The 131,879-nt window shown below is 42.3% G+C and overlaps 2 protein-coding genes and 1 pseudogene across 3 annotated transcripts; 1 reads left to right on the top strand and 2 right to left on the bottom strand.

Annotated features, from left to right (window-relative positions):
- Positions 1–20,815: 20,815 nt before the first annotated feature.
- On the bottom strand, positions 20,816–37,366 carry HTR3A (5-hydroxytryptamine receptor 3A). Its single transcript, XM_024570974.3, has 9 exons — positions 37,300–37,366; positions 34,929–35,095; positions 33,833–33,877; positions 31,505–31,614; positions 29,897–30,066; positions 23,614–23,774; positions 23,011–23,221; positions 22,676–22,897; positions 20,816–21,512 (listed from the first exon to the last, which is right to left on the bottom strand). The coding sequence occupies exons 1-9, from the start codon at positions 37,364–37,366 to the stop codon at positions 21,214–21,216; spliced, it is 1,452 nt and encodes a 483-aa protein (XP_024426742.1). The 3' UTR covers positions 20,816–21,213.
- A 23,349-nt stretch (positions 37,367–60,715) lies between these two features.
- HTR3B (5-hydroxytryptamine receptor 3B) lies at positions 60,716–127,543 on the bottom strand. The gene is given in 10 exon segments (XM_053924454.1): positions 60,716–60,951; positions 61,575–61,765; positions 66,858–66,898; positions 71,867–72,081; positions 72,602–72,771; positions 73,173–73,282; positions 73,611–73,655; positions 111,566–111,726; positions 116,154–116,210; positions 127,366–127,543. Coding segments are annotated over 10 exon segments (1,404 nt in total).
- Positions 127,544–128,292: 749 nt separating this feature from the next.
- Positions 128,293–128,940, top strand: LOC112314403 (large ribosomal subunit protein uL6 pseudogene; annotated as a pseudogene). The gene has a single exon (XR_011651288.1). The product of XR_011651288.1 is annotated as a large ribosomal subunit protein uL6 pseudogene (transcript).
- Positions 128,941–131,879: the final 2,939 nt, after the last annotated feature.

Below are 131,879 nucleotides of genomic sequence, written 5' to 3'. Positions count from 1 at the left end.
CTTCTAGCAGACAGTGACTCCTGAGATAAACCCTTAATGATGAGTAGGACTGAGCCAGATGAAGAAGTAGGTGCAACTGTATACACACATTAGGTTTGGACTGAGAGAAATAACCAAGTACAGATGTCTCTTGTGTAAATCACACAGGGTTTCCTTATTTACAGAGTAGGAAGGAACTTGGGACACATGGCAGAGACACCAATAACCTTCCCCAGGACAATAGCCCACAGTTGCAGGTGAGGACTTCTGAATAAATGAGGATCACATTAGATTTTTTTGGAAGCCTGTCTATTTCTAGGCAAGGATGTATTTCTAGATTTTATGAGCATGAAGCTTATACAGTTTGGAAGGGCCCTCTTTAAGAAAAATAATAAAATTATGAATATACAATTAAGTACAAAATAAATATTTATTTAGAATGAAAAAAGTCAGAGAAACTTATACATTTTAAAAAGCTAGTAAATAGAGCCAACAGCCATCTTTCCAGGGCATTGGAAGGGGCTTGTGCAAATGAGGGGTCCTGAAGTTTAGCTTCCTATACACCTGATTTCATTTGTAGACATAAACACATATCCATGTTTAGACATGAGACTAGGGCATACGGCACACAACCTACACAGCATTCTTGCCAGAGACCCCCTCAACTGGGCCAAGTGCATGGCCATTTCAGAGTATGTTGGCTGCAGCATATACATAGTACAGTAAGGCATAATCAAAACCTGACTCAGACTCTCCAGCACAGCCTGGTCATGCACATCCCTGGACTCCGTGTGTGGAAGTGGAACAAGAGTTAGTTACCTAGTAGGCTCTGAGTCAGACCATCAAGCCCTTGGACCAGCTGTGCAGCCTGCCCTGAATGGATGTTCCAGGCAGGAGGTATATCCTGTGCAAAGACCTAGAGGGAAGGGGCAGCAAGGCCCCCCTGAAGGACATCTGCTGGTTAGTTCAGTGAGGCTAGTTTATGTGTGTGGGCCAAGAGATAGAAGTGTATAGAGAAATATACAATTTGGACGGGGCCAGGTCCTGAAGAATTTTGTATAGATGCCAGAGTTTTAGTTTTATCAAAGGCAATGAGAACTCCTTGAGGAAAGCTATTAATAAATATATGAAAGGTATACTCAGATTATGTTCTGGGAAAACCACTCTGAAAGCAGTGTGGAGGGTCAAGGTGGCTTAGTAAGGTGGGGAGACCGACCATTCAGGAGGCTAAAGAAATCATGTGCACATGGCTGCCTGCTGGGAGGTTTGAAGGGGAGCACTCCCACTGCTCTGGTTGTGAGGCTGTCATAGACCGTACAGCCATGTACAGTGACAATCACCTGCACCTCAGAGCCCTTGTTTCCAGGCTGCATGCCTGCCATTCACTAGGTTTTGAGGGTTCCTCCAAACCATCTGCCCCCAGTCTGTTCCTAGATCAGTAGCTAGGTCAATGGCCTCCTTTCATCAGGAGACTCAAGAGTTGTAGTGAGAACAGCTTTGGGATCTCAGGAGCAGAATTGCTGCATTGTTATTTAAGTAAGCAGTGCCAAATTACTCTTCACAATTTGCCTTACTCTTCGTGAGTGCTGCATACATTTCAGCTCCAGCCCACCTGGCTCATCTGGGAAAGAGAAGGCTGAGAACATAAAGTTTAACCAAAGAAGCATAAGAATTTAGGGAGTGAGCAAAGGTAGTGGTAAATGTTAGGTATTTAATTTTCTAGCAGTTTTTCATTCAAGAACTTCTGAGTTTGTGGTTATATTGTTATTTGTATGATTATTTGATTAGAGACCTTGTCTATTTGATTATGATTTTATCCCTAGCACCTAATACAGTGCCTGGCACAGAGGAGACACAATAAATATTTATTGAATTAATGAGTAAAGTTAAAATACAGAGAATAATTATGGATTATGGAAGGGCAATGAAGGAAAAGACAGCATGTCGCATTAGGGAATAACAGAGATGAGGGAAGAACATATATAAGTCTGCAGGGAAGTCTTCTTTGAGGAGGTGACATGAACTAAGAGAGGAAAGTAGAGAATTTACCATCCATATGGAGAGTTGAGGAAAGAGAATTTGAGGCAGAAGGGCAGAATGTTCACAGGTCCTGAGGCAGGTAAAGTTTTGGTGCGTCATGGGAAATCAATGAGGGAACTTAATCAGGAAAGTAATATAATAAGTGGAAACAGAGAGAACAGTTAGGAGGCTGTTGCAGATGGAAGATGATGGGGGGCTTATATGTAGTCAGTGGGTTTGATATGCATTTTAGAAGTGGAAGACAGGCCATGGTGAATGATCACATGTAGGTCAAGAGTTAAGTACATACATCAAAATTGACTTGGGCAGTTGTGTGAGTGGTGGTGCTATTTATTGGAAGAAAAAAACTAGGGAAGAAATTATTGACTGCTGTAAGAGCATGAAGATATTCTATGTTTTCTTTTTAAAACTCTATTAATTTATCTTTCACATTTATATCTACCATCCATATAAAAAGGATGTTTGTGATTGACGTGAAGTAGGAGTCAAGATTCAATTTTTTCCCATGTGGACACCCAGTTTGTTCAAAAGATCATCATTTACCATTGTTGTGCAGTGCCATCTTTGTCATAAACCAAGTGTCTGTATATGTTTGAGCTTATTTCTTGACTCTTTATTTTGTTCCATTTTTATATGTGTCTATGCTTGCCCCATTTCTATCTGTCTTCATTACTGTAATTATGGGAAAAGTCTTAAAAACCAGTAATGTAAATCTTCCAATTTTCTTATTCTTCTTACAAGATTTTCTTGGCTTTTACCATTTTTACATAAATGCATTAAAATAAAATAAGACAACAAATAATAAGATTGTTATTGACTGAATTGTGTCCTCCTTTAAAAAAGTTATATTGAAAATCTAACTCCCAGTATCTCACTATGTAGCCTTACTTGGAAATAAGGACTTTGCAGATGTGATCAAGTTAAGATAAGGTCATACTAGAGTAGGGTGAGTTTAACTCCAATATGACTGATGTTCTTGTAAGAAGAGGAGAAGACACAGATACAGGGAGAAGCCCATGTGACAACAGAGGGAGAGATGGGAGTGATGTAACAGCAAGCCAAGGAGCTCCAACACTGGTGACCAAAAGCAATGAAGAGGCAAGAAAGAATTCTCTCCTACAGGTTCCATAAGGTCCACTACCTTGTTGACACCTTGATTTCCAACATCTGTCCCCCCAGAACTGTGAGACAATAAATTTCTATTGTTTTAAGCCACCCATTTTGTGGGATTTCGTTACATATCCCAAGGAAACTAATACAAATGTGTTATGGCAAGAAACTTTACCCAATAAATTTGAAATTTTAAGTGAAATAGACAAATTCCTAGCACAATACAATTTACAAAATTAACACAAAATATGTTGGGACTGCTGGTCAAGATGGTGGCATAGGCAGACATGGCTCACCTCTTCACACAACCACATGAAAATTACAACTAAACTGTAGAATAACTATCACTTAGAGCTGCCAGAAATCGAGTTGAATGGAAGTCCAACAACTACAGAATTAAAGAAACCACACCCATCCAGACAGGTACGATGGGTGCAGACAAGGAATGGGCTGGCCCTGCACTCACATGTGTTGGATAAAAACTCTGGAGGGATATCTCAAGAGTGAGGAGTCCCAGCCCCACACCAGGGCCCCTGGACCAGGGTTCCAGTGCCAGGAAATAAGTCCCCACAACTTCTGGCTGCAAAAACCAGTGTAGATTGAGTCAGTGGAAGAAACTTCCAGAGCCCCAAGCAGTTCCTTTTAAAGAACCCACACATGGACTCACTTACTCAGACTCACTCCCTCTGAGTTCCAGCAACACGGTAGCAGCTTGAAAGGTACCAGTGGTATAGAGGGAGGACTGAAGTGTCTGACTTCAAGTGGAACAGAAGCCATTGTCCCTTTTCTAAACCCTCCCCCCACAGAGCCAGCAAGCTGGTGCCATATCTGAGACTCCATCCACCAGGCTAACACTATTTGACCCACCTTGGAGATACCCAGAGACTCTGTCCCACTTAAATTATAGGCCCACCCAAGCTGCTTTTCCTTAGGAATGGATGGTCTTGGCTCATGCTTCACAACTTCCCAAATACTACCAAAAAAGCAGCAGCTGACCTTACTGAGCCCCAGACCCAGAATTAACAGTAGCCAGCCTAGATTCACAGCTTGGCTTTACCTGGGAATCTCCAAGCCCAGCACAAGTAGCAGCCATCTCAGATTGCATTATATCTCAGGCAGGGTGGTCCCAGGAAAAACACAGGTTGGGGCTGACCTTGGTCTGTGAACCCAGGAAACCCCAGGGCCAGTGCACCCAGTGGACAGCTATAGACCATGTCAGAGTATCACCACCCTGCCCCTGAACAGCTGATTCTCCACAGGGGGTGGTAGTTGGCGGTCAGTGGTCACAGCCAATCGTTGCAGCTGACAGGCCTGGGTAAGTCTCTCCCATTGACCTGCCAGCAACCAAGGCTCAACTACAAGAGGAGGATATACTCAGCCCACACAAAGGGCACACCTTGAGCACCCAGCTTGGGTAATAGGGGAGGCTGTGCCACTAGAACCTACAGGACATATACTACATGAGGCCACACCACCAAGACACGGAGTCAAAACAGGTCTACCCAATACACAGAAACAGACACAAGGAGGCTGCCAAAACGAGGAGATAAAGAAACATGGCCCAAATGAAAGTACAGATCAAAACTCCAGAAAAAGAGCTGAATGAAATGGAGATAAGCAATCTGAGGCAGAGTTCAAAACACTAGTTATAAGGATATGCTGCTGAGGTCCTAACCAAGGAACTTAGTTAGGACCTCAGCAGCATAGAAAAGATCCAGTCAGAAATGAAGGATACACTACTTGAAGTAAAGAACAATTTACAGGAAAACAACAGTAAAGTGGGTAAAGCCGAGGATCAAATCAATGATTTGGAACATAAGGAAGTGAAAAACAACCATGCAGAATAACAAGAAAAAAAAGAATACGAAAAAATGAGGATAGTATAGCAGCTTCTGGGACAACTTCAAGAGGTCCAACATTCACATCATAGGGATGCTAGAAGTAGAAGAGAAAGTGCAAGAAATTAGAAATCTATTTGAAAAAATAACGAAAGAAAACTTCCCTAATTTGGTGAAGGAAATAGACATGCAAGTCCAGGAAGCACAAAGAGTCCCAAGGAAGATGATGCAAAGAGGCCCACTCCAAAACACATCATAATTAAAATGTCAAAGGTTAAAGATAAAAAGAGAATCTTAAAAGCAGCAAGAGAAAAGAAGTTTGTTACCAATAGGGAAGTTCCCATAAGACTATCAGCTGATTTCTCAAAAGAAACTTTCCAGGCTAGAAGGGATTGGCAAGAAATATTCAAAGTTATGAAAAGCGGGAACTTACAGCCTAGATTGCCCTACCCAACAAAGGTATCATTTAGAATCAAAGGGCAGATAAGAAGAGCTTCCCAGACAAGAAAAAACTAAAAGAGTTCATTATCACCAAAACATTATTATTTGAAATGTTAAAGCGGCTCATTTAAGAAAAAGGAGATCAAAACTATGAACAATAAACTGACAGAAAAATATATCTATTAATAATTTAATCTAAAAAAGAAACTAAGCAAACAAGAAGGACAGAGACAGACTCATGGATAAAGGGAAAGTTTTGATGGTTGCCAGATGGGAGGGGAAGTGGAGGAATGGGTGAAGAGGTGAAGGGATTGAGAAGTACAAGTAGGTAGTTACAGAATAGCCATGGGGATGTAAAGTACAGTATAGGAAATGGAGTAGCCAAAGAACTTACACGCATGACCCATGGACATGAACAATGGTGTGGGGATTGCCTGAGGGAGTTGGTGATGCAGGGTGGAGGGGGCAAAGGGGGGAACATCCTGATGACTATAACAGAATATTCAATAAAATATAATTTTTAAAAAATTAGAAAAATCCTGTATCTATTAAATAAATCAGATCTGTACTGATAAAAAAATTATCCACAGAGAAAACCACAGACCCAGATGACTTCATCATTGAAATTTATCAAACTCTAAGAGATGCATTTTAAATTCTCAGTAATATGGAGAAATATTCATGGCTAGAGTTACGATACACCAGGCAAAAATGATGAGAACTTACATTCTTTCAGTGAAAATGGGGATGGTAATGAAAAGATGGTAGATATAAGAGATAACAGGGAAAAAAGGTGGATTCAAAAGAACTGTGGCCCTGGCTGGTGTGGTTCAGTGGATTGAGCACCGGCCTTTGAACCAAAGGGTCACTGGTTCAATTCCTAGTCAGGGCACAGGCCTGGGTTGTGGGCCAGGTCCCCAGTAGGGGGTGCATGAGAGGCAACCACACACTGATGTTTCTCTCCCGCTATTTCTCCATCCCTTCCCCTCTGTGTATACATACATACATACATACATAAGTAAATAAAAGAACTGTGGATGTTCTAAGCATGAGAGAAAGATGACAGAATGACACCCTGGTCAACAGTTGGATGTCTGAGTCAATAGTAGTGACATTCATTAAAACTGAAAACAGGGAAGTTCTGATAGCTTGGAGGAGGGGGTTGGAACTAAAACTTGACGTGAAGGAGGTATATTAAATACATACTGGATATGTATCTCTGGAGTGCAGTGTGGGTTGGGAGATACAAGTTTAGCAGTTAGGAGCCCACTGAGTAATATTTGAAACTATGAGAGTAAATGAGCTCTCCCCAGGCAGGAGTGTGAAGTCAGAAGGGAAAGGAGCCAAGGAGAGACCCTGAGGAATGTAACACTTAATGGTTATCAGTCATGAAGCTATTGCAATCTAAAACCAAAGACAAACCCCCCCACACACTATCCAACTATGTTAAATGATAAAGAAAATTTTTTATTCCATATAACAAGTGATCTCAGGGTAGGGCAGCTGTAGCCTTGGTGGATAGGTCAGAATGATCCTGTATTACTTTTCTAGGGCTGACATAACAATGTCACACTTGTTGGGTGGCTTAAAACAATAGAAATGTATTGCCTGACAGTTCTGAAGGGTAGAAGTTCAAAATCAAGTGGTCAGGAGAGCCATGTTCCCTCCAAAACCTGTAAGAAAGACTCCAATGTCTGCCTCATTCACCACATGGCATCTTTTTTCTGTGTGCCTCTTCTTACAAGGACACCAGTCATATTAGTTTTAGGGCCCATCCTCCTCTATTATGACCCTATTTTAACTAATTACATCTGCAACAACATATTCTGAGGTACTTGGGGTAAGAACCTCATATATCTTTTTAGGGGACACAATTCAACCCATACAGACCCTTTCCATGGTTTTTTTTTTTTTTTTTTTTTTTTTTGCTCTGCCATTCCCAACATGCTGGCTTGCCTATATGCTGCTCTCCCTATTGTCAGGCTGGCTACCGTAGGCCCAGGCATCACATCCAGAACAACAGGGTCTGTCAGATGAAGAGCGATCATCTCTTCCTTTCGTTTGTTACTAATAAACATTTCATCACGTATGTATGCCTAATCCAATTACTGAGAAGGGGGAAAGACCACTCACCACGACTGGCTTGGACCAGTGGTTCTCAAATTTGCACATGCGTTAGGATCAGCTGGAGGGCTTGTTAAAGCATAGTTACCAGGCTCCACACCAGGAGGTTTCATTCAGTTCAGTTGGCCTGCAGTGACGTCTGAGAATTTGAATTTTTGATGAATTCCCAGGTAAGGCTGATGCTGCTGATCTTGGGACCACACTTTGAGAACCAGTGGTTTAGACCGATCAGGGATCATCTCAGAGGACTGGACTCAATGCCTAGGAAATGCACCACCACACAGAGGAGGGAGGATACCGAAACAAAATCTGGTTCTTATGAGAAAATGGCAAGGGAAGAAAACTGTTGGGTCTGCTACAGAGTGGCCAAAGAACAGCCTGGAAGAGACTGAGGGGTGAGTCCAGACAGGCAAGAAGAAAGCAGAATGAAGTGATGTCAAGGGAGTCATGGAGAAGAGGTTCAGGAAGAGGGTGGTCAACACTGTTAATGTCACTGAAAGGGCCAGGAAGGTGAGCACTGAATGTCACCATTGGGTTGGATAACTAGGAGGTCTTCATTGATCTTAGCAAGAGCAGTTTTATTTTGAAAACAAGACAAGGGAACAGTTATACAAAATACAAGGCTATACATATGTCATTGTCTGCCACTGATGCCAAATGCTAGCACTAATTCCTGGTTTTCCTGGAATCCAGATAACGAGGTGAGTGATAACAGGAAGCCATGGGTTTTGATTTACTGCTAAGCAGTGAAGTAAATTTACTGAGACAGAACTCGGTTTTCTGAGCTCAAGCTGAAACCCAGCCACATCCCGAGTCCAGAGTTGTAGACGACAGGCTGTGACTATGGGGGAAAGGTTTGCACATTCTCATCCGTTTGCTGACCCACACGTCTGTCTCCACATACGTTCAGGTATGTCTACTTACCAATCGATTCCCACCTACTTTTGTCTACCTGTGCACATTTATTGTCTAGTTGCAGTCCTATACATAGTTAGGTCCGGGTTCTTCCACTTGCTACTGGAATACTTCTCTTGGCCTCCATTTCACACCTGTGAAACAGAGATAACATTGCACTTCTTGTAGAATGGTTGTGAGAATTCAGTGCTGCCATGTCTGTAAATGAAAGTGTGTATGTACGTACGATAATTGGTATTACGGCTGCACATCCATTACTCTCTCCACTCATAACAGCATCAGCTAACTAGCCATTGCTTCCCAAGTGTCAATGAGCACAGTTTTGAAAGTATATTTATCCTTGTAAATATACTTTCCCAGCTACTTTAAGAGAGGATTCCAACTACATGATATTCTGGGAAAGGCAAAACTGTGGAGATGGTAAAAAGTCAGTGGTTGCCAGGGGTTGTTCAGGGTGGGGGGAACAGATAAAAGGGTGGAGCACAGAGAATTTTTAGGGCAGTGGAACTCTTCTGTAGGACACTATAATGGTGACTACATGTCATCATACATTTGTCCAAACCAATACAATGTGCAACATGAAGAGTGAATCCTAATGCAAACTATGAACCCTGGGGAAGCACGATGTGCTGACATAGGCCCACTGATTGTAACAAATACATACTGTGGTGGGGAGTGTTGATAATGGGGGAGGCTTTGTGCGGGGGAGGGTGGGGGAGGGGGTATATGGGAAATCTCTGTACCTTTTACTTAATTTTGCTATGAATCTAAAAGTGTTCTAAAATAATAAATTCTCTTTTTGAAAAGCATATTTATAGCTATCAATTTATACCCACTTATATATGCTATACCTAGAGATACACATAGTTTTGCTCCTAGCATTGCATGTAAACAAATACACATCTATTCCACCTGTCTAGAGTCTTTCTAACTGCTATCTACATAAATAACAGGTAGGCCTAGAATTTCCATCCGCAACAATGATGTATACAATTCTCTCTCCTTATGTAAATGAGAGTGTGCTATTCCCGGTCCTCTGAGAATCGGATGCCAATATGGGATTAAATGTGCAAGGATTTTCTTAGGGGAAGTGCCTGTGAGGGAGAGATGGAGAGGCAGCATGAGCAGTCTGGGAGAGCTATCAGATTGTTCTGTGAGTCTGATTCCAGTGAAGGAGGAAGGAAAGGAAGGTTAGGCAGAATCTCCCTAGATTGCCATACAGTGTAAGAAAGGTTTGGCAAGGCTGCTGGGGAGTCCTCCAGCCAGTCAGCCATCAGAAGACTCCCTGTCTCCCAGGAATGGGCCTCTTTTATCCTCTCTGCCACACTCAGTCACTGGCTACAGAAGGTGTGGCCTCACCTTCTGTAAATGGCGTAGATGCTGGCATGGAATGCCATGGATTTCAGAGCAGCAGTTGGTATGCTGGATCAATTACCCTCAGTGTAGGTGGAAGTCCAGGGGCAGTGCCTTCTCATGGCCACCAGATGAGGTGCTATCCATTCTTTGCATTTGATCCAAACACTCCAGAATAACAAACAAACAAACACACACACACAGGAAATCAGCTCAAACTTGGAGAATTCACCTGGGGACAGAATTGCCTGCATGATCCTTGTTAGGATGGCTGTTCTACACCAGACTCTGCTCAGAGAGGCCCTGAGGCTAGTGCGTCAGGAAGCCAGGGTGGTGCCTGCTCATGAACTTGGCTTGTGTTCTGCTCTAGCCACACCTAGGGGAACTCTGGCTAAGCTTATTGCTGCTGCTTCCCAGCTACTTTAAGAGAGGATTTCTCTACCTAAGGCTGGGAGAAGCCAGAACACTCTTGGCTGGTGACTGCAGGGGCCCAAAACTCAGAGATCAGGCACAAGGTGAGTGGGGACCATCCCCTCTGGGATTCCTCATTACGTCTCCTTCTCCCTGGGGTCCGTGACCTCCTTTGTGGCAGGGCTGCTGATTCAGCCCTAATCAGAGGACAAGGGACCATGGGTGGCCAGCCAGTCCAGTGGCTGTGTGTGTCACCTCGTGCCCAAGGCTGAGTCCTACCAAAGAAATTGTGGGGAGCCACAGTGTCCCAAGCCTGGTACTGTACAGATGAAAGTCTTATTTATGTGAAAGATATATCTGCAGAGGGAACAATAAACTGCAAAGTATGAAGGTTTGCAGCAAATGCTGTTAAGTTTTATATTTCTGAAACCTAGGGATAAAAGATATAGCCATTGAAAGCAAAGTAGATAAAAGGGGTTTCCACATGCTTGTAAAACAGCCTTATAATAGTTAGTTGTTGGTTTCTTATTATAGCAGAGAGAGTCAAAATAGCTTTAAAAATACCTATGGCTAGAAAATGAGAGGGAAGAGAGAAGAAGAGGACCAAAGGGACTAACCTACCAGAGAGAGGGTTTGGGTCCCTGTTCCCAGTAGTTCTCAGAATAGGGACCATTGTTATTCCTTCAAGGCTGCCCTGGCCCCAGTTCTGAGGGGCAGATGACGCTGCCTGAGCTGATTGAACACGCTCATTCACTGCTGCCAACACCTTGAGTGACAAGTGGACAAGTCATTTCACCTGCTTGGGCCACAGAATCTTCTTTTTACAATGAAAGAGTATACAATGATCTCCAGGCCCTTCCAGCTCTAAGACTCAGTCAACAGTATTCAGTGACTCCACATTCCAGACACTGGAAGATGGAGGGGAGGAAGATTAAGACTTGGAGAACAGTGGAGACAACAGACACTTAAACAGATGATGGCAATTCTGTGTAGTAAGTTGTAGAGCAGAGGTTTATGAAGGTGTGATGGATGCCCAGAGGAGGCACTAAGAACTCTCAGAAGAGGTGAAATCTAAACTGGATCTTGTAGGTTGGATAGGAACTTGCCAGAATACAGGGACTAACTTATAAAGGCTCATGACCAGAACCTCCTGAGGGGCACAACCAGGGGCTCTGCTCATGCTGGGGTCCATGTCAGTGGAATTCCTGGGGTTGGACAGTGCACAGCTTGTGCAGCCTGACACAGCAGCCCTGTTAACTAGCACCCCGCACACGCAGGGGTGGTGAGGCAGATCCCAAACCCCAGCATACAACCACAGCTCAGGGTGGCCCTCTCACCCCACCCCACTTCCCACCTTATGGGAGTTACCGCTTAGATATGACTTGGCCCCAGGGTGTTTCTGTTCTACTCCTGAACTGTGGGGAACTCCCAGGGAGTAGTCAGGAAGCTAGAGAGAGACTCAAGTCCATTTCACTCTTTAGCAATGCAATTGCACTTTCTCCTTACTCTGCAGGAGAACATAGGGGCTTCCCTCTCCACAAGAGGAATTGCTAATGAAAAATACACTTTTCAGGTGTGTATTATATGGGATTCCTCGTCAGTCCACCCCAGATTAACCAGCATTCAACCCCATGGGATGTGACTCTTCTGCCAGGGGATACCTCTCCACACTGCCCTCCACCCCATCCTATCTCCCACCATCTCCCACTGGAGATAGTCGCCAGAGCCATGCCCTTCCTGGGATGGGGATGGGGGCCCTGGGAGCCCTGCCTGCTTGCCTCAGCTTGCCCAGCGCGCTTCCTGCTCCAGAATCAGCTCATCCTTCTTCCTGGGGCCAGAGGGCAGAGGCCCAGCTGGGACTCCATGTAGCTCTGCTGAGGACATGCGGTGTTTGACCTGTGACCTCACAGGAAATTCTTCCAACCTCTGAGGTGAAGCTCAGGAGGAAAACCATGACCCCACAGTGGACAAAGGGCAGTGCTGAGACCTCTCCTCCCTTCCCCCAGCCTGAGATCTCTTGACTCTAGAATCTGTGGGGCAGAAGCACTTTTGGCTTGACTGACTAGGGTAAGGAATCAGCTATGGAAGGGGCCAGGGAGAGACCCTAAAATGGAATGGTGGCCATACACCCTGCTTGTCTGGGACCACACCATGGTACAGCTGTTCATGAGACATTATTAATAGTGCCTCCATTCCCAGGACAGAAATGCTGTGGTCTGGATAATCAATTACATGGTCATCTCAGCAAAAAGGGACTCATACAGAATCTACACCACTGCCCCTTTCTTTCAGCAAATAAGAAGTCTCACCCACATATCAGGTACTCATCTGCCCCTGGAGACACAGCTGAGGAAGAAGCAGTCAGTCCCTGCTGTGGAGCCCAGGATTTTGGTGGACTCAGCCCCCAAACAGTCATGGCATGATGTGCAAGTTCAGGGCAGGGGGATTATTTGTTATTTCAAAGGGTTTCAGAGAAGGTTCACTGAGGAAGTGACATCAGGAGCTTCAGTGGCCACCCAGCCTCCTAAAGCCCTTCTCAGGCCTGCCCACCCCCTCCATTCCTCAGTGCCTTTGGCTGCCCAGGTCTCTCTCTTATGCCTTACTCTCTGTTCCTCACCCAAATGGGCAGTGTCAGTGAGAGCTGAAGAATAGGATAGAGAAAGGATCTCAGATAAGGTCTTCCTTCTGCATAGTAGATGTCTCTTGATTTGCTCATGAAATTCAAAGTGTGTACTAAGTGTCAGGCACTGTGTGAGTGGTGACTGGGACAAGAGAGACCTGCCTTTGGGAACTTACAGGCTGGGAGTCAGGACAAATGCTAAGCAAAGCATCTGACAATAAATAAATGAATTAAAAATTGTTGCGAGAGTAAGAAATTGGGGAGGGTGTTGAATGAGTACATACTGTGTGAGGCTAGAGTAGTACCAGAAACATTACTCACTTTCAGAAGACTTTTGAGGAATGAACCTCTTAGTGGGAATTTTAAGCCCAGTGACAAACCCATATGGCAGATAGATTTGAGTTTCATCAGTGAGAACCAGAAAAATGAGTCCTTGGGTGAGAAGGGCATGGGGGTGAATATGTCAGCAAAGAGAAAAGGACAGAGCCTGGAGCTGGCGCCTTGCTCCATGATTGAGTGTCCCCTAGATGGACCGGCAGGATTTCTTGTACCTTAAGCTAGGAAGGTCCTCGAGGGTTTATGCTGTCCACCCTCCTGCTTGTATTACTTTCTCAGACAAATAAGGCGAATCGGGAGAAGGGCAGGTGTCTCTTTTAAAGGCTTCTAGGGGAAGTGATTCTGCATTCCCTTCTGCGTCACCACCTCTTGCCTCAAGAAGCCCTTACTACTGTCAAGCTCCTCTTTCCGAAGGAGAATGAGCAGCCTGTGGGTGTGGGTCAGGGAGAAGAAGGAGAGAAGCGGCCTCTAGCCTGATGCTCTCTATCTCCTGCCAGACTGGAGGCTTGGACTCATTGCCTCCGGGCTTCTGCTTTCATCTCTCTTCAGGTTATGTGGTAACTCTGTATTCATCACTCTGACACCATTGCACAAGTTAACGTTGCCTAATGGAAACTATGTTTTACACGGTATTAATTAAATGGCTCTGAGATGGACCACATCTCAATTTTGCTGTGCAGGGGCCTGGGCAAGAAGTTTCTAGATTTATGAATAAGATCAATAATAAAACCTGTGGACCCTGAGGAAGATGCCTACTAAACAGGGCTCCTGGTAGCTAACCGGGCTTCAATTAAAAAACAAACAAACAGATAAAAACCCAGAGTCATGTCTAAACAGGAGCCTCTCATGCAAACTGCACTTCAGGGAGAAGCCTGCACTGACCTGGCTGCACTGTGTTTCTGCCATCTGATCCAGCCCTTATAAAGCAGTTCCTGGAGTCCTATTTCAATCAATAGGACTGAGGCTTTTCCAATCCAGTCAGGGCTGTGCAGCTCTATCCCCATTAGCTTCTTCACTGATCAATCAGAGCAGCTCCATTCTGACCAATCAGAACAATGCCTTTTGGACCAAACTGTGAGGATTTGGAGTCCTTGCTTACATGAGGACAGGCTAGTCAGGGACTAGGGGCAGGGGCTTCTGTCTGTATAAGTCAGCTCCCCTCTGGCTCTAAAAGTCCATTTTTTCCCTTTCCACCCAAGACTGTTTTTCCAGCTGGAGCTGAGGTACCAAAGGTATCACAACAACAGAGGACCACACCAGCATGGAGCAGAGCAGAGTTGTGTAGCGGAGAGGGGCATGGCCCTGTGCTGTATGACAGTTGAGTTATTTTGCATTGAACAAAGTTTCCTTTCGCCACTCCCCAAATTGGGTGTTCCTATTGGCATTGAATTGGTGCCAGCAACTGACAAACCATAGTTGAAATTTATCAAGCATTTACTTTGTGGTAGACCCTTAAGTTGGTACTTGTGTTGCTTCTCACAACATTCCCAAATATTTGATGTCCTGTTCCCATGCTCTGTGAATAAAAATAGGAACTCTTATTGTATCTACAGATAAGGAAACTAAGGCAAAGAGAAGTTAAGCAACTGGCCCCAAATCTCAGAGTGGTAGTATGATGCCCCCCTCAAAGTTATCCACTTCCAAATCCTGGAACTTGTGACTATGTTTCATTACAATGTAAAAGGAACTTTGTAACTGTGACTAATTTAAGGATTTTGAGAGAGGGACATTATTCTGATTACCTGGGTGGGCCCATTATAATCACGAAGGTCTTTATAAGGGGAAGAGGGAAGAGGGAGAGTCAGGGAAGAAGATGGGACAAAGCGGGAAAAGCTGAAGATGTCACACCCCTGGCTTTGAAGATGGGGGAGGGGCCATGAGCCGTGGAGTATAGGCAGCCTCTAGCACCTGGCAGAAGCATGGAGCTTCCAGAAAGAACATAGCCCTGCCAATTCATTTTGGACTTTTGATTTCCAGACTATAACATACAAAATTTGTGTTTTAAGTTGGTAATTTGTTACAGTAGCAGCTGGAAACACACACAGCTTTGTGGCAACAGCAAAGTTATGGGCATTGCCGTGGAATGGGTAAAAAATCATGTCATTTTACCCTATTTGAAAGCAACTTCACCTCTTCAGTCCTTACCCTGGAGCAACTAGGTAAGTATCTCCCAGTGATCCACCCTCCCTATCGAATTGCTGCCCTGCCTGGGAAGCACCTTACTCTCACCCTTCTCTTCTAAGGACCACTGATGTCCATCTCAGAGCCAGTGTGGGATGAGCTGTAGTTGGGGCCCTAGAGATGTGAGCAGAAATAAAGGCTGAATCCTCATGGGCCTGTATACATGGTATGGGTTTTGGGAAAAATACTTCACCCTCAGGCATCAAAATCTTCCCAGCACAAACAGAAAGTGGAAAAGCAACTAAGTGTGTGGTTAGGGGTGGGGTCCATGCCTGAACACACAAGCAAGAGGGGCAGTTGCTCAGGGATTAATCAGTGTGATGAGGGGAGGGGGCAATGGGCCAGCCTCTGCCCAGAGCATGGGAACAGGGCACCAAGCACTCTGGAACATGATCCTTAGTGCTAGCCAGAAGAAAAGGGCTACCTTAGAAAGAAGGGAGTTTCAGAGCCCCCCCCTGAGAGACATGGGGACATGTGGGAGGGAGGGGGGCAATAAAATATTACAAGAGGTCCTTTCCATAGAACTTCTGGACTTTGCTGCCACCCTGTGGACATAGCTTAGAAGGACAGGATTGTGGCTGCCCTTGGCCAAAGATGGACACCATTAGTTTAGCTCTCTGCAGACAGAGAGACAGGAGGCGGAACCAAATAAGAAAGACCCAGCAGAGGTAAGGATAGGCCACCCAAGTTCTGCTAGTACCTATACACTTTCCTACAGCAGGAACTCTGGTGGTTTTATGGAAGAGCTCTTTGCAAAGGAGATGAACATGTGCTGGGGTGAGGGGTGGGGAAAGTAATGGGACAAAAAGGGACACAGAGGTATGGGATGCAGAGGCCTGAATCTAGCCTGGTGGCAACAGGAACTTTCGCTCCCACTGGCCTTGTGGTGAGTGACCAGCTCACTTTGCCTTGTCCATATCTGAAAGGCGGACCAGAAGGATAAAGGCCTTTCCTCCACTCTCCCTGGGAGGAGTTCGCACCCATGCGGAATGTGAGTGAGCAGGCTGAGGAAGGGCTGACTCGGCCCAGCTTCATGACTGCCTTGGACTTTTGCCCCCACTGGGAGCCTGATGCCTGCAATACCCAGGAGCCAGGCCCTAACATGCTAGCCATCTGACAGATGAGAGGAGTTTGTGCTTGTCCACGTTTTCACAGTTAGGACGTGACGGGACAACAGCTCACATTTTGGACAGCCCACTCATATTGTCCCCGATAAACATGTTGCAAAAAAGAATGAGAGTGGGCAGGCTTCCCCGGTCCTAGCTCTGGGCGCCCTCCCCGTTCCAGTCTGACGGTGCTAACTGCAGCAAGGCTTCTCTCCCTGGTCTGCCCCTCCCCAGCCTAAATAAAAGTCTCTCTTTAAAGGCTTCTAGAAAATGAGATTCCATTCTTTCCCTTTTAGAGTCCCAATCTAATTCATGTCAGGAATATGATTATCAGCAAGTTCTTCCTACAGTCAAACCTCCATACCTCTTCTTGCAGGTCAAGTCCACTTATAAGGTCTGTTAAACAAAAATTTTGAACTTTCATGGCTACGAGCCTTTTTAAAAGAAAGGCTGTATTAGGCTATTGCTAGCAGAAGAAGAAAAGAAGGAGGAGGAGGGGGAGGAGGAGGGGTGAGGGGGAAGGGGTGAAGGAGGTGGCTATGCCGGCTGGGAATCTTGGGGCTTGGCATCTGTTTCCCCAGCAGTGTGGCTAAGTAGGAAAGACAACAGTGCATTGCCAGGAGTTTTGTGTATTTATACACCAAGTGGAGGGAAGAGAGATGTAGCCTTTCTGAAAGGGTTTACATTAACTGTAGACAAAAGGGATGGATGGCAGAAGCTGAAAGAGGGCATTTCCAGGGTAGGTGCAGAATCCAAGAGAGAAGAGTTTGATCTCTTGGATAGGTTGTAGGCAAGTCCGGAAAGTTCATCTGTAAATCAGAAGCAGAGGCTCCTGTGGTTCAAAGGTGCCTGGCTATTCTCTCATTAGAATAATCATAGAAGTGGCCACCTGGATATTAATCAGAAGTTTCAACATACACTAAAGAGTGTGAGCAGTGTTTTATCAGAGCGGCCCACAGCTATTAAGAGGTTAACTGTTCTTTCCCTTTCTTCAACTCTCTGGCCACTGTAATTTTAATTTAGAACAGCTCAGATTTTCTTCTTTTTTTTTTTTTTTTGGTCACTTCCCAGATAGATGAGATAGAGGATGTGGAAGCAGGCTTCTGTTTCAAAGAGGGGTATTCATGGTCTTTAGAGCCAGGGTTTGATTCTCCAGCCATGGCAGGCAGGGCTGGCCAATCACAGTCCTTAATGGGAGAGCTTAAATTATAGAGGACCGAGTTAGAAGAAAGAAAAAAAAAAGCAACAAAATCCACCCAAATCCCAGCTACTGGTGCTGCAGCTGATAGGTAATTATCTGCTGTTTGTCTGCACTGTGGGGCTCCCTACTCTGCCTGGAAGGGCGGACAGTGTGGGCTGGGGGAGAAGGCCAATGAGTTGGTGTCCTGTCCACAAAATTGTGGGGCCCTGTCCAGGCCCTTCTCGACTTCTCCCTCTACCACCCTCCAATCAGGGGAGGAGCTGCCCTCTCTTGCCCACCGCCCCTCCCCAACACTTGGGAGGAGAGAGGAGTGATTAGCATGGGGCATTGTCCCCAGATAATGGGCCCCAGCTGCCGCTTGAAAGAAGAGACAAAGCGCCTGGCCCGCTGCACACACATTATCCCCTCGTTAAATCTCTGTTATTAGATTAGATTCCAAATGTATTGATTCAGAGGCTAGAGGGAGGTGGGGGAGGGAGGAGGATCTGGCTGGGGAATGCTGAAACACCTCTCCATATGCTCTCCCTCCCCCTCCTTCACCCCACCAGGCAGCTTGTCCTCCTAGTCTCTCAGGGAAATCGCCCTTAAGCCCATCTCCTGACTCTGAGCTCAGCTACTCTCCCTGGACTATCCGGAAAGCTGCAGAATGTCCAATCCAGCCATGGGCCTTGAGGTCATCGAGAGAGCGGGGATGCCATCTTCCAGCAGGAAAGGCAGCCTCTTGAGATGCCTACAGCAATCTCCACAGCGTGGAGCCCTACAGAGGCCTGGGCACTTTCAAGACCTTTGATGGGATCTTTTGAGTAGAAGCGACAGATTTTGGAAAGTGAGTAGATGGGAAAGGGAGGTGAGATCTGGGAATATTCGTAGGTGAATAGAAAGGAGTAGAGATGAGATACAGAAGCGACAAGCTTCTCAGAAGTGTTGAGAAAGACATGGTTAGTGTCTGATTTTCTTTCTCTGATTGGGACAGAGGAGAAGGAATGAACTAAAGTGGCAGGAGGAGGGAAGGAAGCGTATTCTGGGAAATACAACAGTTGAGAGGGAGATTCTGGGTCTTCTCGTATCCCAGGCAAGGGTAAAGGTCTCCTTGAGAGAAGTCTAAGGTCAGTACTGATGACAAGAACTAGTACAATGGGGATTCCCTGGCCATAGCCTAAGTTTCCCATCCCTGGGCAGTGCAACCTGGGTGTGGATCGATGAACTGATTGGCTATGGTCAGTGGAGCAGAAGATGTTACACATGGAAGCTCATTCTTGAGGTGGTTAATTGGCTGCCTCAATGTTGGGCTCTGTTGCCCCAATGATTGTGGGCAAAGGATGGGGAGGGGGAGATGAGGAATCAATAGGTTGATTAGTGTCTTACTAGCTCTCTGGTTGGACGCTTTGTCAATAGCCGCCCACTTACTGACCTGACCAGTGGTGCATCAACAGCGCCAGACTGTCCAACTTTCTCTCTCTGGTCTGAGACATGAGACTCATCACACAGCATGACTGGCCCAGTAAGTTCAAGTGCAGTGATCCCAAGACCAGACTCCAAAGTATGTGCCACAGAGACCATCCTGAGAACACTGGATGAACAATCTCTATTCAGTATGAAGCAACAGTTGTGAATGGGGGCTACTCTACAGCCCCATAAGCTACTACTTTTTGCTGGGAGATCCTAGTACCTACCACCAACAAAACAAAGATAAATATAAAATCCTTAACTAATACTAAAAGCACATACGTCTGGGGTGAACATAGCACATGATACTTCATGGCCATTTACCTCAGGAACCAACAGCCAGCTAGACAATGTTAAATGAGTTTTTGCTGCATGCTCAGGAACCTGGGTGACAGGAAGCTGACAGAAGCTGAACCAGACAAGCCCCCTTCCTCAGCCTCTAGGCTCTTTCAGACATGAAGCTCCCCAGGGCCCAAGGTTTTGCCCAGTATCATCTACCAAGTGGAACTGCAGACTTTGTGATCAAGGGAAGGTACAGCTTCAGGTGTTTCATTCTGAATCCTTAAAATTGGCCAACCTGGAGCAATCATTCCAGATATTACTTTGGGGTCCTTTCCCTTTAGCTTGGTGTGTTCAGTCCCTGTGTATGTCTTTCTCTGAATGACAAGCACCCTGAGACAGGGGAAGGGACATGGCTCGCAGGAGAAAGGGAGAATCAGAGCAAGCCTCAGGCAAACATGGAGGACATTGGAATGGACACTCCTGGTGGGTTCTAGCATTCCTTCCCTCTGAATGCTTGTTAGGGGGTGCACTAGTAGAGTTGGGATGCTGCTCAGCCAGTCTCAAACCCTGATATCTGCGAGAGGGAGTCAGAAGGAGCAAGTGAGATGAAAGACCATGCCCCTGACGCTGCCTCCTGCTTCCCTCATGGTCCTGCTTGCTGGCGGATGTGACAGGGGCTGGCTGCTGAGGGTTCCCAAAGGAGATTAAAAAAAAAAATCAAACCATCGCTGTCTCCATCTTTCAAAGGCCAAACCTGCTGGTGCTGGCCGTGGTGCTGATGTTCTTATTACCTCTGCAGAATTCTCTTGCAGGAGGACTGTGTGGTTCCTTCCAGCATCTTTCCAGAAATCACAGAACTGAGTTGCCCTCTCCCCACCTTTCCATTGCTAAGTGTTCATGGTCCTACCCTCCCACCTTAAATCCCACCTCCTACTGTTTCTTCTTCTTCTTCTTCTTTTAAAATTAATTTATTTTTAGAGAGAGGGGAAGAGAAGGAGAAAGAGAGGGTGAGAAACATCAGTTGGTTGCCTCCAACTGGGAACCTGGCCCACAAACCAGGCATGTGCCCTGACCAGAAATCCAACCAGTGATCTTTTGATTTGCAGGACGATGCCTAACTCACTGAGTCACACCAGTCAGAGCTGTTTCTTCTTTACAACAGCCATCATTTGGTCACCCAACTCCTTAGGGGCGGGAAGCACTAAACAATGGAAACCACAGGTAATCCTCCAACCTCATTTTCACCAGTAACTCTAAATCTCTTCATCCACATACTCAGCTCCCGACAAATGGTCAAGAAGAGGGGATTTATCACATTTTATTACCCCTACCCCCACCATCTGATGACACATGAGTGTTCAGGGAAGTGGTCACAGGTGAGGTGAAGAAGAAGTTAGAGTTGGATGAACCCAAAGCAGTTATCAGGCCAGAATAGTAGAGAGTTGGTTTGCCTTCAATCTAAAAACAACATTGAGGGAGATGAGCAGAATTCCAAAGTGCCTTATTTAGGAAGGTGCCAATGGGGAAACTGAGGTTTAATGCATAGATATATAGAGTGAAGTTAGAAGATGCATGGATTCCTTCTGATCTAAGGCAACTTGTTTTAAAGCCATAATGGACAGGTGGGGGCAGGGGAGATTGTAAGGGTCTTGAACACTAAGGTTTTGGGGGAGGAGTTAAGGCCCTGGTTCGGGATTGCTGGGATAAATTGGAATTGGAAACAGGGATGGAACTGTGTATGTGTTTTGAGAAAATCCCTGGTGTTCCCTGGGACCTGAAACCCCCCATCCCCATCCTAAGCAGTACCTTCCCCTTGCTAGGCTGTAATTATCAAGAATACTGCCAGATGGACCAGAGTGTGACCAGGGTGACACTGTAGGCCAGCACCGCCAGCAGGTATATGCGGAAGAGCAGCCTGTCCAGCACGGATCCCACTCGCAGCCAGTCCCGGGCCACCTCTCGACTCTCCTCACGCTTCTCCAGGAAGTGCCTGATAGAGGCTAGCTCCTGGAGCAGCCCATGCACAGCCAGGGAGGCCTCCCGCGGTGGTGGGGGAGGGCTGCCTCTGCCCCTCAGGGTCTTGTCCAAGTCCCTGGATCCTCCCAAATGGCTGCAGTGGTTTCCCATGTCTAGAAGAAGGAGAAGAGTATTGTCAGCATCTTTCCAGAAATCACAGAACTGAGTTGCCCTCTCCCCACCTCTCCATTGCTAAGTGTTCATGGTCCTACCCTCCCACCTTAAATCCCATCTCCTACTGTTTCTTCTTCTTCTTCTTTTTTAAGTTAATTTATTTTTAGAGAGAGGGGAAGGGGAGGAGAAAGAGAGGGTGAGAAACATCAGTTGGTTGCCTCCAACTGGGAACCTGGCCCACAACCCAGGCACATACCCCTGCTTCCTCATTTGAAAAATGAGGATGAGAATCCTAGTGGGCCACCACTGGGATAATGCACAGAAAATGTTGGGCACGTGCCTGGCCCCAAGTGCTCAAAAGTAAACCAACAAGCCACCCACCATGACCACCAGCAAATGACCGCTGTACGAATTCCTCAGGGGGTATGAACTCCACACTTAGTGTCCCTCTGCACCCCTGTCTCTCTCTGCCACATAGGTAGTTAAAATTCTAAGGGTCTTTGAGCTGATTAGAATTAGAGAGTTTTAGCTCTGGCTGGAATGGCTCAGTGGGTTGAGTGTTGGGCCTGTGAACCAAAAGGTCGTTGGTTTGATTCCCAGGCAGGGCACATGCCTGGGTTGCAGGCCAGGTCTCCAGTTGAGGGGTGTGGGAGAGGCAACCAATCAATGTATCTCTTGCACATCAATGTTTCTTTCCCTCTCTTTCTCCCTCCCTTCCCCTCTCTCTAAAAAAGTAAATAAATAAAATCTTTAAAAAATAATGATTTAGAGAATTTTAGAAATCCTGGCTGCAGTATTTAACCACATGTTGCAAGGAGTCAGATAACTACCTGAGGGGCATCTATTTGACCCAGTTTGGGGTCCTTCTCAGAGAGAAGCCACTCTCAGCCTGGATGTCTCAGCTCGGCCTCTGGGACTCCTACCCCTACCCTGTCCACATACTCAGGCTGATGAAAGCACGTGAAGGTGCAGAAAGATTGACACTTTGGGCTGCCCCCTCCCAGTGAGGTTGTGTGGGGGGTGCCATGTACAGGATACCACCCGATTCCCAGGCCCTGCCCAGGCTCTCAGGCATGGCATATCCTCCAGAGACCCTCCACCATGTCCCTGCATCCAGGCCAGAAGTGGCCCCTTCATACAGGACTCTCCCTTTCCCTCTCACCTGAGCAATCATCAGTCTTGGTGGCTTTGGAGGTGGCAGGGCACCTATAGGAAGTTGGCTGCTCCCCTAGGCAAAGCAGCAGGGCGAATTTCTCGAGAACCAGGAGCCGCAGCCAGGCAGGCACTGGCTGCTGCAGGTCTTGCTTGTGCACCAGCCGCACGATGAGGATGGTCTCAGCCAAGCTTATCACCAGCAGAGCCATGCACACGACAAAGTAGACACCTGTGTGCCCCGGACAGGGGGGGGGGAGAGGGGGAGACACATACAGGTGGTGGGAGCGGTCCATTCCTCTGGTCCTCAGCCACACCGAACTCTTCCTCAGGAGCAGGACTTACCAATGAGGGGAGTGCCGATTGCGGTGGCTGGCAGCGTGTCAGACACAATGATCAGGAAGACAGAGTAGCCCAGAAGGAGTGTGATCTTGAAGGAGACCCTCTCACCACTCTCTGGGGGCAGGTAGAAGCCCACAATGTCCATGACCATGAGGAATATACTGGGCAGCAGCAAGCTGACTGCATAGAACAGGGGCCGCCGGCGGATGACCACCTAGGACCAGGAAAGAGCTCTGGGGGAAGTCTGGGGCAGGAACCACCCCAGGGGTGGGGTGTTGCCCGGGAACCACCACCCCATTCCTGACCCCTTTGCTTGGTGGAGCTTTCAACCTGGTTTGCTCAGAGAAGGACATGGACAGACCCCACATCCTGCCTCTGGATACAAGCTTGTGGCTGTTCAGGATAAATGAGGAACAATTCAGTTGTTTTCCATCTACCTCATTGAAGTGAGTGTGAGATGAATGTGACCCTGGACTTGGACAAAGGTCAGGGTCACATTCCTGACCCATGGGTTCCTCCCCATGTGCCTCCTTAAGGCTACCTGGGTATGACAGTCCAGTAGTTCTGGTCATTATTTTCCCCACATCCATTCCTTGTTCCACTCACATAGAACTTCATTTCTGCATAGCAGTCACTGCTTTCCATACTGAACTCCCGGAACTGGGTCAGCACCCCCAGAAGCTCCCACTCGCCCTGGTTCATGAAGACACTCTTGTCGAACTTCACCTTTTCTGGTGAGCGCCACAGGGAGATGTTGATGTCCTGGGCTGAGAGGGAAGAAATAAGCCAGCTCTGGACTCTGGTGCTTGGAGCACCTACAGGCTTAGTACGTTTTAGCTCTTAATCTGCAGCCTCAGTTTCCTCAGCTATAAACTGAAGTAGTTGTGCATACTGTACCCATCTGTGTAGTGGGGCTGTGGTGAGGGAAATGAAGTCTTGAATGAAACGCATAGCAAAATGCAACAAACCAAGCAAACTATTTCTTAAAAAGCCCTCCCCACCAACACACACACTTTCTGCACAAATTTCTAGGTTTTCCTGTTAGATTTACCCATTTAGAAAATGAACAAAACTCAATACTGTTCCCCTTTGCCTTCATAGAGCTGCCTGAATAAGGAAACAAGCAAAATCCCCACTTACAGAATAATAGTTTAGTGTCTCTGTATCTATACTAAAGAAACAGATATACACACATACTAGAAAGACAGTAATATCCATTTCAGCAAGATAATGGGAAAGACCTAAAAGTCCATTTGTCAAAAAAATACCTAATAAACTCTAACTTAATAATACAAACCATGGGGGTATTCCATAGCAGTCAGAATTTATGAAGGATATCTAAGTATTCACTAACTTTGATGACTTGTTGTTGAGTAAAATGAAACAAATAGCAGTAGCATAAATGATACACTTATGTAAAAATCTGTATTTTCCATGTACTTTCCATAGATATGTTGTATGTGTGTATATGCAAAGGATGGATCTGAAGTTTATACTGCTGAAAGTTAATCCTTGGTGTGGGGAGTTGTGAAGAGTTTGGAAATGAGGGTGGAGGTCAAAGGTCAATGATTATTTGTAATTTTGGGTTTTGTTAAAGGAAGTTACATAATACTTTTGCAACTCACGGTGAATGCAATAAAATTAGAATAGATATGGAGGATGTCCTTTTTGCAGTAGTGTGACGCTCACTTCAGTAGACCTTGGGGAGCACCTAGTGTTCGTCCACTGAATATAAGTCTCTCAGCACCTTCTTCTGTGCCAGGCACTGTGATGGGCATCTAATGGTGGGAAAGAAATCATGTCCCTGCCCTCTCTCAGTTTATATCTGGTAGAGAAGTAGACATTGAACAAGTACTTACAAATGCAATAAAAGTGGGAAGACAAACAGGAAGCTATAAATTTGGGCACTGGGATGTCTAGTCTGGGGGCTGACAGGGAGCTTCCCCAAGGAACTGACACTGAGGCTGTGATTCAAAGGTGAGTGAAGGAGTTGGCCAACCCACATGTGGTTGGGGGCAGGAATAGAACAAGAAGGAAGCAGGAGAGGGAGTAGTAGGGACACGGTGGCCTAGGATAGGAAGCAGCATGTGATAAAGGAAAAGAAGAGGCACTATGGGTGTGGGAAGGAGGCAGCTGGCCTGGAGCAGGTCTCAGGGGAGTTAGACGAGGCTGGAGGAATGGGCTGTGAGCCTGCCTAGACTTTTCAGGGCCCTGTTAGCCAGGTAAAGGATATAACTTCTCCTTCAGGAGTGCTGGGAAGCTCTTGAGGGTTTTAAGCACAGAGAGATATGATGAAATTTACATTTTAATTAAGATCTCCACTTGCTCTGAGGAGCATGAATAGGAGGGGACAAGAATGAAGGAGGGGACCCACTAGGACCCGCTTGGAGGCTACTGCAGAAACATGGGCACGAGGTCAGGGTGGCTTGAGTTAGGGGAGGGTGCATCAGTGGAGAGGATAAGTGGGTGGCTTTGAGAGACACTGAGTGCCAGCTCCTGTTAGTGATATTGGGAAAGAATTGGCCCTTACTGAGTGTCTTCAGTCAGTTTACATGGTATCATGATGACTGAAGGAAGCATAGGGCAACCATATTAATCCCATTTGGAGGATAAGGAAGCAGTGGCTCAGTGCATTAAGAAAATAAGTGATGGAACTATAACCGAAGGAACCCAAAACACTAATTTGAAAGAACATAAGCACCCCTATGTTCGTTGCAGTGTTATTTACAATTGCCAAGATATGGAAGCAGCCCAAGTGTCCATCAACAGATGAGTTGATAAAACAACTATGGGACATTTACGCAATAGAATTCTACTCAGCCATAAAAAAGAAAATCTTACCCATTGTAACAGCATGGACGGACCTGGAGAACATTATGCTAAGTGAAATAAGCCAGTCAGAGAAAGACAAATACCATATAATTTCACTCATATGTGGAATGAACAAACTTAACTAACATGCAAAACAGAGACAGACTCATAGATGATAGCTAGTTGGGAGGGAGGTTAGGGGAAGGAGGAATGGAGCAAAAAGGAAAAAAGACTCAAGGACATGGACAACAGGGTGGTGATTGCTGTGGGGAGGACGGTTTAAGGGGACTAAATGGTAATGGGAAAAAATATAAGAAAGATTATATATTTAAAAAAATAAATAATTCTGGAGATAGATGTTGCTGATGGTTGCACGGCAATGTGAATGGACTGAATACCACTGAACTGTATGCTTAAAATGGTTAAAATGGTAAATTTTATGTTAGGTATATTTTACCTCAATAAAAACAAATAAAGGCCATATATGAGAGACCTACAGCCAACATCATACTCAATGGACAAAAACTTAGAGTTTTCCCACTAAGATCAAGAATAAGACAAGGATGCCCACTTTCACCACTCCTATTCAACATAGTACTGAAGTTTTAGCCACAGCAATCACACAAGAAAAAGAAATAAAAGGCATTCAAATTGGAAAGGAGGAAGCAAAACTGTCATTGTTTGCAGATAACATGATAGTGTACATAGAAAATCCTATAGACTCCATCAAAAAATTACTGGACCAAATAAATGAATTTGGCAAAACAGCTGGATACAAAGTCAATACTCAGAAGTCAAAGGTATTCCTGTACACCAACAATGAAACATCAGAAATCAGGAAAAAAATCCCGTTTGATATAGCAACAAGAAAAATAAAGTACCTAGGAATAAACCTAACCAAGGAAGTAAAAGACCTGTACTCAGAAAACTACACAACACTGAAGAAAGAAGTTAAGGAAGACACAAACAAATGGAAGCATGTACCATGTTCATGGATAGGAAGAATTAACATCATCAAAATGGCCATACTACCCAAAGTGATTTATAGATTCAATGCAATCCCTATTAAAGTACCCATGATATATTTCACAGATATAGAACAAACATTTCAGAAATTTATATGGAACCATAAACGACCCTGAATAGCTGCGGCAACTTTGAGAAAGAAGAACAAAGCAGGAGGGATCACAATTCCTGACATCAAACTGTATTACAAGGCCACTGTAATCAAAACAGCCTGGTACTGGCATAAAAACATGCACATAGACCAATGGAACAGAACAGAGAGCCCAGAAATAAACCCAAGTCTCTATGGTCAATTAATATTTGACAAAGGGGGAAGAAGCATAAAATGGAGCAAAAATAGCCTCTTCAACAAATGGTGTTGGAAGATCTGGACAGCTACATGCAAAAAAAATGAAACTCGATCACCAACCTACACCATACACAAAAATAAATTCGAGGTGGATAAAAGACTTAAGTATAAGTTGTAACACCATAAAAGTCCTAGAGGAAAACCTTGGCAGGAAAATCTCAGACATTCCATGCAGCAACATCCTCACAGACACGTCCCCTAAAGCAAGGGACATAAAAAAAAGAATAAACAAATGGGACCTTATCAAATTAAAAAGCTTCTGCATGGCTAAAGAAAACAGCATTAAAATGAAAAGAGGGGGAGAGGGAAAAAAATAAAATAAAATGAAAAGAGAACCAACTATTTGGGAAAACATATTTGCCAAGGATACCTCAGACAAGAGTTTGATCTCCAAAATATGTAAAGAACTCACATGACTCCACTCCAGGAAGACAAAAAACCCAATTAAAAAATGGGCAAAAGACTTGAACAGACACTTCTCCAAGGAGGACATACAGAGGGCCCAGATACATATGAAAAGATGCTCAGCATCACTAGCCATCAGAGAGATGCAAATTAAACCACAATGAGATACCACCCTTCACCAGTCAGAATGGCCATCATAAACAAATCAACAAACAAATGTTGGAGAGGATGCGGAGAAAAGGGAACCCTAGTGCACTGTTGGTGGGAATGCAGACTGCTGTGGCCACTGTGGAAAACAGTATGGAATTTCCTCAGAAAATTAAAAATGGAACTGCCTTTTGACCCAGCAATTCCACTGCTGGGATTATACCCTCAGAGCCCTGAAACACCAATCCAAAAGAACCTATGCACCCCAATGTTCATAGAAGCACAATTTACAACAGCCAAGTACTGGAAATAACCTAAGTGTCAATCAGTAAATGAGTGGACGAAAAAACTATGGCACACTTACGTGATGGAATACTATGCAGCAGAAAGAAAGAAGGAGCTCCTACCCTTTGCAACAGCATGGATGGAACTGGAGAACATTATGCTAAGTGAAATAAGCCAGATAGTGAGGGACAGATACCATAGGATCTCACCTTTAACTGGAACATAATCAACAAAAGAAAAAAGCAAACAAAATATAACCAGACACATTGAAATTAAGAACAATCTAACAATAGCCAGAAGGGAGGGGGGAGGGGACAGCGGGAAGAAGGGTTTTCAGGAACAACTATAAAGGACACATGGACAAAACCAAGGGGGAGGGTGGAAGCAAGGGAGGGAGGTGGGTTTGGCTGGGGTGGGGGAAAGAGGTGGGGAGAAAATGCAGGCAACTGTAACTGAACAACAATAAAGTAATTTAAAAAATAAAAATATAAATATAAGCACATTCATTCAAACAAACAGAGAAGCCAAAGAACTTATATGTACAGCCCATGGACATGAACTAAGGGGGGATAATGTTGGAGGGATGGAGAGTACAGAGGAGAGAGGGGAAGAAGGGGAGAAAAAAATTGGGAAAGTGTAATAGCATAATCAATAAAATATACATAAAAATTGAAAATAAATAAATAGATAAATAAAAAATAACTGATTTTAATATGTTTGGTTAGAGTTCTGAAAAGATTGAAAATGTGAACAAGGAACAAGTGGATTTTTAAAAGATTCAAATAGACTATCTAGGAATGAAAAATATATTATTGAGATTAAAGCTCCATGGATTGACTAAACAGATCACACATAGACAAAGACTCAGTGAGCTAGAAAGTAGATCTGAAGGCACTGTTTGGAACACAGACCAGAGACACATATAGGTGGAAACTATGTAAAAGGGAATAAAAGACATGGACGACAGAATAAGACAGTCTAATGTGTATCTATTTGGAATTTTAGAAGGACATGATAGAATAAGAAAAAATATTTGAAGACATAAAGGCTGAGAACTTTCCAGAATCATTGAAAGATTCCAATCCTCAGATCCACGAAACCCAGTAAATTTCAAGCAGTTTAAAAAAAAGAAAGAAAGAAATCCTCATCTTGATATATTAAGTATGAAATTGCAGAACATTTAAAAAAGAGAGAGAAGATTATAATGTCAGCCACTGAGGGCAATAAATCTATTTGGATAACCAAAAAAGGAAATTTCAATTGGGTACATGGATGGATATTTAAGCCTTACAGGAGCCCCAATACCTGTGAACTTAGTATCAGGTATTTGTAAAACCAGCAAAGCACCCCCATAGTCTACTGAGTACCATTAAAAACTGCATAGCTGGCTTAAAACTCATTTTACAGATGAGGGAAGTGACATTCAGAGCAGATCTTACTCAAATTACGTAGTGAGTGGGTACAGGGTGGAGCCAGGACCAGAACCCAGGTCTCCCAAATCCCAGAGTGATAGCTGTGACTGCTTTTTTGTTGATATCTTGCTGCTTTTCTTTAAAATATTACACAACAGCAGCAAAGAGAAACAAAATGTGAAGAAAGTACAGGGAACAGTTCCAGTTCATCAGGGAACTTATTGGTATTGTCCTCATGCCCCATGTATAGAATTTAATAACTGAGTACATTCTTACACAGTCCCGTCTCTAGGAATCAATGAAACTGAAAAAAAAAAAAAAAAGAAAAGAAAAGAGAAGAAAAAATAAGTGGTAAGTAAGTTGGGTGAGGGAGACTGAATCCAGGAGTGCTCCTAGCTCAGGTGCCCCTGGCCCCCACCGTGTCCCAGGCTTTGTAGGGCACCCCTGTACTCACTTGTGTGCAGCCAGCTGGTGAACGTCAGGGAACAGTTCTGCACATCGAAGGGGAAGTTGTAGATGTCAAGGCTGCAGGCAGTCACCACCTGGAGGGGCTTGTAGTTCTGGACCTCACCATGATGCTGGACATACACATACGGGATATCTGGGGACTTCCCCACGTCCACACTGGCCAGGGAAGAAGGGTCAGTTTGGGGCTTAAAAGCAGATTGAGCCCTGGGAGTCCGAAAGTCCCCGAGCCACCCAGCAGGGAAAGAAATTCAGGAAGGGCCAAGGCATCAGGACAGTTTTGCCTGGACTCTGTTTTTCTAACCTTCTTACCTATCTTAGATAATGTATGGCTACTTGCCATTTATTCCTGAATAAAGGCATTTCTCCTTTACCCTCTGGCAACCTAGCCACAAAAGGCAGGCCTGATCCATGGACCCCAAACACCATGGACTCTAAGGAGTACGCTCAGCTCTCCTTATGCTGCCCTCCTCTATCCTGTGCAGAGCTCCGCTCCCAGGATGACCAGCCTGATGGCAATGAGCAGATTGGTGGGTTCCACCCTGACTTGGGCTTGTCCCGATCTCCCATTGCTAGAAGTTCTGTGAAGGGAGACTAATCATCTCTGGAGGAAAAGGAACTAGAAAAATCATTGAGAAGAACTGGGGCAAGGCAGAGACTTTGTTCTGCTTTCTCAGCAGATTCCTGACCCCCAGGGCCTCCCAAATGACCGCTGTGGCATGCAGTGGTCTGAGCCTGGGGTCCTGAGCCTAGAACCTTCTGTGGAATTGGGCTGAGAGATGAGAACTGAAGACTAAAGCTGCTTCACTGTGGCCAGAAACTGGAATTTCCCCGAACCTCTCTGGCCTGAACTATGCAGGGCACAGGCTGTAGGTCAACTGCCTCTCATGAAAAACAGTGTGAGTGGCACCCCCTGGAGTTGGGCAATGCAGTGGGTCCTGGGTGGAGGGTGATTGGAAGGTCCCCTCCCACCTCCTCCTTCCATCCGTCTCCCCCAGCCATGTTCTCTGCACTAGCCCCAGAAGCCCAGGCACTGAAACCTGAAGGAACCTGAAGGAACTTGAGGGATGGGGAGAAGGAATGTTGGCTGGGACCAAAGAGACAGTGTCTGGCTGCTGAGAATAAAGGCTAATGGGACCCACTTCATACTGAGGGTGCGATTTGTGGCTGGTCAGGCATATGTGTGACTTGAGAGATGACACTGCCTCCTAGCCCCACATCTCCCCTGTGGCCAGGAACAGTGGCCACCATCAGCACTTCATTCCTTTCAGTAACATTATTGTGCCTTTAAAAATGCAGCTGTCCCGCATTCAGCTATTATAACAGTGTGAATTCTTTCACTGGCTTCCTTTCCCCAGGAAGGGGCCTGTGGAGCGAGAAGTGCAGAATTTCAACATTAAGCATAGAAAAAGAGGAGTTTTTAAAAAGAAAAGAAAAGAGAAAGACAACAGGGAATTTGGACCCAAGCCAATTGACCTGCCGCTCTACAAGTCTGGGTGGGACATCCCAAATGCAGTGACAGTGACCTGGTCTCCCTGCCCCAACCTTCCCCAGCCGGGAGCTACCTGGATGCCCAGCATCTGAGGGCAGTACTCACAACTCGTTGATGAGAATGTCTGGGACCCAAATGCTGTCTGTGGGGATGGACAGCTTGGTGATGTTGTCAAAGTCCTTCGGGTTCCACCGGAGAAACTCGTCAGTCCAGTACTAGAGAAGGAGCAGGAATGGTCAGGAGCAGCCCCCTCTGTCTCGGGCAGGAGGTTGTCCCCAGCTCAGGCCAACTTCACCACTCAGTGCCAGGAGACAGGTGGGCACCTTCTTGGGGAAATCTAGGTGTCACTGGCACCCGAAACACTTGGGTACCTAAGAGCCCCCACCTCTGCACTCATGCACTCCCTATATGCAAACATGACACAGCTGCATCCTCCCTCTCCCAGTGAAAACATTCAGTCATTTCTCATGTCTTGAATCCCCTGCCACCAACTGAGGGATCGTAAATAAATACCTTCTTGGGTCTTGGTCTGCACATATATAAATGGGGATAATAGCAGGCACCTCACAGGGTAGAGATGGTTACTGGTAAGTTTGATCAATGCATCTCCACTATCCTGCCAGAATGACTGACCTAAAATAGACCTGTATTTTATCATTTCACATTCTATTTGAAAACATGGGAAGAAGATGGTGGGTCAGTGGAAGTGTTCTATTAGGACTGGCCTACTAAATATTGGGTGTATGCTTCAGAAGTTAATAGACTATGTTTATTTATTATCATTGCTAACTAGACAAAATAGTGTCAAGTGAATATAAGCATGACTAGATCAAAATAAGAATATCTTTCAAATCACTAGGTAAAAAGCAAAGAGAACACACATCTAAAAGGTTATAAAACAGAATATAATGGATAATTCCATTACAGAAACATAAAATGTAAATTCTATCATGTCACTCTCTTGCTTAAAATTCTTCAGTGGTACCTCATTGGCAATAGGATGAAGTTAAACCTTGTGGTCAACAAAGGCCTACGTAATCTGTCTCCACCTTTTTTTTTTTTTTTTTTTTTGCCATGCTTCTCTGTGGAGTCTACACTCCAGTCACATGGAATTAAATGCTGTGTAAACCTCCACATCTCCAAATACCGTGGTCCCTCTCCCATACTGTAATCTCTGTCTTCTTTATCAAGATGAATCTTACTCACCCTTCTAGGCTTAAGGCACTGTCTATTCACTCCCAAGGCAGGTTTATGTGCTTCCTCTGTGCTTTCATACTTGACATCTTGCCTTGCTGCCTTGGGGTGGCTGCATATAATTGTCTACATGTCTGTGGTCTGCACTAGTCTGTGAGCTCATTGTGGGTTTAGTTTGTGTCTCTAATTCCAGTCCCTTAGCCTGTAGTAGACTTGCATCCCCTCACTGCTGGGGCAGACAAGTGACTCTAGAGGTCCAGAGGTGGTACCTAGGCACTGTGTCCCTGGAGGAGTCCCAGGATGCCTATTCTTGCTTGGGTCCCTTCACCTGAGGCAGGGCGTGCTCTGTATTTAGGGATCTCTCTGAGACAGAAAGGGAACTGTGTGTCAGGAATCAACATCTGGCTGCTTCTTTTACCCCACTTTCTGTCCCATGAGCTGGTTGTGGTGCAGTGTGTCCAGGAAGGGCAGGGAGAGATTTAACAGAGACCCTTGTATGCCAGGTGTGTGTCCAAAGTCTCTCTCAGGCTTGACCTCTATGAACTGCCCTCATCTCCCTGCCTACCCTCTTCTGTCCTTGCCTTGAGCTGCTTTGGCTTCGCCTCTGTTCCGACACCTTCCTCACATGCCCAGGAACTACCAGAGCAGGACACACCTGTGGCCTGCAGCCACCACTGTTTGCCTGCCCTCCCCACCAGCTCCAAGCCAGAATTGCTGCCAAGGACTCAGAAATTCCACACATCAGTGCCTAACCAATGACCATCAGCAGCTGGAAGACTGGGAAATGGCCAAGGACATGAAGACTGAGTGGATGGATTTGTCCTGTTTCAATCACCCAATTTGATTGTTGTCCAGTTTGGCTTAATAGAAAGAAGACTCTCTAGCAATTAGAGCTATTTGAAAGTGAAGTAGCTGCCTCTGGGTCCCCAGTCACTGAAGGCGTTCATTCAGCAGAGGTTGGACACACACTGGTTTGGGATGCCATGAAGAACTGCAGGACCCAGAAGGGGTTCAGAGGATTTCTCCTCCACTGGTCTTTCAGTTCCCTTCCACTCCCAGTGCTGAGTTAGGGGAGCCCAGACTTCTGGATCTCATGCTGAATATGCCCATGAACTTCCCCCCACCTTCCCTCATCAAGGACTCTGAGGTTCCCAACACCCTGAGGTGGAGCAATCCTTCCTGGAAGGGTAAGTCCTGCTCCAGGAAATGAGGTGGGGGGCAAAGGGCTGGCTTGCTCACCTGCCGGTACCAGATGTAGGTGGTCAGTACCTGATTCTTCTCATCCTGGGAAAGGAAAAGGAGCTCGACATAGGTGGCCTTGTGGGCTGGGGTCCACCCTGCATACATGAACCCCAGGAAAAGCTGTTACTTTGTGTCCCTATTTCCTTGAGAAGTGAGAGTGAAGAAAAGGGGCAGGAGAAGGGCCAGCCAGGAAAAGTTGGTCTTTTACTAGGATACATATAGAAAGAAATACACTGATTTCTTCTTCTACCACATAGATATGTAATTATATATACCTCCTATTATCTTCTATTATGTCATGCATATTAATTTCTATTATGTTATATATTTTACATGTATGATATGCATAAAGTAATAGAAGATAATAATTCAAAGCACATATAACAATGCCATATATATATATACACACACATTTATATCTATCTCCTGCCCTAGTATGAAGTACAAAACCACATAGAGTAAAAAATTCATCACTCTTCCTCTCTCCCATCCAATTAGCAGCTTCTCTTTCCAAAACAGCCACATGGACTGCAATGGAGACTGTGAAGTCAGCTCCTGCCCACCCTAATCCAACACAATAGCCTGCATCTCTGCAATTGTCTTCTTGTTCATCTCTGCCCAATGTCTGACCTCCTGTACTGGGCAGTGCACCCCAGCCTACTAGTGTTATTGATGAAGGAATCAATTAATTAATTGATTTATGATTAACTCACTCTTCAACAACCATTGAGTAACACCTCCCATGTACCAGGGACCTGTGTAATGCAGGGCATAGAGGTGAAAAGGGCAGTCTGAACCCTCACACAGCTTACAAAGGGAGACATGATGCAATGTGTGAAGATCCACGTGTAGTGAGTGACCCACTGGCTGTAGGAGTATGGGAGAGGCAATCACATAGGTGACCCCAGTGTCCTGGTTTGGCAGCTCTATAGGAGGTGAGTGTTGCAGTCTGTCCTGAGCCGTGGTGCCAGGTCACAGGTACTATGGGTACTTGAATGTCTACCATGCTGCCCAGGGGATGACTGGGTTTCACATGGTCTCCCACCTCAATCTGCCACCTCTGAGCTGGGACATATTGGGGCTGAGCACTCACCACGCTGAGGATGGCATAGACAATGACATCAATGGATACGGTGGTTGGCTTCCTCCAATCCAGCACAGGTCGCACACCCTTCTTGTAGTTGGTCAGGAGGTGATCTGACAGCCTGTGCAGAGTGGGCCTGGAGGTGTTATGGGCCTGGAGGCCCCCCCTACGCCTGGCTGGGAAGAACAGTTCACAGTGGACATCAGAGCCTCAGTCACCTCACAGGATTTCCAGACATCCCCACAAACTAAAATTTCCACTTTGTCTGCAGAGATTCTTCCAAAATTCAAAACTATTGTCTCATAAGCATAATCTACACATTCATTTACAGGACAGGTAGAGCTTCTCTTACAGACAGAGCTGTAAGAGAAGGTGACACAAGACAGATGAGGTCTGAAGTAAGCCAAGGGCTAAGAAATGTCGAGAGAAGGAACCTGCCCAGAGGAGGTCAGCCTGTGGGGCCCTGGTTGAGGGGCTCTGGGGAAATAAAGAGGAGCTGGCCCTGGGTGTGTGATACTGGAAGATGAGAGGGGTACAGAAAGAGTGGTCCCGAGTGCATGATTTCTAAGCCCAAAGGTCTGCAAGAGGGTTTGCCTTAGTCAAGGTCAATCTCAGTGTCCACACAGCTTGTCGTCCTCTTGACCTCAGCCTACAGCTGACAAAGAAAGAAGGGTGGGCATCCAGTGAAAAATGACATCTCCTCTCCTGCCTGAAAAATCCATTCCAAGAAGCTCCCCTCCCCCATACTCACATGTACACAAACTCCTGGGAGAGGGTTTGCCAGGTCTCCTTCTTGGGTGGGAAATTTGATGGGGTTAGGAAGAGGGTTGGGATGAGGTGTGGAGGAAGCAAGGAGAAACCAAATTGTTCCCAGAGCAAGAGGCCTGCAAGAACAAAACAGTGACAAGAGAACTGACCTCCTATGCCCTAACCCAATTCTCAGGATTTCATGTGCACCTCAGATGTCCTTCTGGAAAATACTAGAAGCACTTCCTGAAAGGTGACAAGAAATATGAAAGTGAAAGGCATTTGTTGGGGAGAGGAGCACCCTAGAAGACCAGAGTACCGGCCACAAGGCCTTGAGGGGACTGGCAGGATGAGGCCAGAAGGCCTGGCTTTCTCTAAAGAGCACTGCCTCTTCTCCCATCTTGTCTGTCATGTATGCAACCTGTGCAGCACATTGGTCCTACAGAGTTCCCTTCCTGCCTCTCACTCACCTATTCCTGATAAACTTCCAGCTTCCCTCAGGACAGGGAAGAGCAGAGAGAGAAGAAAGACAAGAGAGCATTAACTGAATAATGTCAGTTAAGATTATTCATTTCAGTCTTAGAACAGCTCATCGAGGTGTCTGTCATGATAGCTCACTTCACAGATAAAAATTCCCAAGGCTCAGAAAGGTGAGTATTATACCCTGCAAGTGGAGGAACTGAGATTCAAACCCAGAGCCCTGTGTATCACTATAGCAGCAACAGTCAGATACTGTTGTCTGGGATGTGGAGCACTTGGAGAGAGCCTTGGAGGAAGGGGCCATTTCTGGGAGGGAAGTGCCAGGACAGTCATAACTTTGTAACCTGGGCTTGATTGTTCCACTGAGCTTCCCTAACAACAACTCACAGGGTGGAAAAGCATCGTGCCTATAAGCCCTTCAGACTTGCCCATCCCCATGTCCAGCCTAATTGTACCCCAGCCCCAGCTTTCAACCCAACTCTGGATGGGAAGAAAACCTTCTAAAATGGGGAATAAATACTGTCTGCAACAAAGGAAACAGATCTTTTGGTAACTAAAACAACCTGTATCCACATTAGAGGCAGGAAGGAGGGGCAGGGATGCAGAGAGAAGTTTCGAGTTATTGGAGTTGAGCTCTGGAAGAAAACTTTGGGAAACAAAGACCCAGAGAACCCATGCAAAAAAACTGGTGAAGCTGAGGAAAGATGACTACATTAGTTCTGGTCTCCACTCTGCTGCTAACAAGCTGTGTGACCTTGAATAAATGATTCCCCTGTCTGAACCACAGCATTCCCATTTTTGACAAGAAGGGGTGGACCAAATGAGGTAGCTGCCTTTCGATGAGTTCAGGGGCAGGGCAAAGAGGAGAGAACCCCCCTTCCTGCATGTGTCTATGCATTTCGGATACAGCAGGCTATTCCACACTCCTCTCGGAAAGCCCTGCTCTCACACAGGGTTCAACCTCCTCAACTTTCTAGCTGGACCATAGTACCTCAAAATGCTCTTATGCTTATATGTGGTAAGATTCCTGACTTTCCTTCAGCCATCCCCACTCCAAAACCCAACTTCCCTCAAGCCTGGGAGGAATCAACACTCCCTACTGACCCTCTGTAGATAGCCAACCAGTCCTACTTGTTTTCCATCACTGCCTTACCTTCTCCCTGTGTCAGGAGCGTGGGCAGAAGTAAGGCCAGTAGCGCCTGCGGCACCTTCAGCAACATGGTGAGCTCCCACAGTGTAGGGACCTCAGACTGGACTGGCGTTCAGGGTGAGTCCCACCGAGGGCCAGGCTGTTTTCACTTGGCCAACCTCATGTCCCAGCCAGCCTGCCTCTCCAGGCTGCTCCCAGCACCTTCTGAGGCTGCATCCTCACGCTGACCTGGCCACTAGGGTTGGGAAGCTGCCAAGTTTTCCTGCAATCAATCCTTCAGCTGAATCAGGTTTCAGGGTGGGAGGGAAGTGGGTGGAACCACTGAGGGAGGAGCCTGCCCTGTTGATGTCATTCCCCTGAAGTTCAGTCCATCCAGTCTGCCAGGTGGGGGGTCAGTGGGCTGCAGGAGCCCCCCCTGGAGCAAGAGTACAGCCTGTCTGCTGGGAGGTGCTCCAGATCACTGCCTTCTTTATATCCCACGGCATATGTTTCCCAGCATTGGGCTTGGGCTGGGTGGGGTGAGGAGGAAGAGCAGGAGGGCCACTCTCTTGTGCTACAGGGTGCCAGAGTGCCCTTAGCTAAGCAGGTGACTGGGCATCCCTCAGACAGAAAAAGGAGACCTGGAGTCACCACATGTCTGCCCTTTTGTCCTCATCTAAATGTCTGTGTTTAAATATTCAAGAAATAATACATATACATATATATATACACACACACAATTATTTTATACACTACATAACTATCATATATATTTTATTATGCAAAGTTAATATGTGTAGTTAAAGAATAATAGCAATACATGCTCACTGTAGAAAAAAAAAGAAGACAAATTTAAATCATCCATAGACTCGCTTACAGCCTGGAAACAACCACTGCTCATATTTTGATGTATATTCTTCTACAATTTCCTTCTGCAGTGTGTATATAATGAAGTAAATATACCATACATATAAATTTGTATCTGGCCCCCTTTTTTCCTTAATATCATATCAAATGCAATCACACATTTTTTCTTTTAAATGTGGTTTTCCTAAAAGAATTGTTACTTTCTTTTTTTTTTAAATTAAGTGAAAAAGGCACATACCTATCCCTCATATACCCAACCGTGTGCCACCAAATTGTCTGAGGACAGAATTGCTGTAGATTTATACTTGGAGGCATCCCACCCCTACTTCAGCATTTGAATAGATGTGGACTTTCTGTCTCAAGTGTTTCAAGGTGAGATGCACCTGTACCAAAGTGCAATCACGGTGAACTTCAACCATAGAACACTTTCATTCCTTTTAATCCCCTTTCCAGTGTCCAACAGGCTGAAAACACTGCAAAAAAGAATTTTCTGAAATTTAGTTGTTAAAAAACCCACCTTGGTCAGAGGTAAGTCCTTCTTGATTCTGTTGGGATTTTTCCTACTATTCATGTGCACGACAAGGTCTGCATATAGCCTTATACCTTTTGTTGATGGGGTCCCTTTGCTTGGCCATCAGCCAGGGTTTGGCCTTGGGATGTTCAGTTAAGCTCAAGCCTGGGCTACTCTTCCTTTAGGTCATGTGTTCTGTCACTGCACACTCTCGAAAAACAAGGAGAATCAGTTCCAAGAGCTCCTTTTAGGGGAATGGAGAAGAGGAGAAGTGGTTGAATAGGAGAAAATAAGGAACCCTAAACTTTGAGAGAATTTAGAGAGTCAAATCCCCCTGCCCTGAAAGAAGATACAGACTCCAGGCTTGAGAGCAGGACTAGGCAAGGCAGGAAGAAGCAGGCTGCCATGTGCCTCCAGGCAGACTTGAGGTCTTAAAGAGGCTCAAACTCAGAAGGGCTCCTTTGGATTCCTCAATGCAGCCTCGAGCACAACATCTGGAGTGATGACCACAATTCTCAGGCTCATGCTCACCTCCACTGCCACTTAGAAATCTGCTGCAGATTTATAGAAGGCTTTCTCCTCTTGTTTGTTTACATGATAAATCTGCATGTAGCATTTTGCCATTCATTGATGGGGTCCCTTCATATGGTAGTGACAAACCCACTTGGGGTTTCATTAGTTATTTCATCATCAAAGAACAAACAAATAATTAACCACTCCCCCGACACACACACACTAACCGCTGCCCCTAAAGTCTCCCCATCTCTTGCTCCAAGCCAAGGCCAGTGTGCCCAGTCCTTCCACAGAGCAGAGCCATATGGAGGCAGAAGGCAGCAAGAGGCATCAGGCACTGCACTTGTTCTGAAAGGGGCAATGCCAAAGCAGGAGAGAAAGGGGAAGAAGAGGATGAAAAGAAACAGAAGGTAAAACTATAGAAAATGGGGGATCTGAAGAGGAGAAGGGAGAGAAGTAAAAAAGAAAAGGAAAAACAAAAGGAAAATGAGAAGAGAAGAAAAATTGGTAGAAAACTGAGGAGGAAGAGGAAGACAGGAGTAAAAAAATGCAAGGAGGAAGGGGAGAAAAAAAGAGGAAAATCCTGGGAGGAAAAGAAAAGGAAGAAGAGGAGAAGAAAGGAGGAGGCAAAAGCAGCTGGAGGGGCTCATCCCTCCCCACTGTGAGATTCTGGAAAGTGGACTCTCCACACTATGGAGTGGAATGCCAGCCATGGGCATGTGCTAAGACCTGTCTAGGGGCAGTGAGAAGGCCTGGACACCCTGTCCCATGGGTCCCATGCCTTCACTTCTGCACTGAGCTCCTGGAACCCCCTGGGACTGCCCAATTGTGTTAGAGAAGGAAGAGGATGTCTTTGGCACAGTTTGTGCATTAGACAATTAGCTTCTTAGGTAACAGGATTAGAGCGAGCCGGGCAGGCCACGGCTTCAGATGGAGATGTATTGCCTGTGAGCCTCTCTGATGGAGCAGCAATCAAGTTTCCCCTGAAGAAATTTCCTATTAATGGATGTAATGGCATAACCGACGGGGGGGAGTTGGAGCTGTGGCCAGTGGCAGGGTGTAAATTGCCTCCAGTGAAACTTTGGAGTCACTTTTGCCTCTTTTAAACAAGATAAGAATTAGTTTGAGGCCTCAATGAACTCCCCGTGGCCGGTGAGGATCAGGGAAAAGCAGAGGCAGGGCTAATTTGATTCCCATGCTCCAACTGCAGACGGCCAGGCTCCTCCCAGGGAGTGGAGGCAGACACGCAGCTGGCAGCGGTCCAGTGTGGGTAATGAAAAGCTCAAGACTGCATGGGCCCACAGGCCTGGGCCTCCCTTTGTGTCTGGCTGCTCCCAGCACCCTGGAAAGGAGCACTGTTCTCACACATGTGGAAAGAGCCTTCCACCCATCCATCCATATCACTTTTCTTGCTCCTGTTTTCCAGGTTAAAACACAGAGCCCAGAGAGCCTTCCTGACGTGTCTCAAATCCCACAGGTAGTTATGGACGGAGCTGAGATCCTCTAGACTCCTGGTTCTAGCCTTTTCCATTACAGATGTGTTTCCCATCTTCTGCAGTAAATTTTTACTGGACTGTAAAACTTTTACCACCAAAGAGCCTGAACTTTTAAAACCTATAAACTTAACAAAAACTCTGTAAGTGTAGTAACATCTGGCCCCAAAGGGGCCCACCTGCTAGGGAAGAGCTGGGGAGGTTTAAGGTTTATCATCATGGTGCTAAATGAAAGATAAATCTTTATCATCCCCATCACCTTGAGGAGAGGGCTCCCTGAAGCCCCACTGGTTGGATACCCAGGCTTGGCACTTGCTCAGAGTCCCCAAGAGAACCACCTCTCACAACTCTGGGGATGGCATAAGGAGCACAGACAGGTGTAGCCTTTCCTCCACCTAGTTCCTTGGCTGTGACACATCTCAGCATAGAGGTTAAAAGATTTAGGGATTGCCTACCCATGGAGAGGGTGGAATCCAGCAGGATGAGAAGATGCTTGATTCAGTTTTCCTAGCTTCCCCGACAAAGGGACAGTAGTGGCTTTTATAGAAAGAAAAGAGAAGCAGCAATGTCCTCAACAGATATAAGAGGGTCTCTTGCCTGCTGTCTTTCTTTCCTTGATATCCCGCCATGCCCCAATCATGGCCTTTTCTCTATCAAGGCCCTTGTCCTCAGAATGGCCTGGTTTTGTACCACTCCGAAAAAAGGATCTGTCATTTATCGAGCACATACTGCATGCCAGACACTGTGCTAAGCTCTTTATCATATTTAATCTTTATTTCCTGTGAAGAAAATATTATAATTCCCATATTGCATATAAGAAAATTGAGGCACAGGGAAGTGGAGCAATCTGTGAAAAATTACACTGCTAATGTGTGAAGGGTGTGGTATTAGGTCTGTGACTTGAAAGCCTGGACTCTCAGCCACTTGGCCACATGGAGTCACAGAGGATTGTTTTGGATTAGACCTAGGCTGATTGGACCCTGACTGTAGTCATGGAAACAGATGGGGTCCTCATTCTTGCCTTGATTGCTCTTGTTGTAAGGGCAGACTCATTGTGCTGGCCCTACAGGAGCCTGTTAATTAAAGATATTTTTATTGAAGAGTGTCATAAATAAGAATACACAACTTAATGGACCATTAAGTTTACTGTTTTTCTCAGTACCAATTGCATTCAGCAATGCTGCACTCTACCATCCTGGTCCCAGCAAAACCAGTTTCTACAAATGTCATCTATGGGGTGCTGTGGTCTATTTTGGACTGGTGACTTCTGCAGCCCCTCCTCGTGGAATGGCAGTGGTGAGTCCAGGTGCATGGGCTGGGGCCTCCTTAGAAGGGGGTTATTTCTTGTTTCCTGTCATCTGGGGAAGAGGCCTTTACTAGCCTTCTGACCAGACAGGCTAAGATCAGGAAGTAAACAGCATAGTGGGGTTTCTTCCCTCACTACTGACCCCAAAAGGTCAAGATGAATGAGAGTTTGTTTTTGGGAGGTGGGTGCTTATGTTGCCACATTCCACATGCAGACAGGCAAGGTGAAGGAATGGAGAAAACAAAGCAAGGGCCCATGAAGTTGTGCTGATCTTTCGGAACTCCATAAAACTGTTTGGGGACTCTGGGAAGGATGTGACAATTCTAGGGGACTGAGCACTCTGTGCTGTACAAGACAGACTCTTTCCATCTTTGCACATGGCTTTGCTTATGTCCCCTGTCTCATAGCCTTCATCCTCCACACTAAGGGGAGACAGGAAAGGGACTTGTTTCCTGAGTAGACCAGTGTTGTGGCAGCAGCTGTGGTCTGCGAGAGAGAAGCACCAAAGCAAAGTGAAATCCAATGGACCACGGTGGACTGCTTGGTCTCACTGTCCCTCCTGCCTGGGGATCTTCCTGCTGTAAGCTTTGGAGACCTGGGGACTTGTTTTCATACAGGAGGTGGTGATCCTTCACACAAGCCATGAGGGAATGGTGGGTATGAGAAACAGTAGAGCAGGCAGGGCCCATCCTCTCTTCTCCCTCTTCCCCTCCTTTCTGGCATGGAGGGATGATGGTCTCAGGTCAGTCCTTGCATGTACACAAGGAGGGCTATTACAGCCTCCTGAGTATGTCCGATAAGGTGACACTTTCCCCTACCCCTTTCCCCAAATCTCTCAAATTCTAGCCTTTTCATCTCTTTGAGGGTGTAAACTTCTTCTCTGTGCCCTAAACAACAGAGCCAATCCCAGGGTGGTTTCTAGAGTGGGTCACCCTGGAAAGTGCTTCTAAGATTAGCAAGCTGAAGGCAAAGGCCAGACCTTCATGGTGCTGGTGATGAGTCATTAGCCCATCTGGTTAACCCAAAGCTGGAACTGGGTGTGGAAGGGCATCTGGCTTAAATTTCTCTTTAACTCAAGAGAATTACTAAATTTGGGAAGGGACCAGAGAGACCACCTTATTCCTGGTAAGTGGCTATTAGTCCATCTGGCCACTCCAGAGCTGGACCTGGGGGTAGAAGATAGATTGGCCTAAATTTCTCTCTCACTTAAATTTCAATCCAGAGACAAAAGGACTGGAAAGGTCTTTCCATCCATCCCCTCCTCCTGCCCCCACCCATTCCGGGACATTAGTGTCTTAATATACTGTTATTAGAATTTTCTGAGAAATTTTCAAAGGAAAAAACCTCACAAATCCCTTTGGGATTCCAAAACAAAGTTTCTTCTAATGTCTAACTTTAATTGCACTTGGTAAAATTTGAATCATTTCCTTTTTTTAAAAAAAATTTATTTTTATTCAATTACAGTTGTATGCCTTTAGAAATGACTCCCATCTCCCATCTATCCTCTCTACTGCCTCTGAGAGGCAATAAAAACATAGTGGTCACTTCTGGGCTCTTCCAGAGAAAAGAAAGCAGAAGCAGAGAACAATAACATTCACCAATGTTATTCATTCCTGCATGGTTTACAATGAACTTCCATATGTGTTGTCTTTTTTACTTTGAAACTCTAAGGTAGGTGACACTACATCCACCTTATAGATGAAGAATTTGGATGCTGAGATGTTTAGTGACTCGCCCAAGGCCACTCAGTTAATAGGTGACCATGCCTGGTTAGAACCCTAAGCCAAGCAAGGGCAGCACCATGAAGACCTGATTCTGTCGTCTACCTTTTCCACTAGGGTAAGACGTGAGGAGGAAAGAACAACAAACGTAATGGTCATTGCCTCTGGGGGTGGTGGGATGTGGATATGGGGGATACCAATTATACCTTAAAATTCTGTAGCATGTAAATCTATAACCTATGCAAAAAAATTAAATCAGTTTTTAAAGAAATAATGGGAATAATTGTAAATACAAGCCAGTTGTAGTCCTGGTTCCATCAAAAACTATCTGTGTTACCTTGGGTAAACCAAAGAAAAACTGTCTTTTTTAAAAGAATTCTAGAATATTTTTAAGTGTATTTTATTGATTATGCTATTACATAATCATTTTTCCCATTTTTTCCTCCCCTTTATCCCTCTCCATCCTGCCTCTGCCAACAGCATTCCCCCCCCCCTTAGTTCACGTCCATGGGTCATACCTATAAGTTCTTTGGCTTCTCCAATTCCTATACTATTCTTAACCTCCCCCTGTCTATTTTGTAGCTTCCAATTATGCTTTATTTAAAAAAATATTTTATTTATTTTTAGAGAGAAGGGGAGAGAGGAAGAAAAAAAGGGAGAGAAACATCAATGTGTATGGTTGCCTCTTATGCACTCCCTACTGGGGACCTGGCCCACAACTCAGGCATGTTCCCTGATTGGCAATTGAACCAGTGACCCTGTTGTTCGCAGGCCGATGCTCAGTCCACTGAGCCATGCCAACCAGAGACCGATTATGCTTCTTATTCCCTGTACCTTTTTCGCCTTTCTCCCCCTTTCCAGTGATCTCCATTTCTCTGATTCTGTTCCTGTTCTTATTATTTGCTTAGTTTTCTTTTCTTTTTTTTTTTAGTTTCAGTTGTTGACAGTTGTGAGTTTGTTGTCATTTTACTATTCAGAGTTTTGATCATTTTCTTTTTCATAGATAAGTCCCTTTAGCATTTCATATAATAAGGGCTTGGTGATGATGAACTCCTTTAACTTGACCTTAACTGGGAAGCACTTTATCTGCCCTTCCATTCTCAATGATAGCTTTGCTGGATAGAGTAATCTTGGAGGTAGGTCCTTGCCTTTCATGACTTTGAATACTTCTTTTTTTAAAAAAATATATTTATTGATTATGCTATTACAGTTGTCTCGTTTCCCCCCCCACTCCACTCCATCCTGCCCACCCCCTCCCTCCCACATTCCCCCCTATAGTTCATGTCCATGGGTCATACTTATAAGTTCTTTGGCTTCTACATTTCCTACACTACTTTTACCCTCCCCCTGTCTATTTTTCACCTATCATCTATGCTACTTATTCTCTGTACCTTTCCCCCCCTCTCTCCCTCCCACTCCCCTATTGACAACCCTCCATGTGATCTCCATCTCTATGGTTCTGTTCCTGTTCTAGTTGTTTGCCTAGTTTGCTCTTGTTTTTGTTTTAGGTGTGGTCGTTAATAACTGTGAGTTTGCTCTCATTTTTACTGTTCCTACTTTTGATCTTCTTTTTCTTAGGTAACTCCCTTTAACATTTCATATAATAAGGGCTTGGTAATGATGAACTTCTTTAACTTGACCTTATCTGAGAAGCACTTTATCTTCCCTTCCATTCTAAATGATAGCTTTGCTGGATACAGTAATCTTGGATGTAGGTCCTTGCGTTTAATCTTGGGTAATGTAATTATGATGTGCCTTGGTGTGTTCCTCCTCGGGTCCAGCTTCTTTGGGACTCTCTGAGCTTCCTGGACTTCCCAGAAGTCTATTTCCATTGCCAGATTAGGGAAGTTCTCCTTCATTATTTGTTCAAATAAGTTTTCAATTTTTTGTTCTTCCTCTTCTCCTTCTGGCACCCCTATAATTCGGATGTTGGAACGTTTCGAGATGTCCTGGAGGTTCCTATGCCTCTCCTCATTTTTCCGAGTTCTTGTTTCTTCATTCTTTTCTGGTTGGATGTTTGTTTCTTCCGTCTGGTCCACACTGTTGATTTGAGTCCCAGTTTCCTTCACATCACTATTGGTTCCCTGTACATTTTCCTTTGTTTCTCTTAGCATAGGCTTCATTTTTTCATCTACTTTTCGAACAGATTCAACCAATTCTGTGAGCATCTTGATAACCAGTGCTTTGAACTATGCATCCGATAGGTTGGCTATCTCTTCGTCACTTAGTTGTATTTTTTCTGGAGCTTTGAAGTGTTCTGTCATTTGGGCCTTTTTTTTTTTTTTTTTTTTTTTTTTTTTTTTTTTTTTTTTTTTTTTTTTGTCTTGGCGCTTCTGTTACTTTAAGGGGTGGTGCCTTAGGTTTTCAAGGGGCGGGTAACGCTGGTCGCTGTGCTGTGACGCTGTACGTGGGAGAGGGGCCGAGTGGGAGCAATGACGCCCGCCTCACTCTCCTCCGGATTTCAATCTTTCACTCTGATACCCACAATCAAACTGGGCCCCTCTGGTGCTGGTTCCCCAGTGGGTGGGCTTGTGCACGCTCTAGGCCCCTGTGGGTCTCTCCAAGGACCTCTCCTGTGAGGCTGGGAGTCTCTCCTGCTGCCGCCCCAACCCCCACGGGCGCTTTCAATCAGAGGTTTGAGGCTTTATTTCCCGAAGCTGGAGCCCTGGGTTGTGCAGTCTGCTTCGCTCCTTGCCGTTCGCCCGGTTTATCTGTGTGCGAATGTGGGGCCCCGGGGTGCTACCCACCGCTCTGCCTGCCCCGCTCTCTGCCACTTTGAGTTCGGCCTTCTCGGTTTATCTGCGCAAATGTAGGGTTGCAGGGTCTGCTAGTGCTCGGACTGCCTGCCCCGTTTGTCCCACACTGTGCCAGTCTCAGTCCTGCCACGGTAACGTGAGTCCTCTCCACCCCGGTGCCCGCCTCCGCCCCTCCTACCGGTCTGGATGAATGTTTATTTTCTATTTCCTTGGTGTCGGTCCCCCTTGCCGTTCGATTCTCTGTCAGTTCTGGTTGTGCGAGGAGGCGCAATGTGTCTACCTACGCCGCCATCTTGGTTATCCATGACTTTGAATACTTCTTTCCAGCCCCTTCTTGCCTGCAAGATTTCTTTTGAGATATCAGCTGCTAGACTTATAAGAACTCCTTTGTAGGTAACTCTCTCCTTTTCTCTTGCTGCTTGTAAGATTCTCTCATTATTTTTAATCTTGGGTAATGATAATTACATTACCCAAGTGCCTTGGTATGTGCTTCCTTGGGACTGTCCAACTTCTTTGGGACTCTTTGAGCTTCCTGGACTTCCTGGAAGTCTATTTCCTTTGCCAGATTAGAGAAGTTCTCCTTCATTATTTTCTCAAATGAGTTTTCAGTTTCTTGCTCTTCCTCTTCTCCTTCTGGCACCCCTATGATTCAGATGTTGGAACACTTAAAGTTGTCCCAGAGGTTCCTTAACCTCTCTTCATTTTTTTGAATTCTTGTTTCTTCATTCTGTTCTGGTAGAATGTTATTTCTTTCTTCTGGTCCAAATCATTGATTTGAGTCCCAGTTTCTTTCCCTTCACTGTTGGTTCCCCGTATATTTTTCTTTATTTCACTTTGTATAACCTTCACTTTTTCCTCTATTTTGTGACCATACTCAATCATCTGTGAGCATCCTGATTACCAGTGTTTTAAACTGTGCATCTGATAGGTTGGCTACCTCTTCATCGCCTAGTTCTATTTTTAGAATTTTTAAAAAGATTTATTTATTTACTTTTAGAGAGAGGGGAATAGAGGGAGAAAGAGAAGGAAAGAAACATCAACGTGTGGTTGCCCCTTGTGGGGTGTGTCCCCAAGTGGGGACCTGGCCTGCAACCCAGGCATCTTCCCTGACTAGGAACTGAACCGACAACCTTTTGGTTCACAGGCCAGCACTCAATCCTCTGAGCCACACCAGCCAGGGCTATTTTTGGAATTTTGATCTGTTTTTTCATTTGGGCTATATATTTTTTTGTCTTGGTGTGCCTGTTACATTGTAAGTGGCAGAACCTTAGGTTTTCACCAGGGTGGGGCAACCCAGGTTGCTGAAATGTGGTGCTGTATGTGGGGGAGGCCTGTGAGAGGGAACAATGCCACTTGCTCAGCTCTCAGCAGGCTTTCAGTTGCTTCTCCCACTACTCACAAGCAAATTGGGCCCTTCTGGTGCTGATTCCCAGGTGTGTGGGTTTGTGTATGTTCTAGGACCCTGTGGGTCTCTCCAGTGAGCTCTCTTGTGAGGCTGGGATTTTCTCCTGCTGCCATAACCCCCACAGGTTTTTACAACCAGAGGTTTTGAGGCTTTATTTCCCTGTGCTGGAACCCTGGGTTACTCAGTGTGTCTCACTCCCCAGTTCTTCCTCCCAGTTTATCCACACACAAATGTCGGACCACCCGGTCTGCCACTTCGCCTGCCTGGTCCTCCAGTGGCCACCTTGCCGAGTCCTCTTCACCCCTTCTACCAGTCTGGATGAATGTTTCTTCTTTAACTCCTTGGTTGTTGGACTTCCATACAGTTCGATTTCCCAGCAGTTCTGGTTATTTTTTGTTTTTAAATTTGTTGTTGTCCTGCTTTTGGTTGTGCGAGATGAGATAGTGTATCTACCTATGCCTCTACCTTGGCCAGAAGTGTTTTTGCAGATATCTTTCTTATGTTGTTCCCCAGATCTATTTCTCTAAAACTTCTACCCATCCAGTGTGATCCTCTGGGACGATTAAGTAGTCTAATTCCTTGTCAATGCAAAGTCCTTCCATCATCATGCCTTTTTGTCCATAGGCCCAAGCCCCTCAATTCTTTCACCATGGATAATTAGAGCAGGAGAAACCCTGGACAGGGAGGGCAGACACTGTGCATAACCCACCTTGGAGCCTGCAGCATTGTGCCTTGTGTCTGGGACCTCACTGGCGCTTGACAGTGTCCATTGAATGCATGGATGAAGGGAAGTACCTGGTGCAATTTATAATTCAGGAAAGTTAATCTCAGTAAGGATTAGTGACATCAGCAAGGTTACCCAATTGCTAACCCCAGAACTAGTTCGTAGTTCAGAGGATTTTTCAGATTTCCATACCAGAGTGTTTAGAGACTTACCATTGCTTTGTCCCCTCTTTTCCTTTTCAGGTTTGGCTTGATTGGTTCCACAGAGGCCCACCTAGCCCATCAGCTTTCTTCCTGCTCCTAACACATACCAGACACCTTCTGCCTTACAGCCTTTGCTCTGGCTCTTCCCTCTGTCCAGAGCTCACTCCTTGTAGATGGCCACTTAGGTAATTCCCCCTCACCTCCTTCAAATCTTTGCCTGAATCTTACATGCTTATTGAAGGCTACCCTGACTACTCCATTAATCCCCTCACCTGCCCTGTCCAACCCCAGCCCTCCTGATCCCTCTTAGCCTGCCCTACCCTTTTCTTGTGTCTGTGAACCCATCGCCTCCTAACGTTCCACATGATTGACTTATATTGATTCTTTATTCTCTGTTTCCATAATAGAATGCTAGCTCCATGAGAGCAGGGAGATTTGGGGGCTTTGTCTACTGAGGTATCTCAAGTACCTAGAATAGTGAATGATACTGAGAAGGGGCTCAATAAATATCTGTTAAATGAATCTCCTTACTCAAAGAACACAGCAGGGCTCCTGTTCTGAATCACCTCCCACAGGATACAGTAGGTGCTGAACATACACTTGTTAATAGATAGATGGATTGGTTACATAACATGTCTTTGTCGATCTGTAGCACTGTGTCCTAATAAGAAGGAAGCAGAAGGGAATTTGATGACAGAGCAGGCCATGTGATGACAGAAGCAGAAACAGGAGTGATGAGCCTTGAAGATGGAAGAAGGGGCCACAAACCAAGAAATGCAAGTGAACACTAGAAGCTGAAAAGGGCTAGAAAATGAATTCTCCCCTCAGAGCCTTCAGAAGGAAACAGTCTTGCCAACAGTTTAATCCTGTGAAACTGATTTTGGACTTCTGACCTCCAGAGTTCTAAAAGAATACTGTATATCTGAGTGGTTTTAAGCCACTAAGTTTGTGATAATTTGTTACAGCAGCCATAGGAAACTAATACATGCCATTCCTCAGCTTCCTCTTCACAACCACCAGCACAAACCCAGGTCTGTTTTCTCACCTCATATAAAACCTCAGACCTTCAGAGACCAAGTTTGGGGTGGGAGAACCCTGCAATCTCCACAGTGATTTCACCCTGGTAGCCTCATGCTCCTTCTCCAGAGTGCAGTTCTGAGCTGAGCCACCCACCTCCTCCTCCTCTGGAGCTTTCCAAACACTGTAAAGAGGCCCTAAAGTGTCTTGCTGGCCTGGAGTAGCTTCCCCAAGAGGACCCTCTCAATCTTCCTGCTTCCAAGTATTTAATTAGTCCTAAATGAAGAGTCCTCCAGAAGTGTACAGCATTTTGCCCATTTGCTGACATAATCACATTTGCACGTCTGCTGATGCCACTTATTGTCATCCTGGAAACTTTCCTTCCCCTCTGGTTCCCCTGAAGGTGTTTTCATGAGCGTAGAGAGCAGCAGCACTTTGCAAAGCATGTTCTCTTGTCTCATGGGAAAATTCTGAATTCTACAGCTTGAGTTGTCATTCCACAAAACTGAGGTTGCTTCTCTTTAGCCTGGGCAGGGAGCAGATGGGGTCTTCAGATTCTGGTCCAGGACAGTGTGTATTTTTTTTACTTGAGGACACTGGAGCAGGGGCCTCTTTTCCAGCAGGATAAACCTCAAGGGAAGCACACTGCATTGGGAAGCAGAAGACCCCAGTTCCACTCCATGCTCTGCAATTGAGAGTACTAATTCCTTACCTTTGCAGCTTCCACCCCTCACAGGAGTTCATTTAACTGCCACAGCTCCCTGTGACAGAGGGGGCCCTTGTTATTATCATCCCCTCTCTAAACACTATAGATATTAGATGCATCTAGATACTAACAAAGCTACTAGATACAACATCAGATAGTCCTGAGTTCAAATTCTATTCTTTTACTTACTCATTGTATGATGGGCAAGTTACTTAACCTCTCTGGGCCTTGGTGTCTGTATATATAAATTTACCCTACCATAGAACTAAATTAGATACAATATGAGGAGTCCTTGTGCAATGCACTACACACAGTAAGTGTCCCATAGACGTCCCATAGGTGTTAGCTATCAGTAATCAGCAACGTTGCCATGGTCCTCATCATTGCCTTGGGTTTATTGTTATCCTTTTTCAGCCTCATCTACAAAATGAGAGCTTTGAACGAGCTGGTCTAGTTCCTTTCCTACTTTAGGTTACCACTTCAAATACATGTGCACACATATGCCCATGCCCACACCCCACTGCCCAAAGAGGCAGTGCAGGGGACCCCAGGCCTACAAAGCCACAGTGACAATCCTGGGCTCTGCACAGGTATCCTCAGTGTCAAGTTCAGGTGTCAGGGAGAGTAGCATGGTAGATGAAAGGCAGGAGGACAGGGTCTGAGGGGCAGATGGTCTTAGTGGCCAGAAGGGTCAGCAAGTAGTAGGGAGACCTGATGACTGGAACTGCAGCCCCAGAGCCATCTCCTCCTGTATTCCTGGAAGCAGTGCCCATAAAACCTAATGGGTGTTTGAAATCTCACCAACAGGGGCAGGTCTGACATGGAGAGAGCTTTTATCCCTCCCAGGGACTGGGGCTGAGACAAGGTGGCGGGAAGAGCAGACCACTGGGCGGCTTTGGGGACCTGATGGAGAGACAGGATGTCGGCTGTATTTGAGTGGCACATCCTGCCAACACTGGCACTGCTGGGGGCAGAGTAATAAATTTGGTGATAGCAGCATGGCCTATCCAGTCACTTGGGGTTCTCCCCCTCCTCACCCCCAATACCCAGTGCTTTAATATGAGATGGCAGCAAGGTGCTTCCCCTGCTGCAGCTTGGCTGGCCTCCTTTCAGGGAGATGAATGTAGATGAATGTTCCTTCATCTACAAGCCCCTGTGCCCATTCTCTGGGCCAGGCTGGTATTAGGTGCCGAAGATACCAAAGGATGATTGCAGTGTGCTTTCTCCAGTCTCGGGTACACCTCCACTTGATGTTCTCAGTGTGAAGCTCTGTGCAGAGGAGCTGGTTTAGGTGAACTAAGGGACTGCATCTGTATATCACACAAGGCGAAGGATTCACACAGTTGAGGTCCCTGGAGATCCTAAGCCCATGACACAGCAGGCAGGAAGGCTCAGCAGTTGGTGCTCTGCAGCGAGCAGGTTCCGGGGAAGAAAAGGGCTCATCTGACTGCTGGTGCTGGCAGCTTGGTTCGCCAGATAAGAGGGTGTCTGCTGTGAGGGGAAGGAGGGCAGAGGAAGGGGCCTTCCTTTATCTTCACTCCCTCTCTCTTTGGATGGCACACACAGAGTCATTGCCACCACCTGCCCACAGCCTATAATTCGGCTGCCCAGCTGCACTGAGTGGTTGACTGCTCTGATTGTGAGGAGGGCAGATTACTGAGTGGATTGCAGTGATTGGCAGGAGACTGGTCAGCCCAGCTGCCCTGGGAGTAGAGGCAGGCCCACGTGGCCCTGTACTGTCTCTGAACCCCTAGCTCCCAGGCTTGTTGTGGGGCTCCCTCCCAGAGCTCCCACTCTCTCCCTCTCCATCATTCTTTAGATTCATACTTCCCTAACTGTAATATGCAAATGTGAGCCCCCTGGGTCCTGGTTAGAATTCCAATTCCCATTCAGTAGGTCCAGCGGGGCCCAAAATTCTGCGTTTCTAGCCAGTTCCCAGGAGGTGCTGATGCTGCACCAGATTTGGTGTCTAAGGACCAGACACCAAATTTCAGTCCTTCAGTCTAAGGACCAGATTTGGAGAAGGAAATCCTTCGCATTGACATAGCTTTTTCACATATGTCATCTCTCTGGGCTCTTGGAACAGCTCTGTTGAGTAACAAGGTTTTGAGTAATAACAATAATAATTGTTGAGGTCTCAATGTTTCTAGTACAAGGCACTGTGCCGGGCACTTCATAAACTGTATCTCATTCTGCTTCACAGCGCCTTGGTGAAAAAGCTCTCTCCCAGAAGTTACAGGTGAGAAAAAAACTGAGGTTCAAGGATAACTCAGTAACTTGCTCAGGTCACAATTTGAATGAGCCGTGGAGTTGGAATTCAAATTCACATCTTCTAACACCAGACCTAACAGTTTTACCTTTAGAGTCAGTCCATTGATTTGTATTGCCTCTTTCCAATGAAGTACTCAGAAAAAAAATTATTGTATACCTCTGGGATACTTAGATAGGCTGTGTTACCATTCCTGTTATTTTCCATATTCTGAGGCTATGACATTTGGGGCCTTGCTGGTCCTAGACAGCTACTAAAGACAGCAACAACTCACCCATCTGTTCACTTCTCACATGCAAACCAATCAATCCAGAGCTCATGTTCCACCCACCTCTTTTATGGGGTTCTCTACTCCAGGCCATACTATCCACCTGCCCTGACCACCCCAGGGGTCAGGTACTGGACAGCTAGGGACAGTCCTATGCCCCAGAGCCTGATGAAATTATTCAAAATAGGCATTCATAAGCCAGCTTCCCCTGCCTCACCTGTTTCTTCTGGGGAAACTACAATGAAAGCTCTGGCCCAAAATTCCCCCTTCCCTCTCTCTGCCCACAATCAACGTTGGTGTTTTCTTGTGTGGGTCCCCCCCTCCCATGGCGTGCCCTCTCCCTCCTCCTAGGAGCTGTGAGTAATAAGCTATTTTTTCAGTGGCAATCGTCTCCTGATCTGTTGTCTTTAGTATACCTCAGGTTTTCTATGAATACACTATATTTTAAAGCAGGAGCATAGCCAAAGGAGTCCTCACCCCACTTCTATGAAGTCTTAAGTTTTATCTTAATTCTAATTATTTGCTTCTTCACCAAAATATATCAGAATTTGTTTTTATCAGAAAGTAAATAATTTTTCTAACAACACCATATTGAATGAAACTAATGATCTACAAGATGAACCTTGTTCATTCTGGGCCTTTGAGTACACCCGGCACACTGCTGTGCCCCTCTGGGGATACACATGCCCCCATTGAGAATTTGGTGACCCCTCTCACCAATTAGTACTTGGGGATAGCAGAGTTTTCAACAACTCCCTAGGAATGGGTGTAAGTGGAGGGATTTTGATTGGTTTTATGCATGATTTGGGGGAAGGTAGGCTTAGGAAGAGCACAACAGTAAGAGGTTTTTTGGTCAGTGTGGTGACATAGGTCCAGAGGTAAATGCAGAAGGGGAAGAGGAGGGAGCAGACCGAAATTTAGGCAAACTTCAGTTATTGCAAAACTACCGAATTCAGTCTTGGTGCTCAAGGAGCCAGGAGGTGGGAGGAGGCAGAAGGAGGATGGAATTGGGGTGGAGGAGGAGGCTTGCGCGGGGAAGAGCTGAGAAGATAAGATTGGCAGAGAGGTGGAGAGAAAAAGAACGGTCAACAGCCCTTCGATTTCCTTGATCTTGGCTTAGAGCTCTCCTGAGAGGATTAGCAGGGTGATGGGGAGTGGGGTCTGATCAGGGGCTGGCTGTCCACGTGCAGCTTGGTCCCTAGTGACACCAAGGAGGGCTGATTATCCCACTAGGCCTGGGAAGGCTCCAGGTCTTTGGAGCCTGGCACTAGGCTGGGAGAGAGGTAGCAAGCTCAAGGTGAGGGGGGAGCAGGGGACTCCCCCCACCTCCAGACCTGAAGTCTGTTGTCTGTCACAGAGCTTGCCCACTGCCCAGCAGCCCCTTCCCACTCCTGCAGAAACCCTCCCTGCAATTCCTGCTTTACGGACTCTGCCAAATGAAGCACAAACTTAACTACATCACCCCCCTGACAGGACAGGGGAGGGTACTGCTCAGTCCCCCAATCTAATCACTGGTGTGGGTCATTTCAATTACAGACACCAGAGTGTGGTGGGGGTGTGGCTGCTCATAAAAGCCTCCATGCTGTTGCTCAGCTAATTATGAAACTCTTACTGTCTCGGCAGGTAGATAACTCAGCACTGAGAGGTTCTGGCTGCTGAGATGGAGTGTGAGCCAGGGAACAGGACAGGGAGATGCCTGTGATATGCCCCAGGGCACAGCTGTAGTTGCAGGGAGGGAGGTACAGCCTTCCTGGAGGGAACATGGGAACAGAGGTCTCTGCCCTGAGGTGACCATCCACCATCCAGGAATTGATGGAGGAATGCCTTACCTGCAAACCAAAGACCTGAAGTTTTCTAGACACCTCAGAGCCACAGGGTAGGGTAAAAATGTGAGTTCCACCCACTGCTACTAATCTTGCTTTTAGATGTATAATTAGCTCCCTGACGGGGAAGAGGACCTGGGAACCCTGGAGGCTGTGCTGAGAGGAGGGTTAATTCTGTCAGGGGCAGTCTCATGCTGGCAGCTCTTTGGTTTGCTTCCTGGTCTGGCCTGTCCAGCCTTAAAGCCAGACCACTGGAGATGACTGGGTCTTAGACATGTAAGAGGTGAGGGCTCAGCTTCCTTAACCACAATAGCTCCTCTCCTCCAGCACATCCCAAGAAGGAGATGGGGATGTCTTGGGAGGAGAATGAGACCCACTGGCACCTAATTAATGGCCATGCAAAAGGCTGCAAAGGCTATAAGAAAACATAACAGCAGTACTTGGAAGTTATTCTGAGATATAATGACAAACAGAGGGCTGCCTATCTAGCCTGGGGCTGTGTTTAACTAACTCTCTATTCTAGATGTCAGTGAAGTCCCTAGTACTGGAACTATGATTTCTTGGTGAGTGCTGAAACTACCTTAGAGATTCTGGGGAACAGCAGATGGTAGAAGCATTCACAGCTGGGAAAATCCCATCTTTGCTCTGTTCCTCCCCCTATGAAAAAAGAATCATGAAATTAATAAACATTTGGAGGGGGTGAGCTAGAGCTGCTCTGTAAATAAGGGCTGCGGGGACCCTATCTTCCTCCCATTACAGAGGCACACCATCCCCGGAGCAGGTCTCTAGTGCCATTTGTTAATAATGGCATTGCTTTCCAATGTACAATAGACCTGACTCTAGGGCTTAGAATGAGTTCCTGGTTGCCATGTTGAGATCAGGGACACTTGGCATGTAAACAGAGGAGGGCCCAGCTTATTGGCCAGTCTCCACTCCTGAAAGGCTGCTTCTTATAGGCTGACATAAAGAACTTGAGACACATTCTCTGGAAAGGGAACAAAGGAAGGAGCTGTAATGGAAGCGGAATAGGGAGTCCCTTTGGCAGCCCACACCATGCAAATCCCCTACAAGAAGTCAGGTGATGGCTTCAGCCCTTGGCCTCAGGATCCTGGGATAAATGCACTTCTGAGGAGTACCAGAGCCTATAACTGGATTCTGATGGAAGTAACTGGAAATGGGACCTCACACATATGCCAAGGACTCAAAACTGAAATCCATCTGTTAAAGCAGGCAGGCCTTATTTTGATTTTGAGATGTATTATTTACTTCTAAAAGTGATGTTAAATACATTGCTTCATTTCGATCTTCAAAACTCTGCAATATGGGTAGAGTAAGTATAAGCAGTCCCAATGTCAAACAGGGCAAGCTGAAGCTCTGAGAATTTAAGCTCAAGGTCCCCTAGCTGTACAGTGTTAGAGCTAGGACCAAAATCAGGTGCTTTCTCCAAGACATGGTTGGAACGGAAGGAGACTCCATAGTGGGAGTTCACTGCAGGCTTTTTCCTCTTCTAATAACTGAGGAAGTGAAGAGGGATTTAGGGATCAATTTAGAGGCTAACTGAGCAGGTGGAGGCAGAGGAAGGCAGTTGTAGAAAGCAGGAAGTGAGGAGGGAAACAGGTGGAGGTTTGCATGGACACTTCCTGTTCACAAACTTCTTATGTTCCTCATTTCATTAACAGCAGCAGTGGAATTTCATGGACAATTGGCATTGAGCACTAACTGGGAGGTAATGAGAGAGAAGGGGTGCAGGTAAAGGCTGTTTGAATTTAAATTCTTTTTCTTCCATGAGGTGGGGAGGATGGAGGGCGACAGATTTTTTTAAAAGGCAATTTTAGTGCTGGAAAAGTTTCTAGCAAATAGCTTTGGACTTTTATGTCCTCTGTGGCAGTATTAGGAGTGATGACTGTCATTCAGCCCACTGTGTTCATCTACCCACCAACTCTTGGTGGCTGCCCTGAGTGAGGGATGCTGAGGGACTGGGTGTATGACCTTAGGTAGATTTTGTCCTTCAGACTTGGGAAGACTCACTACAAATATGTCCACCATCTCTGAGTTAGCATGAGTAGCTCTGTGATAGTTATTGTGGATCACCATAAGCAAAACTCTGTATGGATCTGGGCAGAGAGGAGAGATAAACTAGAAACAGAAAACAGGATTACTATTCTAGGAGTGTGTAATCTATTTGACAAGTGATGTACAGACACACACAGCCACAAAACATTCAAAGGGAGAAGAATAAAAGGTAATGTAATACTAAAGATAGAGAAGAGGATAGAGTCACAAGGTGGTAAAGTGAAAAATGTTGGGTAAGAAGGCTGTGACATACAGGTTGGTGAAACAAAAGACTATGTCAATTAAAAGTGGAGGCCTACAAGGAAATATAGCCCTTACTGAGGAGGATGGCAAGCAAGCTGGCTTGGCTGGATTAAAGACTCAGTAATAGGAAGCAATGAAAAATTAAGAAAGTCAAGTATAAGGGGAGGGACATTTTGTGGAAGGCTTGAGTTCCAATCTTAAGATTCAGGATATGAAGCCACAGGAACTGCCATATGATAAGGTAATCAATGCAGATATGGCCATGAAAGAGTATGATCCGGAAATTGATTCGTTACCCAAGTGTCAGGTGATCTGGGCTCTTTTGTTCAAGACGAGTAGCTGTGGGCATACATAGGAAGCTAAGGGGCCATTGGGACTCTGATGGTTAATTTTGTGTGTCAACTTGGCTAGACCACAATACCAAGATATTTAGTTAAACATTCTAGTTGTTTCTGTGAAGGTATTTTTTTTTACATGGGATTAACATTTAAATCAGCAGACTGTTTTTTAAGTATATTTTATTGATTATGCTATTACAGTTTTCCCAATTTTTCCCCCTTATCCCCCCTCCACCCTGAACCCCCAAACCCTCCAGCATTCCCCCCACTTAGTTCATGTCCATGTGTTATACATATAAGGTTTTTTTGAGTTATCTGTTTCCTATACCATCTTTGATCTCTCCCCATCTATTTTATGCCTACCAATTATGCTTCTTCCTCCCTGTACCTTTTCCCCCCTATTCCTTCCTTCTCCCTCCCCACTGAAATCCCTCCATGTGATGTCCATTTCTCTGGTTGGGTTCCTGTTCTAGTTGTTTGCTTAGTTTTTGTTTTCATTGTTTTTCTTTTCTTTTAGGTTCATTTGTTGATAGTTGTGAGTTTGTTGTAACTTTACTGTTCATATTTTTGATCTTCCTTTTTTTAGATAAGTCCCTTTAACATTTCATATAATAATGGCTTGGTGATGATGAACTGCTTTAACTTGACCTTATCTGGGAAGCACTTTATTTGCCCTTCCATTCTATGATAGCTTTGCTGGATAGAATAATCTTGGATGTAGGTCCTTGTCTTTCTTGACTTCAAATACTTCTTTCCAGCCCCATCTTGCCTGCAAGGTTTGTTTTGAAAAATCAGCTGATAGTCTTATGGGAACTCCTTTGTAGGTAACTCTCTCCTTTTCTCTTGCTGCTTTTAGGATTCTCTTTGTTTTTAATCTTGGGTTACTTAATGATGATGTGCCTTGGTGTACTCCTCTTTGAGTCCAACTTCTTTGGGACTCTGTGAGCTTCCTGAACTTCCTGGAAGTCTATCCCCTTTGCCAGATTGGAGAAGTTTTCCTTCATTATTTGTTCAAATAAGTTTTCAATTTCTTACACCCCTATAATTCAGATATTGGAACATTTCAGGTTGTCCCAGAGATTCCTAAGTCTCTCTTCACTTTTTTGAATTCTTGTTTCTTCATTCTGTTTCGACTGGATGTTTATTTCTTCCTTTTGTTCCAAATTGTTGCTTTGAGTCCTGGTTTCCTTCCTGTCACTGTTGGTTCCCTGAATATTTTGCTTTATTTCATTTTGGGTATCTTTCATTTGTTTTTTAATTTTTTGACCAAGCTCAATCAGTTCTGTGAGCATTTTGATTACCAGGGCTTTGAACTCTCCATTGGATAGGTTGGCCATCTCCTCATCGTTTAGCTCTCTTTTTGGAGTTTCGCGGTGTTCTTTCATTTGGGCCATATTTCTTTGTCTCAGCACACCTGCTAAATTGTAGGGGGGCAAGGCCCTAGGTATTCACCAGGGCTGGGCAACCCTCCTTGCTGTGCTGTGGGGGGAGGGGCCAGAGAGGGAACACTGCAGCTCTCCTTCTTGTCTCCAGCCACTTTCCAAGGAACTCTTGCATGAGATTGGGAGTTTCTCCCACTGCAATAACCACCACCATAGTCCACAGTCAGCTCTGAGTCTCAGTTTCTCCTTCAGCCAGCCCTGCCCACACGGTCTGCCACCTTGCCACAGCCAGCCCCGCCAGCGCCATGGGGTTTTACTGGTCTGGTTGTTGTGGTTGACTTTTTCTTTAATTTCTTGGTTGTTGGAGTTCCATGCAGTTTGATTTTCTGGCACTTCTGGTTGTTTATTGATTTTAGATTTGTTGTTATCCTCCTTTTGGTTGTATGAGAAGTGAAGGGTTTCTACCTATGCCTCCATCTTCTAAATCAGTACACTTTGAATAAATCAGATTATTCTCCAGAAAATGAGTGGGCCTCATACAATCATTTGAAGGACTTAATAAGGAAAGACTGACCTACCTGGAAGAGGAAATCCTGCCAGCAGAGTGCCTTTAGACTCAAACTGGAACTCTTGCCTGTTGTCCCAAGCCTGCTGGCCTAGCCTGCAGATTTTAGATTTGCCAGCCTCCACAATCACATCAGTGTTGTGGGCTGAATTGTGTCTCCCCAAAATTTGTATGTTAAAGTCCCAGCCCTCAATATCTTATAATATGATTGTATTTGGACACAGGGTCTTTAAAAAAGTAATTAAAGTTAAATGAAGTCATTAGTGTGGGTCCTAGTCCAATATGACTAGTTTCCTTATAAGAAGAGGAAATTTGGACACACACACAGAAAAGACCATATGAAAACACATGGAGAAGGCAGTAAACTACAAGCCAAGGAGAGAGGCTTCAGAAGAAACTGACCCTGCCAGCACCTCAATCTTGGATTTCTGGCCTCCAGAGCTGTGTTAAAACAAAGCTTTGTTTAAGCCACCCAGTCTGTGGTATTTTGTTATGGCAGCCCAAGCTAACTAATACAGAATAGCAGATTATAAATTCCTTGAACCCAAGGGCCATGCATTAAGCCTGTCCCCCCGTTCAGTGCCTTACATGTGGTGTGTGCTCAGTAAACATTGTACTAGGTTGAACCTGGAAGCCTTGGCCATGGGGCTTCCCTCCAATAGTAATGCACTGACTGCTAAGGTGATGCAGGGGAAATGGACTCAACTGGGGTAGTGGAACAAGAGCTTCAGGATACAGATATGGCAGAAATTTTGTGTCCTGGTTGATACAAGGTTGACTTTAGGCATCAAGTCAAGCGAAGAATGATGTATGACTAGCCTGTCTTGTATTTTCTGGCATGCTTAACACAATGCCTAGAACTTAATTGAATGACCAACTGAATAGGTGACCAAGACAGGGCTGGGAGATGAAGGGATCTTACACTTAAAGAAAACCCTGCTAAAAATGCATAATATGCATGTATATACCTAGAAATTTCTAAAAAAGACTGCTACCATTGGTCACTTTGGGAGAATGAACTGGGACAAGGGCAGGCTTACTTTTCCCATATGCCCCGTACTGTTTATGCACTTTCATCATGACTACATTACTCCTGGGTCATGTAATGGCTGATTAGGCGTTCATAACTGGACTGAATGAAAAGAGGCAAAGGGGCTGGAGAGTCTTTTAACTCACCATTCCTCTCCTCTAATTTCCCCACAGGAAACGTTCAGCCTTCCCAAAGTGCTGTGAGAGCACATTGAGAACAGCCAGGCTTCACAAGCGGCTCCGCAGTGCCCGGTGCAAGCACAGGGTGATGGCGTAGAGTCCCAACACCACAAGGTAGCCTTGAAAGAGTAGCTGGTCAAAGTGCTCCAGGAGGGCCAGCCACCCAACCTCTTGTAGGTCCATCTGGTCCTGGGTTTGGAAGTAGCTGCTGATGGAGTGAAGCTGGGACAAGACTTCATTCAGGGTCCCTGACTGAGCCTGGTGCTCTTGACAGACAGGGGACTCTGTGTGAGAGGGGAAAACAGCCTAGGTCAACCAGGGACTACCAAGGCCTCTCCTCTTTGGACTTCCCACTGAGGCTGATGGCCTCATCCTTCAGGGAAGGTTGTGGGCAAAACTGGGAAGTGAGTTGTCTTGGAGTTGGGGGACTCTCTCCCTACCTGCTGAGGGGAGGCAAGACTTCTGAAGGAAGCTCCAGAGAACATGGCAGAATTCTGCTGTGTAAGTAGGGTGTCTAGGCTAGATCCCTCCAGGAATTTTCTGAGGTAGGGGCCAGCCCCTGTTGACTCAGTTGGAGCTTTACTGCCAAGGTGATTCTTAAACCTTTGCACATTAAGCAAATACAATCCAAAGTTACACATACACTGTTTGTGTGTGTCTAAAAATAGAACAAGCTAAGGGAATTGAAGACCTGACCCTCAAATTAAAATGAGACTTTCTTGGAAGCCAGCAAGAGGTAGCATTCAGTCCCCAGAGAAGTAATGTAAAATGCAGCACAGAGGCTAAGAAGTAGATGTTTCACATTTTTTCACAAGGCACAACACACAGCCTGGTGTTCCACCAATGGGAACTGGTGCTGAGGGTGAGAAAGAAAGACAGGGTAGGGAGCTCAAGAATTCTCACAAACCTGTCACCCCAATAAGCTGAGCCCTGGGATCCATTCTAAGCCCATCAGCATTGGTGTCCCCTTGAAGGCACAAGAGGGGTTACTCCTGCCTGCTGTGCTGCTCATGGTGAAGGAATTTGACCAAGAACATGCCCTGAAGTCCCAAAATGTTTTCATAATGGGAAAAGTCTATGTAGTTTAGAAATAGGAGACTATTTTGTGGTTTAGAAAGTAGAAAACGGAAAACTTGAGAACCAAGATGGAGGCTTAGGTAGACACACTGTGCCTCCTCGCACAACCAGAACTGACAGAAAATCGAACGACAAGGAAGTCCGACACCAAGGAAATAAAAAATAAACATTCATCCAGACCGGTAGGAAGGGCAGAGTTGGGCAGCCTGGGCAGAGGGGACTCGCGTTGCCATGGCAGGACCGAGACTGGCGGAGTGTGGGACCAACAGGGCAGGCAGTCTGACCACTAGCAGACCCTGCGGCCCCACATTCGCGCAGATAAACCGAGAGGGCCGGACTCAGAGTGGCGGAGAACGGGGCAGGTAGAGCGGCAGGTAGCACCCTGAAGCCCCACATTCGCGCACAGATAAACCAGACAAACCCGTGCAACCCAGGGCTCCAGCTTCGGGAAATAAAGCCTCAAACCTCTGATGGAAAATGCTCGTGGGGGTTGGGGCGGCAGCAGGAGAGACTCCCAGCCTCACAGGAGAGGTCGTTGGAGAGACCCACAGGGGCCTAGAGCGTGCACAAGCCCACCCACTGGGGAACCAGCACCAGAGGGGCCCAATTTGATTGTGGGTAGCAGAGGGAGTGACTGAAATCCGGTGGAGAGTGGATCGGGCGCCATTGCTCCCTCTCGGCCCCTCCCCCATGTACAGCATCACTGCGCAGCCGCCAGCGTTACCCCGCCCCGATAAACACCTAAGGCACCGCCCCTTAAAGTAACAGCCACGCCAAGACAAAAAAAAAAATTGCCCAAATGACAGAACACTTCAAAGCTCCAGAAAAAATACAACTAAGCGAGGAAGAGATAGCCAACCTATCGGATGCACAGTTCAAAACACTGGTTATCAAGATGCTCACAGAATTGGTTGAATCTGTTCGAAAACCAGATGAAAAAATGAAGCCTATGCTAAGAGAAACAAAGGAAAATGTACAGGGAACCAATAGTGATGTGAAGGAAACTGGGACTCAAATCAACAGTGTGGACCAGAAGGAAGAAAGAAACATCCAACCAGAAAAGAATGAAGAAACAAGAATTCAAAAAAATGAGGAGAGGCTGAGGAACCTCCAGGACATATTGAAACATTCCAACCTCCGAATTATAGGGGTGCCAGAAGGAGAAGAGGAAGAACAAAAAATTGAAAACTTATTTGAACAAATAATGAAGGAGAAATTCCCCAGTCTGGCAAAGGAAATAGACGTCCAGGAAGTCGAGGAAGCTCAGAGAGTCCCAAAGAAGCTGGACCCAAGGAGGGACACACCAAGGCACATCATAATTCCATTACCCAAGATTAAAGAGAAGGAGAGAATCTTAGAAGCAGCAAGAGAAAAGGACACAGTTACCTACAAAGGAGTTCCCATAAGACTGTCAGCTGATTTCTCCAAAGAGACCTTACAGGCAAGAAGGGGCTGGCAAGAAGTATTCCAAGTCATGAAAGGCAAGGGCCTACATCCAAGATTACTGTATCCAGCAAAGCTATCATTTAGAATGGAAGGGCAGATAAAGTGCTTTTCAGATAAGGTCAAGTTAAAGAAGTTCATCATCACCAAGCCCTTATTATATGAAATGTTAAAGGGAGTTACCTAAGAAAAAGAAGATCAAAAATATGAACAGTAAAAATGAGAGCAAACTCACAGTTATTAACGACCACACCTAAAACAAAAACGAGAGCAAACTAGGCAAACAACTAGAACAGGAACAGAACCATAGAGATGGAGATCACATGGAGGGTTGTCAATAGGGGAGTGGGAGGGGGAGAGGGGGTGTAAAGGTACAGAGAATAAGTAGCATAGATGATAGGTGGAAAATAGACAGGGTGAGGGTAAGAATAGTGTAGGAAATGTAGAAGCCAAAGAACTTGTAAGTATGACCCATAGACATGAACTATAGGGGGGGAATGTGGGAGGGAGAGGGTCGGCAGGATGGAGTGGAGTGAGGGGGGCGGGAAATGGGACAACTGTAATAGCATAATCAATAAATATATTTTTTAAAAAAGAAAGTAGAAAACAATCTTTTAAGTTTTTACTTACAACTAATATTAATATTATTAATAATTATAACAATACATAAGAAGCTACCATTTATTTACCACTTTCTGTTTCCTAGCCACCAGACTGTGTTTCATGTGTTTTGTCTTAGTTAATCCTCGTCACAACAACTCTAAGGGCTGGATATTATTATCTCTGTTTTACAAACAAGGAAACCAAGGTTCATAGAGATGTAATTGCTTGTCCAAACTCACATAGCTGGTGAATATAGAACTGTTTTAAAACCAGGCGTTACATAAAAATCTTTCTTCTTAAACCCCTCGTTATGCAACATATTGCATTGTCTTGGGTTTAGTCTATCTTCTTACTTGGAATGAGAGCTTGTTAGCACCTGTGAGTGTATCTGTCAGAGCCTGGGCAGGAACAAAGCACAATTAAGTTGGAAAATCTGAGGAGGGCTTAGTAAAGAGACTTTGGAGAAGGTGTGGTCAGGACATAGGAAAACCACAAGAAAGAGGGCAGTGCCCCAGGGATTTGGGGTCACTGAGTGAGCTATTCCTACCTTGAAGGGACCTGAGGAGAAAGTTGTGTGAGGAGGACTGTGGACAGTTGTGGCTTCCTCTTAGGGACAAAGCCAGCCTGGCAGTCACTCCACAGAGAGGAAAATGGAGAGATAAGCAAGCACTCTAATTGCTCCAATCTTCTGCCACTGCCCCCTGCAGGGATTGTGACCAGGGATTCCAACTCTGCAGGCCATAGCTCAGTCTCCTAGAGCACGGAGCATGGGGAGAAGGGGAACGTGGATCTGTGTGGGGAGCAACTGAAGATACCCATCATGGCCTGCAGTGTGGCGGGTGTACTGAGCTGCTGAGTGGGTTTTGTAGCTGGGAATTTGAGCTTCATAAACAAACAAATGAGCAAAATAGAACCAGAAGCATGGAAATAAGGAACGGACTGACAGCGACCAGATGGGAGGAGGGAGGGGGATAAGGGTGGAAAGAAGGGAAAGGGACCAGTCAAAGAACATGCATGAATGGCCCATGGATATGGACAATGGTGTGGGGATTGTCTGTGGGAGTGGGGTGGGTGGGCACGGTAGAAGAGAGCAATGGGGGAAAATTGGGACAACTATAATAGAACAATAAAATATTTAATTAAAAAAGAAATACCATGATTTTTGTTGCCATTTTTTAGCTTTTCTGGGATGGTGACCAGAAGTGTCTTTAATAAACACAAACTATTTTCATTCTTCCTGGAGAGAAACCAGGGAATGACAGGGCTGCTTTTCTCATGAGACAGTAGACCCTTTGAGGGTGAAAGCAGCAACTTTTAAAAATCTCTCACAGAGCCAGAAATAATACCTATTTTATAGTGGGTATTCAATAAATGTTTACTGAACAAATGAATGGTCTAAGCCTTTACTGGTGGATCTGGGAAAAAATAATGTCTGAAATTTTTCATCTCTCTGATTCATAAAGCAATTATAGGTTTTCTATATGTCAGAGAGTATACTTGATGGTTTTATGCATGGATGTGATTTAGTCAATCCTCACTGTAAGCTTGTTGGCAGGTAATATATAATATACCCATTTTATAGATTTTAACAAATAAAAGTCAGTCCCCTTTAGCAAGGTAAGTGGCAGAACTGAGATGTGCCTCCACATCTTCTGATTCCAAGCCCAGTGTTCTTTTACATGTAGCAGAGCTACAACTCTTGATCTGACCAGACTTCTGAGTTCAGCTCAGGGTTCTTCTCCACCATCTCTGCCTCCTGCTATGGAAGAGAATCACAGAGAAATCAGCCAAGACAGAGGCCAGGAATGGTGCAGATGGTGGCAGGGAAAGAACTTGACTGGGTGAGACCAGACATTTCCTTGCTGATGAGAGCAGGGACTCCGCAACTCAAGCCATTGAGTCTGAGAGCATATTCTGTCTCGGTGGAGCTTGAAAGGCCAGATACGTTTGGCAAATTGTACTTTCGCTGTTGTCTTTCACATTAAACGTAATTGGTTGCAGATATCTAAACCAGAGCAACACTCACCACTTTGCAACAATTTGGTTAAAACACATTTCTACCAAAGTGCAAGCCACAGGGAAAACAACTGACAAAATGAACTGTCATCAACCTGAACCTGTCTAGGTCCCTTCACAATGCTGTGACTGAGCTGGCTGTGGTCAGGTGGGGGCAATATCAGGGAGCCAAGTGGTCAGAGCCCACAGGGGTCCTGGATTGTGGGCTCAGGCTAACCTATTTGTGGGGTGGTGGTTGGTGGGGTTCAGGGGATGGGGAACCAAGCCTGATGTCTCTGATGGGTAGAAGCAAAAGACTCCCTAGAGACTTCATGGTGGTTATTACGTGAAGGGGATGAAAAATATAAGAATACCACCATAAAGAAAAGTACAGGTAGGCACATTGGTTAAGCAGAAAGAGTCCAGACGTAGTCAAGGGCACATGGTTCCACAGCCTCTTGGCTCCAAGTGCCTATATGTGCTAGTTTCAGTGATCCCAAATGAGGTATTTAACCTCTCCATGCCTGATTTTTCCCTTTTTAAAGCAGCAATTTACTTTTGCCTTGCCAAACATCTTGGGTACAATTGAGATTAGCTGTTGTACTCTTTAAATAAAGTTTGTATGTAAATAGCATATACTGAGATGACTCCTCTCCCCCCAGAGGCTGATGCAAAGAATGGATGTAAATCTGGGCCAGAACCAAGGATGGGGCAGTCAGGGCCCTGGATGTCCAAGAAAGTGCAGTGCCAGGGGAGAGTTATGGCAAGAGCTAGGAGGTTGGGAGGCAGGCTAGCTTCCTGACGTGGACTCTGCTAAGTTGCACAAAGCCCCACATTTACAAGGGCCCTATGCTTGGTTTAATGCTCTGTTGGTGCCATTTTGAAATTTCTAATACATATTTACAAGGGGCCCTGCATTTTCACTTTCCACTAGGCCCCACAAATTATGTAGCTGATCCTGTCAGGAGGATATTCCTCACCAGAGCTGAAAGAAGAGGGAAAACAATAGGAACAGAAATAGGCAATTATGGTAGCTTCTGCTGCAATATAAAGCAGAAATCTCTCGTCTTACGGGATCAGGTCCAGATTCTGGTGGTTAGATGCTTCACAAATCTGCAGATGAAGAAGAAGTTTACTCCAGAATAGACCATACCCAGAGTCTATACCTGATTTAGATGATGAGATTTGGGTCCTTTTGAGTTTGTATTTAGATGATACTTTGATCTTAAAGATGGAGCAGGAATGAATTATGATATTTGGGGATATTGGGACAGAGTGAGCATATTTTGCATGTGGGACAGACATGAATTTTCAGGAGCTGGAGTAGTAGGTTGAATAATGAGCCCAGGAATTCATGTCCTTCCTGGAAGTTCAGAATTTGACCTTATTTGGAAATGGTGATTAGTTAAGATGAGGTCTCACTGGAGAAGATACACCCATTGTCCAATATGACTAGTGTCCTTTTAAGAAGAAGGGACACACAAAGGAGAAGGCCGTGTCAAGATGAAGGCAGAGATACATCTATGAGCCAAAGATTGCTGGAAACCACCAAAAGCTGGGCAAGAGGCATGGAAGAGATTCTCCCTTGGAGTGCTCAGAAGAAAACAACCCTCCCAACACCTTGACTTCAGTCTTCTAGCCTCCAGAACTGTGAGAGAATTAATTTCTGTTGTTTTAAGTCATACAGTTTGTGATACTTTGTTTTGGCAGCTCTAGGAAACTAATATAGGTGACTTGCCCAGTAACACATGGTGGACAGATGGCAAAGAATGGACTGGAATATACTGCATTATGTTTAGTTGTGTCATCATCATATAGAATTAGGTGCACAGTTTCTCAAGTTAGAATGCCTGGGTTCGAGTCCCGGCTCCACTCGTCACCCTCTTACCTTGGGTAAATTACTTAACTTCTCTGTGCCCCAGTTCATCCATTCATTAAAATGCAGATACTTAGAGCACGCATCTCATAGAGATGTGAGGATTACATGTATAAACTCTTAAGATGGTTCCTGACATAGAGTCATTGTTATTATATCTCCTTGGGAAGATTTTGAGGTCTATGATAGGTATCAGGACCTTCTTTTATTCATGTTTGTGTCCTCGGGTCTTACCATTGAGCCTGGCACAAATAAGAGCTCAAAAGGTATTTGCTGAATTGCGTTATAGTCTACTAATAATGCTATTTTGAAATCAATGGGGTGGGATCATGAAGTTAGCCCAAATGGGGGTTCTCTGATTGAGGTCAGCCCCTTCTGAGGGCCACCTCTCTGAGGGTTACACCAGGGGCATCAACCTCTGCTTATTCTGTGGGAAAGGTATGTCACCAGCTCAGTGACATACTGCTTGCTCTCTGCAAAACTGGCCCTACATAAAGCCCAGCATTTCTAATGGACTAAAGGAGCCGGTGCCTTTAAATTTCACAGAAAGGGAAGAAAAAGCACTTTAGTTTCAGTCTGTGTTCTCCATTAGACACCCTTCAGGTGTTAGCAATATTATGCCACAATTTCATTATCCATTAAAGCCAGGTAATAATAAGTACACAAAGGTATTTGGAGCCTATTGTTGTTAATGAAAGAGATCAATCTAATTCAGAATGTTTGTGTGGAGAGCTCCTTGGAGATGGAATAGGCCCCAAGGTTAGCCTCTAATTGCCTCCTTGATGGTAGACCCCACCAGTACTCAATTTTGCATGACCGTCTTTATGACATAGTTGGAATTTTGACGCCCAGGCTCTCGCTTCATACAGAAGCCCATTTTCCTCTTCTCCCAAGCCCCTCCCAACATTACTAATTCAGAAAGAATGGGAAAGTTGCTGGCATTTAAGTAAGATCCTTCCACCAGAGTAAGAGTTTCTTAAATCTGGACCATGGCTCGACTAGATTAGCAGAGTCCACGATTCCAGGATTATTTGAGTGACCCTGGAAAGATTTCCAGGGCTCTGAAGTCATTCTCATTCTCTCTCTCTCCCTCTCCCTCTCACTCTCGCTCTCCCTCTCTCTATCTCTATCTCTATCTCTGTCTCTGTCTCTGTCTCTGTCTCTGTCTCTATCTCTATCTCTGTCTCCATCTCTATCTGTCTCTATCACTTTCTCTCTCTCTCCCTCTCCTTCTCCCTCTCCCTCTCTCTATCTCTATCTCTGTCTCTGTCTCTATCTCTGTCTCCATCTCTATCTGTCTCTATCTCTTTCTCTCTCTCTCTCTCTCTCCTGACCTGCTGGTGCTCAGAAGAATCTTCTATCAAGTTTATGAACTGCATTCAATAGATATCTCAACAAGACAACTCTAACTAAACGTAAAAAAAATTAAGTCAGAAAAAGAAGACAAATGAGGCACCTTCCTTTTCCAAATGCCCCTCTGCATTTTTCTAGAAGCACCCTGTGGATCCCCAACTCCTGCCTGAATGAACACTTTACTCAGTGTGAAGATCTGTGGTTGGATTCACTTTAGTTCCCACAACTGTGTATTCTTTCTATCCAAGATTAGTTCCTAAATTTTATTCCTAACTCCTCCCATTTCTACCCTTGTTCTTTAAAAAAAATACTGCCATACAGAAATTGAATGCTCACCCTGCTGTTTCTGAGAACTAGTACCTCCGATAGTGTGTTGGAGGAAAACTCCCCTCCTGTGGCTGCTGGATTGGGTGCCTGGCTGTACAGAGACATCCTCATAGGTAGAAGTGCCTGTGCTCTGGGCCCCCTGTGGGATGCAGCCTGACTCCAAAGTTTCAGCAGTGCCTTCTTCTAAGAAACAAGACATGTCCTGGAGCTGGCAGGTATGATTATACATTGGCTGGAACTAGCAGGGCATCTGGAACATTGGATTTCATTTCAATGGCAGCAGTGAACATCAGGCCCAGGGTGACGACATATTTAGGATAGATCATTGTACCTCCTGCCTACCCCACCTGTCCCCACTCCCCTGCTGGGCAGCCTGGACTGGGACACAGCAGGTGACTGGATTAAGAGAAAGATGACTCTTTCCTATCAGGACCCTAGCAGACCCAATGTTTGAATGGAACTGGGCTCTGAATTTCACAACATTGGCCAAGGGCTGCTGAAGGACATGGGTGCCTCGGTTGCTTAATTCAGAGGAGGATGTCTGGTATGGAGGAGGAGAACATGAGCTCAGCCACAGAGCACATAGCAGGAATGGGGAGGCAGGGAGGCTAAGGGAGGTCAAGGGAGACAGAAAATTGGGATAGTCACCAAATCTCCTTTAAGTTCCTGAGTCTTTCTCCCTGCCTTACCAAAAATGATCTGTGACTCTACTCATTCCCTACTCTCTTCTAGAGGGCCAGGGTAGAAGCCAGCCCTGCTAGATAACCCACCTTAGCCCCCAGGGCAAAGGGGCCCAGGGAAGAGCTCTGAGGACATGCAATCATAGGTCTACCCCCCTCCATTACAGCACGCTTCAATGTAAACACTGTGAATGGAGAAGCAGCATGGCGGTGAAGAGAACAGAGTATCAGGACCATGGACCCTGACTTCCAGGGAGGCCTCTCCTTCCTTGAGCAATCTTTTACACCTCTGTTCATCATAGTACATAGAAAATCTTTCACCACTGTTGAGAAGACAAATTAATATTTAGGGCGAAGGGTGACATCTACCTACAAATAATAGCTGCCCTATGGAGAGAGTGTGTGTGTTTACCTGCCCCATCTCTTGCTTTTGCTCATCTCTTTCCGCGCAGTGTAGGTAATGGAGTGTGCAGCATTCTCCGGAGTGCTTGGTAGGTGACTGTGTTCCACCTTGCACGTGCTACTCCCTCACATTTCCCTTTAATGCTCTCCATTATTTGAGCTGCATTAATAATGTTTGCGGGCTGATATCTTTAAAATTAATGAGGTGTTTACTCTTAGCCAAGAAACTCATTGAAATTAAAAAAGCTTTCTTTTTTCCCCTCCCTTTCCCTCACTAAAAAAAGTGGACAAACAAGCCACAATGCAAGCTTTGCTAAAAACCAAGCCGAATAGGCAAGAACTCAAACTGCACCACTAGGAAGGTATGAGTTGTGATAGCTAGTACCCAGGGTTATACCTTAGCCAGGTTCAAACCACAGTGCTTTCTAAGAGGCTCCAATTTAACATGAAATTCCCTTGAAAGCTGCATACAACACTTTTTAACCACTGGAGGGGCATCTATATCCTCAATAGCAGCTTATTTCATCACTGCTATCCCTCAGCACATAATTATCCATTGTAACTGTAGCACCTTAGTCTAGTCTCGACTTTCCTTGTTACACAAAAGGTTTATTTCCAGGATAATTCATTTTATATACAATCCTGATCTGTCTGTAGTCTCTATTTTTCAATCAAATCCATTACCTGACATAAAGTCTGCCCTCTCCTACCACCCCCCCGAAACTACTACCACTAGCTGACTTTGTGCAAAAAAGCAGAGCTGAATTGAATGCTAGTGATGTGAGTCCATTGCCTGCATGTAGCCCACATGTCAGGGTGCTTTGCCAGGAGGGCCAGGGAAGGGACAATGGTTGTCTATGGAGTGCAAAGCAGTAGGCTTCACTCTCCTGTATCCCACGTCCCCACCAGGAGTATTTGTGTGGCACATCTAAACATTTTGGGGTTTCATCGCATGTTTTTAGGGCAGTTGTTCTCTCTGATCCAAAAACCACCAGTGTTCTCTGAGGATCCTGCAGGTGATTTGTTAACTAATCCCTCAAGATATTCCAGTTAATAATATGGTGATTTTATGCATCTACATCTGGAATTAATTACTAATTTACTCAATTAAAAACAGGACAGTAATGTTAAAGAACCACTCTCCCAATTTTTTATTGTTGTATGTTTTTCTCTCCATAGCAATTGGAAGTGAGGGTGTTAGTATATGCTCAAAGGCTGAGGGTTCCTGCTCTGGTGGGTGAAAACCATTCTCTAGGGTCTGAAAACCATTCTCTTTCGATTCACGTGTGGAGTATCTACAGCAGGATTCTGGGATCTGTGACTGAATCTCTGGCCTCTGAAATGCCAGAGGGCAAATGGGTGTCCAGAGTCATCTGAATCAGCTGTTCTTGAGTATTAATGAATGAGAATATGCAACAGAGCAGAGATTCCTCAGCCCAGTACAGAAGGCCAAAGATTGCAGAGAAGTGGGCAACAGGGACAGGAAGCAGAAGGACCTACGTGAAACTGAATCTGTGCAAAATCTCCAGTGCTGCTCTGCAGGATGTTGTATGTTGAGGACACAGAAAGAAGTTCCCACTCACTGTCATTCAAAAATGCTTTTTTGTCATGCTTAATGTCTTCTCTGCTCCTCAGGAAAGCCAGGTATACATCTTCTGCTAAAAACAATAGAAACAATTGACTTCCCCTTAGAGAGAGAGGCACCAACATCAAATCCTTCATTTTATTCCTGCCCCTACATGTATAGTCTTATTGAGATGACAGGGGGATTCAACATAATCATTTTGAATTAGAGGTAGAGGTGTGGAATAAAACCTTTTTGCCATGAAAAAAAAACTATGAATCTAGCATTTGGGTTCCACTATTCATAAACTGCATGAATTCACAAATGGAGCTGCTCCTGTGACTTCTATAACATTCTCAATGGCAGTGGAGGCCTAATATTGTATTCCCAAAGCAACAGCAGCAATTGGGCTATATATCTGGGCACAAATTGCCCTTCGTCTGAATTACAGGAGGAGCCAAATAACTGCAGGGAGGTATTCGGATTTGGAAAAAGTGAATTATATGCAAGAATAAAATAGACATGAAGAATGGCATAATATAATTACACATATGTGTGCCAACAACCCAGTACAGCTGTGTTCCCGCTAGAAGACAGTACCTCTCATAGTTTACCTGTGTGCAGAGTGCTATTGAATGTTAGGCTGCAATTCTGGATATCAAATGGAAAAGCGTATGTCTCTAAACTGCATGCAGAGACCACTTGGATGGATTTAGAGTTCTTAATGACCCCAGATGAGTTCACATAAACATAAGGGAGGTCAGGTAATCTTTCAATGTCCACACTATAAGAAACAAAAGAGATCTTATTGTTACAGGGAGAGCTTTAGTTGTTTCAATACGCACAATGGATTACGAGATGGTAGTGACCATGACACCCAGGACTAGCCCAGAAGTGCAGACAAAATCACTTTTCCCTGAAATAATTCACCCTAGCAAAGATGGGTTCAGTAATGACAACATCACAAATTAACTCATTTGCTACTATTATGACGCAAACATAATCCATGAGTCACCTCAAGCATTAATAATTAACTCATGGTACTTTTAACTTGAATATTTCCAACAATATGCTCCTCTTCAAGTTGAGAAACAAAAAATAGCAACAATGAATGAAAGTAAGCAGAAACTGGCCTGAATATTCTAAGCAGTCTAAACCCCAAAGAAATACACCCAACACACTTACAATTCATTAATGATGATATCAGGGGCCCAGATGGCACTTAGAGGTTGGGAGATCTCTCTAATATCATCAAACATGCTGGAGTTCCACGATAAAAACTCATCATCCCAAACCTGTTAGGAGTAGCCAAAAAGTCAACTTATCAAAAAGAGGCAATATCAACCTCACCAAAGAACTGAGGAGAAATTTGGATAAATTATCCAACTGATCAGCCTGTTGGTACTATCTATTAGGATAGAGGACTTCCCATCCAACTCTTAAGGATAGTAACCCCAACCATAAACCATGTCCATATACTTACATGGATTCAAATAAATTGGGTTTGCTGCACATCTAAGGAACTATAAACAGTAAGATAATGCCTATTCCCTAGAACAATAATAATGTTTCAACACATCGAGATCAGGAGTGCAGCATGAATGGAAGGAGAGAATCATTTACCTCATGGTACCACACATTTGTCTTTAATTTTTGGTTCTGTACATCCTGCAAAGCAAAAAGAAAATACATACCAAATATTAGCATGTCAGTAAATCAAAGCCCAATTCAACAATATGTCAATTCAGAGGAAGGAAATCCAATGTAAATAAATAACACTGATTTTAAAAGCCTGTGTGCAGAATGCTGTTGAAGGTTAGGCTACAATTCTGGATTATCTTGACTTTTCAAGATCTAAGTATTTTCAGCTCCTGTCTATTACGCACACCTGTCACTATGAGGTTTACTGTATTATCTATGACACAACGACTGCACTTGACATCTTGAATGATTTGCTAATCTCTTTCCCACTCTAATTAGTTACTCTGCCATTAATCAAACTAAAAAATGATTTGTAGCGATAGCCAATTCTGGGCTAAAGGATGAGACCAAGCTTTTATTTGTAATCAAGATATTATTCATGCTCTTTCAATGAAGTGTTATCTCAGCTGCTATTGGCAGCCATTCCTAAGTTACCTTATGTTTGGATTTCTCTTCTTACAAAACAGACTAAATGAGCTTATGTAAATGAGGTATATTTTTGATTATGTAAATAGATGTGATTTCCCATGTCTGCAATGACTCAGTGATTTTTTAAAAGGCCCCCCAAAACAACCCTAAAAACCTCCTTACTAATTTTTCATCTCTAATCTAGCAAAGAACATTCTAAAACTACTATGTTCTTAGGAATTAAAAGAGAAATCTTGTATCATATAAAAATTAACTATAAAGGAATCATAGATCTAAGTGTAAGAACTAAAACTGTAAAACTTGTAGAAAAAATACAGAAGTAAATTGACATGACTCTGAATTAGGCAATGGCTTCTTAGATATGACACCAGAACAAGCAACAAAAGAAAAAAATTAATGGGACTTTATCAAAATTAAAAACTTTTGTGTTCTAAAGTACATCATCAAGAAGTGAAAAGACAGCTCACAGAATGGGAGAACATATCTGCAAATCATTTATCTGGTACAAGCCCTGTGTCTAGAATATATAAATAACTCACAACTCAACAGCAAAAAACCCAAACAACTCAAATTAAAAATGGACAAAGTGCCAAAGCAATCTTGAGAAAGAAAAATAAAGCTGGAGGGATCATGCTTGTTGATTTCAAACTACATTACAAAGCTATGGTAATTAAAGCAGTATGGTATTGGCATAAAAACAGAAACATAGATCAATGAAACAGAATAGAGAGCCCAGAAATAAACCCATACATATATGATCAATAAATTTACAACAAAGAAGGGAAGAATATACAGTGGGGAAAGGATAGTCTCTTTAACAAATAGTGTTAGTAAAATTGGACAGCCACATGCAAAAGAATGAAATTGGACCACTATCCTACACTATTCACAAAAATTAACTCAAAATGGGTTAAAGAATATTAAACCTGAAATCATAAAACTCCTATAAAAAAAATAGTCAGGGCTGGTGTGGCTCAGTGGACTGAGTGCCAACCTGTGATCCAAAGGGTTGCTGGTTTGATTCCCAGTCAGGGCACATGCCTAGGTTGAGGGCCAGGTCCCCAGTAGGGGGTGTGCAAGAGGCAACCACACATTGATGTTTCTCTCCCTCTTTTTCTCCCTCCTTTCCCCTCTCTCTAAAAATTAAAAATATAAAATCTTTATAAACAAACAAACAAATAGATAAATAAATAAATAAATAAATCTTCTTAAAAAAAAAGAAAACATAGTTGGTAAGCTCCTTGACATAGTTCTAGATGACGATTTTTTTAATCTGACACCAAAAGCAAAAGCAACAAAAACAAGTGGGATTACATGAAACTAAAAACCCTCTGCACAACAAAGGAAACCATTAACAAAATGAAAAGGCAAACTACTGAATGGGAGAATATAATTACAAGTTATATATCTGATAAGGGGTAAATATCCAAAATATATAGAGAACTCATACAACTCAATAACAATAAGTCTAATTCAAAATGGGCAGAAGGTCTGAATAGACATTTTTCCTAAGAAGACACACATAGGTATATGAAAAGATGCTCAACATCATTCATTGTCAGGGAAATGCAAATCAAGACCACAATGAAATATCACTTCACACCTGTTTGAACTTCTATTACCAACAGACAAGAAATAACAAGTGTTGACAAGGATGTAGAAAAAAGGGAACAATTGTACACTAATGATGGGAATGTAAATTGGGGCAGCCACTATGCAAAAGAGTATGGAGGTTCCTCAAAAAATTAAAAATTTAACTACATATGAACAGCAATTCCACTTCTGGGTAATTATTCAAATAAAATGAAAACACTAATGTTTTCATTTTAGTGTAAACACTAGTGTGAGAAATGGGTAAACTGGGTTTTTATAGTTAAATTAAATTTTAAAATATTCAAATATATATGCACCCCCATGTTCATTGCAGCATTATGTACAACAGGCAAGGTACGGAAACAAACTAAGTGTTCATCGATGGATGAATGGATAAAAGATTTGTGGTACACATATACCATGGAATATTATTCAGTCATAAAAAGAATGAAATCGTGCCCTGACCAATGTGGCTCAGTTCAGTTGGTTGGGCATTGTACCACAAAGCAAAAGGTCACCACTTCAGTTCCTTGTCAGGGCACATGCCTGGGCTGTGGGTTTGGTCCCTGGTCCAGGTATATATGAAAAGCAACCCATCAATGTTTCTCTCTCACATTGACATTTATCACCTTATCTCTCTCCCTTCCTTCCCCTCTCACTAAAAATAAATAAATAAAATCTTTAAAAATAACAACAACAAAAATATCCAAGCTCAGCCCTGGCTGGTATGGCTCAGTTGGCTGGAGTACCATCATGTACACAGAAAGGTTGCAGGTTTTAACCCTGGTCAGGGCACACACCTAGGTTGTGGGTTTGTCCCCAGTCAGGGCTTGTAGGAGAGGCAAGATTGATGTTTCTCTCCCTCTCTCTCTCCCTTTCTTCAAAATCAATAAGCATGTCCTCAGGTGAGGATTAAAAAAAAATCCAAGCTCATAGATGGAAGAGATTGGTGGTTGCAAGAGATGGGGAGTGTGAGAAATGGGTAAATTGGGTTTTTTTAATAGTTAATTTAAATTAAATTTTAAAATATTTTTAAAAGAAAACAAAAGAACAACTTGATTTTCAATCATAATGAAGGTTTAAAAGCTTTGGAAAGCACTATAAGTCTTATTGATTATAAGCAGCCACTTACTATACAGCATTAGCTTTCCAAATGATAATTAAATCTGAACCGAAAGAACTGTAGTAAAATTAATCTGAAATTTTGTATTTCATAAGAAAATCATAGTATTCAACATAAAACACTCAAGAGAACATCTACAAAGGCTTTAAAGGTTATGTGCTTTATGTAGTGTTTATTGGCTTTATGGTTAAATACACAACTCCAGTTGATTTCTTTTTAAATATAAGGACAAAATTCAATTTCTCTATGAGAAAATCCTATGCAGAAAAAATGGACAAGACTGAATAGACATTTCTCCTAAGGAGATATAATCTCGCACCACTTAACAACTTGATACGGTCTCTGAGAAAGGCATCATTAAGTGATTTTATCACTGTGCAAACATCATACAATGCACTTACACAAACATAGATCGTATAGACTATTACACACCTAGACTTATGGTACAGCCTATTGCTCCTAGGCTACAAGCCTGTACATGTTACTGTACAAAGTAACAGGAGATCAAATCAAGCACGAGAGAAAATTATATTGTACATTCAAAAAATGCAGTAAACACAAGATGTATAAGGCTGCTGCCACCATATCATAGAATGCTACTTAACAGCAAACCTTTTTTATAAGTAGGAAGAATAATGATACTCTAAAATAATGATAAAAAGTATACATTGTAAATACCTAAACCAAAAACATAGTTGTTTGTTATCATTACTAAGTATTGTGTACTATACATAATTGTATGTGCTACACTTTTATAGGACTCAGTGCAGTAGGTTTATTTATATCAGCATCACCACAAAAACATAAGGTTGCGCTATGATGTTACTAGGTGATATAAAACTTTCAGCACCCATTATAATCTTATGGGACCACCACCACATATGCATTTCATTATTGACCAAAACATTGCTGTGCAGTGTGTGACTATACAAATAGCTAACAAGCACATGAAAAGATGTTCAACATCACCATTATGAGCCAAATTGTGTTCTTCTTGCTAAGTGACACTAGGCCCTGCAGTAGCAGCAGCTGGCCTTGTTTTGTAGCTTGACCTTGCCAAGCACCTCCAAGCCCAGCAGAGGTAGCAGCCATTGCTTTGTAGCTCAGGAGGCCAAGTGGCCCTGGGCAGGACACACGTGGTAGCTGACCATGGCATGCACTACCTGGGAGGCTCCAGAACCACCTCCACAAATGACACACTCAAGGGTCGAACTGAGTGAACACCAGAGCCTTGCTGAAGTAAGTCCTGCTGTGTGGGTGGGCCCCTATACAGCTGAAACTCCAGTGGTTGCAGCCATTCCTTATAGTCTATCAGCCTGGGAGTAAATCCCTCCTGACAGCAATCAAGGTTTAACTACAACAGAAGAGTGTACAACCTACACAGGGGGTGCACCTAGAGTTAAGTGATCAGAGAGGCTCTGCCATGGGACCCTATAGAACATCTACTATATAAAGCCATTCTACCAAGCCTGGGAGATGTAGCAGCTCTACCTAATATAGAGACACCAACACAGAGAGGGTAGCAAAATCAGGAGACAAAGAAACATATCCCAAATGAAAGAACAGAACAAAATTCCCCCCCACCCCCGCCAAAACTAAACAAAATGGGGACAAGAAATCTACTAGATGCAGAGTTTAAAACACTGGTTATAAGGATGCTCAATAAATTTAGAGGAAGAGTAGATGTGAGAATGTTAGCAAAAGATAGGAAACATAAAATCAGAACCAGAAAACATAAAAAAAAAGAACCAGTCAAAAATAAAGAGTACTTTAACTGAAAGAAAGAATATTACAAGGAATCAACAGTAAAGTAGATGAAGCAGAGGATCAAATGAGAGATTTGGAAGATGAAAAAGCAAAAAACACCCAATCAGAATAGCAAAAAGAAAAAAGAATTTTAAAAAATGAAGATAATATTAGGAGCCTTTGGGATAACTTCAAGTATACCAACATTTGCATTATAGGAGTGACAGACGTAGGAAAGAGAGCAAAGAATTGAAAACCTATGTGAAAAAATAATGACAAAACTTCCTTAACCTAGTGAAGAAAACAGACATACAAGTCCAGGAAGTGCAAAAAGTCTCAGACAAGATGAACCCAAAGAGACCCACACCAAGACACATAATAATTAAAATGTCAAAGGTTAAAGACAAAGAAAGAATCTTAAAAGCTGCAAGAGAAAAGCAGTTAGCTATCTACAAGGGAGCTCCCATAAGACTGTCAGCTGATTCCTCAACAGAAACTTTGCAGCCCAGAGGGGTTAGAAAGAAATATTCAAAGTGTTGAAAGGCAAGGACCTACAACTAAGATTACTCTACCCAACACAACTATCATTTAGAATTAAAGGACAGGTAAAGAGTTTCCCGAGAAGAAAAAGCTAAAGGAGTTCATCACCACTAAACCAGTATTACAAGAAATATTAAAGAATCTTAAAATGGAAGGGGGCATGGGTGGAATGTATGAAAGAATTAGGAAGTACAAATTGGTAGTTACATGCCTTGGCTGGGTGACTTAGCTGTTGGAGCATCATCCCATACACAAAAAGTTGTGAGTTTGATTTCCAATCAGGGCACATACCTAGGTTGCAGGCTCAGGCAAGTATGGGAGGATGGGAGGTAACCAATCGATGTTTCTCTCTCACATCTCTCTCTCTCCCCCCCCATCCCCCTTCCTCCCTCTCTAAAATCAATAAACATTCTCAGGTGAGGTTTTTAAAAAAATGTTTAAAAAATGAAATTGGGCCCTGGCTGGTGTGGCTCAGTGGATTGAGCACTGGCCTGTGAACCAAAGGGTTGCAGGCTCAATTCCCAATCAGGGCGCATACCTGGGTTGTGGGCCAAGGTCCCCAGTAGGGGGCATATGAGAGGCAATCACACATTGATGTTTCTCTCCCTCTCCTTCTCTCTTCCTTCCCATCTGTCTAAAGATAAATAAAATCTTTTTAAAAATAAAATTGGTAGTTACAGAATAGTCATGGGGATGTAAAGTACAGCATAGGGAATATAATCAATAATATAATAACTGTACATGGTGCCAGATGGATACTAGACTTATCAAGGTGAAAACTTAGTAAGTTATATAATGTCTAATCATTGAATTATACACCTGAAACTAATAGGGTATTGTATGTCAACTGTAATTGGAAAAAATGATTTAAAGTAAATAAAAAAAAAAAGAAATGCTAAGTAAAAAAAGTCAGTCACAAAAGGCCATTTATATGAATGTCTAAGATAGACAAATCTATATGAAATGTTAATGACAGGCAAAGCTATATAGACAGAAAATAGATTAGTGTGTTTGCCTATAGCTGGCAGGGGTGGGGCATGGGTTGTGACTGCTAATGGTACGTCCATTCTTTCTGAAGTGATAAAATATTCTGAAATTGGTGGTGATGGTTATGCAACTCTAAATATACTAAAATCCCCTAAATTGTAAAGCTGCTAATTTTAAATTGTATTAATAAAGACAAGGAAACCCTTTTAAAGACATTTCTAGAGAATTTGAAAGTAAGAAGGCTGACACAAACTGTTAATGACATCACCTTGAACTCATATTTTCTATTCTTTTCCATGTATAAAAATTGCATCCTTGGAAGAAGAAAAAGAGAAATGGAAAATTCAAGATGAAGACATGTGAAATAGAAAATGTAAAATGTATGACTTGATGACTTAGGTTCAGAGCTAAGGAGTCATTTAGCTAACCTTTGTATTTCTGTGATATTTAATACAATATCAAGCTATATTATTTAATAAAAATCAATATAAAAATAATATCAAACTATGTTCTTTAACGAAGTAATATAGATTAGGGAGTTGATGGTATGAAAGTAAATCACAACTCTATTTTCCTTCCAGAACAAGGTAGCTTAAATTAATTATCCAGTCAATTATCCAACTACATCAAAATTTTATCTTGGCCTTTTGTACATAAGGTCAAGACTACCTGTCTTTTCAATCCAGACTGGGTGGGGGATAAAGAGATACTATTGGTATTTAGTCCATTTGGATGGTTCACTTGGAATTGTGCAGTACACAGACATACACAGGATGACATCATTTGAAAGAATAACAATAAACTTTTTAGATTAAAGTTCCGTCTTTTTGTAATCAAGAAAGCAAGTTGTGAATGAATAAGCATTTTAGGTTCCTTGAGAAAGGATAAGGGGACTTCTGGCTAAATTGGAGGCATAGATAGGACGCTTTGCCCCTTGCACAACCATAAGAAAGATAACAACCAATCCTAAAACAAAAAACAGCAAGATCTGCCAGAAAATTGAACTGTATGGAAGTCTTACAACCAAGTTGCTAAAGAAGAAACATTTATCCAGATGGGTAGGAGGGGCAGAGATGGGCAGCCATGGCGGAGAGAACATGCAACAAGATGGCCAGCAGAACAGATGGTCCCACATTCACATGCAGGTAGAAACTGGGAGGGGCAACTGGGGAGCAAGCATTTCCAGCCCCAAGACTGGCCACACAACTCAGGGTTCCAGCGAAGGAGAAAAAAAAAAAAAAAACAACCTTATAACCTCTGGCTGTAAAAATCTGTGGGAGTTGCAGCGGTGAAAGAAACTGCTGGTCTCTCGGGAGAGTCTGAGAGGGCCACGGGGTCCTAGAACATGCACAAGCCCACTCACTCGGGAAATCATCAACAAGGCAGCAGCTGGAAGGGTGCCAGTTATTTGGGTGAAGTGACTGAAAGTGGGGCAAGAGCCAAGCAGGCAGCACGATTCCCTCTCTGACCCCTCTCCTACATACAGTGACACAATGCCATGTAGTGGGTGGCCCCACCCTGATGAATACCTAAGGCTCTGCCTCTTACAACATAACAAGTGAACTGACAAATTGAGGAGACAAAGAAATAGGGCCCAAATGAAAGAACAGATCAAAACTCCAGAAAAAGAACTAAATGATGAAGAGATGGCCAACCTATCAGATATAGAGTTCAAGACACTGGTAATCAGGATGCTCAGAGAAATGATTGAGCATGACAGCAAAATAAAGGAAGAAGTGAAGACTATACAAAGTGAAATTTAAAAAAATACATAGACAACCAACAGTGAAGGAAAGGAAGCTGGGACTCAAATCAATGATTTGTAACAAAAGGAAGAAATAAATATTCACCCGGAGCAGAAAGAAGAAATACGAATTCAAAAAAATGATAAAAGGCTTAGGAACCTCTGGGACAAGTTTAAACATACCAATATCTGAATCATAGGAGTGCCAGAAAGAAGAGAAAGAGCAAGAAATTGAAAACTTATTTCAAAAAATAATTAAAGAAAACTTCCCTAATTTGGCAAAGGAAATAGACATAGAAGTCCAGGGAGCTGAGAGATTTCCAAACAAGTTGGACCCAAACAGGGTCCATTTAGAAATGAAGGGCAGATAAAGGACTTCCCAGACAAGGTAAAGCTAAAGGAATTCATTATCACCAAGCCCTTCTTATCTGAAACATTAAAGAGACTTATCTAAGATAAAGAAGAAGATCAAAACCATGAACAGTAAAATGAGAATAAACTCACAACTACCAACAACTGAATCTTAAAAAAACCAACCAACCAACTAACTAAGCAAACAACAGGAACAGAATCAGAGAAATGGAGATCACTGAAGAGGGGGAGAAAGAGGGGAAAAGGTACAGAGAATAAGAAGCATAAATGGTAGGTACAAAATAGACAGGGGGAGGTAAAGAATAGTATAGGAAATGGAGAAGCCAAAGAACTTATATGTACAACCCATGGACATGAATCAAGGGAAGGACTGCTGGAGGAAATAGGGGTCCCGGGGAGAGAGTGACAAAAGGAAAAAATGGGACAACTGTAATAACATAAGCAATAAAATATACTTAAAAAAAATAAAAAAGGGATTGTAAACAGTTATGGAGTGCCAGTGGCTCAACAGGGGCTAGTCTGAGTGAACTTGGTCTACAGATTTTTGTGGACTTCAAATGAATGCTTGGGAAAAGCAGGTTTTAAAGTAGTATACAAAGTGAAAAGACTGAATTCACAAGCATTTCTACACGGAACAGCTTGGAGGAGGAGCAGAGGGGATGCCCAGCCAAGATCAGCAATGCAGGGGGCTTATCAGTGGAAAAAAGGCCTCTGCTGAGAGCTCCAGGCTAGGTGACACTGCTTACTTCCAAGTTAGCAGCTGAGAGATTCTGAAACAAATCACGTCTCCCCACGAAAGCACAAAAGCCTCAGTTCCAGGTTTAGTTGCAACCAATGAGAGATCCCCACAAATAGGGGGGTAAAAAAGGCCAGTTGCAGCTCATGTTACCAGGAAACATAGGTGTTAACTACTTTTCACAACAAATATACTTCTACACCTATGAAATGCCTTGACCAGTATTTTCTTCATCACTGCCATGCCAAGTCAGGAGTGTAGCTTAACGACTCAGTCATGTGGCTTGGAGAAGTTCTCTTTGTTATAATGCTTTATTTTCACTTCATTTTTATTCAGTTCTTTTTTTCTCTTTCAATCTATTTATTCTTATTTATTTTATAACCCTTAAAGTATAACAAAATAGAGGTAAATCTCAATAAAATAATTGAAACAATAAGACAATAATAATAAAAAAGAGAAAGATTGGAAAATGATCTCTGGGTTGTTGCCAGTTGATTCTTATTAAGTGCCATATTGAAGCTGTAGCTCATTTTTCTCTTCTTACCCATTGCTTTGTCATATTATATGTGATAATAATGTTAAGAATTTCTTTTCTAACATCTTATGGGGGTGTCTGGGAGGATTCGTTTATTCAGCCCTAAAGAACACAACGTCAAGAAGGAGTTTAAGGCTAAAACTGAAATCTTTTTTTTCTTGTCAAAGGAAACAAGTTTCTCAATGCCAGCTGGCGAACATAATTGGTTCTCCAGTGGCATTATTCACAGCTTTTCTCTCTGTGTATATCTCTCTCTCCCCCCGTTTTTTCTTTAGATACCTTCCATCTTGCTTGTTAAAAGCAAAGGATATTTCAGAGAATTGGAATTCATTAGTCTTCCTAACAGAGGGAGTCTATTTAGATCTAAATTGGTGGTTAGCAAATATATGGATGATTCCCACACATTCTTGTTTATCTCTCCCATTTCTGAAAACTATAGAAACAGATGCCTCAACGTCTGGCTGGGAGGCTCTAGTCAATGTACTGGAATACAAAGGTATCTAGGATTCCAAATTGACAAAACTCAATAGAAACAAATTGAAACTATTCACTGTTGAGTAGATTATCTCTATAATCAGATTTCCCTAAGGTACTCATAATACCCAGAAATTCTAAAACAAGACTGTAGTCTTTCGTATAAACAAAACAAGAGGCAAGACATTATAATGAAAGTGAGGTGCAGTGATGAAAGCTGGACTGGAAGCGCTTCACTCCAAACAAAAGTCACCAACACAAGCTGCTGGCAGATGCATCCAGCAAGTTATTTATTCACATTGGGAGTGTCCTTGTCTGAGCAGAGTCTGTGAGTGATTTGATCAAGACTTTCAACACTGGCCTTGCCCCTGGAATGAACTTCAGGTTTGGCTCACCTGAATGTATTACTTTCACAAGGCATATTAGACTAAGTCACTCATAAAGATAATCCTAGAATTTGCAGTTACATACTTTAATTAACTAATTAGTTAGACAAATATCTTCAAAGTAAGATATACTGTGTTACACATTGGCAGAAATATGAGTAATAAAGTCCTTCCCTCAAAGAGCTTATTAATAAATTAGGGTATATGTCATTTTAACAAATAATTACATACATTGAGAAATATATAGACTTCAGTGGATTTAAAGAAAAGGGACATTGCTGTCAGCTTGGAAAATTGAGGGGAATTATACTAGGAGCTGGGATTTAAAGGACTATGGTATTTTGCAGATGGAGAATGAAAAGGAAGACATCGGTGGAGGAAAGGGCAGAACGAATGACATGCAAGAAGGAAACAACAAGCAGCTCCATTGTAGTGGAGTATTGAGCACACGTGGACAATAAGACATGTTAAGACAGCAGATGGAGATTAAAATAGAGGAATGGAATACAAGATGTTTGCAGATTTCTCAAGGAAAGTTTTCCATACCCAATAATATAATATGTCTCATATATTCTAGTAAAAATTAGTATATTCCACAACAGTAAAAAAAAAAAATCTGTGAAAAAAATAGTGTTCTCCTTAATTACCATAAGGAATCTATTTTTTTTTATTAAGGTAGGAAGAAAGAGTTAGATAAAAGTTTTCAATTTGATATACTTGTCCTAAAGGAAAATATTAATATAAAGACCCTACTCCTTTTCTATATTTATCTCCAAAAGGCCTCTAATGGAAAGTCTAAACAATTTTGGTTTATATTAATCAATTTGAAGTTAAACAGTGGAAGGATTAGGAAAGACCTAAAAGGAAGTCTTAATCCCTTACTCAAGGCTCATTACTCATCTGCCCTGAGGCTTCACATGATATGGTTCATACCATGTGTCTTTATTCAAATCATGCTTTTCCCATTCTACGATGTCTGATAATAACCCACTGACAGCTAAGCAGCAAGGACTAGTATTTCTTAAGTAGTGAAGATACAGACCCAGGAAATTGCCTCCAAAATTCTAGTTTCATATCCCATTAGAAAAGAGACTTAAAGGAGTTTTCTATTGGTGCTTTGTGTAAGAGTAGGCTTTTTGGAGTACAAGTAGGTATTTACTGACATTTAATAAACAATATTTTCTAGAATCTTAGATTTAGTATTTTTACTGGTGTGAGTGAGAAAACAAAACTAGGAAGAGTAAAGTTGATTACTAAAAGAGGGATTTTTTAGTTTTCCTGTTCACAAAAATATAATGATTATGGATTTATTTAAGCTGAAGGAAAATTATTCTAAAATAACTTGCATCAGACAAAAAATAATTGAAACCTGGTTATAACTTATCAATTATACTTTCAGTTTTAAATTTTTTAATCAATTTCAAGGTCTAATTCTTTTTAAAAAGTATATTTTATTGATTATGCTACTACACATGTCCCAGTTTTTTCCCCCTTTGCCCCTCTCCACCTGGTACTCACCCCCTACCCTTTAGTTCATGTCCATGGGTCATGCATATAAGTTCTTTGGCTTCTACATCTCCTATACTATTTTTAAACTCCCCCTGTCTATTTTGTATCTACCAATCAGGCTTCTTATTCCCTGTGCCTTTTCCCTCATTTTCCTCTTTCCCCCTCCCTGCTGATAACCCTCAATGTGATCTCCATTTCTGTGATCCTGTTCCTGTTCTAGTTGTTTGCTTAGTTGGCTTCTGTTAGATTCAGTTGTTGATAGTTGAGTTTGTTGTCATTTTACTGTTCATAGTTTTGATCTTCCTTTTCTTAGATAAGTCCCTTTAACATTTCATATAATAATGGCTTGGTGATGATGAACTCCTTTAACTTGACCTTATCTGGGAAGCACTTTATCTGCCCTTCCATTCTAAATGATAGCTTTGCTGGATAGAGTAATCTTGATTGTAGGTCCTTGATTTTCATCACTTTGAATACTTTTTTCCAGTCCCTTCTTGCCTGCGAGGTTTGTTTTGAGAAATCAGCTGATAGTGTTATGGGAACTCCTTTGTAGGTGACTCTGTTCCTTTCTCTTGCTGCTTTTAAGATTCTCTCTTTATCATATAGTTGTTCTAAGGGAAATTCAAATAATGTGTCTTGATGTGGCGCTCAATGGGTCCAACTTGTTTAGGACTCTCTGAGCTTCCTGGACTTATATGTCTATTTCCTTTGCCAAATTGGGGGAGTTTTCTTTCATTATTTTTTCAAATAAGTTTTCAACTTCTTGCTCTTTCTCTTCTCCTTCTGGCATCCCTATGATTTGGATGTTGGCGTGTTTGGAGACATACCAGAGTCTTCTTATTCTCTCCTCATTTTTTTGAATTCTTGTTTTTTCATTCTGTGCTGGCTGACTGTTTATTTCTTCCTTATGTTCCAAATCATTGATTTGAACCCTGGCTTCCTTCTCTTCACTGTTGGTTCCCTGTGGATTTTTCTTTAATTCACTTAGTGTAGACTTCATTTCTTCCTTTATGCATTTGCTGTACTCAATGAGATCTCTAAGCATCCTGATTAAGCATCAGTGTTTTGAACTCTGCATCTGATAGGTTGGCCATCTCTTCATCATTTAGTTCTTTTTCTGGAGTTTTGATCTGTTTTTTCATTTGGACTATATTTCATTGTCTCCTCAGTTTGGCAGTCCCCCCAGTGTTTGTTTCTGTGTGTTAGGTATAGCTCCTTTGACTCCATGTTGGCCCAGCTGTTACATTGTAAGGGGTGAAGACTTAGGTATTCACCAGGGTGGGGCAACCCACTTTGGTGCTCTGTGGCACTGTATATGGGGGAGTGGTCGAAGTGGGAATGATGTTGCTTGCTAGGCTTTTGTCCTGTTTCCAGTCACTTACTCCATTTCTGGTGTACAATTTGTGCTCTTCTAGCTGCTACCCTGGTGTTGAATCCCAGAATGGGTGGGTTTGCATACATCTTGGGCTATATAGTCCTTTAAATAGACTCTTCCGAGAGACTGGCAATTTCTGCCACTGCCCCAACCCCTACTGGATTTTACAGCCAGAAGTTATGAGGTTTTATTTTTCCAGTACTGGAACCCTGATTTGCAAGTGCTCTGGCCTGGGGCTGGGATGGCTTGCTCTCCAGGTGTTCCTTCTGATTTTTATCCACCATATATGAATGTGGAATCACCTGTTCTGCTACCACACAACGTCCTCTTCACCCCAGTTCCCTATCTCTGCTCCTCCTCCTTGTCTGAATGAATATTTCTTCTTTAAATCCTTGGTTGTAGGACTTCCATACAGTTTGATTTTTTGGCAGTTCTGGTTGTATTTTGTTTTGAGGTTAGTTGTGAACCTTATTATGGTTGTGTGAGGGGGCAAAGCATGGCTACCTATGCCTCCATCTTGGCCAGAAGTACTCAAAGCCTAATTTTTAATAAGAAAATCAGAGTCTATGATTCATAGCATAGCTATAAGATATTAATATAGAAAAACACCTCTATTGGTTCTTCAAAAATTTAAATTGGAACTGCTTTATGACTCAGCAATCCCACTTCTCATAATATATATGAAGAAACCCAGAAGACTAATTTGAAAGAATATATAAACTCTTATGTTCATTGCAGCATTATTTATAATAGCCAAGATATGGAAGCAACCCAAGTGCCTGTCAATAGACGAATGGATGGACCTAGAGAGTATTATGCTAAATGAAATGAGCCAGACAAAGAAAGACAAACACCACATGATTTCACTTATATGTGGAATCTAAACAGCAAAATAAATGAACAAACAAAAGAAAAACAGACTCACAAATACAGAGAACAGATTGATGGCTGTCTGAGGGGAGGGGAACTGCTGGGAGACTGTATGAAAAAGGTGAAGGGATTAAGAAGTATGGACTGGTAGATATGGAATAGTTATGAGAATGTAAAGTACTGCATAGGTTGGCCTGCAAACCAAAGGGTTGCTGGTTCAATTCCCAGTCAGGGCACGTACCTGGGTTGTGGGCCAGGTCCCCAGCTGGGGGTGTGTGAGAGGCAAACACACATTGATGCTTCTCTCCCTGTCTTTCTCCTTTCCTTTCCCTCTCTCTAAAAATAGATAAATAAAGTACTGCATAGGGAATATAGTCATTAATATTGTAATAACTATGTATGGTGCCAGGCGGATGCTGGAAATATTGCGGGAACCTCTGTAGAGCATGTGATTGTCTAACCACTATGCTGTTACACTTGAAACTAATACAAAATAATATTAAATGTAAACTGTAATTGAAAAATAAAAATTAAAAAAGGAAGGAAAACACATTAATATAAATTAGAGAGGAATTATTGTTATTTTAACTTAATTCAATTTAAGTACATTAAAATAATAACATTGTTTTGTGGGATATATTAGGTATGTAAATGTAAAATTGAGGACAAAAGTAGTAGAAAGGATGAGGAGCAGGTAAATGGAATTTTACTGCTGTAAGATTCATACATTTTATGTGAAGTGTAATAATGTGAATTCTAAGCACATTATATTAATTGAATAATGGATAGGGGAAATCTCTGAAATAACACAGAAAAAATATAAAGAAGAATGTTAGAAGTCATTAGAAGAACTAAAATCAAATGTTAAAAAAATTAATTTACCTAAAATAAGGTAGTATAAGAGGAAAAGAAGAACACAAAACAAATGGGACAACTAGGAAATAAATAACAAGATGGTATTGGTAAATGGACAAAACACTTCAATTAAAATGCATAGATTGTCTGGTTCAAAAAGCAATATCCTGGACTACTGCTCTGCAACAATAGGGAATGAACTATTTATATACACAACAGCTTCGAGGAACATGAAGGGAATTTTACTAAATGAAAAATAATCTCAAAAGTTTCATACTGGTTCCATTTATAAAATAGCCCTTTTCTTTCTTTTTTTTTCACATTTTTTTATTGTTGTTCAAGTACGGTTGTCTCCGTTTTCCCCCCACCACTCCTCCCCCAATCCACCCATAACTACCTCCCTCATTCCTACCCCCCTTTGGCTTTGTCCATGTATCCTTTATACATGTTCCTTAACTAAAGGAACATGTATAAAGGATACATGTTCCTTAACAACCCTTCCCCTTTTTTCCTTATTATGCCCCGCCCTCCTCCCCTCTGGTTACTGTCAATTTGTTCTTTATTTCAATGTCTCTGGTTATATTTTCTTTGCTTGTTTGTTTTATTGATTAGGTTCCACTTATAGGTGAGATCATAAAATAATCTTGAGGACTTCTGATCAAGATGGTGGTGTAAGCAGACATGGCTCACCTCTTCACACATCCACATCAAAATTACAACTAAAATATAGAATAGCCATCACTCAGAACCATCAAAAATCAAGTTGACTGAAAGTCTGACAAGTACAGAGTTAAAGAAACCACACCCATCCAGACTGCTAGGAGGTGCACAGACAGGAATGGGCTAGTCCCATACCCATGTGTAGTGTATAAAAATTTGGGAGGGATATCTTGGGAGCCTCACACCAGGGTCCCCAGCCCAGGGCTCCAGTGCTAGGAAGATAAGTCCTCACAAGTTCTGGCTGCAAAAACCAGCAGGGATTGAGTCAGTGGAAGAAACCTCTAGAGTCCCAAGCCATTCCTCTTAAAGAACACACACATGGACTGCCCTACTCAGACTCACTCCCTCTGAGCCTCAACACTGTGGCAGCACCTTGTAAGGCACCAGTGGCATACAGGGAGGAACTGAAGTGTCTGTCATCAAGGTGAGTAAAGGCCATTGCCCTTTGCTAAACCCAATCTCCACAGATCCAGCAAGCTGGTGCCATATTTGACACTCCATCAACCTGGCTAACACTGTTTGACCCACCTTGGAGATACCCAAAGACTCTGCCCCACCCAACTTACAGGCCAACTGAAGCTTCTTTTCCATATGAATGGCTGGTCTTGGCTCATGCTTCACAACTTCCCAAATCCTACCAAACAAGCAGCAACTGGCCTCAGTGAGCCCCAGGACTGGAATTAGAAGCAGCCAGTCTGGATTCACAACTTCGCTTCACCTGGGAATCTCCAAGCCCAGCACAAGTAGCAGCCATCTCAGATTGCTTTATAGCTCAGGCAGGGTATCCCTAGGCAAAACACAAGTAGGAGCTGACCTTGGCCTGCATCTCTCGGGAAACCCCATGGCCAGCACACCCAGTGATGGCTAAAGATCAGGTCAGAGCGCCACTACTCTGCCACTACACAGCTTATCCTCCACGGTGGGTGGAGGTTGGTGGTTGGTGATAACAGCCAATCCTCGCACAGATGACTAGCCTGGGTAAATCCCTTCCATTGATCTGCCAACAGCAACCAGGGCTAAACTACAAAAGGAGGGTGTTCTCAGCTCACACAAAGGGTGCACATTGAGTACCCAGCTTGGGTGATAGAGGAAGCTGTGCCACTGGACGCTACAGGACATTGTACTACATTAGGCCACACTACCAAGACACGGAGTCAAAGCAACTCTACCTAATACATACAAACAAATACAGGGAGGCTGTCAAAATGAGGAGACAAAGAAACATGGTCCAAATGAAAGAACACATCAAAACTCCAGAAAAAGAGCTACATGAAATGGAGATAAGCAATCTATGAGAGGCAGAGTTCAAAACACTGGTTATAAGGATGCTCAAGGAATTTAGTAAGGACCTCAGCAGCATAAAAAACATCCAGTCAGAAACGAAGGATACATTAATTGAAATAAAGAACAATTTACAGGGAAACAACAGTAGAGTGGATGAAGCCAAGAATCAAATCAATGATTTGGAACATAAGGAAGCAAAAAACAATGATGCAGAACAACAAGAATAAAAAAAGAATACAAAAAAGGAGGATAGTATAGCAACCTCTGGGACAACTTCAAGAGGTCCAACACTTGCATCATAGGCATGCTAGAAGGAGAAGAGGAAGACCAAGAAATCGGAAATCTATTTGAGAAAATAATGAAAGAAAACTTCCCTAATTTGGTGAAGGAAATAGACATGCAAGTCCAGTAAGCACAGAGAGTCCCAAACAGGATGATACAAAGAGTCCCACACCACCACACATCATAATTAAAATGCCAAACTTTAAAATAAAGAGAGAATCTTAAAAGCAGCAAGAGAAAAGGAGTAAGTTACCTACAGAGGAGTTACCATAAGACTTGGTTGAGTTGATATCTGAAAAGAAACTTTCCAGGCTAGAAGGGATTGGAAAGAAATATTCAAAGTCACAAAGTAGGTACCTACTGCCAAGATTGCCCTACCCAAAAAAGGTATCATTTAGAATGGAAGGGCAGATAAAGAGCATACCAGACAAAGAAAAACCAAAGGAGTTCATCATGACCAAATCACCATTTATTTATTTTTATTTAATCTTTATTGTATTTTTTCCATTACCATTTAGTTCCCTTATACTGCCCTCCCCCAAGAAATCACCACACTTTTGTCCATACCCATGAGTCTTTTTTCCTTTTTGCTCAATTTCTCCACCCTCTAACCCCCCTACCCCAATTGCTGTCATCTGTTCTCCATCTAGGAGTCTGTCTCTGTTCTTGTTAGTTCAGTTTGTTCATAAGATTCCACATGTCAGTGAAATCTTATGGTGTTTGTCTTTCTCTGACTGGATTATTTCACTTAGCGTAATTTTCTTCAGGTCCATCCATACTGTCACAAAGGGTAAACTTTTCTTCTTTTTTATGGCAGAGTAGTATTCCATTGCATAAATATCCCATTGTTGTTTTATCCACTCATCTACTGATGGATATTTGGGATGCTTCCATATCTTGGTGATTGTAAATAATGCTGCAATGAACATAGGTGTGCTTATGTTCTTTTTATTAGTATTTTGGTTTCCTTTGGATATATTCCAGAAGTGAGATGGCTGGATCAAAAGGCAAATACATTTTTCTTTTTTGGAATTTTTACAAAAATGCATTTATTTATTTATTTATTTTTATTTCATTTTTAAAGTATATTTTATTGATTATGCTATTACAGTTTTCCCAATTTTTCCTCCTTTATTCCCCCTCTGACCTGCATCCCCCAACCCTCCAGCATTCCCTACCTTTAGTTCATGTTCATGGTTTGTGCATGTAAGTTCTTTAAATTATCTGTTTCCTATACAATTTTTGGCCTCTCCCCATCTATTTTATGTCTACCAATTATGCTTCTTAGTCCCTGTACCTCTTCCCCCCATTCTTCTGCTCTCCCTTCCCACTGAAAAGTCTCCATATGATCTCCATTTCTCTGGTTGGGCTGTTGTTCTAGTTGTTTGCTTAGTTTTTGTTTTTGTTTGTTAGGTTCAGTTGATGATAGTTACGAGTTTCACTGTTCATAGTTTTTGATCTTCAATTTCTTAGATAAGTCCCTCTAACATTTCATATAATAAGGGCTTGGTGATGATGAACTCCTTTGACTTGACCTTATCTGAGAAGCACTTTATCTGCCCTTCCATTCTAAATGATAGCTTTGCTGGATAGAGCAATCTTGGATGTAGGTCCTTGCTTTTCTTGACCGTTCTGGCCTGTAAGGTCTCTTTTGAGGAATCAGCTGACAGTCTTATGGGCACTTCTTTGTAAGTAACTCTCTCTTTTTCTCTTACTGCTTTTAAGATTCTCTCTTTATCTTTAATCTTGGGTAACTTAATGATGATGTGCCTTGGTGTGTTCCTCTTTGGGTCCAACTTCCTTGGGACTCTCTGAGCTTCCTGGACTTCCTGGAAGTCTATTTCGTCTGCCAGATTGGGGAAGTTTTTCTTCATTATTTGTTCAAATAAGTTTTCAATTTCTTGCTGTTGTTCTTCTCCTTCTGGCACCCCTATAATTCAGGTATTGGAACATTTCAGGTTGCCCCAGGGTTTGCTAAGCCTCTCCTAATTTTTTTTTCCTCTCCTCATTTTTTTGAATTCTTGTTTCTTCATTCTGTTCCAGTTGGATGTTTATTTCTTCCTTTTGTTCCACATCATTGATTTGAGTCCTGGTTTCCTTCTTGTCACTGTTGGTTCCCTGAATATTTTGCTTTATTTCACTTTGGGTATCCTTCATCTGTTCTTTCATTTTTCAACCAAGCTCAATCAGTTCTGTGAGCATTTTGATTACCAGGGCTTTGAACTCTCCATTGGATAGGTTGGCCATCTCCTCATCATTTAGCTCTCTTTTTGGAGTTTTGCGGTGTTCTTTCATTTGGGCCATATTTCTTTGTCTCAGCACACCTGTTAAGTTGTAAGGGGGCAGGGCCTTAGGTACTCACCAGGTACCTAAGGGCAACCCTCCTTGCAGTGCTGTAGTGCTGCCTGTAGAGGATAGGCCAGAGAGGGAACAGTGTGGCTGGTCTGTTGGGCTCTAGCCCCACTTTCCAATAAACTGTTGTGTGAGACTGGGGGTTTATCCCACCATGGCAACCCCCGCCATTGTCCACAGTCAGCTCTGAGTCTAGTTTCCCATTCAGCCAGCCCCACCTGTACGGTCTGCCACCTTGCCCCAGATTCTCTCCGTCGGCCCATCTTACTGGTCTGGGTGGTCAGGTTGACTGTTTCTTTAATTTCCTGGTTGTTGGAGTTCCATGCAGTTTGGTTTTCTGGCACTTCTGGTTGTTTATTGATTTTAGATTTCTTGTTATCCTCCTTGTGGTTGTGCGAGGAAGCAAAGGGTTTCCACCCATGCCTCCATCTTGACCAGAACTCAGCAGATCCATTTTTAATTTTTTGAGGTATCTCCATACTACTTTCCACAGTGGCTGCACCAGTCTACATTCCTACCAAAAATGCAAAAGTGATCTCCTTTCTCCACATTCTTGCCAGCACTGGTTGTTTGTTGATTTATTGATGACAGCCATTCTGGTAGGTGTGAGATGATGTCTTATTGTGGTTTTAATTTGCATTTCTCTGATGATTAGTGACATTGAACATCTTTTCATATGTCTATTGGTCATCTGTATGTCCTCTTTGGGGAAGTCTCTATTCAGGTCCTTTGCCCATTTTTTAATTGGATTGTTTGGTTTTTGGTGCTGAGTTTTATAAGTACTTTATAAATTTTGGATATTAACCCCTTATCGGAATTATCAGTGAATATGTTTTCCCATTCTGTGGGTTGTCTTTTTATTTTATTGATGATTTCCTTTGCTGTGCAAAACTTTTTAGTTTGATGTAGACCCATTTGTTTATTTTTTTTCTTTTGTTTCCCTTGCCTGGGGAGATATTTGTGATAAAATATTGCTGTGAGCAATGTCTGAGATTTTGTTTCCTATGTTTGCTCCTAGGATTTTGTGGTTTTGGGTCTAGCATTTAAGTCTTTAATCCATTTTAAATTTATTCTTGTGTGTGGTGTATTCATTTTCCTGCACATATCTACCAATTTTCCCAACACCATTTATTGGACTAAAACTACTTTTAGCCCATTTTATGTGCTTGCTTCCTGTCTAACATTAATTGACTACAAAGGTGTGGGTTTATTTCTGAGCTCTCTACTCTGTTCCATTGATCTATGTGTCTGTTTTTAGGCCAGTACCAGGCTGTTTTGATTACCATGGCTTTGTAGTGTAGTTTGATATTAACTACTGTGATTCCTTCAATTTTGTTCCTGTTTCCCAGGATTACTATTGCTATGTGGGACCTTTTGTGGTTCCATGTGAATTTTTAGACTTCCAGCCAAGATGGAGGCATAGGTATATATACTTTGCCTCCTTGCACAACCAAAAGAAGGAGAATAACAAATTTAAAAACAAAAGATAACCAGAACTGCCAGATGATCGTAGTGTATGGAAGTCTGACACCAAGGAGTTAAAGAAACATTCATTGAGACTGTTAGGAGGGGGACAGATGGGCAGCCTGGGTGGAGAGGACTTGTGGCAAGGCAGCGGCTGAGGACTGGTCTGGGGTAGGGTGCGAGGAGGCAGCTGGCAGACCAAGTAGTCCTACATTTGCGTGCGAGTAAACCAGGAGGAAAAACTGGGGAGTAAGACAGACTGTGCAACCCAGGTTTCCAGCACAGGAAATTAAGCCTCAAAACCTCTGACTGAAAAAACCTGTGGGGGTTAAGGCCAGAGGAGAAACTCCCAGCCCCACTGGAGAGTTTGTTGGAGAAACCCACAGGGTCCTAGAACATACACAAACACACCCACCTGGGAATAAGCACAACAAGGGCCCAATTTGCTTGAGGGTAGCAAGGGAAGTGACTGAAAGCCGGACGAGGAACCTCTGGGACAACTTTAAACATTCCAACATTGGAATCAAAGAGGTGCCAGAAGGAGATGAGGAAGAGCAAGAAATTGAAAACTTATTTGAAAACATAATGAAGGAGAACTTCCCCAATCTGGCAAAGAAAATAGACTTCCAGGAAGTCCAGGAAGCTCAGAAAGTCCCAAAGAAGTTGGACTCAAGGAAGCACACACCAAGGCACATCATAATTACATTAGCCAAGGTTAAAGATAAGGAGAGCATCTTAAAACCAGCAAGAGAAAAGGAGACAGTTGCCTATAAAGGAGTTCCCATAAGTCTAGCAGCTGATTTCTCAGAAGAAACTTTGCAGGCAAGAAGGTGCTGAAAAGAAGTATGCAAAGTCATGAAAGGCAAGGACCTCCATCCAAGATTACTGTATCCAGCAAAGCTATCATTTAGAATGGAAGGGCAGATAAAGTGCTTTTCAGATAAGGTGAAGTTAAAGGATTTCATCATCACCAAGCCCTTATTATCAGAATATGAAGAGTAAAATGAACAAACTCACAACTATCAACAACTAAACCCAAACAGCAAACAACTAGAACAGGAAGAGAATCACAGAAACGGAGATCATATGGAGGGTTATCAGTGAGGAGGGAGATGGGAGAGAATGGGGAAATGGTACAGGGAATAAGAAGCATAAATGGTAGATAGAAAATAGACTGGAGGAGGATAAGAAAAGTACAGGAAATGGAGAAGTCAAAGAAGTTATAGATATGACCCATGGACATGAACTAAGAGTGGGAGTGGGGTTGCAGGGTGGAGTGGAATAAAGGGGAGAAATAAATGGGATAACTGTAATAGCATAACCAATAAAATATATTTAAAAAATAAAAGAATTGAAACATTTCTTCTGGTGCTATGAAATATGTCTTTGGAATCTGGATAAGAATTGTGTTGAATCTATAGATTGCTTTTGGTAATATGGATATTTTAATGATGTTAATGTTTCCTATCCATTAACATGGTATGAGCTTCCAGTTTTTTGCATGTTCTTCAATTTCTTTCTTCACTGTCTTATAATTTTCAGTGTAAAGGTCTTTTACATCCTTCGTTAGGTTTTTTCCTATGTATTTTATTCTTTTTGAAGCAATTTGAATGGGATTGTTTTCTTCATTTCCCATTCTGGTAGTTCATTATTGGCATATAAAAATGCTAACATTTTCTAGATAATAATTTTGTATCCCCTTATGTTGCTGAACTCATTTATTAGTTTAGTTTTTTCTTGGTGGACTCTTTGGGGTTCTCTGTGTACTGTATCATGTTATCTGCATATAAAGACTGTTTTACTTCTTACTTTCCAATTTGGATGCCTTTTAATTCTTCTTTTCTGATTGCTGTGGCTAGGACTTCCAGTACTACGTTGAATAAGAGAGGTAAAAGCAGATATTCCTGTCTTGTTCCCGATATTAAGGGAAATGCTGCCCACTGAATATGATGCTGGCAGTAGGTTTGTCATATATCACCTTTACTATGTTTACATATGTTCCCTCTATTCCCACTTTGCTGAGAGTTTGATCATAAATCAGTGCTGGATTTTATCAAAAGCTTTTTAAGCATCTATTGATATAATTATGTGGTTTTCATCCTTAATTTTTTTGTAGTGAATCAGATTTATTGATTTGCGAATGTTGTAACAACCTTTCATTCCTGGAATGAATCCCACTTGATCATGGTGTGTTATATATTTTTTTAAAATATATTTTATTGACTATGCTATCAAAGTTGTCCCATTTCCTCCCCTTCACTCCCCTCCACCCTGCACACCCTCTCCCACCCACATTCCCCACCTTTAGCTCATGCCCATGGGTCTTACATATAAGTTCTTTGGCTTCTACATTTCCTACACTATTCTTACCCTCTCCCTGTCTATTTTCTACCTATCGTTTATGCTACTTATTCCCTGTACCTTTCCCTCTCTCCCCCTCCCCTTCCCCTGTTGATACCCTCCATATGATCTCCATTTCTGTGATTCTGTTCCTGTTCTAGTTGTTTGCTTAGTTTGCTTTTGTTTTTGTTTTTGTTTTAGGTGTGGTTGTTACTAACTGTGAGTTTGCAATTATTTTACTGTTTATACTTTTTATCTCCTTTTCTTAGATAAATCCCTTTAACATTTCATATAATAAGGGCTTGGTGATGATGAACTCCTTTAACTTGACCTTATCTGAGAAGCACTTTATCTTCCCTTCCATTCTAAATGATAGCTTTGCTGGATACAGTAATCTTGGATGGAGGTCCTTGCCTTTCTTGACTTCCAATACTCCTTTCCAGCCCCTTCTTGCCTGTAAGGTCTCTTTTGAGGAATCAGCTGACAGTCTTATGGGAACTCCTTTGTAGGTAATTGTCTCCTTTTCTCTTGTTGCTGGTAAGATTCACTCCTTATCTTTAACCTTGGCTAATGTAATTATGATGTGCTTTGATGTGTGCTTCCTTGAGTCCAACCTCTTTGGGACTTTCTGAGCTTCCTGGACTTCCTGGAAGTCTATTTCCTTTGCCAGATTGGGGAAGTTCTTGCATCATTATTTTTTCAAATAAGCTTTCAATTTTTTGTTCTTCCTCTTCCCCTTCTGGTACCTCTATAATTTGGATGTTGGCACATTTAAAGATGTCCTGGAGGTTCCTAAGCCTCTCCTCATTTTTTTTGAATTCTTGTTTCTTCATTCTTTTCTGGTTGGATGTTTCTTTCTTCCTTCTGGTCCACACCATTGATTTGAGTCCCAGTTTCCTTCGCATCACTATTGGTTCCCTGTACATTTTCCTTTATTTCACTTAGCATAGCCTTCATTTTTTCTTCTAATTTGTGCCCAAATTCAACCAATTGTGTGAGCATCCTTATTACCAGTGTTTTGAACTGTGCATCTGATAGGTTGGCTATCTCTTCATCACTTAGTTGTATTTTTTCTGGAGCTTTGGTCTGTTCTTTAATTTGGGCTTTTTTTTTTTTTTTTTGTCTTGGCGTGCCTGTTATGTAAAGGGTCGGAGCCTTAGGTATTCACCCATACAGGGCAACCCATGTTGCTGTGCTGTGATGTTGTATGTGGGACGGGGTCGGAGAGGGAACAATGGTGCTTGCTCTGCTCTCTGCCAGCTTTCAGTCACTTTCCCCACTACCCATAAGCAAAGTGGGCCCTTTTGGTGCTGATTCCCATGTGGGTGGGTTTGTGTACATTCTAGAACCCTGTGGGTCTCTCCAACGAACTCTCCTGTGAGGCTGGGAGTTTCTCCGGCTGCCTCCTCAACCCCCAATGGGTTTTCATCAGAGGTTTGAGGCTTTATTTCCCTGCACTGGAGCCCTGGGGTTGCACAGTCTGTTTCACTCCCCCTTTGTTCCTCCCTGTTTTTCTGCACGTGAATGTGGGGCCACTGAGTCTGCCAGCCACTGCCTCTTGGGATCCGTCAGCTGCTTCTTGCTGGCCAGCCGCCATCTTGCCCGTCCCAGTCCTCCGTCCCTTGCCGCAAGTCCTCTCTGCTTGGCTGCCCATCTCCGCCCCTCCTACCGGTCTGGATGAATGTGTCTTCTTTAATTCCTTGTTTGTTGGACTTCCATACACTTCAATTTTCTGTGAGTTCTGGTTGTTTTTTGTTTTTAAATTGTTGTTGTCCTTCTTTTGGTTGTGCGAGGAGGCACAGTGTGTCTACCTACACCTCCATCTTGGCCGGAAGTCCGATGTGTGTGATATTTTTGAGATGTTGCTGTATTCAGTTTGCTAACATTGTGTTGAGGATTTTAGCATCTGTGTTTGTCAGGGATATTTGCCTATAATTTTCTTTCTTTGTAGTGTCTTTATCTGGTTTTGGAATTAGGATAATGCTGGTCTTGTAAAATGAGTTTGGGAGGCTTCCTTCCTTTTGAATTTAATGAAATAGTTTGAGAAGGAGAGGTGTTAGTCCAACCTCAGAATGTTTGGTAAAATTTACCTGTGAAGCCATCTGGTCCAGGGCATTTGTTTTTGGTAGTTTTTTAAATTACTGCTTCTATTTCTCTATGGGTAACCTTTCTATTCAGATTCTCCAATTCTTCTTGATTTCATTTTGGAAGATTATATGTTTCCAGGAATTTATTTATCCATTTCATCCAGGTTGTCCAGTTTGTTGGTGTATAATTTTTCATAATATTTTCTTACAAACCTTTGAATTTCCTTGGTGTCAGTTGTTATTGCTCCTGTTTCATTTCTGATTTTATTTATTTGGGTTCTTTCTCTTTTTTTGCTTGATGAGTCTGGTTAAAAGTTTGTCAATCTTGTTTATCTTTTCAAAGAACAAGCTCTTGGGATTCATTGATTTTTCTATCATTTTTAAGACTCTATTTCATTTATTTCTGCTTTGATCTTTATTATTTCATTTCTTCTACTTACTTTGGGCTTTGTTTGTTGTTCTTTTTCAAGTTCCGTTAAGCGTAAAATGTAAAGTGTTGTTCTTTTTGAAGTTAGTTGTTTATTTGAGCTTTTTCTTGTTTCTTGAGAAAGGCCTGTAATTCTATGAATTTCCCTCTTAGGTTGGCTTTCCCAGTGTCCCACACATTTTGGATTGCTGTGTCCTCATTTTCATTTGTTACAAGGTATCTTTTGATTTCTTTGTTGATCTTACTGTTGTCCCATTCATAGTTTAATAACAGGTTATTTAGCTTCCATGTCTTTGTGTGCTTTTCAGTGTTCTTTTTGTGATTGATTTCTAGCTTCATAGTGTTGCCATCAGAGAAGATGCTTGATATGATTTCAATCTTCTTACATTTGTTGAGACTTATTTTGTGTCCTAGCATATGGTCTATCCTAGAAAATGTTTATGTGCTCTTGATAAGTATGTGTATTTTGCTGCCTTGGGTGAAATGCTCTGAAGATATCAATTAAATCCATTTGATCTAGTCTGCCCTTTAAGGCTGCTGTCTCCTTGTTTTTCTGCCTGCAAGATGTATCCATTGAAGTCAATGGGATGTTAAAATCCATGATTATGACTGTATTTCTGTTCATCTCTTTTTTTTATGCTCTTCAAGATTTGCTTTACATATTTAGGTGCCCCTATGTTGGGTGCATAAATGTTTACTAGGGTTAGTTGGATTGTTCCCTTTATCATTATGTAGTGTTCTTCTTGGTGTCTTACTATATAGCCTTGGTTTTAAAGTCTATTTTGTCAGATATAAGTACTGCTACCCCCCCTTTTTTTTTCTTTTCCATTTGCATGAAATGTCTTCTTTCTAACACTTTACTTTTAGTCTGTGTGTATCTTTTCATCTGAGAATGGTCTCTTGGAGACAGTATACATAGGTCTTGTTTCCTTATCCATTCAGAGACCTTGTATCTTTTGGTTGGAGCATTTAAACCATTTATATTTAAAGTAATTGTTGATAGATGCATATGTAGTGCTATTTTATTGTTAGACTCTTTTCTTCATGTTTGTTCTTCTTTCTCTTCCTTCCTTCCTTCCCTTCCTCCTTCCCTCCCTCCCTCCTTCCTTCCCTTCTTTCTCTTTCTTTCTTCTTTCTTTCTTTCTTTCTTTCTTTCTTTCTTTCTTTCTTTCTTTCTTTCTTTCTTTCTTTCTTTCTTTCTCTCTCTCTCTCTCTCTCTCTCTCTCTCTCTCTCTCTCTCTCTCTCTCTTTCTTTCTTTCTTTCTTTCTTTCTTTCTTTCTTCTTTTGTTTATCCTCCCCCCCACCTTCCTCCTCCTCCCCTTTCTTCTTCTTGCAAGCCCTTTTACATTTGTTGCAATACTGGTTTCGTGTTAACAAGCTCCTTTAGCTTTTTTCTCATCTGGGAAGCTTCTTATTTCTCCTTTGATTTCAAATGATAGCTTTGCTGGGTAAAGTCGCCTTGGTTGTAGGTCCTTCCTTTTCATCACCTTGAATATTTCATGCCATTCCCTTCTGGCCTGAAATGTTTCTGTTGAGTAATCAGATGCCAGTCTAATTGGTGCTTCCTTGTATGTAACTACCTGCTTTTCTCTTGCAGCTTTTAGGATTCTTTCCTTGTCTTTAAGCTTTGTCATTTTAATTATGATGTGTCCCAGCATAGGCCTCATTGGGTCCAACTTGTTTGGGACTCTCTGAGCTCCCCGGACATGTGTAACTTTTTCCTTAACCAGATTAAGGAAGTTTTTGGTCATTATTTCTTCAAATAGGTTTTTGACCCCTTGCTCACTTTCTTGTCCTTCTGGTATTTCCATAATGCAGATGTAGTTATGCTTCAGGTTGTCCAAAATGTTTCACAATTCTCCTCCTTTTTAAAAAATTCTTTTTTTCATTTTTCTGCTCTGCCTGGGTGTTTATTCCTACCTTGTTTTCCAAAACACTGATTCTATCTTGTGTTTCATGTAACCTACTTTTTATTCCTTCCAGTGTATTATTTATTTCAGATATTGCATTCTTTATTTCTGACTGGTCATTTTTTATGGTTTCTAGATCTTTTTTCATGTAGTTGAGTATCCTTATAATCATTATTCTAAACTCTCTATGTGATAAATTGCTTGTGTGCATTTCATCTAGTTTTTCTGGAGAATTCTCTTGTTCTTTCACTTGAGGTCTGTTTCTTTGTCTTCCCATTTTGGCTGCTTTGTATTTTCTGCCTCAGATGTTAAGCTAATCAGCCACTGACCTGCCCAGCTTTTAACCTAATCAGGCTGTAATCTGTAGTCTGGTTCTAGCACCACAGTGCGGGGCAGAGCAATTCCTGTGGGTGGTGCTATTGCTTCCTCTCAGGCTGATTCCATTTGGTGGGCAGTGCTGTACCTGAGCCAGATGGCTTCTGCTGTATGGGAAATGATTCAGAACAGGGATCCTGGTAGCTGTTCCTTCAGGTCTCTGCCCAGAGACACCGCTCCCTCTCCCCCCTCCACAGGCTCTCCTCAAGTGTCTTTATTCCAATCTGCCCTCCCTATGCTAGTGGCTACAAACAAAATTTTCTGTGTTGGCCCCTTAAGAGGCTCTCTGATTCTCCAGCCATCTCACCTTGGCAGACAGAAATGCTGCTGCTTTTCACAGCTGGATGTTATCTGGGTTCCTTTCCAGCTCTGGTGCTGCAGGCTGAGGAGCCCAGCTTGGATTTTAGACCCCACACTTCTCAGGGGGAACCCTGGACACTGAAATATCCCTCCAGGACTTCAGCAGCCACCCATGGGAGCCTAGCCAGCCATCTTGCACCTCCTCCACACTGACTACCAGTCATGTTGTGGTGAAGTGGTTTCTTCTGTCTGTCCTTGGTTGTAAGGCTTCTCTCCAGCTAGTGTTCAGTTCATTATTCTGGATTATTTCTCTACAATTTAGTTGTAATTCCAGATTGGTCCTGGGAGGAGGTTAGTGTAGCTTCCACTTACTCCTCCACCATCCCAAACCATTTTTATGTGAAATGTTAAAGAGAATTATTTAAGAAAAAGAAGATCAAAACTATGAACAATAAAGTGGCAAAAATACATAACTATCAACACATGAATCTAAAAAACAAACCAAGTGAACAAGAAGAAAGGGACAGAGTCATGGATACAGAGAGCATTTTGATGATTGCCAGATGGGAGAGGGCTATGTGGTAATGGGTGAAGAGGTGATCAAGAAGCACACATAGGTAGTTACAGAATATCCATGGGGATGGAAAGTACAGAATAGGAAATGGAGTAGCCAGAGAACTTACACACATGATCCATAGACATGAAGAATGGTGGAGGGATTGCCTGAGGGAGTGGGGGGGGTGCTCTGTAGAAGGGGGACAAAGGGGGACAAATCAGGACTATTGTAATAGCATAATCAGTAAAATATAATTTAAAAATAGTCTTGAAAGTACAACTACAAAGCAGAGAGGTGATTAACTGATTGCTAGTAGTTAAGGATTGGGAGGAGAAACGGTCATAGTTGGGAAGGAGCAATACCAGGAAGCCCTGTGGTGATGACCATATATCTTGACATGGTGGTGGTGGTGGTTACACAAAGCTACATATATGTAGCTTCTAAATTACATAGAAGCTCACACACAAATTTGAATACATGTAAAACTGAAGAAACCTGGATGATCTCTGTGGATTGCACCAATGTTATTTTTCTAGTATCGATGCTTTATTATATTAATGTAAGATGTTAATATTGCAAGGCATTGGGTGAAGGGTGCACAGAATCTCCCTGTAAATTTATTTATAACTTCCTGTAAATTTATAATTATTTGAAAATAAAAAGTTGGAAAAAATCAAGACCCAACTACATGCTGTCTCCAAGAAGTGAGTTCGAATGCACCACAGAAAGATTGAAAATAAAAGAATGGCAATATATATACCAAGCAAAAAAGTAGCATAAGAAAAACTTGAAGAAAAAGGAATATTACCAGAGATGAAGAAGGGCATTTCATAATGATAAAAGGATCTGTTCATCAAGAATACATGAAATCCTATATGGGTATACACCTAAGAATGGAGCTGAGAAATGGACAAACCACAGTTACAGCCTGGGATTTTAACACTTCTCACTATAAAATTGATGAAACAACAAAAAATATAAAAAGTTAGAGAAGATTTTAACAATACATCAAATTGAAATTTATAGAACAGCATATACTTTTATTCAGCATTGTACTGGAGGTTCAAGCCAGTGCAATAGGCAATAAAAGGAAATAAAGGTGAAGAATGGAAATAAAGATGTAAATCTATCTTTATTCACAGACAACATGATCTTCTACATAGAAAATCTGAAAGAATCTACAAAAAAAGCCCCTGAAACTAATAAGAGATGGTAGAATTCACAGGACCCAAGGCCGATATGTATAGGTCAATTGCATTTTTGTGTGCTAGCCACAAACAGGCATTCCATTTAAAATGCTGGTTATAATAGCATCAAATATGTGTAATGGTTAGTGATAAACTTAACAAAATATGTGTAAAACATTTTAAAATGCACAATATTACTATTACTAGATATTATAGAACTAAACAAATGGGCAGATGCACTGCATTCATGGATTGGAAGACTATTGACATGCCAATTCTCAAATTGATCTATAGATTTAGTGTAATCCCAATAGAAATTCCATCAGGTTTTTCCTACTAGAAATTGATAAATTGATTCCAAAGTTTATATATAAATTCAAAGGATCTAGAAGAGTCAAAAGAATTTTGAAACAAAAGAACAAGGTTAGAAGACACACTATCTAATTTCAAGACTTCCATAATACTATAGTAATTGAGACAGTGTACTGTGTAAGGAGAAACATTGAACTGTTGGATGGAATACAGTCCAGAAATAGACCCACAGTACATATAAACTCTTGCAACTCAGTAAGATAATAAACAACCCTATTTTTAAAATGGGTAAAAGATTTTAACAAATACTTTACTCCAAAAGACACACAAATGGCAAATTAGCTCACAAAAAGATGTTCAGTATCATTAGTCTGCAGTAAAATAAAAGTTAAAAAGCAAGTGAGCCACAATCACAAATCTGCTAGAATGGTTAAAATTTTTAAATATTGACAATATCAAGTGCTGGTGATCATGTGGAGGAACTGAAACTAACACATTGCAGGTGGAATTCAAAATGGTAAAGTCACTTTGGAAAACAGTTTTCAGTCCTTTATAAAGTTAAACATGCAACTCAGCAATCCCATACCTAAGTATTTATCCTAGAGAAGTGAAAACATGTACAAGTGTTTATAGTGGCTACATTCATAATAGACACAAAGTGAAAACATATCCAATAACTGACATCCAACCTACATATCCAACTACTGTTAAATACATAAACAAATCGTAGTACATTTTTGCGTGGAATACCACCATTGACGCATGCAACAACGCAACATGGATGGATCTCAACAGCATTAAGCTAAGTGAAAGAAGCCAAAACTAAGGGCAAAATACTATGATTTCCTTTATACAGCATTCTTGTAAGTCAAAATTATAGTAAGAAAAATAAGCTCAGTGGCTTCCAGGGACTGAGGATAGAAGGGAGACATTGGCTAAGAAAGAATTTCATTTTGTGTAATTTGTACCTCAATCTTAAAAATGTCTCAAAATTTTGTAAGATGCAGCAAAAGCAGTGCTTAGAGGGAAATTTACAACTTTATATGCTATAATTAGAAAAGAAAAGTTAAACAATAATGTAAGTTTCTACTCTAAAAAATACATAAAGAAGAAAAATTAAATGCAAAGTAAGAAAAGAAAAAATACAAGCAGATATCAATGAAATAAAAGAACAATAGAGAAAATTTTAAAATCAATATTTGATATTCTGGAAAAAATAAAGAAAATTGATAAACCTTGGCAATATTAACGAAGGGAAAATAATGGAATACACAAAGTACTGATATTAGAAATGTAAAAGATAATATCACTAGAAATCCCCTGGACACTAAAAGAATTTTAAAAAGCAATATTATGAACAAATACATTTAACAACTTGGTTGAAATATACAAATCCCTTGAAAAATACAAAACACCAAAGCTGAAACAAGAAGAAATAGAAAATTTGAACATTCCTATATGTTAATGAAATTGAATTTACATTTGAATACCTTCTCACAAAGAAAACTCCAGTCTCAGATGGTTTTACTGGTGAATTCTATCAAACATTAAGGAAGGAAAATATTTGCATTATACAACTTCTTCAGAAAATTTCTATTTGAAATTGAGGAACACTTTCAACTAATTTTGTAAGGTCAACACAACTCTGATATGAAAACCAAACATACTTTACAAGAAATGAAAACTGTAGCCCAAAACCCCTCATTAACATAAATGTAATCTATATCAAGTAGAGATTCAAATCTAGAAGTATATAAAAAGGATAATATATCAAGATCAAGTGAAGTTTATCCTAAGAATTCACAGGTAGTTTAACATTTGAAAATGAATCAGGAGAACCAAGATGGCGGTGTAGGTAGACACACTGCGCCTCCTCGCACAACCAGAACTGACAGAGTATCGAACAGCAAGGGGGACCAACACCAAGAAAATAGAAAATAAACATTCATCCAGACTGGTAGGAGGGGCGGAGACGGGCACCGGGGTGGAGAGGACTCGCGTGGCTGTGGCAGGACTGAGACTGGCAGAGTGTGGGACAAATGGCGCAGGCAGTCCGAGCACTAGCAGACCCTGCGGCCCCACATCTGCGCAGATAAACCGAGAGGGCCGGACTCAGAGTGGCGGAGAGTGGGGCAGGCAGAGCAGCGGGTAGCACCCCGCGGCACTAAATTCGCCCACAGATAAACCTGACGAACGGCGGGCAACGAAGCAGACCGTGCAACCCGGGGCTCCAGCTCCGGGAAAGAAAGCCTCAAACCTCTGATTGAAAGCGCCCCTGGGGGTTGGGGTGGCAGCAGGAGAGACTCCCAGCCTCACAGAAGAGGTTGTTGGAGAGACCCACAGGGGCCTAGAGTGTGCACAGGCCCACCCACTCGGGAACCAGCACCAGAGGGGCCCAGTTTGATTGTGGGTAGCGGAGTGAAGGATTGAAATCCGGAGGAGAGTGAGACGGGCGCCATTGCTCCCACTCGGCCCCTCCCCCTCGTACAGCGTCACAGCTCAGCGACCAGCGTTACCCCGCCCTGGTGAACACCTAAGGCTCCGCCCCTTAAAGTACCAGAAGAGCCAAGACAAACAACAAAAAAAAAAATGGCCCAAATGACAGAACACTTCAAAGCTCCAGAAAAAATACAACTAAGCGAGGAAGAGATAGCCAACCTATCGGATGCACAGTTCAAAGCACTGGTTATCAATATGCTCACAGACTTGGTTGAATCTATTCGAAAAACAGATGAAAAAATGAAGCCTATGCTAAGAGAAACAAAGGAAAATGTATAGGGAACCAATAGTGATGAGAAGGAAACTGGGACTCAAATCAATGGTGTGGACCAGAAGGAAGAAACAAACATCCAACCAGAAAAGAATGAAGAAACAAGAACTTGGAAAAATGAGGAGAGGCTTAGGAACCTCCCGGACGCCTTGAAACGTTCCCACATCCGAATTATAGGGGTGCCAGAAGGAGAAGAGGAAGAACAAAAAATTGAAAACTCATTTGAACAAATAATGAAGGAGAACTTCCCTAATCTGGCAAAGGAAATAGACTTCCGGGAAGTCCAGGAAGCTCAGAGAGTCCCAAAGAAGCTGGACTCAAGGAGGAACACACCAAGGCACATCATAATTACATTACCCAAGATTAAACGCAAGGACCTACATCCAAGATTACTGTATCCAGCAAAGCTATCACTTAGAATGGAAGGGAAGATAAAGTGCTTCTCAGATAAGGTCAAGTTAAAGAAGCTCATCATCACCAAGCCCTTATTATATGAAATGTTAAAGGGAGTTACCTAAGAAAAAGAAGATCAAAAATTGGAACAGTAAAAATGACAGCAAACTCACAATTATTAACGGCCACACATAAAACAAAAACGAGAGCAAACTAGGCAAACAACTAGAACATGAGGGTTGTCATTAAGGGAGTGGGAGGGGGAGAGAGGGGGAAAGGTACAGAGAATAAGTAGCATAGATGATAGGTGGAAAATAGACAGGGGGAGGGTAAAAATAGTGTAGGAAATGTAGAAGCCAAAGAACTTATAAGTATGACCTATGGACATGAACTGTAGGGGGGGAATGTGGGAGGGAGGGGGGTGGGCAGGATGGAGTGGAGTGGGGGGGGAAATGGGACAACTGTAATAGCATAATCAATAAATATATTTTAAAAAAAAGAAAATGAATCAAAATAATTTACTCTATCAACTGCATAAACAGAAAGAAATCAAATGATCATCCAAATAGATTTTTAAAAATCTGATGTAATTCAACATGCATTCATAATTTAAAATAAACTCTCATTATACAAATAAATAGGAGAAAACTTCCTCAACCTGATAAAGACCATCTTAAAAAAAAAACCAACAGCTAGCATCATACTTGATGGTGAAAGATTTTCCTGAAAGAATAGGAACGAACAACAATAGTAGCTCTCACTACTTGTATTGACATTGTAGGACAGATCTTAAGCAATACAATACGACAAAAACAATAAATAAATAAAGGGCATAAAGATTGGAAATGAAGAAGTAAAAGTATTTGCAAATGACATGATTGTGTATGTAGACAATATTAATCTACAAAAAAACTACTAGAATGAATAAGTGAATTTACTAAGGCTGCAAGATCACAGCATCAATATACAAAATTAATCATATTTCTCTATAATAACAACAAACAACTAGAAAATAAAAAATTAAGTAAAAATTTTAAAGTGATATTTATAGTAACATCTAAAATACTTTGAGATAAACTTAATAGGAATATGTGTAAAACTTCTACATTAACGTTATAAAACACTACTGAAGGCCCAAATAAATGGAGACACACACCATGTTCAAGAACTAAAAAACTCAATATTGTTAAGATGTCAATCTCCCCCAAAATATCTCTGTAGATCTCACAACATTCAAAACAAACTCTAAGCAGTTTTTTTAAAAAATAGAAATGGATTGCAGCTCTCTCCTCTCTCTCTCTCTCTCTCTCTCTCTGTCACATGCTCATACCTTTCCCTCTTTACTTCCCCAGGCTCATTCTCTTCTGAGGAGCCATTTTTTCTTCTAAGCTCCAAGGGCCCTTCTTTTGCCTCTGTAACTCATTTCTTAAGTCCACACAGCCCAACTGGCTCACCTTTATTACCTCTCTGTGACTTTCTAAATAAACTTTCTCTTATAAAAAAATAAATAAAAAAGATAAAAATAGAAATAGACAAGATGATCATAAAACTTATGAAGAAATACTAAGGTCATAAAAAGCCCAACTATCCTAAAAATGAAGAACAAAATCCAAGAATTTATACTGCCTGATTTCAAGAGAAATAAACCAACACTTATCAGTTAGTTTAATTTTCAACCAAGGCACCAAAGCAATCCAATGGAAAGAGAAAAGCCTTTTCAAAAAAAAATTAACAAACAAAAATCCCAGTCCCCCCACAAAAACAACAACAAAAACCTTGACCCATACCTCATACCATCACAAAAATTAATTCAGAATAGATCATAGAATTAAATCTAAGGAACTAAAACTACAAATCTTCTGACAGAAAATACTGGAAAATATTTTTGTGAACTTGGAATAGCAAAGGTTTCTTAGTACCCAGAAAGCACTAACTATAAATGAAGAATGGATAAAAATGGACTTCACTAAATTTAAAACTTTCTGATTATCATAAGCCCCATTAAGACATGAGCAGACAAGCTACAGACTGGGAGTAAACATTCACAATACATATCTGACAAAAGACTTGTATATAAGTAACCAGTAAATCTATGTAAGTCTATATAAATCTTTTATAATCTATAAAAAGACCAACAGCCAAATTAACAAAAAAAGGAAAATACTTAAATAGTTACTTCACAAAGAAGCTATGTAAGTAGCCAATAGGCACATAACAAAGGGCTCCAAACCATTAGCCATCAGGGAAGTGTGAAGCAAAGCCACAATAATATACCACTGCACCCTTACCAGAATGGCTAAAAGTTACAAGTCTGAGAATATCAAATGCTGACGAGGATGTGGTGCAGTGGAGCAGTGGGAACTCACATAGATGGCTGGTGGGAGTGCAAAATTACAACCACTGGGTAAACCAGTCTGGCAGTTTCTCAGTTATTCCACTTCTAGGTTTTACCTAAGAAAAATGAAAACACATGTACACAAAAGACTTGGACAGGAATATCCACACCAGCTTTATTAATAATATCCTAAAACTGGAAACAACCCAAATGCTCATCAACAGGAGAATGGACAAAGAAATCATGATATGGCCATAGCCAAATACTACTTATCAGTAAAAAAGAAAAACTACTGACACACTCAACAACATGAGTGAACCTTAGAAACATTATACTGAACAAAAAATCCAGACACCATAGAGGACGTACAATAAAATTTCATTCATATAATGTTCTAGAAATGGCAAAAATAATCTATGATATAAGAAATCAGGACAGTGGCTATATCTATGGATGGAGGGGGTGGGATTGACTGGGAAGGAGATGAGGATTCCTACTAGGGTGATGCAAATGTTTGATATATTGATAGAAATGGGTTATCTGTGTGTACACACTTATGAAACCTTATTTATACATTTCAATATATGTACCATATACCTCAATTAGAAAAAAACAGTTTTCAGAAGTAAATAGAAACTTAATCATTAAACTACTTTAACCAAACAAGTTCAGCAAAGTCTGCTTATAAGAGAAATCAATGTATGGTGCCAAATGAGTACTGGACTTATGGTGGGGAGAACATTTTATAAGGTATACAAATGCCTAATCACTATGTTGTACACTTGAAACTAGTATAATATTGTATGTCAACTGTATTGAAAAATAAATTAAAATAAGAGAAGTCAAAATAAATCTGGGACATATTATTGGTGTTGAAGACTTTGTAATTAAGAAAAAGGAGAAAGAGGAAGTAGGGATAGTCATCAGGGCCATTATTTATTGAGGGCTTACTAAGACCTCTGCTAACTGCTTCGCATGAATGTTTCTCATTTAATTTCCACAACAACCTATTTTTTCAGATACAGTAGGAAAAATATGCTTTGGTAAACACATGTTCCCTCTCACTATCCTTAGCAAAAACTTAGGTATAAGGCCCTTTATAAACTCAATACCATGGCACTTTTTTCTCTTTAAATTTTTAGGCAAGAAGTGGCAGATGTTTTCTTAAATCTACTACCACTAAGAAATGTGAACCATAGGGAAAAAATGACTATTACCTTTTTTTTTTGTTTCAGTAATAATCATAAAATATGCACCAGATATATGACTAGAATTCTTGAAACATTTTAATTCTGTGAAATTTATATTACTAGACTGTGTGCCCCTCACAATATAAATTGGGGACTAGAAAGCATGATTTGCCTAATAAATTTTCTACCTCCTGCTCACTGCTAAAATGAGCCTAGTACAACTCCCCTACCATCTCAATTAGAATCTGAAGAGGAAAACTACTCCTAAGCTCCTATGTAACAGCAGATAGTGTTAATAAAGGGTAAGATGGTCCCTACCACAACCAGTACAGCATGGAGAGCTATGTCCAGGTGTACAGTGGTGGCCTCTGTCCAGTTGTGAACTGGCCTCACTTCCTTGTGATATTTCTGTAATAGCTGCTTGATGAGATGATACAGAGCAGAATTCCTGAGATGAGGTGTATCTGTGGCTAGGATTCCTGGAAAAGGAAGCTATCGTTGTGAAGATGAAAATAAGAGGAACTTAGCATCTTTAGGAGATTTCAGACTATTCCAGACTTGGTGGCTTACTCCAATTTGCTTAAGTTCACAGCTAGCTGGTAGGGTTTTTGGCAGTTTTAAATAACTGATGTAGATAAACTGATGGCCCAAGTGCCCAAAAGAGCAATCTCATTGCAAAGATAAATAAATTAACCCCATCTCCAAGGATGCCAAACTACTCCCATAATTTCATTCTTGCAGCAACCATGCATCTTGAGGACAGAATCCTTTCTTTGTTCCTGTATCGCCTTCTCCTGGTACATGGAGAAACCTTCCTATCCACTTACCCAAACTTAACTTTCCCATTGAATTTTTCTTTTGATTTTACATTTGTAATTCAACAGTTAAATAGAAAACCCAGGCAAAAACATGGACAAACCAATGAAAGCAAAGATCTTTGTGGATTTCTAAATAATGGGGTTAATGAGATTCCAATTCTTACTTTTCTCCTAAAAAAAAAAAAATCAATTTTCTCACTTGGTATGTCTTTAAATAAAGTGCACTTGTCAGAAAATGAGATCTTCATTTTGGGAAAATTCTCTTTGGTTCCAGGGAACAACCATTTCCTGTGATCCAGGAATCTTGATTTGTAGAGGAGCAGTGATGGGTATTGAGGGAGGGGAGGCTAGGGGAAAAGAAGCAAGAGAAATGAGCATCAACAATTGGAAGTGACAAATTTGTGAGGGTTTTGTCTGAATTGCAAAAAGATATTTTGTTCACAAGCTTTGCCAGCCCTTGGGGAATTCGAAGCTTCACTAAGTCATTGGACTGAAGCAAATTGCACACCTCCTGCCACAGTGCATGAGTGAAATCTGTCTGTGGTGTCCTGTGCGTGAATTCATTGGGGCTCTCGGTGATTTTGATGGTTATTTTGATGAGCTGCTGAAGGTATGCAGGATTCTGTATAGCAGGAAACTGTAAATGAGATATCTTCTCCCTCTGCGACAATCCTGTTTATACCCATTTCTTTATGAATGATGTCATGTCACTTGCTGCCACAGGCAGCAATTTTTATGATTTATCAATGTCATTGTGACCAAAATGCTAACAACAATGCTGGAGTAGCAATTCCAGACTCATTGTGAGCAGTGGAATATTCACTTTCATTACCATCAGAACTGGGAGCTTAATGAGAATATTAACTTCCTAACTGTTCACCCAAGAAGATGCCTAAAGTGGCATCAGCTATTCAGGCTTGCGAGATTAAGGTGGACAGCTTGAATCAGGCATCATTTTTAGGGTGTTTTGTGAACTGTGATTTGTCGGGAAATGTGCTGTGAATCTCTCTACCTGCGATCACTTCTTGCTGGCATACCCCAGGGGTGAGAAGTCAGAAGCACAAAGCAAAGCTTGTCTGGTGCTTTCTCTGCAACTTGCTTTGGGCAACTTTGCTTTTACTTTGCTTGGAAGCTCCCAATTCAAGTCCCAGTTGGGGAAATACTGAAACTGCATGTTTCAATGCCAGAAACTGCCTCAGACAGAGTTAAAACATAATTCTGAGAAATGAACCTGTGTTCCCTATATCCTCTGCTCATAAAGACTCAGATTCCCCTCTACTATCTTTTCTAGGAAACAATCGATAGGTCCCCTATGGAAACACATATTTCCTAGAACATGTCAAGGTCTTTGGGTAAACAGAGAAAGTTCTGGAAGCTAGAACTAGGAACAAAAGAAAAGCAAGCAATGATAGGAGAAAATAAGAGACAAAAGGAAGTAGGCTTAAGTTCAACTATAAGGGGAAAGAGTTCTTTGTTTAAAATGGGAAGAAATAATAAATTACATTTCTACTATGAATGCAAATTTGCCTGAAGAGGAAGATCTATTACAGGAGAGAGATTAAGGATTTAAGTGACCATTAATTAGCAGTAAATTATGCCCCTTGAAAGCTAATGTGACATTCACACAAGCAGTAAATGACTCACAGTTAAGTGATGTTTCAACAGACACTGATGGAAGCTATCAACAGATTCAGGGAACATTCCTCACTAGCTCTGCCCCCTAATAATCAGCTTCAAATAATTCACTTGTAAGATTTCTGGAAAGTGGAATGTGTTAGGACTTGAGATATGAATCACTTTTAGGTGAAGAGAGATTTTTTTAAAAAGATAAGAATGAAATAGAATTATTCCTTGTTTTCCTTATTTAAATGAGTTTCTCTTCACACACCCATCTTAAAATGTTCTGAGCACTTTGATTAAAAGAGCTCTTCTGGCTTCAGTGAGTATACTATCTTTAGGATTATGAGAGTTATACATACATCTAAGAGGTTACAAAGAAATACAGGTTTAGGCATGTGGTACTACTGGTTGAAAACCTGCCTCATGTCAGGCAATAGGCTAAAAACCCTTTACATGAATTAACTCATTTAACTTTGACAACAGCCTATGAGATAGACATTCTACAGTCCTATGAGTCACTATTATTGCAGGTGAAGGACTATAGGCTTAATGAGGTTAATACCACCTAAGATCATACAGCTTGTAAGTAAAGAGGCTGGAATTTAAACACGAGTGATCTGTGACCTGGCTCCCTGAAAATATTAGGAACAGCAGCGAGTAACCTTTCAAAAGGAAGATTGACACATCGCATGCTGTACATTATTGGGCAGAAATAGCTCATTGTTATTTTCTGTCTATGTGTGTTTTCAGGTCAATAATAAGCATATGTTATATTTGTATTGCACCTTAAAATTTCACCACGCTTATCTGATCTTCCTAAGTGTACAAAATAGCTAACTTACAGGGAAACTGAATCTCTAAGAGATTAATGGACTTGCCCAGGGTCACCTGGTTGGGAGTAGTGGAACAAGAACTAAATGGTGCTCTTAATCCAGGCCTTCTACCCCAGCACACTGTCTCCCAGGAGCTGCCGTGAACTGGTGGTCAGTTCAGTGATCTTATATTTACATATCAGTTTGATACTAACCCAGGTAAAATTCCAAAGGGTGGACTTTTCTGCAACAAATGTACTCAGTACAATTTACCTTCAGGCACAGATTACTAGAAACTGTTAAAACCTTCTTCAGCCACCTTTAGAATAAAAATCAAGCATAATACAAAACAATAGAGAGACACTGTTAAGAAGAATTTCTTCTGTTTCTTTACCTTCATTTATCTATTTTATCTTGTTTAATGTTCATCATTATTTTCTGCTAAGGAACCCATTTGGCATTTAATGAAATTTCCTCTGTTTACATTTTTATAATTAAGATAGGTTTTTATCCTTTATGTTCAATACCCAGGATTTTTATATTTTAATATTAAGTGGCTATTTTTGCCTCCGCTCAATAAAAAAATCATTTTCAGCCCTGGCTGGTGTGGCCCAGTGGATTGAGTGCCGGCCAGCAAGCCAAAGGGTCACTGGTTCAATTCCCAATCAGGGCACTTGCCTGGGTTTCGGGCCAGGTCCCCAGTAGGGGGTGTGCAAGAGGCAACCACACATTGATGTTTCCCACCCTCCCTTCTCCCTTCCCCTCTCTTAAAAATAAATAAATAAAATCTAAGAAAAATCATTTTCAGTTTCTTGAGTACTGAATTCCTTCCTCATCTCCATAATTGACTCATTCCATTTCCAGTTATATTTTAAAACATGGATATTCATATATGAGCTCTAGGAGAACCCTCAAGAAAGGGGGATATTGGGAAATAACAGCATAAAAATTCTTAATTTGTGCATGTTTTCTAAGAATCCATTGTATCTTAAATGGTTCAACTCAGTAGAGTTAATACCGGCAACATGGAAATTTAGTTCCAAAAATTGAGGAAAAATATATTAGCTTCCAAAATATTTTTAAGAGGAATTATACACCCAGAACATGCAAGCTGACAGTACTGGTCTTCAGAGAAATATTCACCGACACAGACTTTGTGGCTTGATGTAGAGCTCCTAATGCCAAAATTGTATTCAGGTGTCTCTAACCATGATGAATCCAAGGGACTCTTTCTCTGGATTACCAAATCCAAAGAAGCCAAGACTATTTTTTTGATAATAAAAAATATACAATTCAGACACAAAAGCAAACCTGAAAAGGAATGCTCGTACTCTCAATGAAAATCACAGCAAAGAGAGTGATTCCTAGAGCAGCAGCAGAGATTTAGCAAACAATGGGAACATTTCAGAACCTATTTTCAGCTATGTGTGAAAGCCTTGCTGTGTAACTCTGTATGTATATGGATCTGTAATTGTAGGAGCAAAGTCATAACAAATCATTGGTCTCCTTACAGCTTCACAGGACTGGCATTGTACAGATGAATAAACATGAACACTCATGAGGAGTTAGTTATATATAGCATACAGTAGAAAAATATTGTTTCTAGTTTCTAAGAGTTAATATTCAATGCCTAGTGAAATCATTCAGAGAACTCACCTGAGGCAGCCACCAGGATGAAGGGCCACAGAGGAGCCATTGCACTTGCCAATGTTTCTGGACAAAAAGGAGAAATGCAAACTTGCCTATTAGATGGAATGCCACTCACTTTCTCCTAAAAGGGCTCATATCGTCTTCACTTGGTTCTTCTTTGTTTGCCAGTTTATGTTCTTGCTGGTGCTATTTTGTGAGCACTAAATGGAACCCTAAGGCAATACCAACACTACAGAAATGTTTTGGAATTTGGAATATGTACCATCTCAATGTCCCTTAACTTCTGCATTTGGTTCTGCCCCAGGGTCAGACTATGGCCAACATTTCAATTTTCCTGACAGGAGATATCCAAGTAAATAATGTAATCTAAGAGGTGCCTTTAAGGAGAGGAAATTCCACACTAATATGATTTCCTTTGCAGCCTTTACCTAAGGCAATACTCTTGCTAACATTTAGGACACTAATTTCATTAATAATTGAGATCCAAATAGCTGTTCTAAATATGCAGTAACATCTTCAGCATTTCCCAATGGTTATTGGACTTGAATTACAGAAAGCAAATGGAAACCTGGTATTGCCTAACAAAGAACAACTGCTAAAAACACAGTGGTAAAAGTGCTTTTATGTTTTTCCTAAGCTCCTTTAATGAAAAGAAACATTGATTTTTGATAAATGGGAGTGCTTTTAAAATTTTTATTGTCCACAATTCAGAAAGTAACTATGCAAGAGAGGATCCTCCACACTTATTGAACATGAGAACTACCAATGTTTAGTAGGCATCATTCAGTAAATTTTTTCACTTTTTGATTGAGTACCCATTCACTCTTCAATATTTAAAAGAAGATGCATAATTTTATATAATAACTCTATCTTCCATTGGTAGACTCCTAGATGCTGTAGAAACATAAACTACATTGCATACCACTTCCAATAGGTCCCTTCTTTTTACTGTAAATGGGATTATAGAGGCACAATTGTGAGATAAATTTTCACAAAGCAAATTGAGAGGGGGAAGTATATGCCCAATTCTTGTTCTCCTAATTATCCAGTCCCTTTGTTTAGAATCCATGAAGTTCTTGTCCTAATTTTTATCTACCAATAAAATGTAGCCTGATTGGTTTCCTACTATTGGCGAAGAGAGTTACAAATGTGGAAAAAAAGAAAATGAAGATGACCCCTATGGTGTTGAGTTGGTTTGGGGGATATCAGTGTGAACTCAGGGTTTTCAATATATGTAGCTCAATATAGAAATCAATACAAATGTAAATGTTTGTGTACACGTGATCATACATAGCCATATCCCTAGCTTTGTCTACTAGATGGCCTGGGAGTAGGGTCACCCCAATAGCAATGAGTATATCCAGTACCCAGATCTTAGTTTATAAATACCACCTCACCTAAAATGAAGAAATGAAGAAATGACAAATGCCAGGGCTGAGATGAGGATGGCATAAGAGACTAGAACATCTTGTTGTGTCATAAAGTAAAGAAATGCTGGAAGAATGAAGGGGACATGCTAAAAGGACCTAAGAGCCAGCTTGAAGGGGCTCCCAATGTCAAATCTGGAACTATTCAAGCACCAAAATCAATAATGGTTGTGAAAAATTAAACCCACTAAATGAGTCATAATTCACAAGTCCTACTGATATAAATAAATAAATGGAAGGGAAGAAAGGAAGGCTTTTCCCTAAATTAGAATGCCAACTAATAAGTGTAGAAGGACTGATGGAATGTTCATAGTAATAATTCACTCAAGACACATCAATGGGTGATAAAAACTACTTGGTGAAAGTTTGATAAGGAACAGAACATTTACACAAGATAGTAATTTAATTACAAAGACTGAAAAAAAAAAACCTTTCAGTGTAGAAACCTGGCAGATAGTACCTAGAGGGAGTGATGAAAGTTAACATCACCAGTCGTGGGAATTGTGTGCCACAAGATGGAAGACATAGTATTACTGCTGTTACCCTGCCAAAAATTCACTACTTGAATCTACCCAAAAAGAAATACCAGACAACCCCATATTGTGGGACATTCTACAAAACAGCAGGTATGTAATCTTCAAAAGAGTCAAAGTTACGAAACTCAAGGAAAGACTAAGAAATTGCATTAGCCCTGTCTGGTATGGCTCAGTTAGTTGTGCTGTTCTCTTGTGACCAAAAGGTTGTGGGTTCAATTCTCGGCCAGCGTGCATGCCTGGGTTGCAGGTTCAGTTCCCAGCCAGGGAGCTTAGGAGAGGTAACTGATCAGTACTTCTCTCTTGCATCAATGTTTCTCCCTCTCCCTTTCTCTCTCACTAAAAAGCAATGAAAAAATGTCTTTTGAGGAGAAAAGAAAGAAAGAAAGAAAGAGAAAGAAACTGCATCAAACAAAAGCAGATTAAAGGTACATGACAAGTCAGTGCAATGTGTGATTCTGAATTTGATTCTTTCATCATAAAGAACATTTTGGGGAGAATTGGTGAAACTCAAATGGAGTCTGTGGATGAGATGGTAGTTATGTACTAATGTTGGTATTCTGATTTTGATTATTTGAGATTATATAAAAGAATATTCTTGACCCTCAGACTTCTGGCCAAGATGGAGGCACAGGTAGACACACTGTGCCCCATCGCACAACCAAAAGAAGGACAACAACAAATTTAAAAACAAAAAACAACCAGAACTGACAGAAAATCAAACTGTATGGAAGTCCAACAACCAGGGAGTTAAAGAAGAAAGATTCATCCAGACCAGTAGGGGGGTGGAGATGGGCAGCTGGGGTGGAGAGGATTTGTGGAGGCTGGAGGAACCAGGGTGGGTGAGGCAGCAGCTAGTGGACTGGGCAGTCCTACATTTGTGTGTGAATAAACTGGGGAGTGAGACAGACTGCACAACCCAGGGTTCCAGTGAGGGGAAATAAAGCCTCAAAACCTTTGACTGAAAAAAGCTGTGGGGGTTGTGGCAGTTGGAGAAACTCCCAGCCTCACAGAAGAGTTTGTTGGAGAGACCCACAGGGTCCTAGAATGTACACAAACCCACCTACATGGATATCAGCCCAAGAAAGGTCCAATTTACTTATGGGTAGTGGGGGAAGTGACTGAAAGCCAGCCGAGAGCCCAGCAAGTGGCATTGTTCCCTCTTGGATCCCTCCCTTACATACAGGGCCACAATGCAGAAACATGGGTTGCCACACCCTGGCAAATACCTAAGGCTCCACCCCTTACAATGTAACACTGAGACAAAAACCTGGCACACCGAGACAAAAAAAAATATGGCCCAAATGAAAGAACAGCTCAAAGCTACAAAAATAGAATTAAGGATGAAGAGATAGCTAACCTATCAGATGCACAGTTCAAACCACTGGTAATCAAGACACTCACAGAAATGGTTGAGTATGGTTGCAAAATAGAGGAAAAAGTGAAGACTATGCAAAGTGAAATGAAGAAAAATATACAGGGAACCAACAGGGATGGGAAGAAAACCGGACTCAAATCAACAATTTGAAGTAGAAGGAAGAAAGAATCATTCAATCAGAACAGAATGAAGAAACAAGAATTCAAAAATTGAGGAGAGGCTTAGGAACCTCTGGGACAACTTTAAACATTCCAATATCCGAATTGTATGGGTGGCAGAGGAGAAGAGGAAGAGCAAGAAATTGAAAACTTATTTGAACAAATAATGTCACAGAACTTCCCCAATCTGGCAAAGGAAATAGACGTCCAGGAAGCCCAGGAAGCTCAGAGAGGCCCAAAGAAGTTGGACCCAAGGAAGCACAAACCAAGGCACATCATAATTACATTAGCCAAGATTACACAGAAGGAGAGAATCTTAAAAGCAGCAAGAAAAAAGGAGACAGTTACCTCCAAAGGAGTTCCCAGAAGACTGTCAGCTGATACCTCAAAAGAAACCTTGCAGGCAAGAAGGGGCTGGAAACAAGTATTCAAAGTCAGGAAAGGTAAGGACCTACATCCAAGATGACTCTATGCAGCAAAGCTATCATTTAGAATGGAAGGGCTGATAAAGTGCTTCCCAGACAAGGTCAAGTTAAAGGAGTTCATCATCATCAAGACCTTATTACATGAAGTGTTAAAGGGACTTATCTAAGAAAAAATAGATGATCAAAACTAATGAGTAAAATGACAACAAACTCACAACTATCAACAACTGAACCTAAAAAACAAAAACAAAAACAAGCAAACAACTAGAACAGGAATGGAATCACAGAAATAGAGATCATGTGGAGAATCATTAGCAGGGAGGGGGAAAGGGGAGTGGGGGGAAATGTACAGGGAATAGAAGCATAAACAGTAGGCCCAAAATAGATAGGGTTGGTAAATGGAGAAGCCAAAGAACTTATATGTATGACCCATGGGCATGAACTAAGGTGGGGGAATGCTAGTGGGAGAAGGGGTGCAGGGCAGAGGGGAATAAAGGGGAGAAAAATATGGGGCAACTGTAATAGCATAATCAATAAAATATATTTTAAAAAAGAATATTCTTGTTTATAAGAATAAAACACTAAGTAATCACAGGTAAAAGGACACCGTGCTGGCAACTTACTCTTGAATGTTTGGCAGGGAGTGGGGGGAGGACTTCTACTATTCTTCCAATTTGCTGTGCATTTGAAAATATTTTTGAAGGAAAAAAAATGGCATGTTACCTGGTAGAGGAATTTTGATACAAAGTTATAGAAAGTTTATTGGAGAAATATTCTTCAGAGATATTTATCTATAGATTTATTTATCTAGTGACCAGAAAAATGAGGCTTCATGGAGAGAAAAGATCATCATGAATTGCTCTGGCCTTGAAAGTCCAGCACTTCCCATCAGTTCTCCAAATTGTCATGTGCTCCCTATGAGATGAATGTGGACAAGAGGAAGGCAAGCTGCAGGCAGCATATCTGTGTAGGTAGCACTTTTTATAGGAAAGGAACACAGAAGCTTGCCTTTTATGCAATGGTTTAATTGAGATGATAATCGACATTATATCTTGCCACACATTTTACAGTAGTAGCCATGACTTTAAGTCCAACCTTCTGGGGCATGTTGACTCCCCCTTTTCTTCTCATTTTCTGATACACCTAGCTGTTACTGCAAGGCCTTTGCTAATGATGTGTAATACAGGTACATTATGACCTTCATTAGCTAATTTAACAACAGTCTGGTGATCCTGCCCATTATAGCTCTTTATTGGCTGATGAAGTCTATCAAGATGGGAAAGGTTTTGTGTGAGCAACTTGTCTTCAAGGTTGTTTATACACAGATGCTTCTTGATCGTTCCTTGACCACTCTGCCCTGCACACCCAGGCAGCTTAGATATTTCTTTTTCCAACTCTACTGTCCTGTCTGCATTTAGTTTGTTTACTCGGTGCCTTTCTATTTGCTATCTCTCCTCTGCTCAACCTGTAATCTTTCAAAAAAAAAAAATAGAAATTGTTTCTCATTTCTTAAATACTGCACTTTTTACTCACATTATTTCTTATAATCCATTAGTCAAGGATTTCACCCCACTTATACATCTCCTTAGGAAGGATGAATATTTGGGGTGGGGGGATTTCCATTCAGGCCCTTCAAGCAGATTAGTGTTTAAATCAAATATCAGAATTGTCAGGGGCTAAGCATTCAGGTTTCTTAAATATCACCTGGGAGAAAGAAAGACATTAATCTGAGGTTTGAATCTGCCATTCTCTGACAGCAGTTCAGGACAGGCCTATCATTAAGAGAGTACGTAGAAATATGCTTCTTTCTGAGCTGTCCTCACCACATTCCCTTGAGCCCGTGCACTTGTTTCTCCATTATTTCCAAATAAGATATGGTGCCTCTTAGACGAACCAGTATCTTTTAGAGGAAGCAGGGGGAGAGGGTTTATTATGCAAATATAATAAGGAAGTGTTTATTATGCAAACAGCAACTGAGTTACGTGTCCTTTAAGACTACTAAATAGTTTTTAATTACTGCTATATCAGTAAATCCCATAAATATGCAAATGCAATTAGTTCACAAAATAGGCCTTTAAATATCTTTATTCCTCTCCAACAAAGTTCTTTGAAGTTAATCACCAACTCTCTTTGTTCACTCCCTTGGCAGTCCTGCTAAAAGTGACAGGAATTTTGACAGATGTATATATTCAGTGGGAACCAAATTTTCTGAGCACATCTGGTCAGGCTAGAGGAGAAAAGCAGAAATGGACACTCTGGCCAAACTCAGATATTTAATGAGGAGAGTCCCATGTGAAACTTCTTTTACTCTAAAGCATTGTCCTCTGAAATGAATATCAAGGTAACCAACCAGTGGGGCAGCACTTCAAATCCAAAGCCACATTCAATATTTGATTTTCTTCTGGCTCAGAATTTCATTAATAATAACAATGCACATTTTTCTGGTCCCTACAAAGAGATAGAATGCCCACGAGTCTGGCCCTCATGGTTTACAAGACATGTTTTCTGTGGGAAGTCACAGAAAGGAAGGCTACAGCTAAGGTTACAGGCTTTAAAGTCATACACACCTTATTTTGCCTCCCAGCTCACTGTTAGATGATCATGGCCTTGGACAAATTGCTTACTTTTCAAAGCCTTAGTTTTCATGTCTGTAAAAAGAGTACCATGAACTCTGTTTAGTTTTCTATGACTGCATAACAAATTACCACACACTTAGCAGCTTGAAACAAAACTCAAGTATGAGCTGAGAGTTCTGTAGGGCAGAAGCCCGGGAACAGCATAGGTGGGTTCTCTGCACAGGGCCTCCCAAGGCAGAAACCATGGTGGTGACCTGGCGCCAGTTCTTCCTGCTGCGCCAGGGCCATCTGTGCATGCATGCCTTCCCAACTGTGTGCAGTGGCACCAAGTGAGTAGCCTGGAATCAGCCAGAATGGGAGTCTATGCCACGTGGAAGTCAGAAAATGCTACGAATCAGGGCCTCCCTACACTGGTCACTAAACATCTACCAGCACACCACAGCTCACTTCCCTGAAAGCACAGGGTCTCGTGGATACCCCCATTATCACACTTACTCAACTGTATTGGGAGTATTTACTTTCCCATCTCTTCCACAATTCTGTGAATTCCTTAAAGATAGAGCACAGTATCTTTTTTTATCCTCACCTGAGGACATGCTTATTGATTTTATAGAGAGGGGAAGGGAGGGAGGGAGTAGGGGGAAAGAAAGAGAGAGACAGAGAGAGACAGAGAGAGCCAGAGAAACAGCACTGTGAGAAACATCCATCAGTTGCCTCTCGCATGCATCCTGACCAGGGACCAAATTTACATGTGTCCCGATGGGGGACCCAACCTGCAACTCAGGCATGTGCCCTGACTGGGAATCAAACTGGCAACCTTTTGGTTTACAGGACAACATTCCAACCAACAGAGCCACACCAGCCAGGGCAGAGCACTGGATCTTATTCATCTTGGTACCTGCAGCCCAGAGCTTGGTACCTCATGAGGGCTCATTGAATGTTTGAGAAGAACAGAAGAAAGAGAGGGATGGAGAAATTAAGTGGGCAGAAAAGAACTTTGGTTTATGCATGAAAGATGATAGCAAGGAGGGTCTAGCTTTTTCACAACCACATATGATATGCTTTCCTTTCACCACCCATCTCGCAAAGGCTGAGTGAGAATGACAACCTGGGTTCAGAGCCAGACTGCTTTATATTTTTATGGTTTGTTGCAAACCCAGCTAGCAAACAATGCAAAGGATAAACATGGGACCCAGATACAGGTAGTTCACGCCTCTCTTTGATTTTCTCAGAGGGTGCCTAAAATTCAGCAATCTCAGTTACCAGGAGTGAGGTATCCCTCCTAAAATGTAGAGGAACATAGAACTGTGGGCTTGCTGCTTCTATTTATGCCCTCAGCTACACCAGTTCCAGCAAAGTGCTTACCCTGCAACCTAAGGCAGGTAATCTTACACAGTAACCCATGCTGTCCAGGCCTTTTGTACAGCTCACGGGCCTTGAAGTCTTGCTGTGCCAGCACTATGGAATCCTCCCTTATCTGTGGCTCATTGCAGGGCCCAGGGCTTTTCCATTAGGCCCATTTAGGGGTTTTCTGTGAAGAGGTCTGGATACTGTCACAGTAGCCAATAAGATATTCTGGTTCAGCCCTCACTGGTGTGGCTCAGTGGGTTGAGCGCTGGCCTGTGAACTAAAGGATCACCAGTTCGATCCCCAGTCAGGTTACATCCCTGGGTTGTGGGCCAGGTCCCCGTTTGGGGGCTCGTTAAAGGTGAGCACACATTGATGTTTCTCTCCCTCTTTCTTGCTCCCTTCTTCTCTCTCTAAAAACAAATAAAATCTAAAAAAAAAAAGATATTCTGGTTCAGGTCTAAAGTTCTGGATTATTTCCATGTGTACTGTGGGCTCAAGATAGGGCAAGGTCTTAGATCTTTCCGAGCCTGTTTTATGTATTTATGCATTCATTTGCTCACTATGTGGAGAGTCGTGGTAGGTGCTGGAGATACATAAAGAATAAGAAAGCTCGAGGAACTTGGGGTGGAGGTGACAGATAGGAAACATTTATAATAAATGCCAGCAGGTGAGTGAACTGCAGAAGATGAAAGTAAAAGAAAATGAGCCCAGACTTGGGGTAGGGTGAGGAGGAGTTTTCATAAACAGCATTTGTCCTGGTAAAGACAATAAACTAGGTGAGGAGAAGGGGGAACGGAGCTCCCGCAGAAGGAATAGCATGTGAAAAGGCAGGATGGTGAGATGAGAGAGCATAGTACCTTCCAGGAGGCTGGCAAGCCTCACTTTTTAAAGTGGGGGGGGCGGCGGGAGGGGGGTTTGTGCAGATGACTCTAGATTAACAAGAGTTGAGTGGATTAGCAAGGTCATGTAACAAAGTGTTGAGGAAAATAAAATTGAAAATATTGTATAAGTTTGCATAAGTGCTGCAATTGTAAAGCAGTCTCCAAGTGGCTTGCAGCAATTATTCTAAAATGCACAACAGCTGTATTTGTCCCCTTTCTGCCATTGCTGAGATTTACACTGTCATTGCTCCAGGAGGAAGGCGTGGCACTAATAACAGGTTGGCCGACTATGGCTGGAGCCTGACAGACCTCTAGTTTAGAGCCCTTACAGACTGCACGCAAAGACCGGGGAAAAGGAAAGTTCAGTGGAAACAAAAGTGAATGTAGTCAGAGCGCCGCCTTGTGACAGCTGTCATGCCTGCAGCTCCAGAAAACTCAAACCTATTTTATATTTTATTATAGCAGCAATTTTTCAGAATTTTTAAAACATGCAATACCTGGCTATTTAGTCAGTGGCACTGACCTCTTTCCCCTTAGATTGTCAAATAAAAAAATGACAACAGTAAACACAACAATAGCCGTCTGGTGTAAAGGAATCAAAATTATACCTATTTTTTGTCAGATGGGCAAGTGTGTTTTTTGGCAAGTTGCAGAATTTTAGTAATTAGTTTATGCGCGCCATGAGCTGAAAAAGGTTGAAAGTCTCTGTATTATACTGTGCACTTTGCCGTGACCTGGAAGTCATGCCATGCCTCTGTTCATTTCATCACTCTTTTTGCTTTGTTCTAAATATCCTTCGTCAGGTTCCCGAATACCAACTCACACCAACCAGCCTGATTTACCTCTTCTCTGCTCACAGTCGTCAATAACAGCCTCCCTTACTCTCGTCCTTCCAAACTTTTTGTTCCCAGGAGCTCCCAAGTTTCCCAGTGACCAAGCAACTTCTCAAGGGCTACCTTCTCTACTCTTTTCCTAAGAGCGACAATAAATAAAGCCTTGGTTTTCCACCTCTGAAAAGTTATAAACATTATTGTTAAAAGCCATGTAGAATTTTAATATTAGGCAGAAATAAAATTCCAGGAAGTCGACTGTCTTAGACTCGGTCTTTCTGAAGCATACCTGAGATAAGGATTTGTGCATGTGTGTGTTTTATAGAAGGACTAAAAAAAAAAAAAGCCAAGGAAAAGGGGTGCTTTTGGCCTAACCCTGAAGGAAACTTGACAGTAAAAACTTTACTAAGAGCTTGTCATTAGTAAGGGAGCCTGGCTGTCATACCCTCACTCATACCTGTCAGGGGCAGGGTGGCAGGTAATGAACTCCCAGGAATTTTCTACTCTTTACCTGGGTGGGCATAACTTTTAGTAGCCCAGGAAAATAACTGTAGGTGTGGGCCTTTGGAAGCCATCGCACACGGAAGCCTAGGGAGGGAGCAGAGAAACACTGAAAGGGTATCTGAGAAGACCTGGGAAGACCACTGAAGGTGTCCACTGCAGAGACAGTGGAGATTTCTGAGAGGTGTCAAGTGTCGTATTTCTCTAGAAGACAGTTACTTTCTAAGGAACCTGATGACCAATTTTTTCAGAACCTAATCATACAGATATGTGTATATATATGGCTATTTTCAAATTAATACTTCCTTCCTTCCTCCGGAAGGAAGCTCTTCTCTCTTCAAAATACTCAATGATAATGATGATTTTGCCATAAATTTTTGCAAAGGCATATGATTCCTAAGTTGATCACATTTTAAAAAACTACTTATTTATTTTTAGACAGAGGGAAAGGAAGGAAGAAAGAGAGGGAAAGAAATATCAATGTGTCCCCCTTTCACGTTCCCCCCACTGGGGACCCAGGCATGTGCCCTAACTGGGAATTGAACTGGCGACCCTTTGATTCACAGGCCAGTGCTCAGTCCACTGAGCCACACCAGCCAGGGAATGATCATATTTTTTAAGAATAAGATACAACATGGACAACAGAGTGGTGATTGCTGGGAGGAGGGGGTTATAAGGGGACTAAATGGTAATGAAAAAATATAATAAAGATTATATGTTTTAAAAACAGAATAAGATACAAAATTATAAAATCTAAAGTTTCAAGTTATACTGACATGAGGTCTAAACAAGTAATGTGCAATCCTGGCAGAAAACTAGGATCATCTAGAGTGTTCAAAAACCTTTAAAAAAATTACCTGGGCTCCATCTCCACAGATTCTGATGTTGTGGTATAAGGTGGGCACCAGGCACTGGCATATTTTTTAAACTCCACAGGTGACTCTGATGTGCAGCCAGGTCTGAAAACCACAAGTTTACAACAATGCAAATAGACTCTTGTAGATGAATGGAATAAATTTCACTTCCTTCAATTATTATTAAATTCTACTTTGATGCTTGTAAAAGGAAACTGTTGGAATATTTGCACAATTGACACTCCCTGTGCAGGAGAACTGTTTTTTCTCCAGCTTCAGTAGCTGTGTGTGTCCTGTTATCTCACCATCTCTGACCAATGCCAGCAGGACAAGGGATGGACATGGAATTTGGTCCAAGTGAACCACTAGACTCTCTCCTAGAACTTGAGCCCAGGACAATAGGTCACTAGGCAGAAGATAAGTGGTGCCGAGGCTGGTGAAGTATTGGGGACCCAAAGCTGGAGTAATGTCAATTTCCACCATGTCCACAGAGAAGCACAGAATGCTGGACTGCAGAAAATGAGAAGAAAACAAACCTGTAGAGATCAAAGATGAGAGACAACGGGGGTTGGCAGTCAAAGAGAGGAGTAATTTTGATTGTGACAATTCTTCAAGAACTAGTCTCAGAGTTTATGTGGCCCAGCTGCATTACCAAAAGATTGCTCTGTGATCTCTTAAAAAAAAAAATCACCCTCCTTATACTTTTTTACTTAGAGCTACTTTGTGCTGATTTCTCTTATTTGCAACTAAAAAGCCTTTGTTAAGACAATGATACTTTGGCCAGGTAATAAGTTTGTTTAAGAATAAGATACAACATGGACAACAGGGTGTTAGGGGAAATATCTTTTTGTTAGGGAAACTATGTAGAGGAATGTAAACAATAGTACATATTCATTCAATAATCATTCCTCAGCATCATGCTTGTTTGCCTCACTAGAGTTCACTTAATCATCCAGCCATCATCTAGTACAGTACAATGGTATAGTGGATGTTCAATAAATAATTGTTCTACTGGCTGGTGTGGCTCACTTGGTTGGAGCATTGCCCTGTAACCGAAAGGTTGCAAGTTCGATTCCTGGTCAGGGCACATACCTAGGATGTGTATTTGATCCCCAGTCCAGACGATCCCTGGCCTATCTAGGAGCATAGAGGGGGCAACCAATCGATGTTTCTCTCTTACATTGGTGTTTCTCTCTCTCACTTCCTCTCTCTCAAAAAGCAATGAAAAAATAGTCCTTGGGCTCTTTGCCACATCTACTGCGAGGATGAAGACCATTCTCAGCAATCAAACTGTCAACATCCCCAAGAATGTCGACATCACTCTGAAGGGCCGCGCAGTTATTGTGAAGGAGCCCAGGGGCACCCTGTGGAGGGACTTCAACCACATCAACATAGAACTCAGTCTCCTTGGAAAGAAAAAGAAGAAGCTCCAAGCTGACAAATGGTGGGGAAATAGAAAGGAGCTGGCCACCGTTCGCACGATCTGCAGTCATGTGCAGAACATGATCAAGGGTATTGCACTGGGCTTCTGTTACAGGATGAAGTCTGTGTACGCTCACTTCCCCATTACTGTTGTTATTCAGGAGAATGGTTCTCTTGTTGAAATCAAAAATTTCTTGGGTGAAAAATGTATCCACAGGGTTAGGATGAGGTCAGGTGTTGCTTTTTCAGTATCTCAGGCCCAGAAAGATGAGTTAATTCTGGAAGGAAATGATGTTGAACTTGTATCAAATTCAGCTGCTTTGATTCAGCAAGCCACAACAGTTAAAAACAAGGATATCAGAAAATTTTTGGATGGTATCTATGTTTCTGAAAAAGGAACAGTTCAGCAGGCTGATGCATAAGATCTAAGCTGTCCAGCTACAGAAACAGCAAGATGCTGAAGTATTCCTCATACTTAGTTGGGATATTCCTTACATTTCTATGTGTAATGTTAAAGATGCAATAAAAGCTGTGTATTGAAAAAAGAAAAAGTCCTTGAGTGAGAATTAAAATAAATAAATAAATAAATAAATAAATAAATAAATGTTGGATTCAATTTCTAGGCTTGTCAAATACAATATGTATGTATGTTTGCTAGGGCTGGCATAACAAAGTACCACACACTGGGTGGCTTAAACAACAGGCATTTATTTTCTCATTGAAGTTCAAGATGAAGGTGTCTGTAGGGTTGGTTTCTTCTCAGGCTTTGCTCCTTGGCCTGCAGATGGCCATCTTCTTTATGTGTCTTCATGTGGTTGCCCCTTGGTCTGTGTGTTTCTTTGTCCTAATCTCTTTTTGTAGGGAGCCCTAGTCATATTGGACTAAGGACCTCCCTTGATGACCCCATTTTAACTTAATTACCTCTTTACAGGCTTCATCTGCAAATATAGTCCCATAAAAAGTCATGTTCATTCATTTATTTATTCCACACAGTTTTATTTTTTATCCTTACCTGAGGACATGTACATTGATTTTAGAGAGAGAGGAAGGGAGGGAGAGAGAGAGGGAGAGAAACATCGATTTGGGAGAGAATCATCGATCAGTTGCTGAGTCCCGACCGGGAATCAAACTTGCAACCCAGGCATGTGCCTAGAGCAGGTACCAAACCCATGACCTTTCAGTTTATAGGACAATGCTCCAACCAAGTGAGCCATACCAGCCAGGGCTATTCCACACACCTTTGCTGATTGCAATGAAACAGACCTAGTGTAATCCTCCAAACTAAAGACTATTGGGTTTTCCATCATTGCTAAATGTGCTAATTGCTTCATATTCTTAGTTTATAACTTTCAAAGAATCTTATAGATTCAATTACTCCAAATTACATATTAACCCCTTGGAGTAAATCTAAGGCTACAAACTTACAAAAATAGGTAAGTTCCCAGCACACATTTTATTATCAAAACTATAATGGGTACAGTTTTTTAATTTTGATGTATTTCCATTTTTTTTAATTTACCTTATTTTTTAGAGCAGTTTTGGGTTCACAGCAAAATTAAGGGAAAGGTACAAAAATTTCTCATGTACACCCTGCTCCAACACATGTAGAGCTTCCCCTAGTATCAACATCCCCCACCAGAGTGGTATGTTTGTTGAACTGATAAGCCTACATTGACACATTGTAATTACCCAAAATTATAGTTTACATTACAGTTCATTCCATGGTTTTAGAAAAATGAATGACATGTATCTCTCACTATAGTATCACACAGAGTATTTTCACTGTCCCCAAAATCCTCTGCTCTTCCATCTTCCCCTCATAATTCTTAGCAACCACAGACCTCTGTACTGTTTCCATAGTGTTACCTTTTCCAGAATGTTATACAACTTGAGTGAGAAATTTTAAATTGTTTTTTTTTCACTTATTAAGTTTCCTCTGTGTCTTTTCCTGACTTTATATCTCATTTCTTTCTAGTGCTGAATAATATACTATTGTTTGGATGTCCCACAGTTTATTTATCTATTCCCTTATTGAAGTACATCTTGGTTACTTCCAAGTTTTGGCAATTATGAATAAAGCTGCTACAAACATCCATGTACAAGTTTTAGCATGGGTATAAGTTTTCAACCCTTTGGTCAAATACCAAGGGGCATGATTTGGGGATCACATAGTAAGAGGATGTTTAGTTTTGTAAGAAACTGCCAAACTGTGCTCCAAACTGCTGTACCATTTTTCATTCCCACCAGCAAGAAATGAGAATTCCTGTTGCTCCATATCCTCCCCAGGGTTAGTGCTGTAGGTATTCCTGATTTTGGCCATTCTGGTAGGTGTGTACTGGTACCTGATCATTGTTTCAATTTGCATTTCCCTGATTACAAATGATGTGGAATCTTTTCATATGCTTGTTTGCCATCTCTTTATCTTTTTTGGTGAGGGGTCTGTTAAGGTCTTTCGCTCATTTTTTGATCAAGTTGTTTGTTTTCTTATTGTTGAGTTTTAAGAATTTTTTTTATATTTTGGATAACATTTCTTTATCAGATGTGTCTTTTATAAACATGTTCTTCAAGTCTATGGCTCATTTTCTCACTCTCTTGACATTGTCTTTCACAGAACAGCAGCTTTACCTTTTATAGGGAACCTATCCACATGGAATGGCAAATATAGCCCAGCCCTATTGGAAAGCCGATAGGTACATGTCAGCACACAGGACATCAAACCCACAGATTGGCTTTTCCTTGGGAAACCAGGCCTGCATTATACCTAGGCTGCGTTGAGGCTTGCTCTTGCTAAAACTCCCTCACCCTGAGTTGAAGCAGCAAATGCTTACTGCATATCTTTAAAGCAACTTCCTAAAGTCTGTGCTAAACCTCCCAAGGACTGAAGTGTAACCAGACCAATTCCTCTTATCATTCCCTTGACTTTGAAACATTTTTTTCCTTGTTAATCTGTAAGAAGTAATAAGTAACATCCTTTCCTTTGTTATCTGTAAAAAGTAATTACCTAAAGCAGACTTGAGCATAATGAATGAGAACCTTCTTTGATGTACATTATTAGAAAGCCAATAAAAGCCTGTCAGGGCAAGGGTTGAGGTGCTCTCCCCTTGAGAGAGTGGCCAAGGCACTCTCCCTTTGAGAGAGTGGCTGTGCCATCCCTTTTTCTCCACAAGAATTCAGTAGTCCGTGTGAATTTGTTTGTTGCTTCCACAACATATGGACCCCACTGGATAGAGTCCACATCAACCTTTAATGAAATCTAGCTTATCATTTCTATTTCCATGGATTGTGACTTTGGTGTTGTTATCTAAAAAAATCAACATACCCAAAGTCATCTGGAATTTTATGATGTCATGTTTTACATTTATGTCTGTTTTACATTTTGAGTTAATTTTTGTGAAGG

This window comes from Desmodus rotundus, chromosome 5, assembly GCF_022682495.2.
Source record: "Desmodus rotundus isolate HL8 chromosome 5, HLdesRot8A.1, whole genome shotgun sequence".
NCBI classification, from domain to species: Eukaryota; Metazoa; Chordata; class Mammalia; order Chiroptera; family Phyllostomidae; genus Desmodus; species Desmodus rotundus.
The sequence above is the reverse complement of the archived record's forward strand: the minus strand, read 5'-3'. Positions and strand labels throughout refer to the sequence as shown.

Coding starts and splice junctions, on each gene's coding strand:
- HTR3A (XM_024570974.3), bottom strand. CDS start 37,366: ATGTTGCTGAAGGTGCCGCAGGCGCTACTGGCCTTACTTCTGCCCACG. Junction 33,878..34,928: donor TCTATGCCATCCTCAGCGTG/GTGAGTGCTCAG, acceptor TTCCTTTCCCAG/GATGAGAAGAATCAGGTACT. Junction 22,898..23,010: donor AATCGGCACTCCCCTCATTG/GTAAGTCCTGCT, acceptor CGGGGCACACAG/GTGTCTACTTTGTCGTGTGC.